Source organism: Eublepharis macularius, chromosome 8 (assembly GCF_028583425.1).
Source record: "Eublepharis macularius isolate TG4126 chromosome 8, MPM_Emac_v1.0, whole genome shotgun sequence".
NCBI classification, from domain to species: Eukaryota; Metazoa; Chordata; class Lepidosauria; order Squamata; family Eublepharidae; genus Eublepharis; species Eublepharis macularius.
Window position 1 is genome coordinate 69,844,352 of NC_072797.1, and position 144,179 is coordinate 69,988,530.

Below are 144,179 nucleotides of genomic sequence, written 5' to 3' on the forward strand. Positions count from 1 at the left end.
TAGGATGCTTTTCAGTTCTTGGTTTTCTAGGAGTTCTGAGAGATCCAAATGGCACTGGAAATGCAGGCATATTTTCAAAGACAATCTATATTTTTATTCACTACATTGCCCCTTGGAGAACCTTTTGGAATTTTAATACATACAACCAGGCCTGCCAATATCATAACTTGGATGCTGGCTCCTAAAAATTTCAACTTTTCTGTTCTGTACATGGATTTATCTAAGAAATTCAAATGTTTTTTGCAGCCCTGCTCTGCAATGACCATCTGCAATCTTGTTAATATTTTATGTATTTATTTCCTCTAGTTATACCCTGCCTTTCTCACCAATGGAGAATTAAAGTGTCTCACCATTTCTCTCTCCTCTATTTTATCCTGGCCCAAGATCACCCAAATGAGATTCCATGGCACAGTGGGGATTTGAACCTGGGACTCCCAGATAGCAGTCCAACAATTTTACAACTATGCCACACTGATGTAAATGCTTGTGTACTGACTCTTTAGTGATGTCATAGGGGATCTAAACATATTCCCTGATTGAGGGGGGCGGGGGGGGGGAGGAAGTACTTTATTAAACTATGAGAGCAAATCTAACCAGGCCTCCTTCCTTTCCTATCTCTCCTTCCTTCCCTATCAAAGCTCCCAGAGTTTTGCTCCTTTTCCTGGTTTCTTCCACGTACCTGACTTATCTTCCCAGCTCCCCTTTTTCCTTACAGCTTTTCTGTTCTTCAGGTTTTCTTAACTTTCTCAAGTTCCCATTTCCCCCCTTTTGTTCCATTTCCTTCCCTTCATTCCACCCACCCTACATTCCTCCTTGCTTTGCTTTGCTTGCCTGCTTTGCTTGCCTGCCCATGCCTCCTTTTTCCAATTCTCTTCCAGTGAAGTGATCCTGTAGTAGCCATTTTGGGTTCCCAGAGTTTACAAGGCAGTCCAAACTGACTGCAGAGATCTAGTGAGAGAATCCAGTGAGAACTCAGCAATTTAAAACTTTTAAAATTCCCCCTTTATTGTTTTACAGTTTAAGATTTTTTCTGCAACTCTGGGGATCATCTCCCTCCTCTGTACATGGCCCTAATCTGTGGATTTAATAATCTGCATCTAGGGGGCATGTTCAGAATTATATGATTAACTAGCAGCAACAGTAGTAATGACCCAGATTATCAAGGTCTCTGTTTTATCAAGTGTTCTTTGTCTGCAATTCAGCTATAGATTTTCATGCCAAAGCAAACCGCTAAAAGGAGTTGTACAGGTTTATTTTTATGATAAGAATGGAAAGGTTAGAAGGAGATGATCACATTGGAAGATACGTTCACCCACAGTTCAGAAGGTGATCTTGCCATGTCATTCAAGATTTCAAAGGCTTCTTTGTTCATACACAGGTTTGCCACTGGACATTTACTGTATTAGATATTCAGCATGCTGTGATTACAAGGTACAGTTCTATTTACTTACTATCTGGAATTTTAACAGTATTTGTGAAAAAGTGCTGACCCGCAAGTGTTAAACCTGTGTGCTGTTTTTGCTCTTTGGGAGGATTTTTTCTTGATCTTTGCAGTCTGCTGCCAGTGATTAGAGGTTATTTGAAAGCCAGTAATTTTTACAGGTCGGTAAGGTGCTCAGTATGTGTTATCTTTCAAGGTGTGCCTTTAGCAAGTAAAGACCTCAGCTGCTGGATCTCTTCTTATTAAGGGTTTTGTGGCCAAACTAGAACTTACACTGCTTTAATATTTCCCCAGGTTTTTAAAAACAGTTTTTGAAGGGGAATGCTTTTAGTTCTTTCCCTCCCAGCTGTTTTTCTGCTCAAAATCACAGGCTCAGGATCCTTTTCCTTGCAGGAGCAATTGTGACTGGTATGTAGTTCTCCGCAGGTCTTCTGCTGCTGACCACAGCTCCTGCAGATACACAGGTCAAGCTTCTTGAGCCCTTCTGAAACACCCCTTGCACCAAGCAGGCAGGAAAGCTAGGATCTGCATTCATTTTTAGGGAAAGGCTGTTATTTTGCAGTGAAACAAAATAACAGCCTTTCCCTAAAAATGAATGCAGATCCTAGCTTTCCTGCCAGCTTGGTGCAAGGGGTGTTTCAGAAGGACTCAAGAAGATTGACCTGTGTATCTGCAGGAGCTGTGGTCAGCAGCAGAAGAACTGCGGAGAACTACATACCAGATTTGCCATCTCAAAGACATATAGAAGTCTGAGTCTGTGTCTATGGCTAAGCAAAAAATGCACAGCTGCCTAGGAGGTATTCTGTGCTTTGCTAGTCAGTCAGAGCAATCTGAAGCTCCATTTCCCCTTGTTCTGTTCAAGAGTCTTTGGATTTATACCTAAGACTCAAGAAACAAGTAGTTACAGGAAATACATTGGCTGGCACCAATGTGGTTGTATTGGTTAGCACTAGGGATGTGCGTTTCGGCATTCAGAATGCCGAAAGAATGCCGAAACAAAAGTGTTTCGGCTTCTTTCGGGGAATGCCGAAACGTTTCGGGAAATGCCGAAACGTTTCGGGTAGCCGAAAGAAAAAAGCCGAAACGTTTCGGGATTCTTTCGGCTTTCTTTCGGCTTTTCAATGGGAAAATGCCTCCGTCTTCCCGGACGTCTGGGGGAGGCATTTTCCCACCGAATAAGCCCAAAATTGGTGGGGACCTTCCACTAACCCTTCTCTAACAACCACCCAAGTTTCAGACAGATTGGACTTTGGGGGGCCATGTTATGGCCCCCCAAAGCAGGTCCCCCCATCCTCCCATAAGAAAGCGAAGGAGCAGCATATTGTTAGCATGCTGCTACTCATCTTCTTCATTATTTCCTATGGGGGAAAAAATGAAGAGGCAGGCTTCCTTTGCCAGGGGTGGCATTTTGCATGCAAAATGCCCCCTCACCCTCAGGGGCCCTTCTCCCACCCCTCCTCCCACCCCCCACCAAGGCTCAGCCTGCTCCCACTTGGGGGGGGCCATTTCATGGCCTCCCCAAGTAGGTGCTCTAATCTCTACCACTGACAGCTGGGGGAGGCGTGTGTTGCCAGGGGTGGCATTTTGCATGCAAAATGCCCCCCAGCCCTCAGGGGCCCTTCTCCCACCCTTCCCCCCACCCCCCACCAAGGCTCAGACTGCTCCCACTTGGGGGGGCATTTCATGGCCTCCCCAAGTAGGTCCTCTCAGCCCCTAAAGTCCACCCCTTACAGCCCCACACAAACCCAATTCCCCCCCAGCTGCCACACACAGACCCAAATCCCCACATTAGCCCCTCACAGACCCAAATCCACCCCCACCTGCCCCACACCCATAACCCCAGGAACAGGCTGGCAAAGGCCAGCCCTCTCCCTTTGTTCCCTATGCTGGGAACTTCTAAACTCTCTTTCCCTGGGCAATTCTGCACAGCCCAGGGGTGCCACAATGGTGGGCACACTTCTGAGTGCCAGCTGGTCCCTGTGAAAGAGCACCTGAACCACAGACACCCTCCCTCAAATTCCCCCACCACCTACAGAGATGGCTGGCCAGCCAGCCCCATTGTTCCCTATGATGGGAACCAACTGCACAACAAAGAATAAAACAAGAACAACACAAAATAAAGTTTTAAATTTTTTTTTCTCCCTTCCAAAGTACAAGTAGGCAAAGCATTATGACACATTACACCAGCAGTCCCCCACACAGAAAAATAACACAACTCACTTAATATCAGAGAATCACAAAGCATGATTCCTGTCAAAAACACTTTATTTCTTGAACAGCTTTAGGTTACACAGCAGGGGGGAACACCAAAGGGCATGGCAGCACTATCTTACACAAAAATAACACAACTCACTTAACATCAGAGAATCACAAAGCACGATTCCTGTCAAAAACACTTTATTTCTTGAACAGCTTTAGGTTACACAGCAGGGGGGAACACCAAAGGGCATGGAAGCACTATCTTACACAAAAATAACACAACTCACTTAACATCAGAGAATCACAAAAACACAATTCCTGGCAAAAACACTTTATTTCTTGAACAGCTTTAGGTTACACAGTAGGAGGGCACAACAGGGCATGATAGTAATGTACTACAAAAAATAATACAACCCACTTCACCGTTTTTGACAGCAATTGTGTTTGTGTGATTCTCTGATGTGAAGTGAGTTGTGTTATTTTTGTGTAGTACACTGCTTTCCTGCTCTGTGGTGCCTTCCTACTGTGTAACCTAAAGCAGTTACAGAAATAAAGTGCTTTTGACAGCAATTTTTTGGGGTGATTCTTTAATGTGAAGTGAGTTGTGTTATTTTTGTGTAAGATACTGCTTCCATGCCCTTTGGTGTTCCCCCCCTGCTGTGTAGCCTAAAGCTGTTCAAGAAATAAAGTGTTTTTGACAGGAATTGTGCTTTTGTGATTCTCTGATGTTAAGTGAGTTGTGTTATTTTTGTGTAAGATACTGCTGCCATGCCCTTTGGTGTGTCCCCCTGCTGTGTAACCTAAAGCTGTTCAAGAAATAAAGTGTTTTTGACAGAAATCGTGTTTTGTGATTCTCTGATGTTAAGTGAGTTTTGTTTTAATTTTTCTGTGTGGGGGACTGCTGATGTAATGTGTCATAATGCTTTGCCTACTTGTACTTTGGAAGGGAGAAAATAATTTTTTTTAAACTTTATTTTGTGTTGTTCTTGTTTTATTCTTTGTTGTGCAGTTGGTTCCCATCATAGGGAACAATGGGGCTGGCTGGCCAGCCATCTCTGTAGGTGGTGGGGGAATTTGAGGGAGGGTGTCTGTGGTTCAGGTGCTCTTTCACAGGGACCAGCTGGCACTCAGAAGTGTGCCCACCATTGTGGCACCCCTGGGCTGTGCAGAATTGCCCAGGGAAAGAGAGTTTAGAAGTTCCCAGCATAGGGAACAAAGGGAGAGGGCTGGCCTTTGCCAGCCTGTTCCTGGGGTTATGGGTGTGGGGCAGGTGGGGGTGGATTTGGGTCTGTGAGGGGCTAATGTGGGGATTTGGGTCTGTGTGTGGCAGCTGGGGGGGAATTGGGTTTGTGTGGGGCTGTAAGGGGTGGACTTTAGGGGCTGAGAGGACCTACTTGGGGAGGCCATGAAATGGCCCCCCAAGTGGGAGCAGTCTGAGCCTTGGTGGGGGGTGGGAGGAAGGGTGGGAGAAGGGCCCCAGAGGGCTGGGGGGCATTTTGCATGCAAAATGCCACCCCTGGCAACACACGCCTCCCCCAGCTGTCAGTGGTAGAGATGAGAGCAGAGCACCTACTTGGGGAGGCCATGAAATGGCTCCCCCAAGTGGGAGCAGGCTGAGCCTTGGTGGGGGGTGGGAGGAGGGGTGGGAGAAGGGCCCGTGAGGGTAAGGGGGCATTTTGCATGCAAAATGCCACCCCTGGCAAAGGAAGCCTGCCTCTTCATTTTTTCCCCCATAGGAAATAATGAAGAAAGATGAGCAGCAGCATGCTAACAATATGCTGCTCCTTCGCTTTCTTATGGGAGGATGGGGGGACCTGCTTTGGGGGGCCATAACATGGCCCCCCAAAGTTCAATCTGTCTGAAACTTGGGTGGTTGTTAGAGAAGGGTTAGAGGAAGGTCCCCACCAATTTTGGGCTTATTCGGTGGGAAAATGCCTCTTCCAGGCGTCCTGGAAGACGGAGGCATTTTCCCATAGAAAAAAGCCGAAAGAATGCCGAAATAATGCCGAAAGAATCCCGAAAGCCGAAAGCCGAAAGAGATTCTTGTTTCGGCTTTCGGCTTTAACGATAGAGAATCTTCTTTCGGCTTTCTACTTTCGGCTATAGCCAAAAATTTTTGGCTTGCACACCCCTAGTTAGCACATGTGGTTGTATTGGTTAGCGCATTGCCTAGGAGATAGGCAATCCAAGTTTGAATTTTCATTCTGCCATGGAAGCTTGTTGGGTGACCTTGGGCCAGTCACACACACTCAGCCTAACCAACCTCATAGGGTTTTTGTGAGGAAGAGTGGAGAACGATGTGAGACACTGTGGGTAGAAAATTGGGGTATAAAGTAAATGAAAAAATGGCACATCTGGGTACCACATTAGGAAACACTGCTGTAGATACCAGCTAATATTTTAAGTATTTTTAAAATGTACTATAAATAAATCCTATCACTGGGAGTTTTTTTTTTTTAAATCCTAGAACATAAAGTAAGATGCTGATATTGACAAGCAATGGATTGTTTGTGAATATAGTTTTCATAGACTACTGCAAGACAGAGGGGTAAATTCTACTCCCTTAAATGTTTTATTTATGATACTCAACTAATCCACTATATCCTATCCTTTTAGTTTGCAAGTGAAATGCTATCTGATATACAAAAATCTTTTAAAGCAATTCTTAAGAGTTTGACTTGTCCAGTAGGATTTTTTATTCTTTTCCATTGAATGATAAATAATAACATTTGATTTATATACCGCCCTTCAGGACAACTTAACACCCACTCAGAGCAGTTTACAAAATATATTATTATCCCAACAATCACCCTGTGAGGTGGGTGGGGCTGAGAGAGCTCTGGAAGAGCTGTGATTGACCCAAGGTCACCCAGCTGGCTTCAAGTGGAGGAGTGGAGAATCAAACTTGATTCTTCAGATTAGAGTCCTCCAAACTGGCTCCATTTCACAAATACTTTGAAATGTTACTTTAGTTTTAAGAGTGGTTTGTTATGTGGCATAAGAGTGTGCTGCTGTTCAAGAAATGTGTCCAAAGTCTCATGGGCATAAAGAACTTCATAGTTCAAGGATGCCTGCCAATAAATATAGAATTAAAACTACATCCATAATTTGAGTGGACCATGTGCTGAACAGATTAGAAAATGTTGTCATGTGTTAAATATTGGCATATTCCACTTTTATTGGCTTAATGAGTTTTCATGCAATCCAGAAAAATACCCCACTAGATAAAAAACATGTACCAAAGTTTAAACCGGGCTTGATTTCCCACGTATCCGCCTGAAGCCAGCTTGGTGACCTTGGGTCAGTCACAGCTTCTCAGAGCTCTGTCAGTACCACCCTCGTCACAGGGTGATTGTTGTGGGGATAATAATAATAATATACATTGGAAACACCTCTGAGTGGGTGTTAAGTTGTCCTGAAGGGCAGTATATAAGTCAAATGTTATTGTTATTGTTATTCAATGGAAAAGAATAATAACAACACATATTGTTGAAGGCTTTCATGGCTGGAGAATAACAACACACTTTATAAACTGCTCTGAGTAGGCATTAAGTTGTCCTGAAGGGCAGTATATAAATCAAATGTTATTGTTATTATTGTTATTGTTATAAAACATAAGATGTCCATAGCTCTTACATGGGATTTGTAACTGCTAGTGCATTTGATATTAAATTTAAATGAAGGCTTTCCTAGTGAGCTTGCCATGCAGAGCAGCAACATACGTATTCACAGATCGCAGGAAAACAATAGAATAGAGACAAACACAGGAATGTTACATGTGTTAATAAAACCCTACAAATAAGAACATCCAATTATGCAAAATGTCCATTGAAATGGATTACAATTTTAAAGTTGCATTTAACTGAAAGTGCAACAGAAGCAGATTATGGAAATTAACAAAATTTAGGGTTTATTTATTAATCATGTCATGTCTGTTTTCATGTCACACTCATTCTGCTTTCACTTCTGATACACGTTGACCTTTCAGTGTTTTGTAGAACTGTGTATTGTGCAGATCTGATTTACAAGGGTTAGCCTCTGTGCAGACATTCTGAACCACTCTGCAACACAGAATCCAGTCAAAACAATGAAGTTGCATTTTCTTTTTTTACGAGTATATAATTAATTTAAATAATGTGATTTCCAAAGTAAAATAAATACATCTTTAAGCTATCTGTCTATTTTAAATGACAAGAAGGTTAACATGACAGAAATGTAAAAGCCAAAAAGCCATAATATAATTTCTAAATATTTAATATGTCATATTCTGAGATTACCCACACACAAAAAAGTTTCTCTTTAAAATATAAATTAAAAGTATTTAAAACCTACAAAATAAAGTAACTATCTGTTTCAAATATAAATTAAATGTATTTAAAATTGAGTTTACTAACCATCCAGACTGTACCATAAATCATAATCTAGACTACAGAAATCCATTTAAGAGTAACTAAAAGAATCCTGATTTTAAAGCTATTACATTAATCTTATAACGCGTAGTTTATGAACTACAGCAGTGTTGCTTTCAACATTATAATATCTCTGTGAACAGAATATTCTGGTTTCTTTTCAGTGGAGCCAAAACATTGATGAGAGAGAACCAACACATTTTAATGTTATTCAACAGACCTTAAAAGTCCTAAGCAGAGTTACACCCTTCTAAATCCACCACAGTCTATGGACAGAGTATAATTCTGCTTAGGATAGCATTGCAAGATATAGGAGACACACAATTAAAAGGCATAAAAGCCATCTAAATTCTTGAAAAATTAATTTTGATTTGCAGACATCCTTATAAGAAAGTTGTTTCTACACATTATTTTACATTTTGCAGCAAGTCTGCACAATGGAAATATGACTGCCATTTTAACTGTTCTGAACAGCATAGCTGTAGTATATGAATCCCTCGGGGGGGTGTTAAGAGGTTTTCTTTTCTTTAAGTTAAAAAATAAATTGTTCAGGAAGCATATTATATTATCTTTGGGATCTGTGAAAATGAATTATTCATTTCAAGGCTCTGGAAAAAAAGACAAAATGATAGCAGGTGATCAACTTTAGGGTCGCTGCAGAATAGAATGTCAGGAAACTGGATCCAAGTCAGAAATTCAATTACTTAATGACAATGATCTTGTTTCACTGTTTGGCATCTGATGACCCATTAGGAGTATCCTTATCATACAGATCTTTTGGTAGTCTCCACCAGCAGGGTTTAAAAAAAAAAGAATGTAAAAATCTCCCATTGACACTTTAAACTGAAGGTTTAGTGCTCAAAAATACACACAGACACAAATGGCAGAATTCTTAATTTTTAAACTGCATTTTTGAACTGGAAAAAATACGATATTGGAAACAATTTACTTGATGGTGTAAATTTACCAATTACTTAAAGAATTAAAGAATCCAAAGTACTGGCCAAATGTGGATTCTGAACTAGATTTTCAATTTCCTGTTCACCATTGGAGAAGTATTGATGGGAAGGACACAGCACACCCTCAACAAGTCATGAGGGAATAGCAGTATTCTTTAACATGGGCACATGCTGAGAACTGGGAAGGAGCACTTTGAGTCCCTCACTTATGAAAGTTTTACACATTCTTCACAATCTTACTAGACTGCAGTCCTTTTGTACCACAAATGGACCTGCAGTCACATTTTATCCAGCAAAAGCAATGTAAGCAATGGGATGCAATATATACCTTTACATGTGTAGTATAGATGTCCATACAAAACACTGCACATACTGTCTGTGTCCAACTGATACAGCACTACATAGTCACCTCTAAGAATTAAATCAAGCCAATGATTTTATAGATGCCATTCTTTACTTTGCCAGACTATCCACTAAAGTGAACTAATTGTCAACAAAAACTGATTAATCAGTTTAATAGAAGGAATTGAGCCTTCATTTATCTCCTTTTGAAATCCCCTCATAAACCAAAAATTGTAAAAAAAAAGGGTTGTAAAACCAGATTATGAACAGAAATATGAAATGCAAGCCTACAATAAATTAATGCATTTCTTGTTTTCCTAAACCTCTTCTCCGAGAATACATCCCTAAATAAACATATTTTTCACTGCACTGTTTAAAATTGAGGAGGGGTTCAGAAAGAGAGCAAGACCAGCGAGTGGCCTGTATTTCTTTCAAATAAAGGAAGGCTAGGAATCCGTTGTAATTGTTCTGGCTGTGTTTATCGACCACACATCTCTCTCAGGCGCCCCCTCCATAAGGCACAGCTCTCCAAAACCTGTCTCTCTATTCGGGCTCTCCACCGCCTTATTTCGCGACAGCCTCAGCTGCGCTTTTCAAGGCGAAGCGGAGCAGCCAGAGCAGAGAGCGATCACGGCTGTGTGTTTGTTTCTCTGCCTGACTGCAGGAGGCGAAGGGGAAGCCCATACGCCAGCGGCCGAAGCCAGCGCGGCGACTAGAAGGGACAGGCCTGGGCTGGACAGCTCCCAGCTGCTCCGCGACGAAGACAGGACCGGCCAGAAAAACAGCTTACCCTACGCCATGTTTCGGAAAAGGCGCAGATGTGAGGAACTAGCGCGCTCCCTGGGCCGGGGGAACCCCCGCCCGCAGCCAGGCAGCCCGCCTCGCCTCGCCTCGCCTCCTCTCCCCCGCTCGCCCGCCCGTCCCTCCCTGCGCCAGCCAGGGCTTCCCCGCGCCAAGGCACATTCCGGGGGAAGCGGCCGCCGCTCCCCCAGAGACAGCTGCTGGGCGCTCCAAGGTCATACTGGCGCCCCGCAGCCCTCTTGCCCTTTCAGCTGACTGGCTCCTCGGCCTGAAGAGTGAAAGCAGAATCCCCCTCCTCCTTTTCAGCGGCAAAGCGTTTCCCCGCCTCCTCCCTCCAACGGGCGGAGGCGCACCAGCGCTGCCTTTCGCACTGGCATTCCGGGATTTCCCTTTGTTCAGAGCCGGGAATCCTCTTCCAAGCTTCCCTCGGCACTCCCTCCCTACCGCAGTCCTCGGCACTCGTTCTCCGGAGCGCCTCCACAGCTTTCAAATGGAAGTGCTCCGGAGCAAGTACCTTGAGGATTGCTATTTTTAATTGAATTTTTGTATCCTCGAGCTGTACGAGCAAAGGATACATTGCTAAGTGCTTTGAGGATTGCAAACCTCCCCTGCATGCATCCCTTGAAAAGGTTAAAACAAAAAGGTAACCCCCAGTTACATCATACCGAAACCTGTTTGCACAAATGGCCGAGGCTGCGCAAGCTACCCACGCATTTGGATTCCCGGTCAGGATGGGGTTTTACTCAACCGGCTTTGAGTCCGTCGATGGAAGGGGCGGTCAGGGTCATTTTAGCCGGAAACGTGAATTAATTCGCGCCAGTGTGTATCTTCGCAAAGTGCTTACATGAGTGTCACATACACACTTTGCAGAGCTATATTGGCGTGACTTCGTGTGCCGTACAGACAGGCGCAAGCTAAAAATATCCACACCTTTTATTTTTATGGCGGGGGGGGGCGCTCAAAAGCTGCATTATGAGACCACCACCCTCACATCCCTTGGGTGGGGGGATATCTAGTAGCGGGTAACTTGAGCAGGTTTCAAACTGTCGTCTGCGTAATTATTGAAGGGGAAAACCCCACTTAAAAAGCCCTGGAGGCCTCTGGATTGAAGGGAGGGGAATAACCCTTACCTGTCTGAGCAGCAGCGGGCAGTGCTGGTGACAGCTCCCTCCTCCCTCCCCGGCAGCACTGCAGCGAGTGCCTGGCAAGGGCAGGAGGAATCCCCCGGGCAGCTAGAGGGAGGGGGCGGTAGTGGGAGGAGGGCGGCGCGCGCCCCTCTGGCTGGGCTGCACGCGCCGCTCGGGGATTCTCCTGCGCGCCACCTCCCCTCCGCGCGCTCCTCTTCTTCTCCCGCTGCAGCTTTCTCGCCCCCCACCCCCTCCAGGTGACGTGATGCCAGTTGTTTTGGTGCGCCCAACCAATCGGACTCGCCGCCTGGATTCTACGGGAGCCGGGATGGGCCCGTCGTGGCGGCCCCAGGACTCCCCTCCGCCGACCATAACGCATTGCGCAGGGTGCAGCACCGCCTGGTCCTCCTGCAGCTTTAACAGCTCTGACATGGAAACACCATTGCAGTTCCAGCCGGGCTTCTGCTCAGAGCAGCAGCAGCAGCAGCAGCAGCAGCAGCGCGCACACCCGCACCGCCTGCCCAGCCAAGAGAAGGCGGCGCAGCAGCAGCAGCAGCAGCCCAGCCCGTGCCTCCAGTGCAATAACTGCGCTTTCTACGGGGCTGCGGCTGCCGCCGGCGACAACCTGCCGCTGCTGCTCCGCACTTCGTCGCCTCTGGCAGGTGCCTTCCGGACTCGCGCCTCGCCGCTCTCGTGCTCCGCAGCCTCCTCCCGCCAGGGCAGCCAGCTCAACGTGAGCGAGCTGACCCCCTCCAGCCATGCCAGTTCGTCCAGGCAGCCCCACCACTACGGCCAGCCCCACCACTCCCAGTACCACCAGTGCCATAGCCAGCAGCAGCAGCAGCAGGCGGGCAGCCCCCACAGCAGCGGCAGCAGCGGCAGCCACCCCCCGTGCCAGCAGCAGCGCCGGGAGAGCAACCCCTTCACGGAAATAGCCATGAGCAGCTGCAGGTACAACGGCGGCGTCATGCGCCCTCTCAGCAACCTGAGCTCGTCCCGCAGGAACCTCCACGAGCTCGACTCCGAGTCGCAGCCGCTGCAGCCCCAGCCGCCACCGCCGCCGCTCCTCCTGTCCAGCCCCAGCGCCTCGGCCGCCGCCGGCCCGGAGATCGTGGTGTCCAAGCCCGAGCACAACAACTCCAACAACTTGGCGCTCTACGGCTCCGGCGGCTGCGGAGGGGGCGGCAGCCAGAGCAACAGCGGCAGCAAGTCCAGCAAGAAGAAGAACCAGAACATCGGCTACAAGTTGGGCCACCGCCGGGCGCTCTTCGAGAAGCGGAAGCGCCTCAGCGACTACGCGCTCATCTTCGGCATGTTCGGCATCGTGGTCATGGTCATTGAGACCGAGCTCTCCTGGGGCGCCTACACCAAGGTATCCGCCGCTCCCTCTTCCCTTACTTTCCCCTTCCAGTCTTTTTTTCTCGCTCTTTCCTCCCTCCGGTGTAACTTTTTGAGCATTCCTCCTTTAAAGCCGGATCCTGCAGGCGTTCGCTCATCCCCAGAAAAGCCTCTTGCTTTAGTGGCATTTCATTCTGAGGAATGCAGCCAAAGTCCTAAACGCGTTTATTTCAAAAGTGCGCCCTGCGACTGTACTCCTAGCTTCTGGCAAGTGCTCCCAGGATCCACATAACAGTTTTCCCATGTTCCCAGTGAAGGCTGTGAGCCTGGTCCAGTTACTTGGTGACAATCGCTTTGATGATTCTCACTAACTTGCTCTGGAAATTGTATCGGGTACCACTGGTTGGGTGGATTGTAGCGTTACTTGCTTTGTCTGCAGATGTGGGAGAGTGTTTTTTCGCCCATGCATAATTACAAATTACTCTGTGAAAGGATAGTATAAAAATTGGTCCACTTGTACAACTAGTGGACAACTGTGAAAGGATAGTATAAAAATTGGTCCACTTGTACAACTAGTCAAGGTTATCCTAGTAAGATTTTCCTGAATTGACTTTGCATCATCCATATATATGATAAGTGTCTCCAGCACTAAGATGCCCTGCAGACGCTTCCACTGTCAGAGGAACTGGCATATCTGCGCTTACAGCTTCTAGGGACAGCTGTGTGCTAAACCTTGCTTCTTTGTTGCACATACTGAAAGAGGAGCAGAGGATGGGATGATAACTCGGTAAAATTATTTAAAAAGTTAACTTGAAATACTGAGGATTTTTGTCCTCTGTAAGATTAATGCCTTTTAGATTTATATATGTATAAATCTATACATACATACATACATACATACATATATATATTTAAAAAGAGACTTGCTCTCTTGCTAGGTTTGCAAGTAACTTTGTTTGTAGGCTGACATTTTCACTCCCCGTTGCTTTGAGTTCACCTGTTCCTAGCACTGTCTCATCTGCTACAGCAAGTTTTTTTTGTTTTTAGACTAGTGGCATTTTTTCTTGCAACAGATAGCCTGTATTCCCCTGTGAGGTGTTTGGGATGGAGAACTAAGAGACCCATGTAAAAAGTATCTATTTTTCTGTTGCAGGAATCGCTGTATTCATTAGCCCTAAAATGCCTTATTAGCCTCTCTACAATCATTCTGCTTGGTCTGATTATTGTATACCACGCAAGGGAAATTCAGGTACGTTCCATTTAAGAATCTGAGGCTTGCTACTACTTGTCTTTCAGGGACGTTTCTGTAAAATTAAGCAGACTGCCTTGATGCATTCTTACTAAATATATAACAATGAAACTGTTTACATTCTATCTTGTTATTTGCAATGCCTGGAAACAGTAGTATGCATGTACTAGTTATGCCTTGTTTGCCTTAGAGGTGAGAGAGAGCTGTAATGCTTGTCCTTCTCCAATAACTACATGCTATGCTAATCCATATGCTCTCACTGGATCACATGACTAACAGTGGAGGCAGCAGTCACCTTGGTTATGCTTTGCTAAATGTCTAACATACAAATAGAGAACTGGCAATTTTTAAAAAGTTTTTTGTGAAAGAACTCCAGGAAAATGCAAATTTGAATTTAATTCATCACATTTGTAGTGCTCTGAGAATGGCCAATAAGAATATTTTTAATAGACAGCTAAGAACATACCTTTGGTTCAGGACTGAATGATTTAGTACTGATTTTTACTAAACACATTCAATCTTGATTTTAGGTGGAGAGAGAGGGTTTTTACAATAAGGAGATACTCTCAGAGCTGGAAAAATGTACAGACACTTATGAAATGTGACTTCTAAACCCATCTACTTGTGATGAAAAAGACATTTGCACTTCAAAAGTGATGGTATTTTTTTCTTGAATGCATGTTTACTTGGAAGTAAGTCCCACTGATTTCAAGATGTGTGCAGAGTATTGAGTCATGGAGCCATATTTCCATGAAGGGAGAATATCAAATTCTACTCATATATAATGTGGTGATTTTTTTAGTTAAAGAAATCCTGTGATCAAGGAAACAAGGTTTTTTTCAAGGTTTTTAACATATAATATATTCATGGAGGAAAATATCACCATGTGTAATGAGCTGGCACTATCATATAGAGAACTTTATTTTCTTCTTAGAGTAGTTCAAAATTAAGCCACAGATTGTGATGTTTAGTATCTTTCATTCAGAAGTCCTTATCTAGGAGGCATAGTGGAATTTTAGTTTAAGATCATAGACCTGATTGACTTACAGTGCATTCCTATGAAAATTTACTCCAGTCTAAGCCCCATTGATTTCAGTGGGCTTAGACTGGAGTAACTCTGTATAGGATTGCATTGTTAACCTGTACAGAAGTCTGAACAGAGTGTATTTACATAAAAAGACATTTTTAAAAGTTTTTTGTTGAAAAAGAATCTGAACGTATGTGTTGATTTTTATTTTTTTTTAATGAAACCAGTCGGAATACTTATGCAAAAACATGACTTTAAAAACATGATTTACAATTAATTTTCAATTTTTGTATCTTTTTTTCTTGTCTTCTGACATATTTACAATACCTTTTCAAACATCAATTTTTAGTAAATCAGCAATGTTTTCCAAATTACAGTAATATCACATAATTTTAAGAACCCTAAATAAAATAACTCTTTCTGTAAAAGCTCAGTATTTGTCACAGGAGATGAGCAAAATTCTACTATCAAATGAACTGAGCTGACAGAGCACATCTGAATAATATAGTCTAGATTCCTTTAGATTTATAGCAATTGCACGGAAGAATCATTCTTACTTAAAAATAAAGATGTGGTATATGCAGCTAAAATAAATCCATGGCCACACATGCATATTTACCTGGTAACAAACCTTACTGAACACAGTGGAACTTACTTCAGAGTAAAAATGCACTGGATAGAGTAACATGTTATAAACTGAACTTTGCCTGCAGCTCATTGGTTCCTTCCACTTGATTCAGTGCAGCAGACGTGAACATCATTGTTCAAATACTTATTACAGAGTGTTTGAACTCATTACGATGTTGGAGAATTACAGTTTTACACTACTGCTTGTTGATCTTTAGAGTATGTGTTTGTGCAACAAAAGTTAACTTGTAGTTACAGTTGTGTGACGGCTTCTAGACCTATTAACAGTGATCTTCTAAAAAATCACAACTAGTTTTGCCAAGGCTGAAGTAGTTTTCAGTACTTTCCTTTGATATTAAAATAAAAATAATCCTAGCTGCATAATTTTTTTCAAATATGGAAGCTCCTGTAAATAGCCAGTCTTCATTAAAAAATTGCTGATACATTGCAAATCTTTGGTGCATGATTTACTCATCTTGAAATGAACTTTGTCATTTCTTTCTAACTACTATTAATGTATTTGTTTAGAATATTGATATCACTTTTCAGATACTTTCTTTAGGTATCCCTTTTGCATGAAATATTTGCCTGCTCTGTGATGGACAATTACAATTAAAAATAGCCAAAAAAATGCACTCAAAGTAAGCTGAAAGTAGCTATTTTCTGAAGTTTCTTTTATGAGGAAATCTTCTATGTGCAACAATGCAAATCCTGCTTTGAACTGGTGACATGATGGTTCTGTGACAATCAACATATTTTAAGACAGTGGTTTATATGATTCTACTTTTTATTTTATCTAAATTTGGTCTATACTCTGAGAAAAGGTTTAATTAATATAATATACACCAATAACAACAGGAAATGACTTCTTTAATTATGTTGAAGTACATTGTTTTAGTTTTAAAGAAAGTAATACTGCATTATCAGGTGACCCAATATTCTCGGTTTAATTTGTTATAGAGAAGGGAAGCAACTTCAGTTTCCAGAAAGTCTTGCATGAAACCATCCATTAAGTAATACCCCCCCCCCCACACACACACACCAGTTTCCTAATATAATGCTCCTAAAAGATCTTACTGATAGAAAGTTCAAATACTTTAGTGGTTCTAAGCACTGGCAGTTAAGTATTTTTAGTTCTGACAAATGCTGTCGAGGTAGTATGTAAGACCACGTCAGTACTAAATCTATCCAAATTTAATTATCTTCCTATCAGTACACATTGAAGAATTTTACAATACAGTTAATTGTACAGAAGCAAGCATGAAATTGTGGTAGATATTAGATAAAGTGTGTGTGCGTTAAACTCTATATTTATAGTAGAAAAAAGAAATTCATCAACTCTCCACAGCATGCAGCCTTTCTTTTTCAGCACTGTGGACAGCTCTAAATATCAGATGCTTTGTCTAGTCTAGATTGAGCAATTTAACCTTTTCTCCTGAAAATACATGCATAAGTAGACATGTAGTAAAATAATCTTTAGACCTTGGTTAAAGTTTTTTTCAGAAATCCAAATGTTAAATTAATACTGTATTGATTTTAAGTTGCTTGAATAGAGACAAATAATTTCTTTTCTTTAGAATAAACATATTTTATACACAGGGTGCATTTTCTGATGGCATAATCTGGCCAGGCATATAGGAAAAAGATGTGAGAAATGCATAGGTGAGAAGATTCACCTTTTTTCTTTATGGATTTCAAAGGTGATGGCCACTCCCTTAGAAGTTTAACAGTACCATCCTATGCATAGCTTCACCCTTCTAAGTCCATTGAAGTACATGGGTTTAAAAAAGTGTTCCTGTTTTAAGATTACACTGTAAAGCTGCAATTGCTAGGGAGTAAGTCCCACTGAACTCACTGAGACCTGATTTTGAGAAAATATAATTAGAATTGCACTGTTAGTTTTGTTGCATGTGGCTAATTCAGTTCAGTTGATTTCTCCAGTTTCATGATTTCTCTATTTGTGTTATTCTGTGCTGGGTTATATTAAGCAAAAAACCGATCTGTGCATATTCTACTCTTAATGTTCTAAACCCATTTCTAAAACCAGTTAATATTTCTACGCCAATAAATTGGTATCTTTAAATGTTTAGCAATGGATGCTAGTTTCAAAATAGCATCTCTATCAAAATTGATAGATGGAATGTTGTGCAACTCTTTGAAGTTATTTTAATTTTCAAAGAAGTGCCATTACAAACACTTGTGATAACATTTTAGTAAAAAAATAACATTTTCCTGAATTTTAGTAGCTAACAAAGGAACACGTTTTATCTGAGGCACTTTACATAATGTGAACATCATGCTTTAGACCAAAAGAGGGAGGCATACATTTTTCTTCAGTAAGAATCTCAAGAAATGCATGCAGACTGAGAAGAAAATCCTAATGTAGAACTACTGCATTTTTAATGGCAAGTTTAAAACTTCATTTTTATTAGGAATAAAATCATGTTTCCTCATGGAGTAATAGTTTTTTAAAGCATGGAAAAGTTAATAACCTATTTGAAAACTTCATCCAAACTTTTCCAAGCAAAACAGAATAGGAATATAGCTAATGATGTGCAGTGGAAGATATACAGACAGTATTTTTTGTGATGATGTGATGCCTGCCTAGAATTCGAGTTTTTCATTCAGTTTTTTGAACATATGGATGCAGGCATATGTGAATGCAAACCACATCCTTTGAAGTATGCCTTCGGTATGAAGGATGCTTAACAGCTGAAGCATGTGTGATTGATTACTTAACTATATAGGGTTAGCAAATGTTAAACTGTATGACATTTAATGTCATTATGTTCAAATTAAAGGGGGGAAATTAGTCTTTTGACTATGAACATGCAGTACAAGTGACACTATTTCATAGTGTATTGTTGTCGATATGTAACTAATTTTCATAAAGTGGCAGTATATTGGTTTATTGCCTTGCATTTACAGAAATGTACTATAATTCTATAAAGGTGGTATGAATTGCCCATAGCTTTGTAATGGATGTGATGGTTTATTAAACCAGTTGTGTAGTACCTCAGTCTTTTAACTGTTAAATCTACTTGTTAGTTGGCTTTTAATTTTATATTGTTTTTAATTATCATTGTAATTCAATTTGAGTCAGGTTTCAGAGAAAGGTTATTAAAATGCTCTAAATAAATGAATGGTCTTCTGGTAGAAAGGCCATTGAGTATATTTGTCTCACAATGAGTCAAGTCAATAGTACCTACAACACAGTTGCAGATGCTTTTCACGATGTCAGGCATGGTTGTTTCTTTAACTTACTATGCTGATGAATGGACATGCCCTTTGACAGCATCAAGGCATGAGTAATAGGTGGATATCTTTCAGAGCAATTCAGTGGAAGTAAATAAGTATTACTTCATTGTTATTGCAATGCATAAACAAGAAAACAGTACTACAGTTTAAATATGTTTTAAGATTTTAGTGATAAGCAAGAAACAACATGAGTTGATGTTTCTCATTTCTCATTTCTGTCTCATTTGGGGGAATGTGGTGGGTGAAGCTGTCTTCTGTGGTTCCACTTTGATGTTTATGTTGTACAATGACAGGTCTCTGGCCAATAACATCTCTGTCATTTCTGACCTTTTGTATGAAGAACAGGTGGATCTGGCCTACTTGACTGAAACCTTGCTGAACGAATTTGTTCTTAGTCTGGTGCAATTGGCCTGAGTTGGGTATAAGATCCCTCCTCAACCTCAAACTGGAGGATTAGGTGGGGAGTTGCAGTTCTCTCCTGTGAATCTTTCTCTGTCAGTAGATACCTAGCGCTGAAAGAGGCCAGGTTTGATTGTATGAACCTTGTGTTGATTGCCATGTTCACATCAGGGACCCTGCCGGTTTACTGTTTACTCATTAGCTAATGAGCTCAATTCAAGGTATTGTCTATCTCATACAAAGCCCTTCATGGTTTTGGTCCCTAATGTCTACATAATGGCCTCTATCCCAACTCTCCAAAATGGCAGCTTCACTAACCTGGATAGGACCTTCTGCAGGTACCACCCTGCAAATGGGTAATATCAACAACTACTGACACATGTGCATTCTCTGTTGTGACCCTCACCTTATGGAATGGCCTGCATGAGGAGATCAGGAAAGCTCCCACTCTGTTGGCTTCCTGCAAAATATGCAAACTGAATTATTCAGGAGGAATTTTTTGAACAGGTAGGCAAGCTATATTGTAAGGAAATGGTTCAGAAAGATGCTTTGGCAAAGGGATAAGGACTGTAAACTATACTACTATGTAGAGTTTATTTTATTGTCTGTTGCTATAAGTGTGCTCCTATGAGGTAATTTCTGCATCATTTAACATGTCTGATTTAATTGCTTATGTTTATTTCAGCATTGGTTTAGCTCTGTATCATATTTTTGCTTGTTTTCAAATTTTCTGGTCTCCAAACCCTATTATGTTTTTCATTGGATATTCCATCCATGTATCATATTTTATTTAGTGTAATCTGCCTTACTTAGTGTAATCTCAGTCTCAGTGAGAAAAACAAACTATAAATAACATAAATAACAAATAAAAATAAATAACTGTCCAACTAGTTTGTTGGTCCTGGATGAATCAACAGAGATGGTCTCAGATATGATGCTGAGAATCCCAAGGAGATTGTCCTTGAGAGTTTCAGTATACATGCCATGGCTGGTCAGACCCAAGCTCAGGGCTTCATGGTTACCTTGACAACTGTAAGATTGTCTCAGATTGTGATGGGCCCAACTCATAGAAAATATGGACCTTTTTCTGTACCTAGTAGCTTGCTGGTGATCTGCTCGGAGTGATGGAAGCATGTAATGGTTGGATCACTTCTGAAGGCATGTTGGATCTTGCTGTCTCCTCCCTACAGGGACAAAGGCCTATTAGGATCACCCATCTTCAGAAACAAATGGATCCTATTGGATTCCAGGTACTCTGGGGGAATTTTGAGATCCTGCCTAGTGATTCTGTGAAGATTCTTGTAGCTACATTGAGTGATGGTGAGCCTGGGGCCATAGACAGGAATGGTCCTCAACATTCTCTCCCACACTTTGGGGTGGTTCCCTCCACTCCATGGTTTACAAGGAAACAGGGGGATATGAAGTAGATTGGGAGATGACTAGAGTGCTGTTAGCAGGAGACTTGGGACAAATCAGATCATGCTATAGAGTCCATTTGTAGGTCTATGAGGTAGCAATGATGGTAGCAAATAAGGGTTTTTTCCCCCTCCACCACCATTGTGTCAGCTGAATATTACCCAGTTCAACTTTGCAAGGTGATTCATGACTTGATAACACCTAAGTCTGACCTAGTTAATAATGTCAATCTGGCCCCTATCTGTATGGTTTTGCAAAATTCATTCCTGATAAAATCTCTTTCATCCATTCCTATTTAGGGGCAAAGCCCAGAGTAGATACAGTACCTGAGGTGTCCTTTTTCTGTTGACAGATTCAGATTGATTTTGCTGATGGATGCTAAGGAGTGAGAACTGCCATCTGTTCTTTGGAAGTGAGCCCATCCTGGCTTTTAAAATGTTGCCAGGAAAAGGTATTGGAACTTTCAGTTAAAATTGTTAATGCCTCATTGACTGAGGGGTTTTCCCTAGATCTTTGAAGGAAACTATTATTATACTGCTGTTTTAGGAACCTTCATTGAGGTAGATGAGGTAGATCAAGTAGCCAAATCACAGGCCAGTCTCCAATTAGCTGTTTTTTTGGGGCCACCCCCGCTCCAGCGGTTCCAGGATGGCACACTGGCCCAATTCAGTCTTGTTTCTGGCCTGGGTTTGTAACTGAGATGGCGTTGGTTGTACAGTGGATGATCTTCATTTAAAAGTAGACAGGATGTAGCCATCCCTGCTGATAACATTAGAGCTACCAGAAGCCTTTGATACAGCTGACAACTTCTTTATTCATTGGTTGGAATATGGTGTTGGTGTTAGAGGAGTAGATCTTCAGTGGTTTGGATCTATTTTTTTTGTCTGAAGAGCAGAATCAATGAGATGAGGCTGTAAAATGAGATTGTCTGGAGCTTTGGTGTTGGATGTCATCAATATGCAAATGTCACCCAGCTCTATATTTCATTAACTGAATCTTCAGATTACTCTGAACTAGGGTTGCCAGCTCCAAGGTGGAAAATTCCTGGAGACCTGGGGGGTGAAACCGGGAGAAACCTGGAGAAAGTGGGGTTTGGAGAGGGAAAGGACCTTGGCGTGGCATAATTCCATAGAGTCCACCCTCCAAAGTAGCCATTTTCTCCCGGTGAACTGATCTCTGTGGCCTGGAGACCATTGTAATTCCAGGAGATCTCCAGTCACTACCGGGAGGCTGGCAACCCTACTCTGAACCAGTGCTTTGAGACAGTGAACTAGTGGCTAAGGCTGAATAATCTGAAGCTGAATCCAGCTAGCTGGGAAGGCTGAAGCTTCAGCCTTGAAACCATCCAGCCTTGAAACCATTAACCATAGTATCCTTCTTAGCTGAGATCAGAACTGGAGGCTTTGTACTCCAGTGATTCTGTTGAAGTGGAGGATAACTGTTTGGCTTCATGGCATTTGAAATACAGGATCCCACAGGATTCTGCTTAACATTTAAGTAATCATCCAGGGGTGTGGAGTATGGAGTCATCAATTTGTGGTGTCACAACTCTGTCCTTTTCAGCTGACTAAAGTGGGACACTGTCCTGAACCACTGTCTGGAAGTGGTAATGCACTGGATAAGAGCCAGTAAATGGAAGCTTAGTCTAGGTAAGACTGAGATGCTGCTGGGTAATAATAGTAAGACTAGTCAGGAATTCACTTGTCATGAATGGACAAGTTGGTATTTGTAGAGCAGGTTAAGAGTTTGTGTTTGCTAATGGACTAGCCTTGCTGTTTGAAAAATGCATTGGTACGGTGGCCAAGCATGCCTCCTATCAGATGTGTTTGGTTTGCTGACTCTGTTTTCTTAGACTTAGCTGGCCTGGCTGTGCTTTCGTAACCTTGCATTTGTACTACTGTAATGTACATTGAGCTGCCCTTGAAGGCAACCCAGAAACTACAATTGGTTCAAAACACAGCAACCCATTATCAGAGGTTAGCCAACAGAACACATCTTGCTTGTTTTAAAACACCCACACTGTCTGCCAGTTTGCTTCTGAGTTCAAGGTGCTGGTTTTGAGCTTTAAGAGCCTTCATGACTACTATTTTCACTGTTGAACTTAAAGAACTAATGAATGAGTTTGTCTCTTTCCACTTCTTGATCCTCACAAATATTAAGTGTAGAGAGCATACTAAAATCTTATCCTGTACATTTGTCAGTTTTAATAATTATTTTTTGGAATAATTCATGAAATATATTAGGTAAACATTCATTGCAAGTAAATAAGTAGCATTCTTAAATTTTTAGATGTAAGATACTGTTTACAAAAGACACAGAAATAATTCACTTATAGATTTAGAAAGGTATAAGTCTGCTTAGACTTGACTATGCCATGAAGAACTGCTTTAATCATCATTTATTCAGTCCGAAGGAACATCGGTGCCATGGGAGAAGAGCTATTTAACTTATGAAGTTTTCTGCTGGAATTGTTAGGAATAGTTGTATTCTCCCCCTGCTCCCAATACTAAAAGCAGCTTAGGAATGGTGATTTGGAGCTGAGAAAAGAGTTCGATAGCCCATGTCCCCTGACTGGAAAACTGTGCAGCTGCATTCTGCTGACTCAGAACTCCTACTGGATTAAAGAGCAATTTTATGGGATTCCTTCAGAGGCAGATGTATCCTAATGGATTCCTGAGAGCCCTCATCTGAATTTCCAGCTGGCTGGCTTTCTTTTAGTGACCTGGCTGATCTTAGGAATTTGTACATGACCAAGGCAGTCGACGGGATCACTCAAAGTCATTGTTTGTTGTCTTCCTATGAAGTTCAGTGCTGTGCCTTGATTTGTCGAGTTAGGATGCTGAAGTAAATTAGGGTGACTAGAATGCAAATAGAGAAGAGCTTACTTTGAATATGAACCTACATTTTAAAGCACATTTTCATTACTACTCTGTGAGGACAATGGTGGCATAGTGTTCATTCATCTCTGCTTCTGCAGAAAACTGACTGGTAGAGCGGTTCGGGTGTACGTGTGTGTTACATTTGTCTCCTTATTTGTTCAAGCTCGGACTGTATGACAGCCCACTCTGATATAAAGCATTCTGTAGATAAATCATCTGATACCCATAGGTGACTTGGTTTCTGTTACTTTAACAGGTCATTTCAATAATATTGTCAGATTACAGTATTATCCCTGTTTGGATTAATTACAAATACTGAGGCCTGAAGATGTGGACTGGACAACCAGGAAAATTTTAGCGTACAACTTTCATGCTCAGCCTTTGCCATTCTTGACTTATATGCAGCCAAAGGGGGATTCTTTGGTAGGTTACAGACATGAAGAATGTGTCATTGAGGAAGGGCTTTGAAAGAGGTACTTGTGAAATCCCTCCTTAAGAAATCTCTCTGGACCTACAAGTTTCAAATAGTTATTGGTTGGTTGCAGATATACCAAAGTGAGGCAAAATGCTCAAGTGAGTGGCAGTCTTGCATAGGTAGGCTTTGGATGAGAGAGATTATTTTGATCCATTTCATTTCAATTTTAGACCTGGTTCTGGCCTTACAGTGTCTTTGTCACTGCTTTCAGAGGGAGCATATTCCTGTTGATTCCACTGGATCTTTTGCTGCCTTTTGAAACCATTAACCGTAATATCCTTCTTAGCTGAGATCAGGAGGCTTTGTACTCCAGTGATTCTGTTGAAGTGGAGGACAACTGTTTGGCTTCATGGCATTTGAAATACAGGATCCCACAGGATTCTGCTTAACATTTAAGTAATCATCCAGGGGTGTGGAGTATGGAGTCATCAATTTGTGGTGTCACAACTCTGTCCTTTTCAGCTGACTAAAGTGGGACACTGTCCTGAACCACTGTCTGGAAGTGGTAATGGACTGGATGAGAGCCAGTAAATGGAAGCTTAGTCTAGGTAAGACTGAGATGCTGCTGGGTAATAATAGTAAGACTAGTCAGGAGTTGATGAGTGAGCCAGTTCTAGATGGGGTTGCATTTCCATTAAAAGAGCAGGAATTTGACTTCTTGTTGTAACCCCTTCCTGCTACTATAAAAACCCAATAAAAATTGATATATATATAAAGAGCAGGTTCACTGTCTAATAAATCCATACCTGCAGTTGGAAATGCAGATCTTCTCTGTGGTATGTTGGATCTTCAGTAAGTTTAGACTGTTGCACCAACTGTGTCCTTTCTCCAAGAGATGTGATGTGGCCAAATTATCTGGATTGATCTTCAGCAGTATCTTCGAAGACTACCTGGAAACATGGCAGCAAGGTGCAAAATATAGGATGTACATCTCTCCAGTTCTAAAGATCTTTACTAGCTGCCCATTTGCTTCTTGGAACAATTCAAAGTACTGGTTACTACTAAAAGACTTCACATGGTCTGGAGTGTGCCTGATGATTTTCTACATATGAATTTATTGGCCCATTATACTATTTGTTGGAGTCCTTGCTTTATGTGCCCCACTGTTAGAAACAAGGTGGGGAGCAGTAAGCATCAGAGATAGCACAGTCTCTCCACTCCACTGGCTTATCTAGTGCTATATAGATGCTATAGAGCTGCTGTAGCATAGTGGTTAGGCTACTGATCAGCACTCTGCTAGTTTGACTTCCACTACTGCCATAAACTCTGCAGGTGGCCTTGGGTAAGCCAGTCCTCTCAGCCCCAGCTTCCCAGCTCTATTGTGGGGATAATGATAATACTGACTTTGTTCACCACTCTGGCTGTGGTGCTAACCTGTCCAGATTAGGGTGACATATAAGCACACTGTTGTTGTAGTTATATATGCAACTTCTTAACCTACATACAAAGAAGTTTTTGTTTACCCAGACATTTAGGCAACTTTCCCCATTTACATGTTCCCTTCTTTTGCTTGTTCTAACATTAAGAAGATGTTACTATTGTTTTTTACTTTCTGTTATCCTATGTGTTTTTTGTTTAAAATCCCATGGTTAATCAGATGTCTCTCCAGTTGCCTGCGTTGTCTTTCCAGTTTCACTCTCCAAATCTCCAAATTAAATTTTGTTTTTTTTAAAATTTCAGGCAGAACCTATCATAAGTACTTTCACCTGGCCCAGAAAGCTTTTGGTGCAATCTGAAACTAGTTTTATTCAGAATCACCTAATCTAATTAAGTATGCAATGTCCTGTACAAACTGCAGACCAGAGGTGCAATATCATGGCTTGAAACATGTCTCCCCCTGTAATTTTTGAATATCTATGCTGATGAAGAATTCTGGAGAACTCAAAAGTTTGCACACTTTTGTTTTGTTCATTCATTTTATTTTTAGATTGTTCTGTTCAGAGCTGCTTCAGATATACTGTATAGAGACAGCATGGTAGAATTAAAGTTGGGAACAAATGTAGTTGTATAATGCTTGTAATGTTAAATGTGAATCTGTTTGGAATTAGTATCCCATATATTTAGTTTCCTTTATTTATATAAAATTATGTTTAAATCTAGGATGGTTTAAAAAGAAATGTTCCCTAGCTATATTAGCCAATATACATTTAGAAATTGCTAAATATATCTTTTATATATTTTAAAGGTGAAAAAGCAAGGAGCAGTATAAGAAAAAAACAAACCTGTGTTTGCAAACAGATTTGCAAACTGGAGATTAATTCACATGCCCAGCACAGACTATTTATTTATTTACTTCATTTATACTCTGCTTTTCTCCTCAATGGAGGCCCAAAGCAGCTTACATAATTTTCCTCTTCTCCATGTGTCCATGTTAATAATTTGGTGATTTTGCAAAGGAAGAGTCCAGGAACAGTGAGGCAGTCATAGAGAATGACTTTCTGCCTGGCTTTTCACCTATCTGACAAACTGAAAAAGGCATTTTGGGTACCAGTTGCCTTGTCTGTTTAAGGTAGAAATATAACAGGGAGTTAGTGTATACACTGATAATCTTGTATAATTTATTTCCAATTATTCATTTCTAACTGTAAGAGTTGGATCCAATATTGTCGCTAGATAGTGCTGATGAACAAAACTTCTAGTTATTTGATCAGCTAAAATAATAGACCCAGAAAACCGTGTGCTGTGAGCCTTGCCATTCATCAGTATTTCATTCTCCTCTAGACAGCTGAGCTGGTTTGCCTGCTGCCAGAAGCTATGGCAAGATGCTGAGGAAGCACCAAATTATAGGATCCAGATAACATATAAAGGATAGTTGGGATGGCTTATCACAACAGTGTAGGTCTGTGAACAGTTTAACCACACAGTTTTACATGCACAAGGTACAAAAATAGAGGTAATATAGAACACTTCAAGAATGGCTTTCAGTTGATCACCCATCAGCAAACTCTTGTCAGCAACGAGTGTATGAAGTGAAAATGTTTCTAGGTTTCTTGCTGGATTCTAATTTTTATCACCTTTAACTCATGAGTAGAGGTGGGCACGGTCTGCATAATGGACCTAATTTCGTCACGAACTTACCCAGTTTGTGCTTCGCGAACACGCGGGCCGTGGGCTTGTGTTTTTCTCACGAAAGCGCCGAACATTGGGGCTTTCTGTCCGTGTGTCTGTTGGGCCGTCATGCCAGGATTCCCACTCAAACAATTTCCTAGGCAATGGTGGAGCCACCTGCTCCGTTTGGAACACACCAATCTTAGCCCAGGAAACCTTGATTGGCAGCTCTGTCAGCCAAACAGAGATCACCAGCCTTTCTGCATAAAAGACAAAGTGCCCGAAGCTCCGCTCCATTTTGCTGGCATGGGGACGCGAGTTAGCTTCTAAGCTTAGCAACTGCTTGCTGTGGGGAAGTTTTTGTGTGTGTGTGTGTGAGAGCGCGGCTTGTGCCTTAGGACTTTGGGCCTTCTGGTGCAAGAGAGCTTTCTCTTTTCTCCATTCCTGTTTAATTTTTTTCTCCTCCTTTCTATTCTAGAGCACTTTTTAAAAAATCCTTTTACTGCACTATTGGGTTACTCTGATTTCTTTCTGCGTTTTGAGTCCTTGGGTTCTTCGTGGGCTTAATCCCCCCTCCCCCCGCAATCTCTTCCTTTTTTCTGGGTTGCCAGTGGGTTCTATTGTGCTCTGACACCACCCCACTCACAGACCCACAGTGGGTGCAAGGCAGCTTTGGGCGTTGTCTGCTTGAGTTCTTGCCTTCATTCCCCCACGTTCTTTTTTGGCTGCTGATGAGATGAAAGGGGAGGAAGACTGCTATTAGGCTCTGTGAAACACCCACTCTCTGATAACCGGCAGCACGTTTTGGGGGGCTCTCTGCTTCACTCCTTTCAAAGCCTTTTTAGTGGGTGACTTGGGGGGACATTTCCAGCCTGGCTTTTGAGGTGCATGGGGAAGACTGCTGCTGGTCTCTGTGAAACACCCACTCTCTGGTGACTGGCAGCTCGCTTTGCGGGGGGCTCTCTGCTTCACTCCTTTCAAAGCCCTTCAGTCCCTAAATAGTGGGTGACTTGGGGGGACATTTCCTGCCTGGCTTTTGAGGTGCAAGGGGGAGACTGCTGCTGGCCTCTGTGAAGCACCTACTCTCTGGTGACTGGCAGCTCGCTTTGGGGGGGCTCTCTGCTTCACTCCTTTCAAAATCTTTCACTCCCTAAATAGTGGGTGACTTGGGGGGACATTTCCTGCCTGGCTTTTGAGGTAAAAGGGGGAGACTGCTACTGGCCTCTGTGAAACACCCACCCTAGAACCACTGGCAACTGGTTTTGGAGGGATCTGTCTGCTTCACTTCTTTCTAAGCCTTTTTCACTCCCTAAATAGTGGGTGACTTGGAGGGATATTTCCAGCCTGGCTTTTGAGGTGCAGGGGGGAGACTGCTGCTGGCCTCTGTGAAACACCCACCCTAGGACCACTGGCAGCAGGTTTTGGGGGGCTCTGTCTGCTTCACTTCTTTCAAAGCCTTTTTTACTCCCTAAATAGTGGGTGACTTGGGGGGGATATTTCCAGCCTGGCTTTTGAGGTGCAGGGGTAAGACTGCTACTGGCCTCTGTGAAACACCCACCCTAGAACCACTGGCAGCAGGTTTTGGGGGGCTCTGTCTGCTTCACTTCTTTCTAAGCCTTTTTCACTCCCTAAATAGTGGGTGACTTGGGGGGGATATTTCCAGCCTGGCTTTTGAGGTGCAGGGGGAAGACTGCTACTGGCCTCTGTGAAACACCCACCCTAGGGCCACTGGCAGCAGGTTTTGGGGGGCTCTGTCTGCTTCACTTCTTTCTAAGCCTTTTTCACTCCCTAAATAGTGGATTTGTATTTGTATATTGACGAAACAGTGTAATGCACATGATGACTGAGCTTTACAAACATATATTATCCTCCTCCCGACGACAAGCCCTGTCCCTGGCACCTTCTAAGTACCTCCTCTTTTTCTTGATATGATTTGTACGCTGACAAAACAGTCTAAGGCACATGATGAGCTTCCTTGATGGACTGCATCACGTTCGGTGAAGTGGGTTTCATCAGTGACCGTCCTGCTCTTGTGAGCGCAAGGGTCCCTCTGAGGGTCAATTCCCAAAGTCCAGTGAGAAGTAGGACAGTGGCCCAGGTCAGCTTGCTTGATAGCAAGCAAGCTGACGCACCATGTCACTAAGGTGGGACTCGTTGTCCACTGCCCAAAGAGGCTCCCTCTGAACAGGGTAGCATAAGTTTCCTTCCCTCAAGGTGTGGAAAACATCCTTTCCATCCCTCCCGTGCCTTCCATTCTAGCAAGGGGCCTTTGAATTGCTACATGATCCTGTTGCGAAGTTGGCTTTCACTTAAGTACATCCATTCATTTCCCATCATGGAGAGTTGGTCTCCCTGCCCCCGGGGAGGGCATCTCTTGTTGATGCAGCCCCATGTAGGTGGGTTTTGTGGGCAGCCACCTCTCCTGGACAGGAGCACAAGTCTCTCTCCTTCCCCCAAGGGTGGGTAAGGGTCAGTCAGAATAGGGGAGGGGAAGTTGTTGTTTGTCTCTTTGGAAAAGTGATAATCGAGGAGCGTTACATGAGAACCTCTGGTGGGGAAAGTCAACTGAAGTGAAAATCTGTGGGAAAACCAAGGCCTTTTCTGACTTGAACCGGTTCTCGAACCGGTTCTTGAACCAGGCCTGGTCCGTTAAAAGTTCGTGGACCGTGGTCCGTGGAAGTCCACGAACCCCGAACCGGCGGTCCGTAGGCAAATGCCAGTCCATGCCCATCTCTACTCATGAGTTATTGAAATTTATTTTAGTATTGAAGATTAAAAGAAATCTGTTAGGAACAATAGGACCTGGAGACAGAAATTGTTAAACAAGAAATAAGGTTAAACAATTCCCTGTTTGTGAGCAGGGAAAGCAAAATGTATAAAGATTGTAAATTTTTCAGTGACACATTGCTAGTCCAACTGGTAGTTATTGAATCAATCAAGACAAGTAAGGAAGGCAAGAATTGAACTCTCATTTATTTAAAAAATTGCTACATCACCTTTCCACTTAATTCAAGCTTTCCAAGCTGGCAAACATTAAAACAAAGTGTTAAAATTTTTGAGATGTTAAAAAGCATTTAAGAGACAAATATATACAAATATTTAAGACAATTAAATAAAACATAAACACATAAAAAGAAAGACAACACAGAAACAGGGAGGAATGCAAATAGTCAGAGAACACCAAAAAAACACCAAGCAAAACCAAAAAGACTTCAGCTGCTGGAAAGAGACAACAATAGAGGTAGGCGAAGCTCCTGGGGCGGGGGGAGAGTTCCAAAGTTTTGGCACATGACCAAGAAGGTGTCTCTCAGGTTGCCAATCTAGCCTCAGATGGTTCAAAACCAGGATTACTGTACTAATAGTAGTATTGTCCTGAATTAGGTAGGGAGATCCTTTATTGCACCACTGAAAACATTCTGTTCCTGTTGCACAATGTTATAGCAAACTACAAAATACTTCAAGTAAGGGATTCTGTTTCATGTTCCTCTTAATAAAATCTATGTTAGTTTACTAGTATCTAGTTAGATTGCTAGTATTTCTGGAGGCCTGTGGGGAATTTCTGGGAAATAAACATAATAGAAATTTCCTCCTAGTCACAACTGCTCAAATCTCCCCCTCCAGAATAAACTCTTGAATTAGGGACTTGAAGAGGCCAATTTCCCAATCTTCCCCTGTCCTCACGTCATAATTTAAATGATTCTGAACTGCTTTCAACTTTCTGCTCCTCCTGGAGTATTCTCATATGTTCAGTCTTCATCAGGCCAGTTTGAGGGGATTTGTTTTACTTTCTTTCTCTTTGAATTTAGCAATTAAAGTGAGTTGAGGGCCTTACCTTATCTGTGGGTTGATTAGCTTTGCAGCTTTTATGACCAGAACTAGATATTAACTGTACTATTAGGTACAGTACTTAAGCTAGCTATCTGTGTAATTGGGACTCCTGTTTTATACGTAAGTTGAATGCAGAGCAAGTAAGCTATTAGTATCTGCTTTGTGTCTGAGGGAAGAGAATCTTTTCCACTGGGAACAATCTGCAATTGTGTGAGACAGGAAAAATAGAGAGATCTTGGATGGTGCCCAGTGGAAGGCAATACAAAGAAAGGGAAATAAGAAAGGGAAATACATGGCCTGGAAATTTACATAGGAAAACAGTGACCATCATAAATAGATCAGAAGATAGTGTACAGTTCCAAATAGGGCTTTAACCCCACCCCCACTTCAAAGGGCAGAACAACTATGTTGTAACTGCAGGATTTTTTTGGTTCAGAGCAAATACTTTAACCAATCAATAGTATTTCATTCTAGTGAACAGAATTATAGCTACTTATATCATGATCTGTAACTCAATGCCAAGTTTCCTTGTTCGAGGGAAAGCCCTTGATTCTAAAGAACAAAAGAGAAGGGTGGAGAAACACAAACATATCACTATATGAGAAACTGAAACACATTTATGCCACCTATAATCATGCTGTTCTCTTCCCAGACAATACACTGTTGGTAGTGCCTTTACAACAGATAAATGGAAGGGGGATCCTCATGATGACCTTTGCCCTCTGGGCTTACTTCAAATCAGTAGGTTAATGGAGACTGCCTGCTTTCTCTGCTTGCTCACCTTACAGAAGGCTTCAAATGTTGAAACTTGAGACATTTCTTATACTGTTTACTTCCACATCAGGCAGAATTTAAATCCCTGGGCTTGCATTGAATAATGATTAGATTACCTGTGTCAGTCCTTGGCAAGTAAATGCCCAAGTTCTCCACACAATCACACAGGTGGTTTGGTTGAAGTAACTTTTATTAGAGATCTATCAGGTTTTATTAGAGATCTATCAGGTTTTATTAGAGATCTATCAGGTTCAAGATGCTCAGACAGTGGAATTGGCAGAAGTAGCATGTTGAGGGAAAGCATGGTTAACTAAGCATGCTTAAGTCCCGCCCCATGTTAGTAGCCCATTGAGATTCTGGCACGAATGCCAGAGACAAAAAGTATTAAAGTTTAGACTACGATAGGCAACAATAGCAAGTAGGGAATAAAATCATCCCCTGTTCTCAGGGAAGATACAATTCAGACTAGCTGAATCTGGCATCAGGGCCATTGGCTACAGAAGTGGTTCACCTTCTTGAGTTCTTGCTCTTTTTGCTACATTGGTGATTAGGAGGCTTCCCTTTTTGTTCTACCAGGCATACATGACAACCTGTTATGTTTTTAAATGTTAAGATAAAGAAATGATAAAATTGCAATACATGAATTTCACTTGGCCATTTATTCATAGGTTCAATATGAACAAAATAATGTATATTTAGTGGATTGGTTGCATGCAGGGTTTTTTTTCTCGGAAAAGAGGTGGTGGAACTCTCTATTACCACATGTGCACGTGCAAAGCATGCGCCCGCTCCCTGAAATGCACAATGACATCACTCCCAGAAGTGACGCCGCTTCCCAGAACCCAGCGCAATGCATTACGACGAGATAAATGTTTGTAAGCTTGGAAAATTACACTATTATGAGAAAGGGGTTTTTCCCTTTCTGTATCCTCTACAAAAAGTGAAATCTTCCATTACCTTTCCCAAACATTTCATTTCTTTGGAATTGTATTTTAAATTGTGCAAGAAGGAGGGGGCCTCTAAAAATCCAAAACCTATCTCACAAATCTAAATTCTAATAGATCCCCTCTGCCAGCGTAGGGGGAAAAAATCCAAAACTCTTTCTCAAAATTCCACAGAGTCTGAAATTCCTAATCTAATTAATATTGAATTTTCAATTTTTCTGGGAGGGTTTTGCTTTACTGGAGCAATTCAAAAGAAGACTCAACTTTAGCTGCATTAGATTTATAATTAGTTTAAAATGGCTTTTTTTGTTGTTGCCTGCCAACTCTACCTTACCAATGGCTAAGCTGTTGTGACACTGTGAAATGCTCATAAATATTCCAATGTCCCAGACAAATAATATTCATAAAAAACTTCCTTAGCACCCATATGTCCACTGCAATTTCAGTGATGTTAATCAGCTGAGGGTGGGGAGAACCATTTGAGTTACAGCTATTAAGACATAAGAACACCTATATGCTGATGAATATATTGATGAAAGCTTTCTGTGACTTGGACTCACTATCCATTCTGAGCATAAAACTGGAATAACCATAGCTGATATTTTAACTAATACAAATAACCATAACTGATATATTTAACTAACACAGAACCAATCTGCATTTAAAAGCTGTGACAACCATAATAATGTCAACTTCAGTCAACAAAAGGATGAAAGCAACACATGCATACGCACATGCAGATGCACAGCCCCACCTGCCCCCATGAAAAAAGCAGAATGAACTCAAAGCAGCACACATACAGCCCCCACACCCCCATGAAAAGAAAGTAGAATGAACTCAAAACAGCACACACACACACACAGCCCCACCCCCACCCGTACCAATGAAAATAAAACAGAATGAACTCAAAGGAGCACACACATACAGAGAAACCTCTGAAGCAGCTTAACCTCCTCTGCAGAGCCGGCCCCAGCAGCTGTTCTCGTTCTCGTTCTCGTTCTCTCTCTCTCTCTCTCTCTCTCTCTCTCTCTCTCTCTCACACACACACACATACACACACACACACACGCACACACACACACACACACACACACACGCACACACAAAGCAGAATGAACTCAAAGCAGAATGAACTCAAAGCAGCTTAGCCTCCTCTGCAGAGCCAGCCCTACTAGCTCTACTTGCGCTTGTGCTCGCTCGCTCACAGAGGAATGAAAAGAAAGCAGAATGAACTCAAAGCAGCTTAGCCTCCTCTGCAGAGCCCACGCCAAGCCCAAGCAGAGCCCATGGGGCCGAAGGAGGAAGGAATTACTTGGGCAGATTCCAGAGCTGCTGGAACACCATTCCAGGGTGTTCCCCCTCAAAAAAAGCCCTGGTTGCATGAATATAGCTATGAATTTTTCAAAGCTTTATTCTAAAACTTACTTAGGTAAATTTCTCCTAAATTGTAAGCATAAAACTTGATTATTTTAGTTACTGTCCCAAATGAACTGAAGTGAATAAACAGGATTGTGATTCTACTATAGGCAACATAAATAGTGTACAATGCCAAATTTTATTTTAAAACGTTATTAGTAGTAACTCAGGGAGTTTTAAGTTCACAACATTTTAAAATCCAAATGGGAACATAAACATTCTGTCTTCTCCAAGATGTAAATTGTATTATAAGACGTGGCTCACAGTGATGAAATCACCGATAAAAATTCCAGGTTAGAGGGAAGAATACAAATTATAATCAACTGCAGCTTGCCCTGAAAGCAGAAGTCTAATTATTAAGCTATGTATGAGAGGATGATGAAGGCCAAGAGTAGAAACAGACCCTATGAATTCCCGCAGGAACAACAAACCATGGATTGTCATTCTATCTGAACCATGCCGTGAAAAGAATGGTCTCTATACTATCTTACAGTGTAATATTGGGAGAAGATAACTTTTTTAAAAATGTAACTCTACTAGAATAATAGATGGACTGAAAAAAGAATACAAGTTGTATGAGTTCAGCACTCTTCAGTTTTCCATCATCAGAAGAGGAGCATTCTATCTTTGATAGCATGTTTTACAGTAAATCCTGAGTAACCACATTTTAGGCATTTATGTGGATAGCATAACATGGAAGCTTATGAATAATAACATATAGCCAGTAGCAACTCTTGTAAATGTGGAAGCTAGAAAAGAAATGTTACTGAAATCCTAGCCTGCTGATCAGCTAGTATGTTATGCTTGCTTGTTTAACCATTTGCTTGTGGATGGTTGGACTGCTTGCATAGAGAACAGAATGTTTTGTGTGAACCATCCTTAGGTATTCTTCAGGTTCAAAGATAGCAGAACAAGTTAAGTACCTAGTGCAATCATAAAGGAACAATGATTGAAAGTAGAATGATTGATACTTGATTTCCTACTAGTGGTTGACTATTGCTATCTCAGACCTATCTCAAAGACTTCTTTGTTCTCATCCTTCTGAGCTGCACTGGACGGGTTGAACCTGAAGCTAACTAATAGTGTTGAATGTTGCCCATTAATATTATACTACAATTCAGGACAGGAAATGGAGAATACAGAGAGTGTCCAGTTACAAACAGGAGAGAAATTGGAGCAGGGCTGTCAAAGAGTTCACAGAACTTCACTTGATTTTAATGCAAAATCACAGGTTGAATGCATACTTACAAATAATGGATTGCTGCTCTCCTGATATGAAAAATAAATCAGCCAGTACTATTTTCAGAAAACTTGATAACTGCAAAACTATTTCAAAGTCTATATACAAATGAACTGAACTCAATATGCAAGAAAGTGCCATAACTTGAAATGATTTCTTCTTAGCTGCAATATAAACCCCATGCTAAACGCTATTTTTATTGTTTTTTGTGTACACTGGCATGCCCTGCTGTTATAAAGTCAGAAGTTTAACTGGTTAACTCAAGGAACAAACTATACTTTCACCTGGTCCAGCACGTCAAAACCCTGAATTGACAACAATGTATACAAAATGTAATTAGAGTGAAACGGTTTTCCTTCCCTCCACTCAGTCTCATTGTGGCTCTTGCATTTTATCCAGAATAGATAATAACTGTGAGAGGTTGGCACTGAGCAGTGTAGAGTGTGCCAAGGGAAATTTAGAAGAAGAAAAAGATGTTCATAATAAAGAAGCTTTCAGGTTATACAAATGCGGTTATGAGAGTCGTATAATATGCTTCTTGTAGCAACGTGGATATTCAAATTGATCAAAATTCCTTAAACTAAATATCAGTTCAGTTCATAATTTTTGCTCGTGTGTGTAGTTCAAGATTCACATAAGCAAGCAGAAGCCCTGAATGGTCTGGTCATTTGAGAGATTGCCTTGTCCCATATGTGCAGACCCAGCTGTAATTATTGTCTGAGGAGAGGTGTATACCTACTAGGAACAGGGCATTGTTTGTTATGGCACCTAAATTGCAGAAAGCTCTCCCTGAATCAATTTGCCTGTCCCCGGGACTCTTGTCTGTAAGTGCTGAGTAAAAACACTTCTTTATCCCAAACCTTTAATTTTTATTGATGGTTGTGTTATAGAGTTCTTTATGGTGTTTGATCGTCTTTCTTTGCACTCCCTCCTTCATCCTGCCTTTTATGAATTGCTGCATGATCTTTTAAAATTCTTGCTTGGTCCAGTGTTATATCATTGCTGCTCCATAGAGGTTTTAGAGGTTTTATTGTATTGGCATTGGTTATTGTTAGTTTATTGCTACTGATTTTATTAATGTTGTTTAATATTTTGTTTATTATATATTTTTAAGTATTTCTGGAAATCACCATTTGCACAGATAGCACAGAGGCAGGGAATAAATATATTCAATTTGATTCAATTTGATTTATTCGGCTTTTAGCCTGCTCTCTCTGAAAACGAGCTCAGAGTGAATAACAATATATTAAAAGGTACATTAAAATTTACATTAAAATCATAAATAACATACAATTCAATCATAAAAACTCAGATGATGGTTCCAGTTTATGTAGTCTGCAAGCTATTCATTGGTCATAGTTTAAAAAGGATTTTCTTTGTGAGTAGCAACGTTTCAGATGATCTTTTTTTAGAAAAGAACAAGTTACTCCTATCCCCTACACTTGTGTGAATGATTTGTGTCATGTAAGATTGAAGACTGATTTTCATTAATTCCTCCTTTCACCTGCAGCTTCCTCTGTATCACAAACAAAATACTTCCTATGCTGTTCTTATGGCTCCTCCCAATCCTTAGGGGTTATATATTTTTGAGGTGTATAGGAGGCTGCAACTTGAAGAGCGGGCAGGAAGGATCTGTTCAGAGAGAAGCATTCTGCATGTGCTTATCTAGATCCAAGACAGTAAGCATTTGCTATTTAACTGTGTTACTACCATAAGGTAACTAATGTACAGTCCCATTTTATAGACGAGTAACTGAAGCTATTAGACTGGCTTGCTGAGGGCTACTCAGTAAGTGCATAAATGAGACAGTACAGACACTTAATTCATGCAAGTTCAAATCCAACACTTTTTTGTATTGGTAGCAATAATCTGATACGATGGCAGAGGCATTTTGTACATGGTTAAAATTACATTGATAAAGTATTGTTTTACCCTTAAATATATTTTAATGTATTTCTGAAAATAAGTGAGCTGTGATGAGCTACACTTTGTCAAAGTGCACAAAAATTTCTAACCCGAAAAGCGTAAACTTTGTTGTATCTTCATTTTATTTGCATTTCACTGTCTCTTTATGAAACCACCCTTTTCACCATAAGCCGTTTCCAGAGTGTTACATAATCACAAGACACAATATGACAGTACAGATTAGATTTAAGAAGTTGTTGTAGAAGCCATCATCCTAAGAACAGTTGTAAAACATTGTGTCACCCTTTGCTTACATTAGTAGAGTGCTATCATCCATTCTAGGCTTACCACTTCCATCATTGAAATGAAAGTTACTCACTGCCTTCTAAAATTCAATTTGCTAAGGCAGGTACCTGGGCAATGCCGCCTTTTTAGGCAGACATGTTGCTAGACATTAGGGTTGCCAAGTCCCCTTACCATCCTGGCAGGAGAGGGAAAACTGCCACTGACCTTACCGTAAAATCCTAAGAAGAGTTCCTCCAATCTAAGCCCATTGATTTCAATGTAACTAAGCAGTAACTCTGCTTAGAATTGCACTGTAAATGATCTTCTTGTGTACACACAAAGCATGTGCACACTCCTGGCAGGACACAGTGTCATCACTTCCAGAAGTGATGTCATCACTTCTGCACTGTAGAATTGCACTGTAAATGATCTTCTTGTGTACACACAAAGCATGTGCACACTCCTGGCAGGACACAGTGTCATCACTTCCAGAAGTGATGTCATCACACCCAGCAGTGGGCATGCTCCCATGCTCCACAGGGTCCCAAATTGGTCCCTGTGAAGTGTCAGATCATGCCTGTCGGTGGGAGTGATGATTTCACTTAAGGAAGTCCCTTAAGGAGGGTCGACATGACCGGTGGGAGCATGCCTTCTGTGCACTGGTCTGGGAGGGGTTTTTTGCCCCTGGAACCACCCCCCAGGACCTTTTCCTCACACCAGCCAGGTGAGTGGGGGGTGGGGGAGACTGGCAGCACAGGATCCCCTACCCTCACCAGGGACCTGGCAGCCCTACTAGATATCCCCATCCCCTTCTTTCATAAAACTTTACAAAAGAAATATAATCTAATGCCTTCCAAGAGGAGCTTTTTCCCTCTTGTCCTTCTCTGGTATCTTTTGCAATAAAGGACCATGCTAAAAAATTGTTCAATGCAGATAAGTTATCACTTAGCGCACACTACAAACCTGCTGCCAGGAGTGATCCAACACTGTAGTTTTCCCTAGTCCTTCCATGTACAGTTATGTGTATTGTACTGATTCTAATCAGTATTATTGAGTGTGAGCGCATAATACTGAATTCCAGAGAGGTAACCTTTTAGTCTGCTGCAGAAAAGATTTTTCAGCTGCTAAATTTATTGTGGCATAAATAAATTTTCATTGCCTAGAGACCACTTTGCAAATGTGTGATGAATGCATGATATTAGTTAATTCTAATTAATTATTCTGAATTAATATATTCTTGAGTTTCTAGACTGTTACTTTGATGGTACATAAAGCATCATATTAAAACTAACAGAGGGAATGTGTGCTTTATTTGACCTCCTAATGAGAATGATGGCATTCCTATCTTAATAAAATATAAATGATTGTGTCCTCTTGATTCATATCCCATACTGAGATGTTAAAGGTTTTTTTAATCTCATTTTCTTTGCTGAGCATTTAAATATTTTTTTTTGCTTGAGTGATTCCTAAGATTAATTTTTAATGTCTGTTATGTGAACTCAGTTCATTTATTTCCATGCAGCTTTTAAAACTAAACCCTAATGCTCACTGTTGTGGTCAGTCTCTGTCTCAGCTGTACCATTTCAGACAGCTCACATGACATTTGTTTTTAAAAGTCCCTGAACATAGAAAACTAGATGTCAGGAGAAAGGTTCTAAACTTTTGTTCCTGTCTTGGCATCAGCACAAAGATCTGTATGAGTACCATGCAAGAAATGAAGGCCTGAACAGACACTTCTAGACAGCGGGCTTAGAGTTAATATGATAGTGTAATTTTCATTTGAGCAACCTTAACAGTGTTCACTAATGTGATTTCTTTACTTATACCAACTTTACTCGTTGCATTTATGTTATGTTTATATACTTCTACACAACAACAGGCACTGCTGCAAGCTGATTTATTTCAATTCAGTTGATCTGTGCTTGCATTGCTAGAGAACTTTAAACTGCCAGTGTATTGCTTTGCATGAGAAGTACTGTTCTTGTAGTCCTGTGCTGCTAACTGGCATTACAGTGCAGTCGAAGCATTACAAGATTTTCCTCACTCCTAAATAGTATATAATAGCTCTGTAGAATCGTCCTTGCTACAAAGCATATCTTAATGGCCTGGGGTCCACTGTGGTTTAGATTCAGAACATGCTTTCATGCCTTTGTGCGAGGCACATAACCGTAGATACTGAACAGTCATGGACCATGTATTGAAGTCATGTCTAACAGACAAATATAAACAAGAGTCTTTATTCCCTAAAGACTAACCAAAGGTTTTTCCATCATTAACTTCATGGATTAACCCCCACTTCTTCAGATGCAGCAAGTAGATCCTCGCTATGCAATCATGGCATGTAGGGGTAAAAACAAACAGCAGATTCAATGGTCACTGAAATGCAGTAACAACAGGGTGAAATATAATTACATAACATTCTGGTCTAATCAATAAAAATACATTGACTGTTCAGCAGTTGTCCTAAGCTAGTTAAGAACTGTAATGGGTAGATACTCATACAGTGTAACTGTAAACAGACTTACTCCAGTCTGAGCCCACTGAAATAAATGAGCTGAGACTGGAATAACTCTGCTTAGGATGGCACTTGTTAATGAGATAAAAATCCTGAAGTCCTTATTCAACTCAAGGGTGAGTTAGTGTCCATACCTTAGTGAGCATAAGATTTAAATCAGTAATTAATACTGAAAGAGGTTGATAACATCTGAGCAAGTAACATGAAACCTGGCCAAAGAAGAATCCCAGCAATATATATTTCACTTTTCATTTCAAATTATGATAAATGTACTCCTAAACTTTAGTTTATGTAAAATTTGAAGACTTTATTTAATGTTTTAAAGTTTACCTCTCTACGTATTACTGATAATTTTGTGTGTGTGGAAGTCCTGCTAGTATTTCACTAATACTGACCTTGTGTGTTGCTTTTGCAGTTGTTTATGGTGGACAATGGAGCAGATGACTGGAGAATAGCCATGACTTACGAGCGCATTTTCTTCATCTGCTTGGAAATCTTGGTATGTGCTATACATCCTATCCCTGGCAACTATACATTCACATGGACAGCCCGGCTTGCCTTCTCCTATACTCCATCTACGACAATAGCTGACGTGGATATTATTTTATCCATACCAATGTTCTTACGACTATATCTTATTGCCAGAGTTATGCTTTTACATAGCAAACTTTTCACTGATGCCTCATCTAGAAGCATTGGAGCACTAAATAAAATAAACTTCAATACTCGTTTTGTTATGAAGACTCTAATGACAATATGTCCAGGAACTGTACTCTTGGTTTTTAGTATCTCCTTATGGATAATTGCTGCATGGACTGTCAGAGCTTGTGAAAGGTAAGCCTCTGTTTTTAAAAACATGTACATGGCCCAACTATATTTCTTGTAATAGATCACTGCCACCAATGTCCGTAGTAGTAAAGTTAATAAGGTACACTAGTTCCCTGAGCCCTGATTACATTTCCCTGGGTGTTCACTGTTTTGTGTTCTATGCCTTTTCTGTTCATATTTCTTTCATTTCTTCTGATTCTTTTAAACTATATTATCTTACTATAACATCTCAAGATGCTGAACAAATGCTCTTTTCATCTGTGCTGGTAGATTTTATCCTCACTTCATCATATGGGATTTTCAATATTTTCTGGAAGAGAATTATTTTTAATGATAGTGAAATGTTGGTTAAAGGCATGATGGACAGGTTACTGGGACACTTGACGAAATGTGCCCAATGGTGATGGATTCTGCTCTCACAGTGGTAAAAGTGCTGACTATACGAACATACCAATGAAAAATACATAAAGGGATTGCAGTGGAGCAGAATATATTATGGAACAACATATGGAAACTCAGAGCAAAACTACACGAGACAAACTACCCATGTACGGCACATGAACACACTTACACATGTTTCCCTGTTGCTTTCCTGTCCACTCACACACAGTGATCACACTGTATTCACTCCCCATGCTTGAACTGGCATGGGTTTCTTCCCCATTCCTTCCAGACAAGGGATGGTCTCCCATTATGCAACTTCTCTGTGCATTCTCAAACCTTCCTCTGTAGCTTTTCTGAAAGGGATACTTGTTTACTCAATTGGATGTATCAGGGGAAAAACCTCGCCGGGTTTCCGGGGGGGGGGGGGTAAAAACAGGGATTCCATACCTACGCTGAGATCCTGCAGCTAGGCCTGCCAGGAAGGGGGGGGATCTATGCAAAGTGGGGTAGGGAATCTCCACTTCCGGAGCCATGGCAGTGTTTCTTGCTGTCAGCCAGAATCAACTCTTTCCTGCCTGTTTGTCCTCAGCCACCTCCATTCTCCATAATTCCCTATGGGGAAAATTGTGGGGGCTATTCAGGAGGCTGGGGGTGGCATTTTGAAAGCAAAATCCACTATATTTGCAGGAAACCTACTCCTAACTATCCTCTAACAACCCCCCAAGTTTCATGAAGATTGGATCATGGGGGACCATGTTATGCCCCCCCAAAGAAGGTGCCCCCCTTTTGTTCCTATTGCGGGGAAAAACTGACAGCAACTGCAGAAACACATAGATCATGAGTTTCCCAGGGTCCAATCTCCTTGAAATTTGGAGAGTCTTTAGAGGACAGTTAGGAGTATGTCCCATGCAAATTCTGTGGATTTTGCTTACAAAGTGCCACCCCAGCCCCCTAGATAGCTCCCATAGTTTTCCCCATAGGAAATAATGGAGATTGGAGGTGGCTGGGGACACCTTCTTTGGGGGCCCATAAAATGGCCTTCCAAAGACAAATCTTCATGAAAACTGGAGGGTCTTTAGAGAATAGTTAGGAGTAGGTCCCCAGAAAATTTTGTAAAATTCGGTCCTAAAATGCCCCCCCCCAGACCCCTGGAAAGCCCCAAATTACATTTCCCATTAGAAACAATGGCCAAATTTTACCTGATTTGCTCTATATTACCAAGCTGAACTGGAAAATCAGTACCCCCCCACTCTCTTCTCTTCAGGTTCATGTATCAGGCATGTTTCAGAACTTTTGCTCAGCTGCTTAACTGTGTTGCCACAATCTTTCTTCTCACCTCCTCCTTATCCCAACCAAAGATGCTGCATGGAGAGGAGGAGGAGGAAGTTAAGGAGGAAGGAGGGTGCAGGAAGGAGTATGGAGGTGGTGGCATCAACTAGAAAACAGAAGAATTTAAAACATGCCAGATTAAAAGCATAACAGTTTGGGTGTCCATTGGATCTAAGGGCAAAAAGAGGGGGGAAGGAAATGGAAACCACCCAAAATCAATGCTCTGCAATGGTGACTTGCTGATTATGACCATGGATACTTGCAACTGTGACAACACCAGTTACCCAACACGTGCATGGACTAGGGCTACAGGATTCGTGTTCACCCAGAGTAAAATGGACATGGGCAGTTAGGAACAGACATGATTCTAGACACTCGCATAGCCTTGTGTAATTTGTCTTGTCTAGTCCAGCTCTCAGATAAACTTTTTAAAAATGCAATTTTTCTAATCCAGTTGTTTGACACATCTTTGCACAAATAGGAAAAAGGTATCTTTTCAGTACTGTAAACTGTACACTAATAAGAATTGTACCTTACAAAGTCTGCAAGTGTGTTGTGACTATCGTGTGGCTTTCAAGAGATGAACTGTTCACCAGTGGGCTTGCTCCAAACTTCAACAGGAACATGATCACAGGGTGAACATACTTTGTTGGAACTCAGTTGAGTTCTTCATCTGGCCACCTCAAGATTCTCTGGCGAAGCCCATCTCAAACACATCACTGTCTTTGTAGCTGCTTAGTCATTGTAACTTTTACCAGAATAATGGTGTTCCTGTCATTAAATCATAGAGCATAGAATAATTTGCAGTTCATACACTTTTTGCACCTGCAGAATTAGATGCATCCTTTAAATGTCTGGCTTTGGCTCGACTATGTAGCTGTTTGTGCCTGTGCATTTCTTGGTATCTATACGAGAAGAGATTGTAAGAAATGACCGCAAGATTAGCCAGGTTTATGAGTAGACACACAGACACACTAAGTTGTAAGTGTCAATTCAAAAATATCAAGCACAATTTATTTTTCGTTTTACAATGTCCCTCTTAAAAATCCAAGTTGGTAGCAAACCAGGAAGGGGAAGAGTGGCAGAGCTTAGTTGGAGAGGAAAATCGTCATAATAATTCAAACAGATACATGCAAATTAATTCAGACATGTCCAAACAACTCACTAAACAGTTGGCTTCCTGCTTGCAACCAGTGAGCAGGACATGAGTCAAACCAGTGTGTGTTCAAGTATAACTACTAATGACACGCACAAATAACATGGAAATAACTATGCACTAAATATACTACATGAGCTATTACCACCCAATTATTGCTTTCCCACACCTGTTTACATATGTAGCTGTTAGCACAAACAGGCATACATATTGGTATTAAACCATGAAGTATGTTAGATGGCCCTGAGAGTTCAGCCTGCTGCCTTCCATCCTGAGAATGAGCCCTAGAACTAGAGTCTCAGGAGAAAGCCTATGACACGAGAACACTAGCTCTGTATATGGGGCGGGGGGAGTTCTCTTACAGATACTATCAGTCTTGATGTCCCACCCCTTCTGATTTAAGCAAGATCATTTAATAGCATACTCTGATCATACATTTTCTTTATAAAACCCAGACAATTTAAATAAATTATACTTTGGTTGTTGGGGGTTTTCCGGGCTGTCTTGCCGTGGTCTTGGCATTGTAGTTCCTGACGTTTCGCCAGCAGCTGTGGCTGGCATCTTCAGAGGTGTAGCACCAAAAGACAGAGATCTCTCAGTGTCACAGTGTGGAAAAGATGTAGGTCATTGTATCTACTCAGGAGGGGTGGGGTTGAGCTGAGTCATTCTGTAAGAGTTTCCCAGGGTGTGGAATGCTAATGGCGGGAGGCTTCACTGTATCCCGAGGCGGTTCTTTTGCATATGGATTGGTGCTTGATGTGCTAATCTTCTCTGCAGGGCTATTGTCGGGTGTGGAGTGTTTTGTTGGCCTGGTGTTTTTCAGAACTGGAGCCCATGCTCTGTTCATTCTTAAGGTTTCTTCTTTCCTGTTGAAGTTTTGCTTATGCTTGTGAATTTCAATGGCTTCCCTGTGCAGTCTGACAAAGTAGTTGGAAGTGTTGTCCAGTATTTTGGTGTCCTGGAATAAGATACTGTGCCCTGTTTGAGTTAGGCTATGTTCAGCCACTGCTGATTTTTCAGGCTGTCCAAGTCTGCAGTGTCTTTCATGTTCTTTTATTCTTGTCTGGATGCTACGCTTTGTGGTCCCGATGTAAACTTGTCCACAGCTGCAGGGTATACGGTATACTCCTGCAGAGGTGAGGGGATCTCTGCTGTCTTTTGCTGATCGTAGCATCTGTTGTATTTTTCGGGTGGGTCTGAATACTGCTTGAAGGTTATGCTTTTTCATAAGCTTTCCCATCTGATCAGTAATTCCTTTGATATATGGCAAAAACACTTTTCCTGTGGGAGACTGTTTTTCTTTGGTTGTTTGATTCATCCTGGGTTTGATTGCTCTTCGGATTTCATTTCTGGAGTAGCCATTTGCCTGAAGTGCGTGGTTTAGATGATTAATTTCCTCATTGAGAAAGCGCGGCTCACATATCCGTCTTGCACGATCCACTAATGTTTTCATTATGCCTCTTTTCTGTCGGGGGTGGTGATTGGAGTTTTTGTGTAAGTACCGATCAGTGTGAGTTGGTTTCCTGTAGACCTTGTGACCTAACTGAAAGTTTGCTTTGCGGATGACCAAGGTATCCAGGAATGAGAGTTTTCCCTCACTTTCTTTCTCCATTGTGAATTGTATGTTCAGGTGGATGTTGTTGAGATGATTCAAAAACTCCATCAATTCTTCCTCCCCATGGCTCCAAATGATGAATGTATCATCCACAAACCGGAACCATACACTGGGTTTGTGGGGTGCTGATTCTAGAGCTGTTTTTTCAAAATGTTCCATGTAGAAGTTTGCTATAACTGGGCTGAGTGGGCTCCCCATGGCCACCCCATCCATCTGTTCATAGAATTCGTTGTCCCATTGGAAGTAACTGGTTGTCAGACAATGATGGAATAAGGCTGTTACATCCTCTGGGAAAATCTGATTAATCAGTGCAATAGTGTCTTTTACTGGAACCTTGGTGAACAGGGATACAACATCAAAACTGACAAGTATGTCTTGTGGATTGAGTTTCAGAGAACTGATTTTGTTGATGAAATCTGCTGAATCTTTGATGTAAGACGAGGTTTTCCCGATGTGGTCCTGCAGGAGATCTGCCAGATGTCTAGCTAATTCATATGTCGGTGAACCAATGGCACTCACAATGGGTCGGAGTGGGACTGAATCTTTATGTATTTTGGGGAGTCCATATAGTCTAGGTGGCTGTGCTTCTGTCTTGCATAGTTTGCTGTGCGTGTCGGGATGTAGTGAGGAATTCTTGATCAGCGCATTTGTTAGCCTGGTGATTTTGCAAGTGGGATCTCGTTTTAGTTTTTTGTAGGTGGAGGGGTCCAGGAGTTCCTTAATCTTCTTTTTGTATTCCTCCGTTTTCATGATCACTGTAGCATTGCCTTTATCAGCTGGTAGAATGATGATGTCTGGATCTGCATTGAGGGTCTTGATGGCATTTCTCTCCTTGCGTGTTATATTGCTGGTGGGAAGCTTTGCCTTTCGTAGAATCCTGGCTGTCTCTCCTCTTATTTCCTCAGCTTCCTCTTCAGGTAGATGACGGATGGCAGCTTCTACATTTGCAATGATGTCTTCCACAGGAATTCTGGTGGGGGTGACTGCAAAGTTTCCTCCCTTTGCCAAGATGGAGGTTTCTTCTGGTGAGAGTTGACGGTCTGTCAGATTGATGACAATGCGTGCATTGTCGAGTGAGGGAAAACTCTCATTCCTGGATACCTTGGTCATCCGCAAAGCAAACTTTCAGTTAGGTCACAAGGTCTACAGGAAACCAACTCACACTGATCGGTACTTACACAAAAACTCCAATCACCACCCCCGACAGAAAAGAGGCATAATGAAAACATTAGTGGATCGTGCAAGACGGATATGTGAGCCGCGCTTTCTCAATGAGGAAATTAATCATCTAAACCACGCACTTCAGGCAAATGGCTACTCCAGAAATGAAATCCGAAGAGCAATCAAACCCAGGATGAATCAAACAACCAAAGAAAAACAGTCTCCCACAGGAAAAGTGTTTTTGCCATATATCAAAGGAATTACTGATCAGATGGGAAAGCTTATGAAAAAGCATAACCTTCAAGCAGTATTCAGACCCACCCGAAAAATACAACAGATGCTACGATCAGCAAAAGACAGCAGAGATCCCCTCACCTCTGCAGGAGTATACCGTATACCCTGCAGCTGTGGACAAGTTTACATCGGGACCACAAAGCGTAGCATCCAGACAAGAATAAAAGAACATGAAAGACACTGCAGACTTGGACAGCCTGAAAAATCAGCAGTGGCTGAACATAGCCTAACTCAAACAGGGCACAGTATCTTATTCCAGGACACCAAAATACTGGACAACACTTCCAACTACTTTGTCAGACTGCACAGGGAAGCCATTGAAATTCACAAGCATAAGCAAAACTTCAACAGGAAAGAAGAAACCTTAAGAATGAACAGAGCATGGGCTCCAGTTCTGAAAAACACCAGGCCAACAAAACACTCCACACCCGACAATAGCCCTGCAGAGAAGATTAGCACATCAAGCACCAATCCATATGCAAAAGAACCGCCTCGGGATACAGTGAAGCCTCCCGCCATTAGCATTCCACACCCTGGGAAACTCTTACAGAATGACTCAGCTCAACCCCACCCCTCCTGAGTAGATACAATGACCTACATCTTTTCCACACTGTGACACTGAGAGATCTCTGTCTTTTGGTGCTACACCTCTGAAGATGCCAGCCACAGCTGCTGGCGAAACGTCAGGAACTACAATGCCAAGACCACGGCAAGACAGCCCGGAAAACCCCCAACAACCATCGTTCTCCGGCCGTGAAAGCCTTCGACAATACAAATTATACTTTATTTATATTTGTTTGGATCCTAAGTACCAGCAGAGAAAAGAACATGGATCTTTGCCATGTTCCACTTTCTCCGCAGCAGTCCTTTCCATCTTCCAGAAATTAGACTGCTGAACTTAGGTGGAGTAACGGCCATATGGATTGGGGCTCTGTGATGGGGAAGGGAACAAAAACATCCTTTCCTGCCTTTCTGTCAGCAAAGCTGTTAGTCCAAGAATCTATTTTCTAGGGTTGGAATGTAGCACTGGAGAATAAGGAAGTGTGGCAAAAAGATCCACATTCTTTCCTTTTTACCAACAGTACTTTAGGAGCCTACCCATTATCTTTGATATTTGAGAGAAAATGTGTTTTGTCTCAGCCTCAAAGAAAATGAAGTCTATGCAAAATATTTTTAAAATATGTGAAATGTATCATTATGGTATCACTCCAGTACCTCAGCTAAACTTTATCCTGATATACCATACATGCTCACTTCTACCACTACCATTGGCCCACTCTAATATTTGATCCAAATGCTAACCTGTTTTTGAGTACCAAGATTGTAGCTGACACGTGGACTGATGTAGAGAAGGCAGGTTTTGTATGCCAAAGAGCTCAACTACACAAGACAAATTACACGAGGACACTCAAGGGAGACGCAATGTAAGCCAGGAAGCATAGTTTGAATGTCGCCTCTTTCTATAGAGCCAGCAAAGATCGCTCCTCAGAGAGTTTGTTAATTTCACCTCTTTACCCAGCCAGCAAAGATCATTCCTCAGAGGGTTTGTAAATTTCCTCTTTGCCTCCTGGAAGGCTCTGTCAATTATTAACAAGCCCTCTGAAGAGTGATCTTTGCTGGCTCTGTAGAGAGAGGTGACATTCAAACTACACTTCCCAACTAACATTGTGTCTCCTTTCACTTGAGCATCCTTGTGTAATTGGTCTTGTGTAGTTTAGCTCTAAGAAGTTCCTGTGTAGGAGTGTGCACAATTTTTTTTTGGTAAATCTGGGTGAGGAATACTGAACCAAAAAGAGAATTTGGTATTCCCTCAATACAGAATTGATTTGCTAGATTGATTCAGTAATATAGGAGAAATTCAGTAAAATTCAGCCATTGTTTCCTATTGGAAAATCAGTCTGGGGACTATCTGGTTCATTTTTCAAGCGAACTTCACCAAATTTGCAGGAACCTACAATTAATTTGGTTAAAAAATTCAGAATACTAAATCTAGTTTGATCCAGAATACCCAAATTTCACTGAATCAGCCAAAATTTGGTATTTTAAAACAAAAATCTAATCAAATTGTTTGGATGATACAGGGGATCATTGTGTCGTCTGTGACTGATTTTAATTTATTATTCTGTAAATTGATCTGTGGAGTGCTGTGGTATTATCAAAATGGTTCAGTCTTGCAGCTGAACCAGTGGTTGACAGAGGTTTGAACTGATAAACTTTTACTACTGTTCAGTGTTTTTGAAGGCAGTATAAAGCTGTATATATAGATGACTGAACAGTCCTTGGGGGAAATAAATCTACATTTCACCAATTTCATATGAAGAATATACTGGGGAAGATTTGAACCTGTCGCTGTAAATAATTGTGAATTTCCTAAATATTAGAAGATGTTTTTGAGCAGTAGGCTAGAGGAATCAGATTCTTAACTTGTTCCCTTACATTAATTGGAGATGCATGGAGAATTTCCTGCTAATCTTTCCCTAAAGCTATATGTCTTGCAAAACTGACACATTAAATCATTGTCACTTGCTTCAGTTTCAAGATACTAATTAGTCAAGATTTAAAAGGTGAAGTGCAGTGAAACATAGTGAGAAATCTTCGCAAGGTACATCATTGTATTTACTTATTTTAAAATATTTTTGATCTTGAATTTTTATCAGAAGCTACAGGGAGCGTGCTTATGTCTTCCTCTCACAAAGGAGCCCTCAGCACAGGATGGAAAGAACGAAACAAACAGAAGTCATAGAAGCAGATCTGTGAAAATGACAGTGGCTAGCAAAATTGGCTTGTATTCCATTTGGCTCACAATGGGTAATTGCTGATCATTTCTCTTACATCTCAGTGTAATACTAATTTTATTTGATGTGTGAGCGCTGACCTTCCTGGTTTTGCTATTCACTGATGTTATTGGTACTTGTGCTTCTGTGTACCTGCACATGTGAGGCTTTTTCAGGGTATAAAGTAAAAGTTCATATTAAGATTTCCAACCAGAGAGTACATATAACAACTCCTCAAACTGTGTATAATTAACCAAAAAGATAGATGTGCTATATGAACAACTTAAATATTGCTTCCTTTATGACAAAGATTAATAATACATTCATCAGGAGGGTCATTGAATTAAAAAGATGATCACAGTGGTGTGCAGTATCATTTTTACCAAAGAGTAACAGCAGTGGCTTAATCACAAGGTTATCATTGTTTGTATCTAGTGCAATCATCTGGCATCAAACCACAGGAAGTTTGGGGTTGGTGTCTTTTTGCTTCCTTTCTTCTTCAGTGTTTTCAAGAGTTGCATTCTGAGTGAATGCCTATGTTACCCATTGCTTAGAAACAGACAGTACTAATCAGAGCCTTGAGTATTGTACTTTTAATATATGAAAAAACAATTGTCTACTGTAATGATTTTCCGGTATGATTGATGGAATCAATTTGAAATTAAAATAAAGCAAACAAATTTTCAAGGTTTATGGAGAAAAAAACTAATCTATCAAAACAACATCAAAAAAGAGTACAAGGGAAATATTCAGTCTTTATAATCACTGTGCACTAAAGCCAGTATCTTTCATTTTCTTTTGGCTTGGTTGAAACTGGAACATTACTTGTAATCACATTTATTCAGTGTTGTAAAACTAGCCATAAAAATTCATTATAAAAGTGATCAAACATTGCCTATTATCACTTTGATTTATGACTGTACCAATGCAAGGAATGGTCAAATAATTTTGTTTTATTCAAGCTTTTATTTCAGAATGCTTAAATGTTAATTAGATGAAAGAATTGTTTTGCTGTTTAAATATTTACACTTCAAGATCTCAGTTCATAAATAAGGATAGAGTAATTTATTAAATTGACATTTCTGTTTGCATACCAAAAAAAAAAAAAAGGAGCCACCCAAAATGCTGGTACATAAAACAAAAGCGAAGAGCAAAGTCCATTTTTTTTAACTGAAAAGCTGCCACTTAATAATATACACTGGATCACAGTGGAGCACAAATGCCATTGGTTTAAGGTAGACAGACAACTACATCTGTTGAAGTCCATTTTCTTCAATGTATTTTACTGTTAAGCATGCTTAGCTCTGTGTCAGATAGTAGCTTACAAATAAATGAACTGGGCTGTTCTCTAAATATACTTTGAACTGAGTACTCAATATTCTGTTGAAAAAATAGTTAATAGCCCCTGTGAAGTTTACCTAATTTGTATAAAGTTTTTCATGTCCAGCTCTATGATGAAATAAGGTGAGGCAATGGTCTGGGTAGCAGATACGCGTGCACAGCAGCCTCCACCGCTATCTCACAACTGCTTTTGCTGTCATTCTGAGGAGTCAGAACATGTGACATTCCTTTCTTCCTGAACTAGGAATGGTGGTACACTTGATGTAGACACTTTTCAAACAAATTTGCCTTTGGACTATTTATTTATATATTTACTTCATTACTATAGTCCACCTATCATCAAGGTAGTGTCCAGGCCCCAGGAGAGCCTCGCTACTTTCCAGTCAGTGAATCAGCTTTTCTGTTGCTGCCATTTGATCTTAGTTTCTCAGTCTGATATCAAACATGGCCTCTCTGTCTCCTGCAATCCCAGACAACATATGGCCTGAGAAATCATGGAGGTGATCAGGAAACATGGCTCCTGCATCAGGGTTGCTTTCAGGATTACAACTGAGAGCTAAGCTACAATGACATCTGACACAGATTGGACACTTGTCAGCTTACCTCAAGTTTTGATGGGAAATGTAGGCGTCCTGATCTTACAGCTTGTCTCTTCATTTAATTGAAGTTTACAGAACCCCTCCCCCCCACACACACACACCCAGTGGAGGAGAAGGGGTGCGCCCAGCGAGAGCCTGATGCCTGCACTCCCCTCCCGACCGCATGTTCTCCCTCCCATAGATTGCCATTCTGTAAACTTCAATTAAATGGAGAGCCAAGCTGCAAGACCAGGACGCCTACATTTCCCATCAAAACTTGAGGGAAGCTGACAAGTGTCCAACTTGTATCAGGCGTCACTTATAGCTTGGCTCTGAGCGTACACATACATTTGTAGGGATCAGGAGCTAATACATTCAGGCTAATCAGGAGTGTTTAGTTCTGAGGTCTCTGAGGGTCATTGTTAGCCAAAAAGGCTAATTTCTGAGTATAGTTTGGGATATAGTTTAGGTATAATCTGAGTATAGTTTGAGATAATCTGGTTTGCAGGGAAATAATCAGAGGGATGGGGTGTTCATTGGCATGTGGGAAAGGTGGCCTTTACTGTTGTTAGAGACAGCAGAGAGAGAAAAGAGAGAGAGATACAGGAAGGGGTAAGAGCAGGGGAGTCCTAACCAAAGCTGGTTTGGCCTTCATTGGAATCATACCAAAACATTTGAGCTACTATAATTTACTATTAAATTCATATTAAACTTATTAAACTGTATAAATAATTCTGATTAAAAACACATGCTATAAAATCACACAGAGAATATCTTTAAGCAAAATTAAAAAGTCTGGTTGAGGAAGAAGGTCGAATAAGGTATGAAACTGAGTCATTCTTGTGCAGACAATGTTTGGGAACACCGCCACTGGGCAACTTGCTACTACATGAATAACATGACTCACTCAGGACCAGCTCCTTTCTGCTGTTCAAGAGCAGCAGTTGCCCCATGAAATTCAATGTGGTGCAGTGGTTAGAGTCTCAGGCTAAGATCTGGGAAACTCAGGCTCAAATCTTCACTCTGCCATAGAAATTTACTGTGTGATTTTGCCAGTCATATACTTTCAGCTCAACAGGGTTGTTGTGGTAAAAAAAAATGAAGGAGAGTTCAATGATGTAAGCTGCTTTGGGTCCCCATTGTGGAGAAAGACTGGATATAAATGAAGTAAATAAATATAGGTAAAGATGGAAGGCAGATAAAAGGTAGATTGGTGGGTGTGAAGGAGAGAAGGGAGCAAGGGACTAGAGATGGGCACGAACAGAAAAAAAACAAACATGATGTTTGTTGTTCATTGCTATCCACGAACAGAGACTCACAAACAACCACGAACATGGCCCTGTTCATGAACATGTTCGTGGTTGGCTGTTCTTGGGGGCCAGCGGGCTCTCCTCCAGCCATCATCCAAGTCAAGATCCCTACCGCACCACTTCCAGAAACCTTACCTGAGCAGGCAGAAGGAAAGGTACCAATAATAAATAATAGCTTGGCCCAGAGCCTGGTAGCAGCCCTGGAACTTGAAGGGGTAGATCCCTATCCCACCACACACAAAGAAAATTCAAGCTCCTATGCACTCTCTCTATCAAAATGCCAACAGCAACTCTCTCCCTCTCCACTGTCTGCAAACTAAGCCAGAGCTGGGAGTCCCCCTCCCCCCTGCTCTTTGCTCCCTTGCTGTAACATATTTGGAGCTCCACACTTGAAAGGAAGTCCTGCCTATCAAGCTAAATTGGGCTTATGTTGGAGTTTCCAGGGCAACAGCAGGAGTTCAGAGTTCAGACAATCCCTGCCTAAGTTGCCAAGGGAATTGATTGCAGATGCCAGACTGTCTGGCTTGATGAACAGCAATGATCGAGGCTTGCAACGACCACCTGTTTGTTTAGAATGGGGCCTCACACACAGCTTGTTCGCGAACAGCAGATTGGGCTGTTCGTGGCTTTTTTTTGTTTGTATTGCTGTTCGTGCCCATCTCTACAGGGGACTGCCAGGAGGAGGGAAAGAGGAAATCATGTGGGGTGGGTGTTACAGGCAAATGTGAAATACCATCCCAAGTCCTTGCTGGTTCCTCACTGTGCACGTGGGCCTAGCTCAGCCTACGCCATACAACTGGACCAGAGTTTTTCTGGAGAGAGGCTGACAGTGGAAGGGAAGAAAGGAAAACTGAAGAGAGGAGGCAGATAAAGATGGGTTGACTGGTGGATGGAAAGTGGAGAAGGAAGCAGAGAAAGGGGACAGATTATGGAGGCTGCTAGAAAAGTGAAAGAATAGAAAATGAGATGCTCACCTACAAATCCTTGTGGGTCTCCTGTTTGTTTATTTCTAATATTCAAAAAGTTAGTCCATTCAGAAGCTCTTCTAATGTAACATTTATCCATTAAAAGCTAATATGAGAGTTGAGCTTTAATAAAGCTAATACTTATACATGCATATACACCTGCCAGGAAAACATATTTCTGTATTTATTTAGAATATGTATAACTTTCTTTCCAACAAAATTTCCAAAAATGAGTTACAAAATGTGTGGAAAGGACCATAATAAAAAATTAGATCCATTGTGAAACAGCCTTCAAGGCTGCCTCATATAACATGTCATGCAGTAGCCCAAATCTGATCCTACAGGGACCAAGTCCTTCTGTTCCAGGAAGGGGTACACTTTGCCTTTCAGCTAAAATTGAAGAAATGTACTCTTATCCACTGCTTTTTTCTGACCTTTAAAAGAAATCCTGGGACTAAGACCAGCCCCCAAATAAAATTCTAATATTTCTGGAGAAGTTAGCAACAAAGTCACACTTCCAGTTTATCTTTCTTCCCCCATCCCAGCATAAATAATTAACTAGGTGCTGAAGACAGTTTCAGAATTGATCCTAGCCTGGCCATGAAGTTGGTTGTAATGAATTAAGGTCTTTGTTTTAATTCAGGTGCACTTGCAACTAGGTATGTGCAATTTGGGTTTGAAATTTGGCAAAAAATACCAAATTTTACCTGATTTGGTAAAATTCGGTATCACCAAACCTAAATGTGCATTACTGAATAAATTTGGTAATCATTCCCCCTCCCTTCTCCCCCTCCCATTTGGTAAAAAGGTGGGAAGCAGGGTGTGTGTTTTTTTTTTGCTGTTTCTTAGAATGCACTTACTGAATTTTACCAAATAAATTCGGTAAACCTAAATTCAGTAGGTAATACCTACTGTTCATTTTGCTGCTTGTTCTTCTGGGGTGGGCTGTTTTCCTCTGTTGTTGGTCTTCCTTAACAGAAGTTTGGTTGGTGTTTTTAGCTGGTTCTGTTTTCTGTTAGCATAGAAGTTTGGTTTGTTCAGGTGTTCAATTGTTGTTGGTTGTTCTTCTTCTGGGGGAGGGTGTTTGTTGGGGTGCTTGATCCAGTTTGTTAACTTAACCTAGTGGCATTTGGGTGTCCTTTTGGGGTATCCTAAGAGAGTTGTGAAGTGAGAACTTTTAAAAAGTGTTTTTAAGATAGGCTAGTTGTAGGTTTTCCCCATAGGGAATAATGAAGATTGGAGGTGGCTGACGTCACCTTCTGGGGAGGGGGGGGGTCTTCATGAAATTTGAGGGGGTCATAGTTAGGAGTAGGTTCCCTGCAAATTTGGTGAAATTTAGTCAAAACACCCTTCCAGGCCTCTGGAAATTTCTGAATTGAGTTTCCCATAGGAAACAATGGCCGAATTTTACTGAGTTTGCTCTGTATTACTGAACTGAACTGGAGAATGAATTTGGTATTCCCTGAATTCTGATCCCCCCCCCAGTTTAGTATTACCAAACCAAACCAATTGAATTTGCACCCTACTTGCAACTGCTCACCATAGCCATCTCTAGCACTTTGGAAACAGGTCCAATTGGACCTCTTTGGAAACAGCACAATTGGAAACAGGTCTGTTATTCCCCAGATCCTGGGAATCAAAGAAGCCCCTCCTGCCCTCCCCTGTTGAGAAGAAGCCTTACAGATTCTATTGTAGTTGGCGGTTCTTCTTCACAAGTGTTTACTGTGTTACGAAGCCAGGCCATGAGATTCTTGGACACACAAATGAAAACGTACATGGAACAAAAGGACAGGTTGGTTGTTGGGGGTTTTCCGGGCTGTATTGCCGTGGTCTTGGCATTGTAGTTCCTGACGTTTCGCCAGCAGCTGTGGCTGGCATCTTCAGAGGTGTAGCACCAAAAGACAGAGATCTCTCGACACTGAGAGATCTCTGTCTTTTGGTGCTACACCTCTTTTTTTTTTTTTTTTTTTTTATAACTACAAAACACTACACCAGACTATCACAAGGAAAGGGAAGAGGGAAGGGACAAAGGGGAGTGGAAAAAGAAAAAGGGGGGGGAATGAACTACAAACACTAAACACTACACTTCAATGTTTCCCTTCATACTGTCATAATACAAAAATAGCTCCATAGAATAATGATGGAGTGGTTAATCATACAGAGAATAAACATTTCAAATTCTGATTAAACTTTCCTCCCCCTTCTGGGTCCCGGACGCAATTCTCTCTGTGCAACTGCTGTTGCAATGCTCTCCTCTTCCCCCCCCCCTCCGGCTCCTCCTTTTCTTCGTTCTTGGTGCAGCAGAATTCTGGGTTTTTATTCTCAAAATCCTTTAGTTGATCTTCTGATAATATCTTATAGGCCTGATCTTTATATCTGAACCATATTCCTTCCGGGAATAACCATTTGTACTTTATTCCATGGTCCCTCAGAAGAGCTGCAAACTTTTTATATTTAAAACGCCGTTTCCGGACTAGAAATGGAACGTCCTTCAAAATCTTGACTTTCAAACCCATAAAGTCCAAATCCGCATTGTATGAGTTATATAGGATGGTGTCCCGAATCTTTTTAGTTGAAAAGTCAATAATGATCTCACGAGGCAACTGTCGCTTTGTTGCATATTTTGAAGAAGCCCGACGGACCTCCAAAATGGCGCTTTTAACCTCTTCTTTAGTCGTCCTCGCGGGTGTCGCCAGTAGTTCCGAGACCAAATCCCACAGATCCTCATTTTCCTCCTCTTTCACGTTTTGGAGACGCAAAATTGTCTGCGTTCGTTCCACTTGTAGCCCGATCAGTTGGTTCTCCACCAACTTCAACTCCTTTTTTGTAGCCTTCACAAGTGACGCACTTTCCAGAGCAGACTTTTCTGCCCCCCCCCCGCTGCTGCCTTAATGGTTTTCACCTCGCTTTCAATTAAGCCCACCCTTTGATCAGTTTCGTTCAGCTTGTCAACAAAGGGTTTTATAGCTTCCACCACCGCCCTGCGCACCAATTCTTCGAGCGACTCCCCTTTCTGCAAGGTGGCCGAGATTGACTTACCGAGAGCGGGACTTTGCTTCTTTGCTGCCATTTTGGGGGGGGGGGCGCCAACAAAATTCTGGAACTCCACGAAGGGGAAGAGCGAGTCTTCTTCAGATCAACCTCTCCTTCACAAACGCTTGTAGAACAGAAGGGATTCGCTTGTTTACAGGCTTCCGCCTGTTTCTTTTACTTGCCGTTTCTCGTTGCCCGGCGGCACTCGAGGCGCCGCGCACATCTGCCGGCCTCCATAGGGACAAACGGGCAATTCCCTCCCCGCATTGATTTCGGGGAGTTCTTCCCGCCGCGTCCCGGACCCTGGCTCCCTCCCTGGGAGTCCTGGGGGCTAATCCTTGCAGATCAGCCGCCCGGTCAGGGTGCCCGGTCGTTTCCTCCCGGACCAGCCGAGAGGAGCGTCCGGCATGGCTGAGAAAACGAAACCGATCCGTCTTTTGGTGCTACACCTCTGAAGATGCCAGCCACAGCTGCTGGCGAAACGTCAGGAACTACAATGCCAAGACCACGGCAATACAGCCCGGAAAATCCCCAACAACCATCGTTCTCCGGCCGTGAAAGCCTTCGACAATACAAAAGGACAGGTTGTGACAGAGTACTTGACAAGTACCCTGTCTATATCCTTAGGTATCAAAAATTGATAGACAAAAGTATGATCTAGAGGCCACTATCCTGGACAATGAAGTAACAATGGAGGCAATGTCCACATGGATGTGCTGCCATCAGTGCAGCGGATTAGAAATTCAAATGAATTGTAGGTTGCATTCAGTTGGATTTGTTTTCCTCCTTTTGTGCTCAAGGTATCATTCAGCCTTCCGCTGATCCCCCTGAAATCTGGGCGAACTAAAGGTCTTGGTAGCAGGGACAGGAGAAGATACTTTTGTGTTACTGTGAACTGCCAGAAAAAAAATCCCCATTGTAGGCTAAGGACTCTGTAGTCAAACCAGCCAGCCATCTCCCCTCACGCTGTCTGAAAGCCAGTTAGATCTATGAGACGTCAAGGGCAAATTACCTTAATGGGTCCATACCTCTCCCTGCCATGGGGGCCAAGAGCTAGGGAGACCAGGTCGCACACTTCAGCAGGAGACCTCCCAGCTTCCTTCTCTGTTGCATGCCAGCCTGCTGAGGTCTGACAGGGGAAAAAAATATTTTTTTTAAGTGACAGTGTGCCATTGGTGTGATGTCATTTTCACCAAATACCCAGAACTAACATCACATCAGCAGTATGATACCAAAGCAGTGCTCTAGGATTCAGGCATCAGCATCACACTGGTTACATGATATCACTTTCAGGTATTCCCACCAGCCCTGCTCCCTTCCTCTCCCTCTGGTTGCCAACTAATGACTGGCAACGCTACCAAAATTCCAACCTTATAGCAAAGTAGGCAAAAATATGGTTGCCTTTCTCTTACTACATATCTTCAGGCCCACCTGTCCAGCACACCGGGAGCTTATGTAGCATAGTAGTTAAGAGAAAAACCTGTAATTTATTAGATCCTGTCTTCAAGTCTTGTAGCTTCCATGAACTCATTATCTAAGCCACATTCTCTCAACCTCAGATCCCCATGTACAATATGGGAATGATATTCTGGCATTAATTACAACAAGATAATGTGTGTGGAATCCTTTCAAGACTGAAAGTGTTACATTAATTATAGTGATGATGATTATCCATCAAGCATATATATTTAAAATATCTATGTATGTTTCCAACCAAACTGTTATGTTTTCACTTCTTCAAGTCTGCTTTGTGAGCAATCTGGAAGTCTTGTATGTTCTAGTTTTCTTAAATGGTATGTTTATCTCTTTTCCTAAGTATATTTGTTTAGGAAAAGATTATGAAATTATGGCCCCACTAAGTTTTTATTTAATTGCGGTTATTTCAGAAACAATTTTAATTTCTTGAGGGAAGAAATGTCTTCCATCTTGAACAAATGGAACTCATTTAATTGAATTTATTATTCCAGCAGAGAAATATTTTGCTCATTGTGATAAGAAGTAAAGAGAAAAGTCAAGAGACACACATTTCAAAGCATTGTGTGGGGTTTGCCACATGGCTGAACATAAGGTTAATGGGAATCTTCTGGCTACAAGACAACTGTTCAATAAATGTACTCTTCTTCAAGCATACAGGCACCAGCAGATAAGAGACCTTTGAAAGACCATAGCAAATCACTCTCTCTCATAACAAGAAAAGGCTGAGATGGTTAAGGACATTGTAAGTAGTACAAGAAGTAATATTCTCTTACCTATTGAATGTAGCTCAGCAAAAATATAAATTAATTCACTGCATTTCCAGATATTTCCTGATTTTGGTGGCAATTTACCAAACATATCTGCTATTTTTTTAATGACAAAATGCACATTTACTAGATGTTAACTCACCTACAGTTTTCTATAGCGTTTTGTATGAGAAAGCCGCATATCAACACTAAATCAGTTGGACAGGATATAAAATATTCTATATACAGTGTTTTGCATAGGCCAATGTGGTTATCTTCAAATAGACCTTAATTAGCAGGAATGGGTGAATTTGTACTTAGTTGCAACCTTGAAGAGGCAATGGCAATCAGAGGCGGAGCTGAAACAAAATGTTATGTATGGCTTTTAACTTGCTTAAGAATGCCTGTAAAGTAGGGTTGCCAGCTTCAAGTTGAGAAATTCCTGGAGATTTGGGGGGTTAAGTGTGGATAAGTCAGGATTTGGGGAGGAAAAGGACATCAGCGTGGTATAATTCCATAGAGTCCACCCTCCAAAGCAGCCATTTTCTTCAAGTCAACTGATCTCTGTGGCCTCAAGATCAATTTTATTTCCAGGAGTTCTCCAGCCACCACCCGGAAGCTGACAATCCTATGGTAAAGGTGGCTTTTACAGTCATCCTTTGGGCAAACTAAAAACAATTTATCTCCACCTTTCCAGCCATCATCAAGGCTGTAAGAATGCAGCTGCTGGGACAGTCCCAGCAAGGTAGTCTTAAAGATGGTTGGAAAGATGAGACTAATCCCAGACTTCCAGCTATCCTTGGGGCTGAGTGTGACTATTAGTACTGTCTAAGCATCCGTTGTTCTTTAACTGCCAGGATGACTATAAAAGGACTGGTAGGGGAGGGGAAAAGTTCATTCTGACACCATTTTCCATCCTTTGTCTCAGGGAAAGTGAGTCTCTTAATTACTCCATTGGTCCTTCCTCTGCTCTCACTTTATTCCTGCTGTGCTATTTTCCTCTCCTGTCATGCACTCTCCATTTTTCTCATGTTCCTGCTGTCACCTCCCCCAACTACCCGTTCACTCTTTCCTCCCTTCTGCTATTTGCCCAGTCTGTTTCTCCCTTGTCAGTTTTCTTCCAAAATTTCTTCTTTACTCCTTCTCTTTACGCTCTTCTCTTTCCACTGCTCCTCCCCCTCTCATTACTAGATGCCATTTTAGATAGCTCTGACTTTCCCCCCTCAGTGTCATCTGAGCATGCATAGATAATACTTTTACTGTGTTTTGTTTTTTAAACCCCTAACGTTTTTTAAAGTTTTCAAAGTTTTCTACAAACCCGGGGGTCCTGGACTGGTAGAAATATCTCCTCTTTCCCTGTATGTGTGTTTTAATTCACACCCTGTGGTCAAGTTTGGAATTAAATATATGGTGTGTTAGATAGGTGATATGGTTTGATTTGATAATAAAAGAACTATATGCTATGCTTCCACCTTTTTAAAAAAAGTTGCACTGAGAAAGTATGATCCCATTAACCAAGGATATGATTGTTCCTCATATGGTCACTTAGTGTGTGATCCCTGCACAGCCATAAAGTTTCCTAGACGACACTGGGAAATCACTGGCATCCTAATCTATTTTAGGATTTCTGTGAGGATAAATAGATGAAAGATGAACAGCAGTATATATTGTACACTGAAAAAATGCTTATAGAAGAATAAACTAGCATTTTGTCCCAAATGGTATGCTTCTTTATAGAAACACAGTTTTAAATTTGGTTTGCATCCATCTTTCCATGGCAATATTACATAGTGTGTTTGTTAGCTAGTATAAAACTAAATGCTGGCATTATCATTGTTTATTTGGCACTCAGAACCTTGACATTAATTCTGCTACCTCCTCTCAGTGTCCCCAGGTGTAGACACACATTATGCATGGTGGTTCTTGAAAGCAGACATCCAGTTCTGAATTATATTTGCTTTCTAACAACAACATCTGCTTCAGAACAGATTGCCCAGGTTACTTTTCCTGCTCTCTTGCCTTGTTGCATATCGAGGAATACTGGTGGCTGCAGACCTGCTGACAAAATTAGTTTGTCACATCTGCTTATTATAAACATCTTTATAACATGAATGCTTGGGATTTTATCAAAGTACAAGAGTGCAGTAGGCTATTTTAATATAGAAATATAGAAAATATGGCCTTATAGTAATAAAATAGTTCATACATAAATAATGAATTGTTGAACAATTGCAAAGTATCCTTTACAGATGAGATAGGAAGAAAGGTACAACAAAAGATGAATAACTACTTCTAGACTATCCCTAACACATAAAAATAATTCAAAAATAATTGCATCAAATTGCAAAAAATTTTGATGCAATAAAAAAAATAATTCAAAAATAAAATAAAAGTCCCAGACCTTCATTTTACTGAGTTGAAGATAAAGACAATATTTTAATGATAAGTCCCATTGATGAGTTTGTGTATATGAATTTGTAAATACAATGGAAAATCAACAGGAATACTGCACTAACAACTAAAGTACAGGCTGCCAGTTTTTGTTTGGCTGGATAAATATGTTTAGAATCTCAAATCAGTGTTCATGATGACTACCATTACGGTACTTCTGTTCATGGTAGTCACACAACTTTATGGTTACAAAACACAGCTGCTGATAAAGTGATTTTGGCAGTAGTTGCAAACAATTGCAAAGTGATTCCTATTTCATAATTTATTATGTGTCAAGGTTCAGTAGATGAATCAATTACAATAACTGTAGAAAAATGAAAATGATGCTGAAAAGTTCCAGCTATAATGATTTGGCTGTGTTGCTCAATTACCTCTTGCCAGCTTTCAAAGCTGTTCTCTGGGAAAATGCATGGAAAAGAAGCCATTGCTATTTAAAGAAACATGAAATGACACAGCCCACAATATCCTGCAGTTCTTTAACAATTTCAGACAGTAGTCCACAACAAGTGTAGGGCCTGTTCTGCACAAACACTGTGTCTGTGCATAGTCCTCAGTCAGGTCATCCTTCATGATCTGTGTAAGCAAAAAAAGGATAAGATGAGTCTCAGAATTACCGTTGGTTTTGCTGTGGGGAAAGGTTAGAAATTTCTATGCCAGAGTAGCCCTTGCGTACCGCAGGGGACTGGGAAGTTAAAATGACACAGGAGCAAGCAGAACATCCCCTGATCTCCTCTGTAGCGGGCAGTGAGTGAACATACACCCACTGCCTGGTGTTACTATCCAGCTCTAAGCTCAGTGGTGCCTGCTGTGCTACCAGAGCTCCTGGTGCTTGGGTCTGTTTGTTCCTGGCTGCCAGTGGCCCTTCAGGGCAGTGGCCCACTGGTGACTTTCCCTGTAAGTTAAATGGCCGGTCTACCCCATTTGCACAGGGGAAACCTTTGGCCACATTGTAACTGTGGTGGCAAGGATAGGAGGAAGATACAACACACTGGCACACTAGCAATAAAGCAGGCTTGTAGTACAATCCTGTGTGCATAAATTCTCCTGTCTAATCCCATTGATTTCTGCACTATCAGAATGTTACAGTCATGTTGTTGATTCTCTCCTTTTCCTACTTCCTTTTATCCCATCTACCAACAAATCTACCTTTTATCTGCCCTCACCTTCAGTTTTATTCATTATCTATTTACTTCATTTATACTGTGCCTTTCTCCACAATGGAGACCCAAAGCAGCTTACATCATTCTCTTCTCCATTTAATTCTCACAACAAGCCTGTAAAGTAGGTTAAGAATGTGTAACTGGACCAAGGTTACCCACTGGTGATTCAAATCTGGGTCTCCCAGATCCTGATCTGAAATTTTAGCTACTATACCAAACTGACTTTCATGGGGTGGCTGTGTTACCCAAATAGATGGTCTCCTTGTGAGTTGGGGGAATTAGCATAGAAGGAGAAGTAGCAAGAGGGGGTAACTAAGCGAGATTTCTACACCAGTGTATATGAGGATCTTTCCTCTAGAGAACTCTTAATGAATACAAGTGGATGTTCAACAGGAATGGTTTTTATTGAAGGGATAGCAAAAGCAAACACACAGGAAATTGCACACAACGTACACACAGAGCTAACTAGAAAACAAGGAGAAAAATGGAGAGGAGTAGAGGGTTGAGTGATATTTACCAGTCTAGAAGGTAGGGGGCATCCATGGGATAGTAGTTTTGAGTGACTAGTTTTTGGTGTCAGGAAGAGAGGCTCAGATATGCGTTTGAGGGTGGGTGTTGTATCCAAGAACACGCAAGGTGGAGGGTAGCCCAATTATACTGTGGAAGGTACCCTGGGGCAGGATGTCATCTTCTGCCCCAAAACAATAACTTAATGGCTGTTTCTGAAGGTGAGACAACAAAATGGGAAAGGTTTTATTAAACCTTCCTGTGTGTTACTAAAGGTCAAGAGGTGCTTGATGACCCATAATGGCTGGACAAGTGAGGTTTATCAGGTCCCTGAATAGCCCAGATTGGGAGAGTGGAGAAGGGAAGATTGGCAGGGTATAGATGTTATTAATTCAGGAACTCCTGGAGGACCCTTTGTCTTAAGATCTTTGCACATCTCTGGGGGTGTGGGGCTGATAGTCAGTCTTGCCTATGACTCACATTCCAGTAATTTTCCAGCTCCCAGCCAGGGGTTGGCAACTGGGCTGGGCAGCATTTCTGTGTTTAAAACACGTACAGAGAGGGGCTTATGATATAGCCATATTCACAAGTTTCCCCATTAACGTGATGGTCAGGGTTGACTGCTAGCCGCTGCTCTTGAATAGTAGCAAGCAACCAGTTCTGGGTCAGTCATGCAAATTGTGTGGTAGCAAGTCACCTGGTGGTTGCTGCTGGTCCTGGTCCTTAAAAGTAATCCCTCAAAGGCCAAAACAGCCCTGGAAAGGTCCCTGTCCCCTCTTACTGACAGAAACCAAGGCTAGAAAGATGGCATTGCTGTTGTGCTAACAACCCCCACAGTGGCCACTGAGAGGGCATTCATTTCTTAAAGCTACAGACATTACTTCTACTATTTTGTTTGTTTTTTAGATTTCAGAATTTTCTACAAACCTGGGGCTTTTCTCGTATTTGTAGAAAGATCTGTCTTCCTTGTTCATCTCTCCAGTTTCAGGATTTAAGTATCCGCAGGTATGGCCACCTTGAGAATTAGATACATTGATGATGGCTCTGCAGGACAGAATCCTTTGCAACATTCTCAAGGCAAAACAGCCATTCAAAGGATCTGTCTAGGCTATCCTGAGCATCTGAGATGGAAGGACTGTTCTAATATACTGCTCTTCCAGATGGATGAGAATAGTGAACAAAGTCAGTGTTATTATCCCTACAATACAACCGGGGAGCTGGGGCTGAGAGGAGTGGCTCACCCAAGGCCACCTACTGAGCTCATGGCAATAGTGTGGTTCAAACCAGCAGGGTGCTGATTTGCAACCCAACCACTTAAACATAGGGTTTAGTTCTAAGTTAGGATTAGACTTTAAGGCTGTGGTCCTATTCATATGTCACTGACCTCAAGTTTCATGGAAACCTGTGAAATTGTGCTGAAATCAAAGGAGGTAAATGTGTACTGGTAGTAGCCCTAATAGCCTAGACTAAGACTATCTTGAACTCATCAAAGCTTGGAAACTGAGCAAGGTCAGTACTTGGATGGGAGAACTCTGAGGAAGACAGAGCATGCTATGTAGACGGAGACAATGGCAAACCATCTCTGTTTATCTCTTGTCTTGAAAACCCCACGAGGTCGAACTTCATGGGATCACTGTGAGTCAGTGGCACATTTTACTTTTAAGTGTGTGCTGAACAGCAGCCCAAATCTGGTTTCAAATTATTGTGAGGGCTTTCCATTTCCATGAAAAGATGCAGAGCTGTGTACTGCTGGAGCAACAATTCAGAGCCCATAGGATACATATAGTGCATTGCTCCATCTTTCTCTCTCCCAGACAAACTTCAGTATTATTTCAGAAGAAAGCCTGAGTAAATCCTGGCATTATAATCATAGAATCATAGGGTTGAAAGGTATCTCTAGGGTCATCTAGTCCACCCCCTGTACAATGCAGGAAATTCACAACTCCCCCCCCCTTCCACTGCCCCAGTGTCCCCTGTTCTGTGCCCAGAAGATGGCAAAACACCTCCAGGATCCTTAGACAAACTGGCCTGTGGAAAATTGTTATCTGACCCCAAAGTGGCAATTTAGGTAAAGAAATGATTTTTATGATCTTCCAAGCGTTTCCATCTGCCTCTTTAACAGAGGCTTCATGGACTATTATTGGTGAGGTGATGTTATTTACTTTCATGCCATGAAAAACTTCAACTGCTCATTTTCTCATACTAAACCTCTATTAAAGAGACAAGATATTTTTCTCCAGGTCTGTTTTGAGGTAATTAACAGGACATGCCAAACAACCAGTCAATAACAGTTAACATGCTCAATTTGCATAACTAAGAAACAATTTGCCTATTATACAAATTAAGCTACGTGTTTTGTTGTAGAGCCGAACCACAAGAGATGAGTTACATGAGGCGGGTCGGCACAAGTTTACGTGGGAAGTGTAGGAGACTCCTTCCCCTCTCTGTAAGAGCCACCTGCCAGCTTCAGGCTCCCCAAGCTTGCTGAATAGCTGGAGGAAGACAGCAGCAGCAGCAGCCATCACCAATATTTCTTCCAGGCACAAGCCTGCCAGACACGAGGGCCCCCAAAGACTGTTTGGGGCAGGCAGCTGACATGCCCTCGCCCCAGTTTTCCTCTGGGAGCTCAAGGACAGGGGAACGGCTTGTCAGAGCAGCAGCAGCAGATCCCTCTGCTGTCGCTGCAGCTGGAGCTTCGCCAACATGGCGGCTGTCTCCTTAGCAGCTCCCCAGGGGCAGGCAGGCAGCCTGCCGGACACAGGGTGCCCTGGGAGAGAGCAGCAGTTGCCGTCCCTGAACGGTCTTTGGGGACCCTTGTACCTTGCAGGCTTGTACCTGGAAGTATTGGCAATGGCTGCTGCTGGCTTCCTCCAGCACTTCAGCAAGCGAGGGGAACCTGAAGCTGGCTGGCAGCTCTCACATAGAGGGGAAGGAGTCTTCTACACTTCCCAGGTAAACTTGCGCCAGCCTGCCATGTGTAACTCGTCTCTTGTAGTACGACTTGTAGTCTTTTTCCAAGACCTCAATATGGCAGCTCTATTTCCTACCACCAATCTGAACTGGGATCCTGTGTGGCTGCTATTTGTCTTCCAAAATACTGGGAAGATTCAATCACAGATCTCTTAGCTTTTAGTAAATGGACTTAAAAGATTGTGTCTCTGTTTAAGACTGCACTGTAAATCTCCTTGCTAGGGAAAAAGAAGCATATTAGTACAAGGCATTACACAATAAAGGTGATTCTGTGCTTAAAGCCCAACATGTATCTATCCCACAGAAGAATCATTATTCCTGTCCTCTGCCTTGATCAAATAGATTCTTTTAGTAATATGACTTGAGATAGAACCATGGTGTGGAGTGCCACTGTAAACCTTTCTAGAACGGATTGAATGGTGGCATACAAAACTGCAATTTGTACTTGTGATTAATTATGTAGATTTCCTTTGTGCTTGGTGCAGTCTGGGCTCTAAGAAAGCATTCAATTCTAAGTACCCTTTGAGTGACATCTTTCTAACATGATTATACCATTCCCAGTTAATTTTGTCAGTTTGTCTGGAAATGCTGTGTATTATTTTATACATTGGGGATGCTCTTTTAGTATCTAGTGTTTTTCTGATGATTTGCATGTTTAGTTTTACATTCATGTACTAATAGCAGTGACCCACTTATACATTCACTAGGCTGGTGGGAATTTTAGCATGGAGTAGAAACAGTTGTGCCCCTTCCACTGCAGCATTCAGAAATCCCAGCATCTCTTCACATTTGCATGTTATCCACGCACAGTGCCTGGATTGCAGATGGTGATATCTGTATGATAACAGAGAGAGGAACACAACTGCTTTCTCACCATGCAAAGGCTTACGCAACTATTCAAAGAATTGGACACCAGTTACTTTTATACTTAAGATGCCAGATTCACAGCCCCTTCAAAGTAATTTTGACAGCAGTCAAAGATTTGTCTGTAGTTTACCTCAATCTATCAACTTAGTTGCATTTTTGTGTTTTTGTTTAAAACAGGGCAAATTAAAAGCAAAGTACAAAATCTTCAGTGTATTTAGGGGGAGAAGAAAGAATAAGCTATCCTACACTGCCTGTTATTTAAATTAGGAATGAGAAGACAGAAAATTTATTAATTTGGGGTATGTCTAATAACTACCTATTCTACTCAGTGTCAAATTGACAACCTGTAGGCTGTATAGTTTTATCTATTATTAGTCTAACTGTATAATATTTAACAGAGCTATACTTTGCTTAGATCAGTGGCTTTTGCAGGCTGGTTTTAAAATGTATCTGAAAACATATTTCCTCATTATTTCAGACTATTAATCGCCGTAATAAGATTGGTTTGTGCTATTTAGGGAAAGTAAAGGGGTAGGCTGTGATTTTTTAAAAAATGGGATTATCAGTGTTGAGCTGACTAAACTGAAACAAACAAGTCTACACCAAGTAGCAAATAAGCAAAAGATGCAATGTTTAATTCTTTGTACCTGTTGGCATTGAGATGAGTGTGAAACAGCTGTCAGAGTAGAACTGATGGGTAGCAATTGTGTTCAGATAGGCAGCTATTGTAACTATTTATGTGGGATGTATCACTCAATACAGACACAATTATGAACAAAGATAATGCTAGGAGTCAAGAGTATTCATATGAGCCATATTAGGGAAACAAGCACTTCAGTTAAAATTTCTTCTATCAACCCAGGACAGTAAAGGAATCTGGACTATTGCTTGCCAAATATAAATCACTAGGACTTTTATGAGTTATTCCATCCTTACCAAAGTCAGTGACAGAACTCCCATACATTTCAGTGTGAGAAGGAACAGGATCTTTTTGAATTTCAGTTACTAAGTAGTTGATTTGTGTTAAGCGTTTACAGCTCCGGTGGAATTTCAGTACATGGGTCTAACACACACTCATGTCAGTAGGGACATCCTGTTTTTCAGAGCCTTGCTTGGGGGAACCCTACCCTCAAATCATCCTTATTTTAAAGCAATGACTTGTCATTTATTTTATTTTTCTTGAGCATGCAGTATATTGACTTATGGCCTAGATTATGCATCTCAACCAAACATATACAACATAAACATAGTATTTTATGTATTTTAGGTACGGATGTACCTAAGAACTATATTTGTTAGTTGCATAACTGACACAGACAAAATGACAAACTAACTATTTAAACTACTCTTTTAAATGCATTGGCTGACTCTTTTTCTCTGAACTTTCTTCCTAAAGACTTGGTGTTTCATGCAAATTAGATGCTTCTGTCCCTTAGTTTCTTCTCTCAGCCAGTTATAGTGGCACTGAGGGTAGGATTTTTTTTAACCCTCAACAATCCACCTCTAAACATTTAAAAATGGTTTTTTCAACTGTGCTGGTAATTTTTAAAGGTATTTTTGATGCAAAAGTGAAAGAAAATGGGAAAGGAAAGCAGTGTGGATTTTTATGTGGAGAGAGAAGGCAAGTCCAATACCCCCCTTTGGATGAAGGGGTGAAGGAATGAGGTTTGGCTGTGGCTGGTAGGAAGGAAGATGAACTGATGCTGCGTGCCTTACACATGGATCAGGGGCAGCACAGAGGAAGGTCATATAGTGACTAGCCTTTGTACCTCCCTCCCTGTTTTGTCCCAGCAAGTGGAGAAGGCATCTACCTGCCCTCTTTAAGAGCAGGTGCAAGCTGATTGCACAATTGGGGCCAGGTAGGAATTTTTTGCTCCGTTCAGCACAGTTGACACTGGGGTAGTGGTGGTGGTTCTTCTACCCTACTCTGAAAGTGATATAGGAGGTGGTTTGGGAGGTCAAGTCAGCAGTATCCCACTGGTTGGTAACAGTGCAGGAAAATGTTGCTTGACTAGTACACAGCACAGCTTAGATGAGCACCCTGAGAAATCACTTTGGAGGATGAAGGGGTAATCCTCTGACCAGAAGCTTGGAGCCTCGGTGCGTTCATGGACCTGGGACAAGAACCCCTTGAGTGATGCTGATAGACCTGGTGGCTAGGGGGATAGGACATGGCACACCTCCCACAAGTACATGTTACATAAATCTTGGAACTCTTGGGCCAATTCCTCCGGACTCTCCCTATATTTTGGAAGAGTTCTTTTCCATGCCAATAAATCTGCATTAGAGAATGGACAGTAGACAGATTCTGACTGTCCCTGTTGGACTGCTGCCTCTCTCAGGGGCATCATTCTGGCTGATTTAGAACTGCTCACTCCTTGGTTATGTAGCTCCCTTGTCCTATTCAGGGATTCACTCAGTCTAATTGGTGTCAATGCTGTCATGGTATCATTGCCCCCTAATTCTAGCTCCTCATCATCCTCTTTCTTTCAGAAGTTCTCCTCGTCTAATGTCTCCCCAAATAGATCCGTGCTGCAGTCTATGTTTGTGGTCAGTGTTAAAAGATTCACCCTTGAATCTGGTTCTAGCAGCATTTTTTGTATCCAATCTGCTGACTGCTCTCCCCTAAAGAGATCCCAGGGGCTATCTGCTGCTGCTATTGCCCTGCTATTGCCCTTCGAGACCTTGGGGTATTATATCCTGTTGATTTGGGTAGCCTTCCTGCCCCTAACATGCATCCTTGTGGTACCGTTCCAAATTCACCTGTCTGCTCTAGGTCGTGCACATCCTGACCTTTAGCTGCTCTTCTATATGAGACAAGATAATTACATGGTGTACTTTGCGGTTGGGGCTCTCGTGGGCGGACTGTTACATTTTTTTGCATTTGATTGTGGTAGAGGTGCCATTGAGACATATGCTGGTGGTGCCGGGCTCCCATCTGGTGGTCCCTGCCCTGGGCTTGGCACTGTGTTTCCATCTACTACTGGCACCTGAATTAGCTGGCCCCCTCTCTGGTCCTGACCTGATCATCCCCGCATTGATCTTGGTGGGGCTGGTGGTACTACTATAATTTGGTCCCTGGGGTCCCCGGCAAAAAGCAAATCAGAATCTACAGACGCTGCTTGTTTGATCAGCGTTTCCCTTTCTGGCTCATTTGTGAACTTTACATAGGATCTCCTGTCTCCAATCCTTAAGGGCATTTGCAGACAGTGGGATCGTTCCTCTGTCTCCTCCACTAGTCCCCATTCTTTTGCTGCATTAGACCACATTTTAGCAAATTCATATTCTTCACGGTTTCCAATCTCTTTACAGTAATCCAATAATTTCCTAATTTTATCCTGCCTAAAAGATCCTGCCATTGGCCACCTTGTACCATCTGCCAATATGTATTTTGGCCATTTCCCCATACAATATGTCATTAATTTCTCAACTGGATATTGCTCTGCATCTTTTCCTACTCCAGCCACCTTACTCCAATTTTGAATCATTTGCTCCAATGGGGAACATGGGACAACTGCTCCTGAGCGTTTACTTTTCCGGTTACCCATCTTCCCTTCTCTTCCTCTCTTAAGTCACAAAACAAATTTCTCTCCTTCCAATTCACTTTCACCTCCTTGGTTTTTGTATCTCTGCTCAACACAATCTTCACATATATTTTAATAACACTTAGTGCCAAAAGACGAAAGGAGGGAGGGAGGTGCCGTTGCAACACACTAGGCTAAACCAGATGGTTATCCACCAAACGCTCTGCCCTGAATTCATTTTCTTGAAGTCTCCTGCTCCCTGTGAAAATGGTGTCTCCAAGAGATGTGGGCCTCGCAGCAGTCAGGTCCCCAAAACCTCTGGCAGACTATAGCATGTCACTTTCCCCTTTCAGAGAAGCTTCACACCAGTTGCTTTGGCGAGGGAAAGGGTACTGGGTATGGATTTAGGGTCCTACCAGGAGAAGCACGAGACACCCCTTTGGGTTGGGGGGCCGGTTATGTTTTCCCCTTCCCGAAGGATACACCCAGCTTTGGTCTCCTGTTTATGGATCTAAAACATTGGCACACAATAATAAGACACAAAAATTCTTTTCCCAGTCACACAGTTGGTGTCATGGCCCAGTCTGAGAATGAGGTCTCCTCTGGAGGAGAGGAGCCTCATGTAGCCAGCCAGGACTCCTCAGGAGAAGAAGAGTTCTGTGTAGCCAGCCCTAGCCCTGACTCAGCAGAAGCCGGCAATCAGGAGCAGCAGCTGCTGGCTGATCAAAGCCCACAGCCAGCAGCTGAGACACCAGCACCCTCTAGCCCCAATACCACAGGGGAAGCTCAGCCAGGAACTTCCACAAGGGATGCTCAGTCAGGGACTGCCAGCACCACAGGGGAAGCCCAGCCAGGGGCTTCCACCCCCCCAGGTTCAGCCACGCCTAGAGAGCGCCGCAGACAGCACCAGAGACTGGAACTGCAGGAGAGATGGCACAGTGCTCGTCTCCTGAGCTGACGCCAGCTGCTGGAGAGCGACGATGAGTAGCAGCAGGATGGAGCCCCAGCAGCTGGCTGAAAACCACGCCTGGCTATAAAAGCCAGTCAGGAGCAACTGCCAGGCGTGGAAGCAACGTGTCTACTGCCTGCAACCACTCTGTGTTCTGTGAACCTTGCCTGTGCCTGCTTTTGGACCTGACGCCATTGGTGACTGACCTTGGACTGTGCCTGACCTCGCTCTTAGACTCACTCCTGACATGATCTCGTGCTCTGACCACCGGTTTGACTTGGCTTTCGCTCTTGGAACTCCCTTTTGACTTTGGCCTTAAGGTTTGGACTGGAACCACCTTGCTTGGGCTAGCCCAGCCCGTGACAGTTAGTGCAGACCATGGTGGGAGGCTCCTCTGCTCTCAGAGTGCTGCCTCCCCCTTTTTCTTTTGTCCAATGTTCATACTCTCAGATACACAAATTCACTCACTCTACATTCCAGCAAGGTCCCATGTTACATGGGGGCAACAGGACAAACGTGGACAGATTCAAACTGAAAACAAATTCAAAACAGATTCAAACAATGCAAAAGATTTATTTAACACAATCGCACCATAGGCAAGATGGAGCATGTCCTGCTGCCTCCTCAGGCTGGCACGGTGCCTGGGAGTGTCCCTGCCCCTCTGAGGTGCTTACTCCTACAGTTATCAGGTTTGTGTTACCAAAACCTAGCCATACTTTCACACACTCGAAGTGCCTGCCATTCCCAGGTCTTATTCAGCGTGGGCTGCACTCTCTGCGCAGTCAAGATGTGTTTCTCTCAGGCTGGCCTCTCCAAACCTGAACACTTTCTCGCCCTGCCAGCATGCTTACGTCCTCAGACCTGCGCTTCCAGGTCTGGGCACGCTCCTGAGCTGGCCACACTACCTGCGAAGCTGGGGCATACCAGCTTGCATTCTATAGGTCACCTCTAGATTAGTGACAACCCTCAGCAACTTTTGTTTCAACAAAATAAAAAAATACACGTGGATCGTCTGTCCCTGCTCCTCCCAAACTTGCTCTGCCAAGTTTGCTGCACTGTCACCCTGCTGAGGGGTTCACTCCTCAGACCCGACCTGCCAGGTCTGGTACATCCTCGCACAGTTGATGTGCTAAATTCCCCGACCCCTCTTTTGGGTCTCTCGTTCCCCTTGCACCACCGAGGCACTCCCTTCCTCATTCCTGCAACGTCAAGCCTGATACTGCGCTCGCCCTGTGAGTCGCCTCTCCCTCAGGTTCCGCCTGCTCATGAACGGCAGCCCCTTCCTCGCCTGGAAGAGGTACCTATGCAATTCTTCCAGGCGCACACACTCGAGCCTGGCCATGCTTTCGCTTTATCGAGATGCGTGCCTCTTCACTAGAATCACTTTCTGGAGTCTTTTCCCTGCAGTCTCACTTCACTGAGCCCCCCCCCCACTTTTTATTGGCATCAATATTTTTACACACCTAGGTTTTCCATTCTCTTCGTATTTCCCTTGTTCTACTTCTATAAGTGGGTCACACCTCCTCCCTCATATGAACGGTGCCTCTGCCCGTTTACCAGGACTAACAAAGGACCTACCCGCCCCTGCCCAAGGGAGGGCCCTTTTTACCTTATTTTCTCCTGCAGTTTCACTCAGACACACTTTCTGTCCCAGGACTCCAGTAACTTCCAACAGATCCGCTGCAGTTCTGCGGGACGCCGTCGCACAGTCAGCACCAAGGTTTGCCGACTGGCCAAACTAAGCCAGGGTGCACCTGTCTGGGAAGACGCCGATGTCCTTTCAGCACCGATGCAGATGAAGCAACCTATAATCGTTTATTAAACGATGGAGGAACGAAGGTTACACAAAGAGTCAAAGGTCCCCTCGTGCCCATTGCTCATCAAAGCTACAATAGCAGTATAAAGCAATTAATACTTTTTGGTTAATTATAATATTTGTTATTCTATTGGCTCAGAAAACACAGTGGCCCCAATTGGCTCAAGTGGGCAACCACCTTTCATGATTCAAATGTCTAAGGGTATTCTGATTGGAAGAAACAACTTAGGTCAACAGCATAGTTACAGCATTACCTGATTGCAGTTTCTTATCTTATCTGTACTTGGTTTTATCTCTGGAAGGAACATCTTCCTTCCTTTCTCACACATCTCTTTCATAGGCTTCTCATTCATGCCCATTCCTTTGGTCTGTGTAACATTTAATAGCCGTACCCCAGTGTCACTTCTAGCAACCTTGGGGGCTTCAAGTGGAGAATATTTCTCTGGGTTCCGTGGGAGAGAAGTGCTCTCCTCCCCTGGAATGTGCTTATAATTACATTCAGTCCCCCCTCTCTGCTTTGTGGTTTTCTCTCTCAGAGAGATGTTGCTAATCTAGCTAGCTTTCATTGCAACATCACAAAGGAGTTTCTGTATCAAGTAAGAGACTGGTGTCAGGAATCAAACAGGTGCTTCTTAAACTTATAAAGTACAATCTACCTGATAGCAAGCTTCACAGTACTTTTTATCTTACATTTCACAGTGATTTACATGTGTAACATACATTCTGCTTTGGTCTTTTGTTTAAAGTTTCACTTTCTTGCAAGTTGCGTTACAAATACATTAGCTGCTGAGAATAGTAAAGGCGCATAACAGTGATAGAAGGCACATAAGGCTACATAAATCTCTTTCATTAAATCTATTTCCCACAAAGGTTTGGCAAGGAGGATTATGTGCATTGTGTCATATCCATGCGACCACTTGGGGCTTGGAGCCTCATCTGTTAGATCAGGGTTGAACAAACAGAGGCTTGGAATGGGGTTATGACATGTGTGTACTGCTGCATGCCATTAAAGGTATTTGAATTGAAATTGAATTGAATTGATATGTGTACTGCAGATCCCCTTTTGAGCAATGACAATAAAATAGGGCCTTTTATTATCCCAGTTCATGGTGTCAGCTCTCCTTATTCGGCATCTGCAGGCAAAGGATTGTAGGCTTATCTTTGAAAAGCCTGGTATAAATTTGTATTCAGAGATGCCGATGTCTAAATATTAAATCTGAGAGGAGAAAGGAGACTACAGTTGTTCAGTGGTGAGCGACTCAAATTAAGTCAAAAGATAGGAAGAATAGGCAAAAAGAGTATTATCTGTAACAAAGAACAGAAAGAACTGAGGGGGAGCCTTTTGCTAGTGAAGTGCTCATAGTAGATGCAGGGGAAATGAATGGACTGGGTTCTGTAAACAACTAGATGCATTCTTTCTTGTAGTTTGCTAGCCTTGGGGGTCTACGCTTGTAAAAGTGCAGAAGTTGAAGTCTGCAAGGGATATATTCCATTGCTGTTAACTTATGGCGGTGTGGGGGAGGGGAAATTACCCAGTAATTAAGGGGAAATTCTCAGCATATGTTCAGAAGTAGTTTAAATTACTTGACTATTGTTTCTACCTAAGAAATCTGCCCTGGCATGGATAATCTAGGCTAGCCTGGTCTCATTAGATCTTGGAAGCTAAGCATGGTCAATACTGATGAGCACTTGGATGGGGGACATTTTGGAGGTCGTTAATTCTTAGGGTCACCATGAGTCAGAAGCAATATGATGGCACAACACACACACACACCTTCCTTTGAATTCTAAACAACTCTTTCCTACTGAGTTCAATTTCTATTGAAGTATGTATTTAATATCCTCAGTTGTATAATGATTAAAATGGTTTGTTGTATCATTTTAAAATGCTTTCCTTATAAAGGTTATGGTAATATAACCTGGGGGTAAAATGTAGATGACTGGAGAAGGCAATGGCAAACCACCTCATAACAAAAAGTCTGCCAAGAAAACATCATGATGCGACATACCCCCATGGGTCAGTAATGACTCGGTGCTAAAGGTAAGGTAAAGGGGACTACTTTTACCTTACCTTTAATATTGATGCATCAGTGCAATATAGCTAGTTAGGCTAGGATCTGGAAGGCTGAAATCCACATTCTACCATTAAGCTCATTTATTTATTTACAGAATTTGTTATGAACTTTTTTCCCCAAGTGATCTCAAAGTGGCTCACAGAAAAATAACAATACTGTTTTTAACAAATAGTATAATTAAATGAATAAGTCTTTCCTTAGATCCAGAGGAGTTAGCTGAGTTAGTCTGTAAACGCAAAATAGTACAGTCCAGTAGCACCTTTAGGACGAACCAACTTTATTGTAGCATACGTTTTCGAGAACCACTGTTCTCTTCATTAGATGGCCTCTTACAGATCAACAAAGTTGTCTAATATAGGCCTCAGTCCACAAACCAAGATATATTTGGCTGTCACCTGGCCAGCAGTGGGGAGGGGGTGAAGGCCCTGGGGAATGGACCTGAAAGGCAAGAAACCTCCCAGACCAGCACACATCAGGTGTGCTCCCCATGGGCATGATTGCATCACTTCCTCATTGCACCTGTGGCTTCACAAGCGCCAAAATTCTGGAAATGATTTCATTGCACCTGTGGGGAGTGTGTGCTCATTTTGCACATGCACATGGAGAAATGAAAGGTAAGTGCCAAGTCAACCACCCCTCCTTCCAGGAGGATAAGGGGACCTGGCAATCCTAGCAGTTACTGGGTGTTTCCCCATGTCTTAAAAATAGCGCCCCACTCACGGAACTCTGGCAGCTCCTTTTGTGCAATTTCTGACGTCACCGTTTCCAAAAAAGAGGCAAGCAGTTATGATTCCATTTTCATGGCACTATGAAAACGGAATCATAACCAGGGCCAGAGCGCCCATTGAGGCCAGGTAGGCGGTGGCCTCAGGGCACGGGGTGCTGGAAGGGGTGCCAGAGGAGGCGTGGGGGGTGGGAGCATGTGCCGTCCCACCCCGCGCCGTCACCGCCACCAGCACATGCCCCCAGCCGGACGCAACAGCCATGGGCAGGCGTCTTCAGTGGTGCAGAGCAACCGAGCAGGAGAGCTGGGAGGCCACCTGCACGCTGTCCCAGCCGCCCGCCGCAGCAATCGGTCCGGCGGCATGCGTGCACCCTTGATAACGTCACACGTGTTGTCATCATGCAGGCTGGTGCATGTATGCGTGCGTGTACGTGCACACGCGCATGGGTGGGCAACCAGCCCGCCGGCCTGCTGTGGGTGCCGAAAACCCTGGCGCTGCTGCTGATCATATCTGCCTGCCTCCTTTTTGGAAATTCTGATGTCCGAAATCGCTCAAAAGGAGCCACCAGTGTTCTGTGAGTGGGGCACTATTTTTAAGACATGGGAAAACGGCCACTGTTTGGTTCACTCCCAAGGGCTCAGTTTGGCTCCACCCAGTCTTTATGTACCTGCAAGGATAGACAAATTTAGTTCAGATGAAAGTAGGTCAGCTGCAGCTAGTTTGCTGCCAGCAAGCTCTTCCCCTAACCTCACCAGCTGACCGTGGAGCAGTCTATCTCTCTTAACCTAACCTACTTCACAGGTATTTTTGAGGATAAAACATGGTGAAATGGAATCACTCCTTTTTTAATAGGGAAAGATACCAGTTGTAGCACCTATTAAAATGCCTTCTGTATGGTCTCTTACAAGTTATTATGGGTTAGAAGATCCTAATTTCTGCTAAAGGGAGGAATATAGATCTTTGGTACATACCTTTCTGCTCTTGCAGTCCATTCTGACCCTTAGAAATTAAAAAAATAAAAAATCAGTTTACTACCACTAAATATATTTTGTAAATAACTGTTGGACAAATAACTATTACATATAATGGGTATCTATAGTACAGACTTCTGTTACAATCATCATATTGATGTGCAGAAGATAAAATTATCTGAATACATTTCTTGAAGTTTTTAATACATGTTTGTTTCAAGCAGGTACTTCGTCTTTAGAAAGGCCAACTGTTGGGATGCGGTAGCATCTAGACTTTGTATTCAAATATGGAAATTGGTTTGGTGTACTAAGCAAGAGAATGTGTATCAGAACAGAATTACTTCCAGACCATTATATTTACATAGCAATATCTTGAGAACACTTCCTGGTCTTTGCTGCATGGCCTAGGCTGAGATTACCAGAGGGTCTTACTTGTTCTATAAAGAATGTTTTTTCCATCGGCAGATCATGATTATCATTGGCTCTATCATTAGTAGCCTTGGCTGTGAGGCAATGGACAAGATGTGATTACATACTGAAGTTTTCTGATTTACCTGAGGTGTTGTCTGTGACAAAGCTGACCCACATTATGTGCTGTAGCATATATATACAACTGCCATTGTATTACACTTGTTTTGAAGGTTCAATAGAGGATTTTAAAGCCAAGCCTGCCTCTGTAGCTGTCATAACATTTCATTAACTTTTAAAGCTTAACAGTAGGCATTTTGAATGAAGTCTGTTGTCTCATCTGTTTTGCATTTGCATAGAGCTGACAATGATGAAAGATGCCATGTCTCCAGTGTTCTATTCCTCTATTTCAGAGTCAACAGAATGCTTCTATAGTTCAAAAGATCCTACCTAGTTCAACTTTAGATTCCATTCTTTTCAGTTTAATAGGATCTCACCTAGCAGAATATCTTGAGATGTCTGTATTTTAAGGTTTTTCCATAGCTATACATAAACTTATATATAATCCAATTTAGCTAAAGAAATTCAATTCACTGATGACAGTGACTTGTGGACAACAATTAGCAATTTCATAGTGTAAAATCAAACTCACTGTTCAGCTTCAGAGTATATGGGCCATGTTCCCATTTTTAAAATTAAACATACACTTAACTTTATATACTCCTGTAGCAGCCAGTAAGACTTAAACACATATTAGGAATATGCATACAAAAAATCTGTTTATTTTCATTGTTAAAATCTTTTATTTTTTGTTACACTTTTTAAAAATAATAAATTCTATTTATTTTATCCTCTTCCTCTGATTAGGTAGAGAAGTTCAGTGAGCAGATAATCTTTTTTCTCCTTACTTCTCTATTATCCTATCTCCTTAGATGTTCTTAGTAGCACTCTGGGAAACGTAGCCCAGGTTGCCTGAAGCATGGGCAGGGGGAGGAATCATAGTAGTTCTCCACCCAAGAGCAGAAGTGTTTTTTGTGAGTACATTTGGACCCAAGCATTTACAGTGAATTGACTCTGGCACTGCTTTGTCTTTGGCTGAAAAAATATTTGATGAAAGCCACGAAGTGGTATGTGGCTAATGTCATCTGAAGGACATTGATAATTAAGATACTTCACTCACATGAAATGTGCAAAACTGCTTTCAGTAATTACTGTGGCCTGATGTTGAAAGTGTTTTTCTTCTTTCTGTTTTAGAGGCTGATGTTGTTTGGGCTTGGTACATCATTACTAAGAATAATTCTGTGCAGATGTTCTTTGTTAACTTCCCTAATCTATCTGCATATTGTATTCCTTAGGGTTTAAATGATGGCATGAGATTTGTTCAGAATTAATTGGAAAACTATACAAATTACAGATGAAGCTGAAATTAATTAGGCAGAGGTAGATTCTCATTAAAATTCTTATTTTTTGATTTCTATGTAATCCAAGGCCCAGTTTTCCTTCCTCTCTTAATAGGTAAGCAGCATTGTCAAATTTGACAGCAACAATCATTTATTTGGCAAGCAGATGTCTATAGATCTGCACACATAACAGGATGCAAGAATCCCACTGCTGCGTTTGCATGTAAGCATGTTTTCAAATATCAAGAGAAGAGATACTAAGAAAAGCACTGCTGATAAAGTAATTATAATTTTTTCAGGTATCATGATCAACAGGATGTTACTAGCAACTTCCTTGGAGCAATGTGGTTGATTTCAATAACTTTTCTTTCCATTGGATATGGTGATATGGTACCTAATACATACTGTGGGAAAGGAGTCTGCTTGCTTACTGGAATAATGGTGAGTGTCCCTGGTTTTTGACTTAATTGAATTAATAGTTTCCACAGTTCCTGTGTTATTTAAGTCATTTTCAGAACTATGCTGGCTTGTGAATGAATCATGCATTATAAATATAGAAGCATTTATGAAATTTCCAAACAGTTGTATGTTACATGAGGTGAAACAGAGCAATCCTAATCCATTGAATCTGGTGAGGTTAAAAGGGTGTAACTCTCCTAAGGATTGCTCTGTAAGCTTCCTAGCAGGTAGTTGCATAGATTTACTTCTGAAGGAAACTAGAAGAATGCTGTTAGTAAATCTAAACAAATTGAGTTAAATGATCATCATTCAGATCACATGTTGGAGGATGACACTGGGTCTCTTATGGTGGTAGCGGTGGTTGTCATTTCCTTTGGGTCAAAATGCTTTTTAAATGTCAGGCCTCTAGTTCCTAGATTTGTTTCTTCAATACTTAAAACAGTGCAATCCTAAGAAGAGTTACTCCAGTCTAAGCCCCTTAAAATCAATGGGCTTAAACTGGAGTAGCTCTTTTGCGCTGTTAATAATCTTATATTTAGTGGCTTCCCTCTCCATTTTGCTCTATTAATTCACTAATATTGTTGCTTACTCAGTATATGGAGTAACAGAATTCATGTAAGTTTATGGTAGGACTGTTGTTATACTATAAAATAAGATAGAATAATAATCCTTAACATTGGTATAGTGCTTTCAAGTGTGCCTCACTTATTGTATCGTATTAGTGTCTTTGCATAAAGTTGCCAACAGGCCTGGGAAAAGATGTCCTGCCTGTTTATTGGAGGCTTAATATGTAGAAATAGAAAGCGGAAGCTTTTCATGGTACGGAAGTAGATTAAAGAGACAGGACATTTTTCTCCTGGCCTGCTGGCAATCTTGTCCTTACAGCACTCCATTTGAAGTGGGGAGCTCAGGCTGAGAGAGGATGGCTTGCCTAAGCATTTATACTGTTATTTGAATGAAGGACTTTCCAATTCTTTGTTTTATCAGTTTTATCAAAATAAACGGAAGTATGTCTTAGCACCAGTACCCAGCATTATGTGGCTACAGCACTTGAGGAAAAGCAAATACTTAGCATCCACAGTGTTCCCTATTCCACTGCTGGAATTTACAGTTAAAAGTCTGCCATATGGCACAGCTGGAAAAGCCTGGGGCTCTGGAGAGAAGTGCTGATTGTTGGAGTAGACAAGACTGAATAGTAGATAGTATAGGTCAGATTCACAAGGCATTCATTGCCACAGTCATTACGATGCTTATTATCATCAAATACTCTTTTTAAAGTATTAAAACTTGGAATGTAATTTGTTTATGGATATGAAAAATGACAGCGGGAAGTAAAATCTCCATGCTCAAAGATGAATGCCTGTAACTCCTATACAACAAGGACAAGGAATGTTATAGCATCATCTTTTTTGTTTGTGAATCTCCCTCAGGCACCTGGTGGCTCTGTGACAGAAAAACAGTGCTTTGTTTGATGGAGTAGCTTCACACAGCGATTCGTTGTTTGTATTCTATATACATTGTAAACCTAATACTCATCATGCTTTCCAGTGCTGAAAATCAATTTCTAGATGGCCCACAATGATTAGGCTGGAATGTCCTCTTATGATGATTGGACTCTTGGGGAAGGAAGTGGTACCAGCAGCCTTTTCCTGGGGCCCTTCCCACCATCTGAGAGAGATACTACTCATCCAGGAATATGAGGGGCTAGCATCAGAAATAGAGAGCAATTTCAACCTTGACCTTGTTATTTGACCTTGAGATTTGAACTTGTTATTGGTGATGATTCAGGCCCTAGCTGTAATGTTTCTGTGAGTTTCTTCACTAATAAATATTTCTCGTTCACTACAACTTGGATGCCAAACAATGGGACTCCTGCTAAGGATTTTAAATTCCTCATTGGAGCAGATTTTTACAGAGCCTCTGAAAGTTCGCTGGTAGTGAAAGCAGGGCAATTGAAGAGGGAAGGGAATCTGCTGAGGGCTCCTCTGCACCTCCTCATCTCCTCCTTCTCTTCCGCACCTCCTAATTAAGCCCTAGAGGGAAAAGGTATGGTGATCCATTACCACTGTTCTGGTTCATAGAATCATAGAATCAGAAGGAGTCTTACCATCTAGTCCAATCTCCTGCCCAATGCAGGAACAGCCTAAAGCATCTGGAATAAATATTTGTCCAGTTGCTCCTTGACTGTCAATGAGTGGGGACTCACCACATCCCTAGGCAGCCAGTTTCACTGCTGAATTACTCTTTGTGTAAAGAAGTTTTTTCTAATGACTAACTGGTACCTTCCCTCCTGTTGTTTAAACCCATTATTCCGAGTCCTATCCTCTGTTGCCAACAGGAACAGCTCCTTTCCCTCCTCTGACAGCTGTTCAAATACTTGAAGAGAGCAATCTTGTTTCCCCTCAGCTTCCTCTTCTCCAAACTGAACATTCTGGTCCCTCAGTCTTTCCTCATCGGGCTTGGTCTCCAGGCCCCTGATCATCCTCTGCACCCGTTCCAATTTGTCTACATCCTTTTTGAAGTGAGGCCTCCAGATTTGCACACAATACTCCAGGTGAGGCCTGACCAATGTGGTATATAGTGAGACAATGATATCTTGTGATTTGGATGTTACACTTTTGTTAATATACCCCAAAATTGTGTTCACCTTTTTTGCTGCTGCATCCCACTAACTGCTCATATTTAGCTTCCCATCCACCTGTATTCCAAGATCTTGTTCACGTACACTTTTACCCAGAAGTGTATCCCTCATCTAGTATGCATGCTTTGCATTTTTGTTACCCATGTGGATAACCTGGCACTTATCCATGTTAAATCACATCTTATTCAAATCTGCCCACTTTCCCAGTTTGTTCAGATCTTGTTGAATTCTCTCCCTATCTTCAAGAGTATTTGCTATTCCTCCCAGTTTGTTGTTATCTGAAAATTTAATGAGCAATCCCTTCACACCCTCATCCATATCATTTATAAAAATATTGAAAAGCTCTGGGCCCAGAACCAACCCATGTGGCACCCCACTGGACACCTCCCTCCAATCAGACATGATGCCATTGACAACTACTATTTGGGTGCAGTTATCCAGCCAGTTCTCTCTCCATCTAACCATCCTAGAATCCAGTCCACAGTCCTCCAGTTTACCTATCAGAACATCATGAGGAACCTTGTCAAAAGCTTTACTGAGATTCAGATAAACCACATCGACAGTATTCCCATGATCCAGTAAGCCTGTCACTCAATCATAGAAAGAGATGAGGTTGTTCTGGCATGACATGTTCAGGACAAATCCATGCTGACTTCCCATTTCACCATGTTATCTGTCAGATGCTTTCGAAATGATGCCTTTAATATTGGTTCCAGTATATTCCCTGGTACAGAGGTCAGTCTGAGTAGCCTGTAGTTCCCATGATCGTCCTTTCCCCCTTTCTTGAAGATTGGAATGACATTTGCCATCCTCCAATCTTCCAGCACATCACCTGTCCTCCAAGAGGCCTAAAATATGGATCTGCAATCTCTTTCTTTAAGCAGTCTTCGGTGCACCCCATCTGGCCCAGGGGATTTGTACACATTCTGTGCAGCAAGGTGCTTCTCCACAACTTCTCTGCTCATAGCAGCTCTGAAACCATGCATTGCCTACTGCCATGTCAAGGTGGGCCTGTTCTCTCCTTCAGGGAGAAAACCTAAGTAGCTATTGAGCCTTTCTGCCTTCTCTCTGTCTTCTGTCCCTTTTCTCCCTTTTCACTCAGCAGCTTGGGGTATCACCCTCTCCACCTTCCATTTGCTCCTCACATATCTGAAGAACACCTTTTTGTTGGGGTGAGCACTCCTGGCCAGTCTCAACTCATTCTGAGCTTTGATCTCTCTGACAGCTGCCCTACAGTGCTTAGCTACACCTTGAACATCTCTTTTTTCCTCCTTAGCTCATCACAGAGCTCTCTGTTCATCCACATTGGCTTCTTAGATCCTTTACCACATTTCCATCTTGCTGTAATAGTGTTAGCTTGAGCCTGCAACAGCTCTTCTTTCAGGAGAGCCCACCCTTCACTTGCTTCTTTCCCTTTCAGCATTCTTGTCCATGGAATAACTCTTATCGTATCTCTAAGTTTGTTAAAGTTTGCCCTACCAAAATCTAACCTGCAAGTTTGGCTATAAACTCCCTTGATACCCCACAGCAAAAGGAATTCTAGGAGAACATGATAACTTCTCCCTAAGGTTCCCACTACCTTTACCCTGTCAGCCAACTCTTTCTTGTTGGTTAATATCAAGTCCAGTATGGCAGAGCCCCTCATCACTTCCTTCACCATTTGAGAAATGAAATTATAAATGAAGAAGAGCTAAAGAGAAACCCTACAATGCAAGATTTAAAAACAAAAATAAAAATATTGCAGCATCAAATTAATGAATATCTGATGGAAGAAATTGCAAAAAAAATCAAATTTGCAAAACAAAATTACTTCAAAAATGCAAATAAACTAGGGAGATGGTTAGCATATAAAATTAGAAAAGAATCAATGAAAATAATTACAAGTGCATTAAAAGATAAAGAGGGAGTGGAGAAATATAGAAGAGAAGATCTAAAAAAGATCGTAGATTTTTTTTATAAAAAACTATATCAGAAAGTGGAAATCTGTCCAGAAAAGCAGAAGAAATATTTGAAATCAACTATAATTACACCGTTAACAAAAGAACAGAATAAAATATTAAATGATCCATTTACTATAAGGGAAATAACTGAAGAAATTACAAATTAAAACAGAGGTAAATTACTAGGTCCTGATGGACTCCCAGCTGAATATTATAAAACCTTTGAAGAATGTCTGTCAATACCTTTTAAACAGTTATTGGAAAAGATTTATGTGGGAGCTATGATACCAGACACATGGAAAGAAGCAACCATATCTCTAATACACAAAGAAAATACAGAATCCAAAGAAGTCAAGAACTACAGACCTATTTCATTGTTAAACATGGACTATAAAATATTTGCTACAATATTAGCAGCTCGGTTTAAAAAGATATTGAATCAAATAATTCATCAAGATCAGATGGGTTTTCTACCAAGAAGACAGTTGAGAAACAATGTCAGAATAGTGTTAAAGATTTTAGAGTACTATGAAGCACATCCAGAAAAACAAATGGCTTTAATATTTTTGGATGCGAAGAAAGCCTTCGACAATGTTAATTGGCAGTTTATGGTAGAACAACTAAAGGAGATGAAATGTGGAGTAAAATTTACAAACATGATTCAAACAATATATACTGAACAAAGGACAAAAATAAGTGTGAATGGGGATCTAACAGAATCTATTAAAATTGGGAAAGAAACAAGGCAGGGATGTCCCCTAATGCCACTTTTATTTATTTTGTCACTTGAAGTGTTAAATAACGAAATAAGAAATGATAAATAAAAGGAACAAAAATAAAAGGAGAAGAATACAAATTACAAGCCTGGAAGAACCAATAGAATCTGTTGATCCTTTCAGGGTGAAACTAAGAAGGTTTGGTGAAATGGCAGGAATGAAGGTTAATTACCATGATTATTACCAAGAATATGACAAAAATACAAATTAAAGAATTAATGGAGAAATCCAGTTTTCAGTGGGGGGAAAGAGTGAAATATTTAGGAATTTATATAACTAACAGTCACCTCATTGAGGGGAGATAATTATCAAAAATTATTGAAAGAAGTCATGGAGGATTTAAATAAATGGAAAGACATGCATATATCTCTTTTGGGTCAAATAGCTACAATCAAAATGAACATATTGCCAAGATATATGTTCTTATTCCAGACCATTCCAATTATACGAAACCAAGCATATTTTCAAGAACTAAATAAAATAATTTCAAAACTCATATGGCAAGGCAAAAGACCTAGAATAAGATTTAAAGCACTACAGAATCTTAAGGAGAAAGCAGGTTGTGCCTTGCCAGACTGGGAAATGTATTGCGTGCTGGTATAGATAAAAGAATGGATTATAATACAAAACACAACTATTAAAGTTAGAAGGGTATGATCTTAAGTTGGGATGGCACATTTCCCTTTGGTACCAAAAAATGGATATACGCAAATACTTTAAGGACCATGTAATAAGAAAATCCTTGATGGCAGTCTGGGAAAAAATAAAATCTCAAATATATACAAAACCTCCAAAATGGGTATCACCAGTGGAAGCATTTACTCAGCCAAACCTATTAAAATGGAAGAAAGCATATACCTATGAACAACTTTTAGGAGATGAGGGAAAGCTAAAATCAATAGAAGAATTAGAAGAACAGGATATGAATATAGGCTTGTGGTTAAGAGTGCAAATTGAATCCAGATTTGCCAAAGACAAATCACAAGGATTCTACGTGGAATGGTGTCCCTTTGACAAATTGTTATTGGAAACAAATGAAAAATTAATTAAACTTTACTCTCATCATCGTTGCCACATGCACTTATATTAATACCTGTTACCAAGTCCTTAGGCTGCAGCTCCTTTATGGCTTGCATATCATGATGTGCAATCTTCTATGCCAGAGCTCAATTGGCTCTCCTTTTGTGGTAGCTGTTGTTGCCCTGTAGGCCTTTTCTCCTTGGCAGTCCAGTTCAAAGACTCCATTTCTGAGACTACCTGTGGAATATATCTCTCCTTTGCAAGAAACTGTACATTTGTTATTCTCAAAGTGTATAGAAAATCCTTTTTGTGATAGTACAGGTACACTTAGCAGGTTTGCTATTAAATCAGGGATGTATAAAACTTCAACTATCTTTTTAGAGACATCAGTATTACAATGAAGCATAATTGAGCCTTTGCCATCAATATTCACACATGTGCCATCAGCCATTATAACTTTTTCAGATGCTCTGGTATCCAATTCATCAAACAGATTATTATCTGATGTCATATGCGCAGTTGTACCACTGTCTAATATCCAGCACTGTGGGCTATCATTTATTCAAGCTATATGAGACACATGAAAACTACTATCAGCCCTTTTTGAGGAAAATCTCTGAAATTACTAGCTCTTGCTTTAGAAAAATCTTCTCTTTTTCTCTCTGCCTGTGGCTTCTTGCCTGTAGCAGCATAATTGTTTCTGCCCTTGTGGCTGTAGCTTCTGTTGCTAAAGCACTCCCTCTGGAGGTGACCAGGCTTATTGCATTTGCGGCAGAAGGGAGGAGTCTGCCTTTCTCTAGGATTGTCTCTTTGCCTGTAATCAATTTGCCTAGATCCCGCCCCTCTGGTTCTCTCTGACCATGTAATTTGAGTCAGTCTTGCATTTCTTTTTCTCATGATAAGATCTTTGCTTGTTGTGCTCTGATCTTATCTTAGCTAACACTTCCTCCAGAGTAACACCTTGTGTAGTAACAGAACTGGTGAAACTGGAGTAACTCTCTGGGCATAAGACTAAAGCAATTTTCAAATCATTATCTAATGTCTGACCAGCAGTTGCCAATTTATCAATTATGTTCAACAAGGATTCAATATGGGCATATGCATCATCATTTTCTCCCATTTTACTAGAAAATAGCTCTCTGAATAAAGCAATTTTGCTGACTTGGTCCTGGTCCCCAAAGATACTCTTAAGAGCATTTACCATATCTTTTGCAGTTTTCTTTGTTTTAATATGCACCAACGGGGAATTTGCCAGTGTGGTTGTAATGAGATTTCTGGCCTTTGCATCAGCATCCAGCCAATCTTGTTCGTCTGAGCTATCATCTGAGCCAGATGGCTTTTCATCAGTTAATACAAAATATACTTTCTCTTCTTGTAATTGAGATTGTAATCTAAAATACCAGGATTCAAATTTCTCTCCTGAAAGCTGTTCCAAAACAGCCTGTCTTTTCAACATTTTAAAGAAATTTCGAAGTATTTCTCTAGAAAACTTTATTTTCCTTCTTCAACTTTTAGTTTTCTGTATGCTAGGCTCAAATTAGCTAAAAGTTTTAAAAGGAGGTTTCTCTGCTTTTCTGTGCACGTTTTAGGGCTGAAAAAAGGCTGTTAGACCTTTAACCTAATTTCTTTCTTTGTTCCTCATGAGGTTGCCTGTGAGGGCATTCACATGCTAATTAAGTCATTTGTCCTGCTTGGCTGTTAGACCAGCAGAGACAAGGGAAAAAAACTTTGCAGTTTAAAACTCTTTACTTCTAGATTCAAGTTTAGGCTTTGCAGTTTTTTTAAAAAAACCTCTTTTGCTTCTTAGATTCAAATATGGGCTTTCTTTGGCCCTGAGGAACTTATTAAATTCAAGATTGGGCCCATAACCCTATTTGGTTTAGTTCAGTAACTTAGCAGAGTAACATAGCAGCGTTATTTTAGTCAGAAGTGTTTAAACCCTTAAAAATGTGCAATAATTAATTAATCTTCAGAGAAAATCATAGAAAGATAGAACTTACAGTGTATTGTAGCAGATTTCTTCCATAGCAATATCTTCTGGTAATAAGAAGGGAAAGATCCTAATCTAAAGAGTTACATTCTCTATTCTAATGCCACGGCCTGAAAAATAGGCGGCGAGGCTGTAGATGTGTGTTTGTGGACAAGGAGCATGGAGGATTTACATATTTTCTCTTGGAAGACCGTGTGGGGAGAGGAAATGTCCCAAGAGGCACAAAAAAATTGCACAAATACATTTGAACTGTAGAGATGGAGTGTAATATATTGTATAAATATGTATTAATCCTGTAAGATTTGGTTTGATCTGTTTGTAGGTTGATTTTGAATTAAAACTAATAAAGCATGTTATTACAGGGGGGGAAAGAGAGAGAAAAGAAATTGTAGGCCGGGCAGGTCAGGAAGTTATGTGACCCTGGACATTTAGCAGAGTTGGTCTTCCAGCACGCATCAGGGAAGCTGAAGTCTGGCATTAACACAAGATCAGATTTCTTGCATACTGTATTAAGCTTTTCATGGAGGACAGAATCCACTTCATCTCTTTGGTCAGGCAGTCTGGAACAGACCCTAACCCCAGTACAACTCATCCTTCCCTCCCTTCACCCAGATACTTTCCACTGGGTTGTCACTTTCCTCCTCCAGTATTTTCTGACAATCAATCCTTTTCCTCACATACAGCACCACTCCACCACCTCTACGACATTTCATGTTCTTCTTGAACAACTCATACCCATCCACTACTGTATTCTAGTTGTGGGAATCATCCCACCAAGTCTCTGTAATGCCTACTAAGTCAGATCTTTCTGTCTGCATTCGTAGATCAAGTTCCTTCTTTTTATTGCCCAAGCCCAGAAGCCCTGCAACATTCTCCATCCTTGATCTGGCCTTCCCAGGTAGGCATCTGCTATTCGCTCTCCTTCTTCTCTGAAATTCCTGTGCCAGTTGTCTCCATTCCTCTGTGATGTCATTTTAAAGCTCTCTCAAGGAATCCCCCTAGGTTTCTTCCAAACACATTCTTCTCTGTCCGTGACAGGTGGAGTCCATTGAATTCAAGGAGGCCATCTTCAAGAAAATGTAGGCCATGGTCCTAGAATCCAAATTGTTCTTGCCGACACCATGAACACAGCCAGTGGTTCACTCCATAATCTTCTGTTCTTGTTGCATTCCTCTTCCTCTAACACCTGAGGACTTTATAGTCAGTCCTAATGTGTTCATTGGTGATCACAGCTCTGTCATTTGTTCCCATGTGGACCATGACAAATGGGTAATGGCCTAGTGGTTTGACTAACTTGGCCATCTGGTCTGTGATATTCTTGATCTTCACCCTGAGCAAGCAATACTCCTCTCAGGCCCTGGGGTCAGGCCTGGACACATGATGTTCCATATCCCTCAGTAGAGATTCTCCAATCACCAGGACTTTCGTTTTCTTTCTAATGTTATTTGCTTGTAGCTCCATGGTGCCCCTACTTGTTCTTTCCGGTCCATGTTGGACATCTGCCAGTGATTCTGTCAGTTGTTGTTGTACATCTGCCAGTGATTCTGTAATTTCTCAGCTCCAGTGGCATTGAGTGCCATCTTGCTCTGCATCTTCTGGCATGTGCTGTCGATCTCTTAGGAGGTTCATTAGGAATATATTATTTTATTGTCCCTTCCACCACTCTCCCCATCCCTTTGCAGGGCCTGAAGACTTTTGTTGATGATATCCTCTCCTTCTGTAATCTCTTGAGTACCAATCCGCTCCTCCAGGCTCTTACTTTTTCTTCTAGTTACATTATTAGTTTGCACTTATGACAAAGTCCTTCTTGTCCTCTGGGAGAAAGACAAACATAGAACACCCCTGGGAAGTAACAGGAAATGGCCCTTCAGTAGTCATCATCTTTTTCCAAACAAGAAGTCTGCTCTTGACTGCTGTAGATTAGATTTTATCCCTGGAATCCACTTTCTGTGAGAAACCCTGGTTCCCAAAAAACGGATCTAATGTTTCCTAAGAGCAAAAGTGGTAACACAACAAAGGAAGTCGATATATAAAAAAGTAGCAGAAGAACCTTACATGGTCCTCAGGCTTGATCGCCAGGCTAAGAACCACAAGCCAAGAGCCCTGTGGCACTTGCCCATAGGCTCATGTTAAAGGCTCGTGCCTCTGGCAAGGAGGCCTTTAAATTTCAATAGCCCATGCCCCCTGACTGACAATAGCACAGGATGTGGTAGCAATCACTCCCAAGCAGACAGGCCCTCCTCAATTAGCCGTACTACACACATGGAGAGACAAGGAGAAAACTTCTCCCTTGCGTGCTAAGCTCACCACTCACTCTCAGGCCAAAACCACAAGCTTCCTCTCAACTCCTGTTCATACCCAGAGCAATTTTCAGTCAACTATTACCCTGGCAGCCTAGGAAAGACAAGAAAAAAATACTGAGCTCTCCAGCAGCCCACTCCTGTGCTCCTTCTCCCAGCCTGGATGACACAGTTCCTGACTTGACGAGAATCAGAGCACCTCCTTTTTCTTAATTTCCTTGGCACTCTCTCATTTGTCCCAAGGAACCCCAAAACTAGAGTGGTGGCACTGACATTAAGCTCCATGGCAGAGTTAAAAAACGTTTATTGAAAAATGCATTTAGAATAGAGAAAGCAAATAACAAAAGCTGTTAAAATGTTTACAGAGGAAAGCAAAAGAAATTTTTCCCTAACCTACTTACTTGCTTTCCAATCCTTGCACAACCTTGGATCTACACAGCTGAAGGACCATCTCTCCCTCATAACCATTAGTCCCCCATTAAAACCCCACACCTTTTCTTTGCTTGTGCCCACATTTTGGAATGTACTATCAGATAAGTAGGGGAGTGCACTGGGAAAAAATTCCATTTAAATGTCAGATCTAGAATTCAGGGAGACAAGGTTTTTTGTTATCCCAGATTTCAGGATGTTTTGTTACCATTTCAGGGTTCCTTTCTGCCCCCCCCCCCGATTCTGTAAATCTGGTACCATAGTTTCCCATATGGGAATCAATTCAGCAGTCTGGGGCAACTTTTTTTTAAAATCAACAAATGTGAACGATAGTTCTCTCTCAAACTACAGATTGTCCAAGTTTGAAGGAAATTGGGGAAAGAGGTCCAGTTTTATGGAACCCCACCATCCTAGTCTCCCATTGATTCCTATGGTGAAAAATACCCATGCTATGCTTCCTATGCTAGTTTAAAAGGAAAGGAAAGACCTAACTGGCCCTGGACTTACTTGCCCAGCATTAGTCTCAGTGGTCACTCAGAGATTGCATAGCCTATCCTGACACCCAAAAACTGGAAGGTGGACCACCAAGTGGGTTCCTAGGAGTACATAATGGACAGGCTGCACTCCCTTTGGACAATTTACATGATTTAGGGACTAGAGGTGGAGGAAAGCAGCTGAGATAATCTGGTCATGCTCGGTGGCCCCATGAACAGTGTATGAACGTGTGTGTTTGGCAGCAGGTCCAGGTAGGGGTGAGGTGGAGTGACTCTTCCAGGCTGAACTCAAGTGAAAGTCAGCACAAGCAACATGCTCCAAACTCAGGCAGACGAAGTGGGGAGAGTCATTCTTTGCCAGATCAGATGGCTGCATGTCAAGCATTCACTATGCATGCAGCTGTCCAACAAGACAAAGAACTCCTCCCACTATCACCCTTGGAATATTTTGTCTTCAGAAAATGGGCGGGGGGAGGCAAGATCCCCTCCTCCCCCTGTGTGTCATCCCAGTCCAGATCAGGCTCCAAGGCGCTTTTACACAGGAGTGGCCTCTGGTAACTGGCAGCTGCTGTATGGTTGGCAGTCCCTGGGAGCAACTTATATAAACCGTAATGTCTAGTTTGGCCCTTACTTAGCATGCAAACACATTCCCCCATTTGCAATGTCAAGTTTGGAAAAAGCAGAGCATGTATTTGTGTTTGTGATCAACTGTCCAATTGTCATGCACCATGACTTTACCTCCTCAGTCACACAACTCCTCCCATCCACTGTTTAGCTGGCCAATTAGAACAAACACTTCTCCAGTCTCCAAGGTGGGACGCCTGTAACTCGCTGATGGGATGGGAGCACTCTCCTGATCCCTCCCAAGTTGCTGTTCACTGTTGCTCAGGAAATCAGTACATTCGAAGGGAAAAAAAGAGTACTGAAGTAGGCAAGGCAAGGCCTGAACCTGGAAAAAAAACCCCAGAAATGTATGGAATGCAATTTGGTAACACCATTAATCATTCCGGAAGCCATGAATCGTCCTGAAATGGCATTTGTGGGTTGATTGTTGAGGGACTTCCAGCTGTACACCCCTCTTTCTTCCAGTGTTTAGAAGAGCTGTAATGCAGTAATATTTGCTAGGACTTTTAATGGATTTGATTGATTGTATCTATAGTAGAGGGATTACTGGTGTTATTGTTTGTGAGCTCTCTGGGTCAACCAGGTTAAACTTGATAATTTTACTCAGTGAGGCTTGATATTTTATCTTGATCATATAAAACACAATTGTCCCAGGCAGGGTATATTGACAGCCCACTGCATATATCCCTTTTTCTTGCAGCTCGTTCACAAGTGTCTGAATTATTTATTTCACTATAGTGAGGGTCTTTTCTTTTGACCATCCTAGCCCATGGCAATAAAAACTCTCCAACCATTTGAGACATTTAGCATGTTCCTAGAGTAGGCAGCCAAGGGCCACACAGAATGCCCACATATCATGCACTGACTGGACTACTCAAGTCAGTGTTATCTACTCAGACTGGCAGTCCTTCTCCAGAGTCTCAGGAAGAGGTCATTCATATCAACTGCAGTGCTACCTAATTTTTTTTGTTTAACTTGGAGATGCCAGAGACTGAATTTGGGATCCATGCAATGGCTTGTGAAAGTACTGCTGCAGCACCTACCTATCTTAGCACTGTGTGAACTCTTGAACAAGCCTTCCCTTTATCTCATGGTTCTTTGAATCCATCTGGCTGTATTTTGTAGATCTAAGGATATTGGTTGTGTGTATCTATCTGGCATTGTGACAACAGGACAAATTGGTATCTCAACCAAAGTTTCTGTCTTGATTTTTATATTATACCTTTTTAAAGGGCTCCTCGACATTGCACAGACATCTCAAGATGTCTCTTTTATTCATTGTGAACTTAGTGACATTTTAACAAAGGCTTCCCTTTCCTCAAAAGGCTAATTAGTCATTGAAGTGTCAACTATAGCTTATAATCATTTGTTGGAAATGGGTGAACCGCTATGAAAGTACAGATTGCTTTACGAAGGGAGGAACAAGAGAGTTCAAAAATAATTTGGGTGGTAATTTTGCACCTCTTCTAAACATTAATGAAGGGTTGACAGTTTTTAAAAATCACATTTATCATGAACCACACTTTCATTATTTTAAGAGCTTTCAGAAAATAAGAATGTATTATTTCATATTTGCTCTGGTGGTGAAATCCAGCACTAAAGTTTGAGCTGTCTCACCCTGCTGGCAAAGGGTTTCTGCATATCTTTCCCCTCTGATCAGCTCTTCTGACATGCCCACTAGATGACCTGGCCTTGTTTCTTAGCAATTAGAGGGCATCACGTAGACTCTGAGGAGTACTAGTCTGGCCAAACAGACCCCTTACTAAGGTCAAGCAAGCCATATCCCCTCCAGTTACAGGAGCCAATCAGACTCTTGGGCTTATCCCAGTATTTGAAGGGTAAGAACAAAAAACATCTCCCTCTTCCTGCATCTAAAGTCTCTGTTCCTTTTTAATTCTTGGTATTGTATGTTTGAGTCAGCCTACAAAATAAGTAGTGAATAGTGATGCCAAGTTGAGCTGGCTACGAGTGGGACCCACTTGGAAAAGTCACATAAGATGTCTGGAGAGGCAGTGCCTGCACTTATGGGCTTTATGTAGTCCTTTCTGCTGTTCCTCTCCACCCATTTGTTCCTGTCACTCATAGACAGTCAGCCTAGTGCAACTCACTGTTTCTTAGTCTGCTGCCAGACTAACAACAGAGATGCTTGATTCTGAAAGCATCTCTGTTGTTCAGATATTATTCCTATTTCATTTTATATTGTTATTCCATCCTGTCCCTCTGAAGACGTTGCCCTCAAATTATTCCATGGAAAAGGCAATTCATCACATTTATATTGTCACTGCATAAGTCTCTGATTCAGATGACACAATGTACCAGTTTCCATCCCATACCTCAAATACTAAAAAGGATCTATGCAGATGATTTGGTAGATCCAGAAAACTATTTGCTATTGAAACAAAACTGGAAAAGTTTGGATAGTGTATACTAATAAGACAGGACAAGATAATGGGTATAATACAATTAAAGTGTTCTGGAAAAAAGTGTTCTGGAATTATGCTTCCTTTTATATTTTGTGGCATGTTAGAAAATACAGGAAACTGATTAATAATAGGTTATAAAACTATATGGACTAAAGGTTCCTCTTTCATGGTACAGATTTTAAGATTAAAAATATCAGTAGATTTCATGGGTCCTCTAATGTTTCTCTGAATAACAAGTATTGGAGGACCTCCAGTTTTGTTGCTACAGGCAAAATATAGCGGTTATTATGAGGTCTTTGTAACAATTCTGATATTTTGCTCTCTTGCATCATCTCATTGGGAGGTCAAGGAGGAGGGGAACCAACTTCATCTCAGATGTCAGTTGTTGAACATTGTTCCAGCTATGACAGAAGATCCTATGGACTGTGAGTCTCAATTAACAAAGCTAGGGTTGCCAATCTCCAAGTGGAGCTTGGAGTTCTTTTGGAATTATGACAGATCTCCAGACTGCATAGGTCAGTTCTCCTGGAGAAAATGGCTGCTTTGGAAAGTGGGCTGTATGGTATTATACGCTTCTGAGGTCCCTCCCTTCCCCAGCTCCACCATCCTCAGGCTACACCCCCCCCCAAATTTTCAGGAGCTTCCCAACCCAGAGTTGGCAACCTAAACATAGCAATTTGCAATTTCTTTCATGAGAAACATCTATACCTTCTTTGCGAGGTGAACTTGTGAAGCATATATATGATTTGATTTTGCTTGTTTATGCTAATTATTATATTACTTTTACTATGATTTTCCACATTACTTAAAGGAACTGGTAAGTAATCTTAACAAGGTCTTTGTATGTTTGTCAGGTTCCATGCTAGGGGTGTTGGACCTTGAGGGGGGGTGTGCCCTCCAGGTTGGTCCACACGTCAGGTTAGGGTCGAAGTAAGCCTCAGAATTGGAGGGAGGAGGGGGTTTACAACACCCTCATACCCTCTCTCCCTCTATTGGGCTGGCTGGGCTTCCCAGTTAGTTAGGTGTGCCACTTCTCCACCTCATCTCACTCTGTCTCTCTCTGTCATCCTCTTGCTCTCTCCTCTCCCAGCTACTCCTCATCAGCCTTCCCATTACCCATCCCTTTATAGGGCCTCCCTGGGGGAACTCCTGTCTCAGGGTGCGCCGTCCTCCCCCAGCCTGACTGACGGCTGTGCTGGCCTGCCCAGGATCTCCTGTGGGTGGCTGCCGCCCCAAGCCCTGCCCAGACTTCTAAAATCCAAGTGAAGGGTGGGGCTGGTTGGTCTCCACCAGCTCACCCTGCCCAGATGCTGCCTGGGCATCTCCATCAGCTCCCTTGCCGCGGTGGCATTTGGAGTAAGAGCAGGACGCATTGCCTCCTTTCATCTTTGGCTGCTTGCTGGCTTGGGCCTGTCTGGCCTTTGAGGGGCCATTGTGGCCCTGCCATTGGTCGCAGGGCTCTCCTAGCTGTCTGCCTCATCTGACCCCCACAGTTGAGGCATGCCTGGAGTTGCTTCTCCAGCCAGACTTGCTGCAGCTGAAGTCTCGGAGGCAGCCTGTGTTTGGGCAGCCTCACCTCTCTCTGCTGCTGCCCCAGAGAGGGCCGGGCGGCCTCATCCAGAGCTGTTCTCAACACAGTGGTGGTGTCTGCTGGCCACCTGCTGGCCGGGGCTGTTTTTGCTGCTGCGGCGGCCCCCTCTGTCCTCCAGCTGGTCTCTACAGCAGTCCTGGTGGCGGCTCCAACCTCTTCAGGGGCTCCTGCAGGGCCAGGCTGCCCTTGCTTGTGGTGAGGATAAGTCTGGGGGGCTGGGCTACCAGCCCCAGATATACCCCCTGGGCATTGCCATAGTTGTGACAGGGTCAGGCTTGAACAACCAGGAAATTATGTCCATGTCGAGGTGTCTGGATCTGGTTCAGTACTTGATCAAGAACCTATGAGGAGGAGGGGAAAGCATCAGAGTAAGATAATTGTGTTATGGTCCTTCATCCGGTGCATCCACTGGACGGGCATATGGTCTGTCCTGAGCACAAAGGGATTGTTCACTAGATAGTACTGCAGGGCCCCCACAGCCCACTTGACCAACAGGGCCTCTCACTCCACTGGGGTGTACCACTGCTTGGGTGGCTGCAGCTTTTGGCTCAGAAATAGAATGGGTATGGTGGCTCCATCATGCTCTTGCATCAGGATGGTCCCAAGGCCTGTTTCTGATAGTGGCCAGGGTAAAGGGCTGGCCAAAGTCTGGGTTCCATTGGGATGTGCTCTTTGACAGGGCAACCCAGAGGTCATAGAAGGTGGCTTCTTGCTCTAGGGTCCACCTCACCTGGTTGGGCACCCCCTTCTTTAGACAGTCCAACAGGGGGGCCACCTTTGAGGCAAAGTGGGGGATGAACTACCCATAGTACCACAGGAGTCCAAGGAACGTCCAGACCTGTTTCTTGGAGCGAGGGTATGGGATGTCAGCTATCGTGGCCACCTTATTGGGTGGAGGTCGCACTTGTCCCCCTCCCACCATGAAGCTGAGGTATTGCAGCTCTCAGAATCCGATGTGAATCTTCTGGGGGTTGGTTCTGATCCCAGCCCATCGTAGTGCGTTCAGGACTGCCTCAAGGTGTTGGAGATGGATTGGCCAGTCAAGACTGAAGATGATGATGCCATCGATATAGGCCATTGCAAATCTCTGGCAGTCCCCCAGGATCTGATCCACCAGGCTCTGGAAGGTGGCTGCTACCCCATGGAGACCAAAGGGCATGTGGCATAATTGAAAGAGGCCCATGGTGGTCATGAAGGCTGTTTTTTTCTCGGTCTTCTGGACAGACGGGAACCTGCCTTTGGTCAGGTCCAGTGCCGAGAGGTACCAAGCTGCACCCAAGTGGTCAACCAAGATGTCAGCTTGAGGCATGGGGTAAGCGTCAAATCTAGCCACACGGTTCAGCTCCTGGTAGTCATTGCAGAAGTGGGTCGACACATTGGGCTTTGGCACAAGGAAGATGACACTCCTCCATGTGCTCTGAGGTAGCTCAATGATGCCTAATTGGAGTATCTTTCCTGTCTCCCTGTCCACAGCCTCCCACTGTTTCCTGGGTATGGATTGCCAGGTGGCCCGGGCAGTCTGGCCTGGTTCAATGGGAATGGCATGTTGAATCAAGGTCAGCCCTCCCGGTCGTTGGGAGAACAACCCAGGCACACTCTCCTAGAGGACCTGTACTGGATGTGCTGGCTTGGAGAGAGCTGGGGCTCCACCTGGGACTCCTCAGATTCTGGGGCATCCAAGGTCCACAGCATCTCACTTGCAGACAGTTCAAGGGGGTCCTCAGCCAGCTGGCACACCCTGGAGGGCCAGTCATGCCATTCTTTTAGCAAGTTCATTTAGAGGGTTTTGCAGTCTCATTGCTTGGTTCTGCATTGGACTTTGTATGACAGGGAGCCAAGCACGCGGATCACTTTGTAGGGGCCTTTCTAGCTGCCCCTTTCCTGGGAAATGCCATCTTGTGCATCAGGACCTTCTCATCCTGACAGACCTCTCTGAGTACACTCCACTGCCAATATGCTATGGTTGTGTGCAAAAATATGGTGGCTCCCAGGACCTTTGCTTGTATGCCTGGAGGTTGCTCCTACCCTCTCCAAAATCCCCAGACAAAAGCCTACATGGTAGCAATGGAGCAGCTTTAAAGACCTGCTCTCCAGCCTCTTGTCCACTAGTTATGGCACATGAGGCACTATTTAGCCACACCACCTTCAACACACCATGTCATGCCATGTCCTTCATACTTAACAAAGTGAGGCTAAAAAGTCTTCCACTGCTATTCAGGGCATGGGCCAGGTTTGGCCATGATCTAAATTAGCAATAAGCATATGTGGTCAAGAACCATGAAATGTGGATGATTTTGCCACAATACACTGTTGGAGAGACTAGCCATATTTTAGCTTCACGGGATTTTAGACCCTAACTTTATCAGGAATCAGGTTATTATTTTAAAATGCGTAACCAGCAATGCATGGGGCATAGTCCAGGCAAAGTTTTTTTTTAAAAAAAATTCACAACTGGAGAAAATTAAGCAGTTGTTCAGCTCTATCAATGATGAAGGGAGCTTGATTCTTGAAAGCTTATACCCTGGAAATCATATACCAGGTGCTACTGAACTTAAATCTTGCTCTTCTACTGCAGGCCAACAAGTTCTTCATTTATTATTATTTATTTATTAACATGTTAAATTGAGTTTGCAAAGTAAGAGTTCACAAAAACATTGCAAAAAGCATGCAATAGTCTTTAGAAAGATTTTTAGGGATACAAATTTATTACAATAAAATTATTAATTTGAGACAAAGTTTAACGTGTAATACTAGTAAACTATTATTAACAGAATGTCAGCCTTTCCCCTGTGGGTAGCGCAAAGAGCAAATCACACTGTATTTCCCCTCTCATGGCTTAATTAGATTTAAGGTAAGGGTTTTATTAAAGTCCAATGATAAAGTTCAAACAAGCTGCTGCTTTTATTGCATTTGTTCCTAATATAATTGTCCTTTCTTAGCAGACACAGTGATCAAGTATTATGAATTGGTTCAATTAGGTTCATTATTACTATAGTGTAAATGTTAAAAGCTGTTTTTAACACTGATATTAATAATGCAACTTGATCTAATGTCCATAATTTGCCTTAATGCAGAGCTGATAAACCTAGAAAATACTAATGTATGACAGTCATTTGTCAGTGTTTTTGTTCATAGATATAGGCACAAAGCAGAGGGTCTTTTATATTTAAAATTGTGTGCTCTTTGCCATCTCTACAGTGTAATCCTATGCAGAATTACTCCAGTCTAAGCACATTGATTTCAATAGGTTTGCACAATTAATGTAGGTCCTGGAAGCCATACATCAGCTTCTTCTACCATGATCTCAGTTCCTATGTAGTTCATCTGCAGGGCTTTGAAGTTTCAGCTTCCTTCTCTCTCCTCAGTATTTCTGAAATTTCCAGTCCTTCTCTACCTCATTAAGAATAATTCATACACAGAAGTAGTAGGCAGTTGCATGCTGCTAATGGTTTCTCATGGCAGATAGGAGATGAAATTGAAGAGGAACAAGTATCTTGCAGAACCACTGGAGCAAGAAACATTGTTCCAGTCGGAAACATTGCACCAGAAATGTTGCTAGGATAGGGTAGGAAATGTTCCTGCTGTGATTCACCTCACCTAAAAATTCCAAATATTAAAATTCTTCCATTTGAAGAATGAGATGTTGTTTTAAGAAAAGGAACATTTCTGGGGCAGTTTATTTAGTCAATGGCAGTTGGTATTCCCAGAAGTGGCAGTGCTCGAAACCCCAGCCAGTTGACATCTCCAACTCTGCTTACTCAAGATTTCTTTTGCCTTGTGATGGATATTTCAAGATACCTTGAAAAATCTCCTTTTTAACACTAACTGAAGCAGAATTCTTAAATGAGTTTAAGAAAAATGACCATTATATATATTTCTGAATTTAAATTGAACTTATTCAGCTTACATGTTTCTGATGTTAACCATGTATCAACAAAATACACATCAACTCTTAGGTTTGGTGTTAAGGCTATAAACATATCTGTTAAATAGTTATGAGGAAATAACTGGTTTTACCACATTTCTTTAAAAGGGCTGGTTACAGCCCTGACAATTGTAGAAGGAAGAAGAATTGCAGATAAGAGTAATAGATGGAGTGTGCCATTACAAACTACCACTATTTCCTTGATTGACCTCAACTACAGAGTCATTGAGAGTCATCTTACAAAGTACCTTTTAGTTAAACTAATGTACTGTGCAACATATTCAGACTTGGGAGCTAATCTGATTTCTGTTCATATTTTGCCAATACTGGATCCTTTCTTGAAAAATATATTGTCGCACTTCAGAGATTGTTTTATTCCTATTTTTCAGGGCGCTGGGTGCACTGCACTGGTGGTAGCTGTGGTTGCAAGGAAATTAGAACTTACCAAAGCTGAAAAACATGTACATAACTTCATGATGGATACCCAGCTGACTAAAAGAGTAAGCTATACCAGATGACTTTTTGTGTTCTGTAATGTTCAGTTTTCTTCTTTGATCATGAATAGTTTTATGAATTGATCTAGCAAGGGGCATTTAGTCTTAAGTCACAGTGCAATAATAAGTAGAGTCACTGGCTGTTTCCAGATGGCTTACCTGAAGCTGCTCCATGCCGCAATGTTGTGGATCGTGCTGGGGAAAACGTGAAATATCGCGTTTTCTCGTGTGAGTTTTGCGCGACGTCGCACAAAACTCGCGCGAGAAAACGCGATATTTCGCATTTTCCCCGGCATGATCCACAACATTGCGGCATGGAGCGGCTTCAGGTAAGCCATCTGGAAACGGCCACTTTCTTCTAACAGAGCAATCCTAAGCAGAGTTACACCGGTCTAAGCCCATTGAAATGAATGGGCTTAGACTGGTGTAACTCTGCTTAGGATTGCACTGTAAATCCATATCACTGGCAGTAATATCCTAAACATAGTTACACCCTTCTAAGTCAAAAGGCTTAGAAGGGTATAACCAGGGCTTTTTTTCAGGGGGAACGCGGGGGAACGGAGTTCCGGAACCTCTTGAAAATGGTCACATGGCTGGTGGCCCCGCCCCCTGATCTCCAGACAAAGGGGAGTTCAGATTGTCCTCCGCGCCACCAAGCGGCGCGGAGGGCAATCTAAACTCCCCTCTGTCTGGAGATCAGGGGGCGGGGCCACCAGCCATGTGACCATTTTCTCCGATGGCAACCCACTGAGTTCCACCACCTCTTTTCCCAGAAAAAAAGCCCTGGGTATAACTATGTTTAGGATATCACTTCCAGTGTGAAAAGTTTATGCCATCTTTGAATATTTGGTCAATTGGTAGCAGACCTGATGATTTTGTTCTGGAGTAGCATGTTGGAAAAAAAACTGGTTGGGAAATAAATTAGATTCAAGCAAACATTTTAAATGGCTGTTTATCCTTCAGTTGACTAATTTTCCCACAGTCCCACAAAAAGATAATGAGAGAGATTTAACTTGTAACAGGTAGGAAAATTTACTGTATCTGGACCGATGAGACGAAACAGCATTTAATATAGAACAGTTTGTGACAGTCAAATGATGATGTATTCAACATTCCAGTTGCACTCCTAATTGCACACAGTATTTTTCTCTGAAAATATATATTGTGCATGTTCCAATCATCCTACTATATCTTTGTCAGGGCTTGCCGCCGCTGCCGCTGGGCGTGGCACTGGGCGGTCTGCTCCTGACGTCACAGGGGGGCCAGGGATTCTGCAGGACCCTGCTCTGTGGAAGGAGGGGTGGTATACCTCACCCAGACTCCCTCTCAGTCCACTCGCTGGCCTGCTCAACCTGGCCTGCTTACCCTCTGCGTCCTCCTTCATCTCCTCCTTCCAGAACTCTCCTCCAAACCTCCACCCTTGCATCTTACTGCTCTCACTCCACATCATCACTCCTCACTCACACCCACCACCACAGGGCTCTTCCCAGCCAGCTTTTATAGGGCTTCCTTCTACTGCCCCACCCCTCTTCCAGCCCAGTCTTGGGCTGCACCAAGCAGTTGCAGCTGGGGTAGCTGATCTGGCCCCACTGACCAGCACCAGCTGTGCCTTGTTCCCTGGCTGCCCAGCCTCCCTGCCTTGGCTGATTGCTGAAGGTCTGTCCAGCTGCAGTCCCCTGGCTAGTAGCTCGGCCTCCCTGGCTGAGCTGATGGCTGAAGGTGGGTCCAGCTGCGGCTCCTTGGCTGGTTGCCCAGGGCTTCCTGCAGAGTGCCTCCAATAGCCCCACCTGGAGTGGCTTGGCTTTTGGCAACTCCTGGGCCAGGCTACTATTTTCTAGCTGGGGCATGGCTTTGGGTTGTTGGGGCTGCTGCTGCTTCTCCTCCTCAGGTAAGGTCTTTGGGTGGGTGACTGCTGGGCTCCCAATCCCTCTGCCCTTGCCCCCTTCCGCCTTGCCTAGCCCCCTTTCCCTCCCTAGGGGAGTGGGACTCGCTGGCCTCTCTCTGTCTCCCCCTGCCTCCTGAGGCCCTGGGCTTTTGCCCCTTGCCCCTGGCACCGGCAGGTTCTGGCTCCATTTGCCTGTGGGAGGGGTTGACCTGCTGTCCCCCAGCTGCCCCCTCTGCCTGCCAGTCAGACCGGTTGACCTGCTGTCAGCTGGCTGACCAGTTGACCTGCTGTCTGCTGGCTGCCCCCTCTGTTTGCCCGTCAGCCCGGCTGACCCGCTGTTCCCTCCTACCAAGTCTGGGGGCTGGGACCCAGACCCCGGACAATCTTGATGTCTCATCTTAGAAAGGAAAGTGATTAATTTATGACAACACAATAGAAAGGGGAAATTTCTGCATTAGAGTGAACCGGTGTGTGTGTGTGTGGGGGGGGGGGGGTAATCAGCAAATTCAACAGGGCTATTGCATCGCAGCCTTAAATATATACATTTCATGGTTCCCCGTGGGGTTGGATATGAGTAGTCACTAAAGGATGTGCCAAGCAGAGGCAGAGAACCAAGACACTTATGCTATCATTGCAATGGTTTCTACGGCATCCAGTCCTAGGAGCAGTCATTAATATAAATATTTATAATAGACATAATGTGCCAGAAAAGCCTCATAAGGGTCATAATGACATTTTAATTAGCCTGATATTTTCTTTTGTCAAACAGGTGAAAAATGCAGCTGCCAATGTACTCAGGGAAACATGGTTAATTTATAAAAATACAAAGCTGGTAAAAAAGATAGACCATGCAAAAGTAAGGAAACATCAGCGCAAATTCTTGCAAGCTATTCATCAGTAAGTACGATTTTGGTATGTCTTTTTTCTCCTGATTAGGAATACTGCAGTAATCAATCAGGTTTGATTTCCAGCACAGATATTCTAGTTCTACTGGCGGAGCAACTAACCCATACCCACCATCTCTCTGAGTCTATCTAATTTGCTTTTTATTAAGGACAAAAATATATTGCTGTTTGGATGTGTACCAAGATGTGCTACTTAATGTGCATCCCATGCAAAGTAAAGGTTACCATTTGCATTTGGATGGGCATTCAGAAGCATTCCAGTGTGCATTGGCTCCTATAAAAAGTAACGACAAGATTACTCAAGAAACTGCATGGAATTTCTATGAATTTCTGATATTTTGGAGTGCAGAAATGGAAAATTACCTTGAAATAAAGGGACCAATTTCACACATAGTTACTCCCTCTATTTCTAGGTACATTCCATCCCTTTTATTCAGAACTGAGAATGAATTCTCTTTGCTATATGATGCTATATATCAGAGATATTAATATTTATATCAATATCCTGTTAGAAATTTCTGGAAAGTTTTAGGAATGTCTGAGAAATAGCTTATTTTGTTTGCTATCATTCAGTCATTTGTTTGTTGAGGAAAATAGATATTTAATTACTAAATATTTCATTATTATTTTAATTAAAATTAATTCAATTTTTTAAATCAAGGATTCTAAGTACATGGCAATTTTAGCAAAATATTGTAATCAGTTCATATTGCGATGATTAGTTCATTTACACATTAAGAATTTTGCTACAGATTACGCAGACACATGAAAAGATAATAATTTGCTCCATTGTGACATATCACAAAGTAAAAGAATAGGACATATTTATTACATTATATGGAATAATCTTCATGAACTGCAGAATCCAAAAATAAATGGAGACTAGGCAGATTCCTCATGATTTCCTTTGCAGAGTGGTCAGCATTTAGAGTTTGTTAGGACAGGGGAGCCCACTGAAGTGAGCCACAGGAAACTGGTAGCTGATAGGAACCACTACAAGTGTGCCTCCTCCTGCTCTGCCTGCTTTGTAAAAGCAGAGAGACCTCAGGACGGGGGAAGGGGTTGCAAGAAGGTCAAAGGACAGACAGAGCCTAGGAACAGAGAGGTGAGAAAAGTCATGTAGGGCAGGGGGACCTATAACTGTTATCATAGTCCTAGAATCTAGATTGGAATTAAAACATTACTCTTAAACAATCCCAGGTAGGAATTTTAGATCACTGTGAGGTCTTCAACAACAACGGTGTGTTTATATACCACCCTTCTGAACAGATTAATGCCACACTCAGAGCAGTGAACAAAACAAGTGTTATTATTATTATCTCCACAATAAAGCTGGAGGGGACTAAGGCTGAGAGGACTGGTTTACTACCTGCAGAATTAATGGCAGTAGGCCACCTGCAGAGTTCATGGCAGTAGTACTAGCAGAGTTTATGGCAGTAGTACTAGCAGAGTTCATGGCAGTAGTACTAGCAGAGTTCATGGCAGTAGTACTAGCAGAGTACTGATTTGCAGTCCAACCTCTTAACCACCACGATGCTACAGCATCAGAATCAAACTAGAGATGGTGAGAGAAATCCATTATTAAGATGACCTGCAATTTTAAAAAAGCTAATTAGCAGTTCCACACAGCTATTTTGAAGAATAAGGAAGGATCATTATGAGAGTGTTACTGGGGTTTTTAACCCTTTCTTCCCATGCTTCTTCAATAACTTAAATTGCCCCTGCAAAGCTAATTGCAGCTTTTCAGGGGGAAAGAGCTGGATACTGTACATGTTTCTTGTGTAGCAGAGATAAGTTAAAAAACCAGAAAAGTGAATTGCAGCATTGGGAGAAACCATTAAAATGGCAGAAGAATGGAAGGAAACATTAAACACACTTTTCTTCAGCAACCCTTCACGGTTCTTCAAAGCAGGTGCCTGAGGCTGCTATCAAGCGTTTTAAGACCTTCGGGAGATTCTAATGAATTTCTTCCTTCATGCCTAGCTTGACCATGAGTCGATGTAAGGCCATATTGAAACAACTAAATTGAAAGTATTCAAGAAATGTCATAGAAGTCAAACAAGATGCGATGGTGTCCATGTGTCTGCCATCAGAACACCGCTGCTATTCAAGCCTAAAGTAGTGGGTGATTTAAAAATGCCACGATTGTTCCTTTGGCACTTTAAAAGGCATGGAGGGAGAGCACTGCATCCCACTGCACTACAGGCCTGATCAGGATTGGTTCCTTGCAGCATTTTAGGCTTTAAATTACCCCTTTTAGGCTTTGATATGGTGGCAACATTCCTGTGGCGAACATGAGAATGCCATCATATCTAGTTTGGCCCTCAGCAGTGAAACAAGTGGCTAAAGGAGAGCTGTGGTTGACTCCTTTGTCTCTCCTTTCTTTTGCTGCTTTTGATGTGCTTGTGTTTAGTGGGACTTGGCGATATTCCCTGTTTAGAGATCTATGGATTCCAGGGTACATATTGAACTTCTAGAACTAACTACAAGGGTCTGAAGTTACCTTGGACCAACAGTAGAAAAAAAAGGATCACAGATGATTCATGATTCTTCTTTTGTTATTAATTTGAAAGGGTTGCAGTGTTGTTTGTTTCCTGATTAATGGTTACATAGTTTATCCAGACTGTAAAAATGAATATTGACAGTGAGTATAAGATCAATGTATATCTGGTTAACTTAAGCAAAGATGCGGATTTAAATGCTGAGGAGTTAGCTGTGTTAGTCTATAGTTGCAAAAAAGTAAAAAGTAAAGTGCTTCTGGACTTTTTACAATTTAAATGCTATCGTGTTGAGTGTTGACTATAGAAAAAAGCAGTGTAAAAACTATCTGTGGGAGGAAATTACACAAAAATTAGTTGTTAATTTTTCCATATACATATTATAAATTACTTTGTCACTCTGGAGAGTGAGGTCTTTGTAAATAGTAAAAAATAATACATTTGTATTAGATTCACATATATAATTTACAAGAAAGGATGCAATCTTAAATGCATCTGTTAGGAAATAAGACATTGAATTCAGTGGTATTTACTTCTGAATGAACATGATTCAAAGGCTACCTAATTAGGTGGCTACCATATAATCAGTCTTCATTATCTTCATTATTTCTTTGTCAGGGTGGAATCTACCCAGCCTGGCTATAAAGACCAAAGTGATACTGATAGGCAAGGAACATGGTGGCTATCATGTGATGATTCTTGTTTAAATTAGACTATATGACTTTTACTTTGTTTACTAACCTTACTTCCTAGGTGGTCCCTGTTAGGGTTATTTTAAACTTGCTTTTATAGTATATTTGGACCTGCTTATTTATTTGCTAGGGATTTATCCTGAAAATAAGTGATGCAGCTTTACACCATTAATCTGGAAAATTGTAGCATAAGGTTACATAAGCATAAGGTTACAGATCTTTACTCTGCATTTGCTATTGAGCAAGGAACTCAATGAAGCCATCCCCATAGTAGTCATCTTTTCCTATTATGCTGTGACAAGACTCAGTTTTGCTGATGGCTTTTTTCTTGGTCTGGAATCAGTTGACTCAGAGTCAAATGAATGGATTAAATTAGATATTGTATATTAACAAAATAGGGAAATGCCCCATGTCTGTATCCAATTATACTCTGTTAGAAACTTTTATTTTTCTGTTTATGTAACTGAGTTCAATGTATTCAACCTTTTTATCTAATGACAGCATATTCACTCACATTCATTTATTCCCCCCCCCCACCTTAAATCGCCTTACTTCTTTTTTAGCCCACTAGTATTAGTGAGTTAGAAAGAACAAACATCAGGTTGTTTATACCACTCATTAGGTCCCTTGGTGTTAATATTTAAGGATCTAGTTAATATTTGATGGGTCTCTAGTCCACCCATGTGTGAAAAGCAAGATGGGGTAGAACTTAGCATGGATATCACAGTGTATGTTTGCATCAAGGGGGTATGAGAAGACACTGGCTATTTTCTGACATTATGAAATATGATACAGAAGCTGAAAATTTACTGATATAAACTGCATTATCTTACAACTGAGTTGGACTCAACCTTTATTAATCACTATCCCCACCGAATGCTATGGGGGAAAGTGTGAACTGCAAGCTACCCAATGTAGCCCATTGCATTCACATGAAGACCCACCCTTTGTGTTGATTTGTTTTAGTCTATTTTACAGTTTCTTTTCTTTTGTTTTGTCTTTTTATTTCAACAATGAAAATAGAGCTCGGAAGTAAGTTGTATGAGCTGTTCCTTTCAAATTTGCAGAATTTACCACTGTCTGCATGCAACAAATGGATCCTTTATTTGTGAATTTCAATAGTCTGGTTGCTACTGTGGAACTGCGATCCAAAGTCATGAGTTTCTTCTGTGATAAGTGAAGTTCATAAGGAAGGAATTAGAGCACCAATATTTCTTAATTTACAGAGAAAGATCTGGCCAGTCTCATTCTTAATCTGACTGCTGCAGCTAAGAAATGATCAATTTATAAAATGTTTGCCTTTGCCAAGTCATATCCACTGTTTATTTATATTCCCAAAAGAATACTAACAGATGTCTCTTTGTCAGCATACATTTTGAAAAAGGAGATCAGAAAATTAATACACACATGCCTATTAAACCTGAATATTAGAATTTAGTCTGATCTAGTCTGACTCAAACTCATGCAGCCTATCTAACTCTATGTTTAAGAAAATTAGAAAACACTGACCAGGGCACAAAGAGCTTTGTACAGATGTTTATTAATACCTTTTTATCCTGCTTCTCACTGAAGTCCCTCATGCCCCTCCCAAAAGCCAGTTTTGAAAATTAGGGCACCCTCTAAAAAAAGCATCAAATGCAGTTCAAGAAGCGGAGAGTGGAAGTTAAAACTGCCAAGTCCCTACCTACTTCTACTCTTTATTTTATTTAAAACATCTGTTAGCCACCTTTCTACCTCACGGCACTCAAGGCAGCTTACAGCAGTCATAAAAATATATTAAAACTTCAATTTAAAATCATTATATAAAACTATCAATAAATAGTTAAATTAATTTAATGCTATTCTAAATAAAACTGTCTTCAGCTGCCTTCTAAAGTTTGAGAGTGAAAAGGCCAGGTGGACTTTCCTGAGGAGGTTGTTCCACAATCGTGGGGCTGTCACCAAAAAGATTCTGTCTTGTGTACTTACCAACCAAGCTTCTCTGCAATCTTGCTTCTCTGTGATCTTAACTCCCAGGTAGTAATATATGGGAGAAGATGGTTCTTCAGATACTCTGGTCCCAAGCCGTGTAGAACTTTAAAGGTGAGAACCAGCACCTTGAATTGGGCTTGGGAGTGGATGGGCAGCCAGTGTAGTTACTGTAATATCAGAGTCACATGCTCCCGGTGGTTGGCTCCAACTAGCAGTCTAGCTGCAGCATTCTTGCCCTAGTATTGAACCTATCACTCATACATTTATACCTGAGAATCAAGATTACATTTCTTACCGTTTTTTCCCAAGTGTTGTTCTGTTTGTAGCAATTTTGGAGCATCCATTGATATTGTAGCACATTCATTTGTAGTATTAATAGACTTCACATTATTCTCTTGCCTAGTTTGGAGCTGTGGTTTCTAGCTTGATGGGTGATGGTGTGTAATTCTGCTTCTGTTCCATGCTTTCTTCTCTGCCATTATCTCTTTTGAAAGTTAAAAGAGTGGTGTAAACCTTAAAGATTATCGGATTCATTTTAGCATCATGATCTAGTAGTTTCATGGTCTACAACCCACTGAATTAAAATATATGTTCTTTGTCAGTGAAATCTAGCCCATTAAAGCTTGTGCTACAATGGATGTTAGTCTTGATGATGTTTTAAGATTCTTTTTGGATCTTTGCTACAACATGGCTGCCTCATTGCTCTTCTGAAAGCAATATTTCATTTTGCTTTGCAATTCTTTCCTATTTTGCTTTGCAATTCCTGGAAAAATCTTACCTGACATTTACCTAGACAAGTGTCTTCTCCAGATATTGCTTTGGAAAGGTAGCTGAACTCAGTGCAGAGAACAAGGGGGAATGCTTTGTCAATTTTATTGTCTCCTCTCTTCAAATTTGATTAAAAAGATCACTTAAGGTCAAGATAAAAATGCACAATGAAACAAGATACTCTCCTCTTCAAGACAACTCTCAACCTGCATCTCTCTACCATACAATTGGAGGGGACTCTTCATTTTTAAAAAAATTATGAAATATTTGCTGAGTGCTGACTTTCCCAATAATAGACACATGTTCCTTTGAAGGAAAAGAATAAACATTCCTCATTTCAGAGCAGAAGCAGCGTCGATAGCTGCAGGAGCTCTGTTTGGGGAGACTGGTGGGCATTTGGATGAATGCCTTATACTCATACATAGTTGACTGGATCCCAGGCAAAATGTTTAATTTTAAAACTGGCAATAGAATAGCAGGGATCCAATCCAGTGGCTCTCTTTTAGAGAAATGAGGGTTTTTTTTAACAAAATGCCTAATTTTTAGAGAAATGCTTAATAGAAATGAGTGGATTTCCTTATTCCACTCTGTTACTATTTTGTGGATTTGCTCTGGCCTGCATTCTGCTCCATATCCTTTCTAGTTTTCTTGGAAAATCTAAAATTGATTTCAGAATTGATAGTTTTCAGTTGATGCCTTTCCCATCTTTATAGGTTACTGATGCATTCCAGCTCACCAGCGGATCTTAACATAAACATACAATTGTATCAGAATTTCTTTTTTGTGCTGTGATTTAATTAATGTGGATGTGCAATGGCTAAATCACCATGGGTGCCTGGTGTGGTCATACCATAAAAGCAAGCCTTGCTTTTGTTGTGAGATGTAATCAGTATGTGTATGCAGTATGCATGCAATGGAGCACATCAGTAATCAGTTTAAAAAGAAGCCCTGCAAACTGCACACATGCAATTAACTGAATAAAGTCCAGATATGTAAAAACAAATGTAAAATTAGGAATTCTTATTTCATTAGCAACTATATTGCATGACCAGGTAATTCAGAAATCAAATTCAGGGAGAAGTTAGGAAAAGCATATCTCCAGTATAGAAGGACACTATCCTTTGCCCACTGCAGATTAGATAATCAGTAAAATAAACTTGGACAATGCTAGTTGCTTGTTTGATGGGACTAGAGGGAGAAAGGGTGCCTAGATTCAGTTCTCCCAGACTCCAAACAAGTTATTAGTGTTGTAAGAGATGACAATGCAAATTGCCCACACAGTGATGCACAAAGAAATGGTTTCATCTCTGAAAATCTGTTTCTACTCACAGATCAACATTTCGAGATCAAACCACAAAAGTATTATGTTACAATCAAAACAGTCAATGTTTAGCAGTTTTTGAAAAGGATCTTTTTGTTCTGATAACACTTTACTATAGGGTTTAAAGAAAAGCCCCTTACTTTTATCGTTTTACATAATTGTCAGATTCTTGCCCTAATATTTCTGGATGTGACTCTCAAAAAGTGCTCGTCAGAAAAGGAAGAAAAAGTTCTGAGCCCAATATGCTGCTGATTGGTTTTCAGTCTTCCAAGGATAACCGATGATCCTGCTATTATATTCTTTCAGAAGTTTATACAGAAAAATCAACCTTGTAAAGAGCCTAAGGATGTGTTGAAAGGGGTGAGGCATAAGGTTGAATCAAGAAGCATCTGAGTTCTGGCCTTGTGAAATTTATCAGAAATTTGCAAAAAAGAAAAACCCCAAACCTACAATGAAACAGTTGCACAAATACAATGATGCAAATACACATTAAAAAAAAAGTCCAGTAATGACTGATGGTTGGGCCAATGTTAGATTTCTATCCAGTCACAGACAGTTTGTACCCATTTCGTGAGGTACCAGTTTTCATATCAAGGTGCAGTAAATAGTGACAAAAGGGGTGGGTTATAGATTACATCACTTCCTTGCACCTTTATTAGTAATATATTGTGTTAAGTACTTCAAACAGCCAATGCAAGACTGGTTCTGGAGATCCTAGGACTAGGGTTACCAGCCTTCAGATGGTGGCTGGAGATCTCCCAGAATTACAACATCTCCAGTCTATAGAGATCAGTTCCCCTGGAGAAAATGGCCACTTTGGAGGGAAATCTCTATGGCATTATACTCTTTGAGATCACTCCCTTCCCCAAACCCCACCCTCTACAGGCTTCACCACTAAAATCTCCAGGAATCTCCAAAGCTGGAGCTGGCAATCCCACCTAGGAATCACATTGACAAAAAGCCACATGGGTTAGACCTCTAATACAGAAAGGAATTGAGCAAAATCACCCTGTTCTCTTCTGCTCATTAGGCATGTGCAGTTTATTCAGAATTTGGATTAAAATACCAAATTTTAGCTGATTCAGGGAAATCTGAGTATTCCAAATAAAAACCCAGGTATTCCAAATATTCAGAAGTTTCAATTAAAATTCAGTAACATTTGGCTATTATTTTCTATGGGAAAATCAATCTGAGGACTATCCAGTGAGCTGAGGATGGGTCATTTTTCAACCAAACTTCACCAAATTTGGAGGAAATCTACTCCTCACTGTCCTCTAAATATCCCCATCCCCAAGAAGGTGCCCCCAACTCTGCATTATTCCCTATGGAAAAAAAATATCTGGGGACTATCTGGGCATCTGGGGGTGGCATTTTCAAGCAAACTCCACCAAAGTTGCAGGGGCTTCCCAGTGTCCCTTGTTTCAGTTGGGTTTGGGTGGAATGTATGTGATTCTCTTGTGTGATGTTGGTCCCCATGATTCACTTTGGTTTCCTTGCTTCATTTTGGTTCTGTTGGGCTTTCTCTGGGTTGAGGTCAGCTTGCGTTTGGGAGTTTACCTTGGCCATGGCAGCCTTGTCCCATTATGTTTCTGTAGTAGGAGTCAGCTTTGACTTTTTCCCCTTAGTAAACAATAGAGAGTGGGTTGGGGCACCTTCTTTGGGGGCCCATAAAATTGGCCCCCAAGGTCCAATCTTTATGAAACTTGGGGAAGAGGGGTCTTTAGAGAATATTCCAAGTAGGTTCCCTCCAAATTTGGTGAAGTTTGGTTGAAAAATGATCACACACACACACACAGCCCACCAGATAACCCCCAGAGTGATTTTCCCATAGAAAACAATGGCCACATTTTACAGAATATTTTAGAAACAGCTGAATAAAATTAGAGAATCAATTCGGAATTCAGGGAATTCTGATCCCCCCCCCCCAGATTTGGTTAAAAAAAATTAGATTTACCTAATTTGGGGGGGCATTCACACCCCTGCTTCTCATTGTCCCTCTGAGGGTGTCCTAATAGAAAAAATAAAACAGAATGAGTGACTTTGTGCAATTCTTCCTCTGTGTTGAACAATATCCAGAACCAACTTCTCAAAGATCAAAAGGGATTGTGAAATGAAACCATGCACAGGAAGGATATAAGTCACTGGTTGGATATATGCCATTGTTCCCAAAACTGCTGGTGTGGACACACAACCTCCTTTTTTACTTTTGTGACCTTATGGTGATAAGACTGTCATCACAAGGGAGACAAACACCCCTTGTAGGTGTGGATTTTCAATGTGCACACCGAGTGGCCTTACATGAAAAGGCTCCACATTTACTTCAGTGGAGATAGCAGCTGAACATGACCAAAGGATGCACTTGTAGAGCTAATTCCTCCATTAATATGAATGGGAAAGCCTTCTTGCACCTGAGCTAGTGTCTGAATATTGGAATTGCTATGGAGTTTTGGCCTACTTTATGCACTGAAAAAATACACTTTTAAAAATGGCATTTATATTTGTTTGGTCCATTTGCAATTTGTAGAAGGCTTGTTTCAGTCATTGATCCTGGAGACATTTTGAAAGCTGAGAAAACCAGTTTGGGTCTCACTAAGTGAGACTAGTTGGATACATGCTTGTAAACAAAGACTTAACATTTTCCTTATTACAGTGTTTGGGAAAAGAACTTGTTTTTCCTTTTCTTGTTGTGCTCAGCTAATTAACAAAACTGGAATTTCTTAGGCATCAGGGGATGACTATACCCATGAGTCTCTTTTATAGTATACATATATGATACCTCTGTGTTCTCATGGGCAGATAAACAGTTCAGCTAAACCAATTAAGAAGACTGTTTTGTGCCTGGACATTTTAAAAACCAATGATATTAAATTCCAAGTCAGCAACATTAAGGGTAGTAATATGAACAGGGATGCTCTTTATTTAGCTGCTGGTCAGATATAAGCTTTTAAAAATTAACAAGGAACTCACTTATCACTGTTTTTTTCATCAGGTTCAAACGCCTCCTAACCAAATCCATTTCAAACTGAAGAGGGCTTATACCTGTATCTAATCTTGTAGGCATAAGGAAGAATTTTAATTAAAGGAGTAAGAATAAGATATAACTTTTTATCATTACTTCCTATGCCTACTTGCCATGATACTGGAGCTTTAAGGAATGTTTTGGCTTTCTTTCATACACAATGAATAAATCCTTACCTCCCACTTTGAATTCAGCGTTAACCATGGCAATTAGTAGTCTCGGGGACATCACATTTCCTTGCTCTTTCTTTCTTTTTTGCGGTGTTAAGGAAGCATGCTTTTCATTGTACCAGATACATAACCAGTTACGACTGTACACAAAGTATTTGAGACATTGTCCATGCAGTTATCTGTCTAGATGCATGCTGTATGAAATTTTTTTGAGCTGGCAAAAAACAGTTATCTAACTTGAATTTTCATCTTTTAGATTAAGAAGTGTTAAAATGGAACAGAGGAAATTGAATGATCAGGCAAACACTTTGGTGGACTTGGCAAAGGTTGGTGTAACATTTAACAATGGACATCAATGTGTTTCCTTTCTTTTGTAAATTAATATATCCAAATAAACTCTAAGGTTCGAGAACAAAGGTAATTCTGTGGTATCTAGCTCCATATAAATTGAATCAGATATATAACCCTAATACATATTGTTGTTGGAAGTGTGGCTCACAAAGAGCAGAATTTAACGATACATGGCAGAGTTGCTATGTGTTTAATAATTTTTAGAGAAAAGTACTAAAAAAAATTGTACTAAAAAAATTGTACTAAAATTGTACTTAAAAAAGTACTAAAAAAATTGACCAGATGCTTGGTATTAAATTACCAGAACACCCTAAGTTATGTCTCTTAGGGTTATTAAATGGTTATGTTCAATTTAAATATAGGGTAATGGTGCAAGATATGCTTACTGCATGAATGATGATAATTGCTGGCAACTGGAAGAGTAGAAAGATGTTAAGAATTAAAATAAGCAATGTATGTCAACTAACAAAATTGTTGAAATTCACGGAATTAGTTCAATTGAGGGATGGTCATATTAAGGAACCTTATTTTGTAGATAGCTGACAAACGTTTTAGACATTTTGGCATAAACAGTTACATTTTTCTTTATATTCAATTATGCAATATTTTATGAATATATATTTATATAGACATGCACATTTTATATATACATATATATTCAATCCAAACGATTACAGACAACAATTATTTGAGGAATAAACAGACTGATATAATTCAGACTGATATAAACAGACTGTTGTCTACTGATGCAAATTAGCTATATATAAATTAATTACACAGTAGCAGCAATGCAGGATGTTATATTGAAGATATAAGGTATTAAGAAGTAGACTATTGTGTTGTTTTGTGTACATATTTGGAGGGGAATTTATCATTGATATTGTATAATCATAAAAAGTCAGTTTAGTATAATGATTTTATATCACTGATTTTTTTTGATATATTCATTATACTTTCTGTCTCACTGATTATATTACAGAATATGTACTCTTGTAAACTTGTAGAGTTCTGCAAATCACATGTAGTAAAAATTTCATGAAATAAATATATACATAAAGGTAATTTATTATACTACCAAAATACTTAGTAAGTTGAGCAAGAGCTACAATCATATTTACAGAATTATTAGACTAAAAATATCTGTTCCTTGAATGTTTGCACTGACTCTAACCTTATCCCTATTCTTCCATTAAATATTTGCTAGGTAATGTTAAGGAATATCCATGAACTTTCCAATTGCAGAATAAATAATCCTAAAAAACATTATACCATTGTAAGCACATTGATTTCAATGGATTTAGAAGGGTGTAACCTTGCTCAGGATGACACTGTAAAACTCTCAAAATGATGTTTCCTGAATACTTTAGTTACTGTAAGTACTGTGAAATCCATTTGGCTGGGGAAAAACTCACACCTTGGCTTTCGGATAGGAGAAGTCCTGTGGTCAGATAAGGAAGCAAAGAACATGAAAACTGTGGGCCATACTAGACATGACAGTGTCCATGTGGATATGAGGATGCCACCACCACTTTTAGGCCATTTCCTCACGGTCTAAAATAGCACGAGACTCACAGAAGGCTGCCGGCTTCCTCACACGATTTTTAACACCATCCATTTACAAAATGCCACAAATCATGTTTGTGGCGTTTTGTAAACGGATGGCATAAAAAAATCACGCGAGGAAGCCGACAGCCTTCCATGAGTCTCGACTATGGGGAAACGGCCTTAAAGTTTAAAATGGGCAATTTAAAAATGCCACAGAGGCCTGCTTCTGACTGGGCCCATCATGTGGTGGGACAAGGTGCTCTTGTGGGAGAGGGATGGCTGTTTCAGCACTTGAAAAAGCATGGTGGGGTGTGTATACAAGAGCACCTTGTTGTGGATCCAGTTAGAATCACACCTCATGACATTTTTAAAGTGCCCATTTTAGGCTTTACAAATGGTGGTGGCATCTTTTTGTCGGATGCCATTATGTTTTGTCTGGCCCTAACAAAATGAAGTTGCAGGAAACAGTAATGCTAAGAACCCAGAAGCTCATAGGAAATGAAGGAAATGTAGACTAATAATGCTAGTAAAATATAAATGAATTTTCTACCCTACTTTTCTAAGCCATTGTTTTCAGTTTCTCTGCTGATTTTTTAAAGTGCCTCTCATTTTGTTTGGTCTTTAATATCCATTTATAAAGAGCTGTATATGTCATTCATTTTCACTGTTAGCATACTTGGTTTTTATAAGGAAGCAAGAAAATAACCTCTTGCACAGAGAGACATCTCACCCATCCCCTGTGGAGGTACTTCCTTACCTCTTAAATTAATGTATAACGTGGCTCTTCTCTGCTATCTTCTTGGTTCCCTTCAAAAATGTTTGAATGGAGCATGATATGCAGGTTTCTTGGACCTCTTTTCAGAGTTTTCAGATGTATTCTTAAAATGTTTTGTGTATGTATTAGAATAAATATGTGCTTGCAGCAAACCTATATTTTCATCCATGTGACTTGCAGTGTGTCCATAGTTGTCCCCTGAAGATCTCCAAAATAAGGAACACACTATGAAACTATAAGAAAATGTTGGTTTACATAGTATTTCAGTAATAAAGAACGAAACATTCCTTGTAATAAAGATCAAACAAGAAGTCTAGTGTAAACACACCAGACAGCTGGGATAGGCAGCAGTTCAGCACTACGTGTACACACCAGTGGAAAATCTGTTTGCCACATCAAGTATGCAGACATGCTGTGAATGATGGGGAGAAATGAAACTTCTACAGATAAAAGGAATTTTTTCCAGCTTTCTAGAAGAATTTTCCAACCACTCCAAATCATTGTTTGCTTGATATTTGTAAGTTCTTCACTAAGATTGCCATGCACCTGGAATAAACTCACTTGCTGGAACTGACTGCTTTCTTGCCCTCTTGGCATTTTCTGTCATTGTATGGGGTTCAGAAGAGATGACTGAAATGTTTGAAAAGCAGCAAAAAGGGTCTTTCTTTCTTTTTTGCTTCATTCTCTTCTGTTTTCCTTTTTTCAGACACAAAACATCATGTATGATATGATTTCTGACTTAAATGAAAGAAGTGAAGACTTTGAGAAGAGGATTGTCACTCTGGAAACAAAACTGGAAACATTAATTGGTAGCATTCAAGCTCTCCCAGGACTGATTAGCCAGACAATCAGCCAGCAACAAAGGGATTTCTTGGAAGCTCAGATACAAAACTATGACAAGCACATGAACTACAGTGCAGAGCGATCAAGGTCTTTGTCAAGGAGAAGGCGGTCCTCCTCTACAGCACCACCCACTTCATCAGAGAGTAGCTAGAAGAGAATAAGTTAATCACAAAATAAAGACTTCTTTGCCATCATATGGTCAATATTTTAGCTTTTATTGTAAAGCCTTATGGTTCTAATCAGTGTTATCTGGGTTCTGATGTCAGAATTCTGGAAACCTGAACACAAAGTTTTAGGCCAAAATGAGTGAAAACTCCTCCCCCCCTTTCAGATGCACAGTGAATGCACCTATTATTGCTATATAGATTGTTCCTCCTGTAATTAACTTTTTATTCATGCACTTCCAACAAACTTTACTACTACCGTATACAATATAATAAAAAGGGTTAATTTCTGCACTTTGATTTCAACATTCCTAATTCTTAACCTGGATGGCATAGGCTAGCCTGCTCTTATCAGATCTTGGAAGCTAAGCTTTGTTTAGTATTGGGATAGGAGACCACTAATGAAGGCCAGGGTCATTATGGCAAACCACCTCTGTACGTCTCTTGCCTTGAAAACTCTACTGGGTGGCCATGTTGGCTGTGACCTGACAGCACCTTACAAACACATGTACACAATTCTTAATCATTTTTACTCACCGGTAGAAAATACTTTAGTTATTACAAACTAATAACTAAATTAATAACTAATAACTTATTGTTATCATTCAATAAGCTCTCTTTTCATACATTCATTAAACAGGAAAAGAAGGGTTAAAGTGCAATGTTTATTAATTTATAGGCATGTGCTTAATTTTCTTTGGCTGCAATTTATCTGTAATTGCGTGAAGTCTTGCATAATATGCATAACTGAAATACAAATCTGCACCAAGAGGTAGGATAAGTCTTTGTTAGCAATATTCTTACAACATCATAGTTAATTGATTGCTGTTTATTATTTAGGTATGTCTGTATGCAGGGCTTTTTTCTAGGAAAAGAGGTGGTGGAACTCAATGGGTTGCCAGCACAGGGGGCAACTCTTGGCCGGAAGTGGTGCCCCTGGTACCACATGTGCGCGTGCAAAGTGTGCACACGTTCCCAGGACCAGTAACATCATTTTGGGTCAGCTGGAATAAGGGGGGAGTTTTTAAAAGTTTATATCGCCCTTGGCAAAAATAATCACATGGCTGGTGGCTCTGCCCCCGATCTCCAGACAGAGGGGAATTTAGATTGCCCTCCGTGCCACTCCAGTGGTGCAGAGGGCAATCTAACTCCCCTCTGTTTGGAGATCAGGGGGCAGGGCCACCAGCCATGTGACCATTTTCAAGAGGTTCCGGAACTCCGTTCCACCGCGTTCCGGCTGAAAAAAAGCCCTGTCTGTATGAGTATTCAGGGAAGGGGATGTGGAGTAAGATTATACTCTGAAAGGTGGTGTGATGTAAGTAATCAGGATTTTACAAAGGCCTCCCAAGCAATATGTTTTCCTCTTTAAAGCAAAAACAAAGACCTTTCAATTTTACTGCCTTAACTTTTTAGACAGAGCTATCTTTACATTAGCCAATAGCTTCAGTCAACATCTGAATTCTGTTCCAACTTATTAGGCAAAGGAGAGATGTGGTAATGCATGCAGCATTTTGGTAAAAGCTAAAATCTCACAGACCCACGGTATGACAGGGCAGGGAGAGCTAGGAGACTGAATTTGGCTGCAAAGCAGTAATAATTCCTCCTCTTAATGAGAATTAAAGTTGAGTGATGCTTGTTAATGGCAGGAAAAATGTTTTTAGGTTTCTGGGTTAACAGTTTCCCCATTTTATTTCAACAGGAGTTAGAAATATGAAAGTCTACTGACTCTGCTTATGCAGTACAAATCTATTGTGTAGCCTGCCTATATTGCAATGTATTGCAACTTATAGCCATTCACCATAAATGATGGTAGTACACATAGACTTGGAGGACTCTTTTTACTCATTCAAAGGACATAATGTATATAACAGCCCTGCTGGATCAGACCAGTGGTCCAGTCCAGCAACCTATTCTACATAGCAGTCAACCAGTACCTCTGAAGAGCCAACAAACAGGGCATCGAGGTCAAGGCTTTTCCCCAGTGTTGCCTCTTAGCACCGGATTTCCAAAGTTTACTGCCTCTGACTATTAGGATTTAATTCCAGTGGCACAAATCCTGCTGTTCTACTGAAGACTACCACAGCTAACTACCTGAAACTGCCTCATTACAGGTTAGATGGGCTGTCATAATAAAATACAAAGAGCACAATTTATTTCAGTTGCAGTTAGACAGTCCATCATAACAAAATACAAGTTAATAAAATTTAAAATATTTGTACGAATAAATACAATTAAACCCTGGAATAAAATATATTTATATTTTAGCTAAAATTCTTGTGGAAGCTAAAAGTCTTGTAGGGGCAGCTGGGATTAGTCTCTTCCTTATGTTTGTTGGTAGAAAGATAAAAGTAGCCACCTTAAAAGTAACATCTGGGATGGCATCAGTCAATAAAAACTCAATGGATTGCTCCTCTAAACCAGAGAAATTTGTGAGGAGTGGGTTCAGAAATGTGTTTCTAATGAGCTCATAGAAAGGGGCAGCGTAAAATGTAGTGAGCAGTGTCTTCCACCTCATTGGAACTGCAAGGGCAAAGGCGCTGAGCCTCTGGTGTTTTTTGAAATCTACCCTGGGTATATGTTGATGGCATGGCTTGGAAACGCGCTTGGGTAAATGCCTCCCTCAAATGAACATTAGGAAGGTCAGCTAGGTAATGTGAAAGAAATTTATTTTTCTTAAACCTAGGGTACCAAAGAGAGAATTTGGAGTGGCATACCTGGCTATCATGTAAAGCGTCCTTAAAATCCACTCCTGTATTTTGCCTGAATCCCAGTGCTTTATGGATGTTCCCTTTAGTCACCATGATGACTAGTTACCATTGATGAATATATACATGAATTTAAACCCCTCCATGCTTGTGGCTATTACTACCTTTACTGGCAGTGAATTCAACAATTTAATTACTAATTGACTAAAGAAGTATTTCCTTTTGTCCAACCTAAACGCTACTTCCCATCAACTTCACAGATAATAATCCTAAAAGATTACAGAGCTCATCTGCAACTACTTTCTCTGATGCTTCCTTGACATCTGAAGAAGTGAGCTGCAACTCACAAAAGCTCATATCCTACCACAATTTTTTTTAGTCTTATAGGTGCTACTAGACTCTTACTCTTTTCTACTGCTACAGACAGACTAACATGGCTACCCATCTTGAGCTGTCTCCTTGACATCAGAAATATTAGAAGTTTCTGCAGCTGCTTTATGAACAACTTGTTTAAATAGCTGACAAAAGATATGATAGTAGCCATTGGCTTATATTAAAAGATTATACAAAGTCATGGTCATTGGACCATCTGTAGCTATCAATAATAATTAAATGGCAGTACCCAAATGTTAATACCATATGTTGTAAATGAGCAGGGTGGGTTGCGGTCTTTAGGCCCTGCTTGTGAGTAGAGATGGGTATGAACAGTAATACTGTTCATGAAAAAAGCCATGAACAGCCCAATCTGCTGTTCGCGAACAAGCTGTTCATGAGGCCCCATTCTAAATGAACAGGTGGTTGTTGCAAGCCTCATTCATTGCTGTTCCTTGCTGTTCGTCAAGCCAGACATTCTGACACCTGCAATCAATTCCCTTGGCAACTTAGGCAGGGATTGTCTGAACTCTGTCTGAACTCCTGCTGTTGCCCTGGAAACCCCAATCTAAGCCCAATTTAGCTTGATAGGCAGGTCTTCCTTTCAAATGTGGTGCTCCAAATTTGTTACAAGGGAGCAAAGAACAGGGGGGAGGGGGGCTCCCAGCTCTGGCTTAGTTTGCAGACAGTGGAGAGGGAGAGTTGCTGTTGGCATTTTGATAGAGTGTATTGGAGCTTGAATTTTCTTTGTGTATGGTGGGATAGCGATCTACCCCTTCAAGTTCCAGGGTTGATGCCAGGCTCTGGGCCAAGCTATTATTTATTATTGGTACCTTTCCTGGTGCCTGCTCAGGTCAGGTTTCTGGGAGTGGTGCAGTAGGGATCTTGACTTGGATGATGGCTGGAGGAGAGCCTGCTGGCCTCCATGAACAGCCAACCACGAACATGTTCGTGAACAGGGCCATGTTCATGGTTGTTCGTGAGTCCCTGTTCATGGATGGCAACGAACAACAAACATCATATTCGGGGTTTTTTTCTGTTCATGCCCATCTCTAAATGTGAGCCTCAATTAAGGTTATGGGTTTTGTTTTTGCTGACCACCGTTGGACAGAAGACAGTGGACTAGCATGAGTGGGTGAGCCTGGTGGTTTGAGTGTGTGTATGGATGTGTGTCCTTCTCTTCCACAATAAATAAGTTGGGAAATATAATATCCAAAACCTGATTTCCCATGCTTGCTTCAAACCTTGTTCTCAGCTAACATTTTTATCGTTCTTCATTTGTATTGTGAAACAAGACCCATTTCTAAATGCTTTAAATTCTTTTTTAAAGCTGTGTGTAATACTCTGTTAGGTCCTGCCATTGCCTTGATTGTATTTCCCCTGATTAATTCAACTGTTTCACAAACAACTTACATTAGGGCCTACTTTCACTGCAGTATGACATACCTTTGCCTTTTTTGATGTTTTAATCATTGCCTTACAAATATTCTTCAGTTCCCTAATTAACTGAGAAACCTTTTTAGATTTATACATTAGTACTAATTTTTTTATGCTAAATCCATAAGGATCATAGTGTCCTCCTTTACATTTTATACAATGCTAAGCACTTTTTAAGAATCATAATTCAAGTGAATGAACCAACTTAGAGACCTCTTTATTTGTATACAAATATCTTGCCCTGAAGTAATTTTTTTTCTAATTGGAACCTGTGCTTCCTAACTATAGTAGCATCCATACCATATGTTGTTGTTTTAAATGTTATAGTTTTTTAGACTCATCATTTAAATTTTTATTAGATGTCTCTCACGTTCATGATTTTATGTTCCTTATTATGGCATAGTGTCTGCTGAATTTGTGAGATGTGGCAGAAGAGCTGTACTTTTCTCTACATATTTTGCCTATTTAGGCTTGCATTTGCCCACCCATCTTGGGTAAATGCCTGTTCTTAGCTTCAGTCCCCTGCTTTTGAGAGACTTAGAGCCAAACTACAAGTGACGAATGACACAGGTTGGACACTTGCCAGCTTCCCTCAAGTTTTGATGGGAAATGTAGGCAGCATTTTCCTGTAAGTGGCAAACTAACACAGCATGTTACGTGCTAGGCTAGAATCTTTCTCCCTTCAGGTAGCCAGTTCCAGTTTGGGAAATTCCTGGAGATTTGGGAGTGGCACCTGGAGATGGCTGGGTTTAGGGAGGGATCTCTGCTGGGAATAATGCCATAGAGGCAGCCATGTTCTTTCTAACTGGTGGTAAGTTGTAATTCTGGGGGATCTCTAGGCCCCACCTTGAGTTCAAAAAGTCTTTACATGGAAGACTATTAAAATATGGGTTTTTCCCCACGGTTTGAAGCAGTCCAGCCTATTTTGCCACATCAGAATTCTACCACTTCACCTTACTGTATGTGTAGATTGAGGCCTAATTCAAGTATGGTTCTGAATATACACCAGGAATCCAAATTTACAAAACCCCAGCTTGAGGAAGCATTGTGATATTGAAGTAAGATTGTCCCTTTTGTTCTGTGGACTGGTACACCAAAGGATTTTATTCCATTCCATTTTATTTTAGTACATTTACACACTGTTTCTCCAGAGAAGTTCTCAACTCAAACTTCTTATTCATGGAACAGAGTACAGTCTTATATCAGTTGTTCCAGCTGTCTCAACTAAACTGCTTGCAAGAGAAAGTTTTGGGTTGGGGGGGGCAAAAGTTGGCTGTTAATGTACCATTGGAACTAACTCTCAATAATATGTCTGGTTCTCCTTCATCTCTTTTCATGTTTTTTTCCATGCCCCAGGGCCAAACTACAAGTGACAAATGACGCTTGAATGGCAAGTGTATTCCTCCCTGTTCACTTGCCCTCCACTTGCTCTCCACTCGATCCACTTGCCATTCAAGTCACTTGTAGCTTGGCCCTCAGTGTATGCATGCTCAAAACAGCCACACAGTGCTCCTTATCCCTGGTCTTCCTAGTAATTTTGTATTGACTGGGCCAGCATTATTTTCATGTCAACCTTCATGCAGCAAATAGGAGGGGCCAGGTTAAGATATATAAGATTCTAGGCTGACATACGCCATGCCTGTAGGATTGAAGAATAGGCGTGTGCATGCTATGATGGAGAGACAGCAGTAGAAACATCAGTGATAAATATAGCACCCTCCATGGCTGATTATTATCCATTATTATCCCTACTGTGCAACTGTTCTGAACATTTACAAAACCCAGGAATGCTAAATGGTTTCTACCCATCTCTTTTTTCTAACATAGGTGTTGCAAAAACAATACAGAATGGAAATAAATTGAGTCACAAAATTGTATTTTGTTTCAGCTTCCTAAATTTTGAGTTGAAGGAAATAAAAACCTTCTCATATTTTGGCTTTTTTGAAATGAAATTACCCTCCTCATTGCCTAGCTTAAGATACCAGTATTGATAACAAAGCTATTTTCAGGGACCTGAGGTTAATATTGTCAAGAAAATAACCATGATGAGGTGAAATCTGAAGGTGAAAATACACAAAAACTGAACAAAGGGGCTTTGTCTCTAGAAAGCTTAAACACTCAAAATCTTTTTCATCTCTAAAGTGCCACCGGATTCAAATCCTGCTGTAGAAAAACAGTAAAAGGTAGGAGTTTTTATAATCCAGGTAGAGTGTAGGAGGGGAATTATAAATTAAAGTGTTAGGAAGCTAGCTATAATTAGACATGGGCACGAACGGGAAAAAAACCCGAACACCCTGTTCATCGTTCGGTGCCATCCACGAACAATGAACATGAACTGTTCCTGGACATGTTCGTTGTTTGTTGTTCGTGGGGGCCAGAACCCCCCCAACCCCCACTCTCCCACTTAGCCCCCCCCCTGCCGCCTGCCAGCTGATCGTTTAAAGGGCCCTTTCCTGCCATGTGCAAGGGGCAGGGCCCTTTAAACACCTCACGAACTGACCTTCCCAATATCCAATACCCACCAAATTTGCAGGGGACATAGTCGTCACTGTCCTCTGAAGACCCCCCCCCCAAGTTTCAGAGAGATTGCACCCCAGGAAAGGCATGATCCACGGGTCTCCCCGTTAGTTGTCATTTTCTCTTCACAGTGGCAAAAACGGGACTCTCTGCTGGAAGTACTTTGAAGGGTTAAAGCTAGAAGGAAAGCCAGAAGGAGTTCAGACAGAGTTCAGTCCCCCCTTGCCTCCAGTTGCCAAGGGGATTAATTGCAGCAGGTGCCAGACTGTCTGGCTTGCCAAACAGCTGCCAAAGGCAATGAACGAGGCTTTTAACGACCATCTGTTTGTTTAGGATGGGGCCTCACGAACAGCTTGTTCGAGAAGAGCAGATTAGGCTGTTTGTGGTTTTTTTCTGTTCATAATGCTGTTCGTGCCCATGTCTAGCTATAATACATGTTGTCAGTCAGTCATTTATTATTACAGCAAAAGCCAGTAAAAACAAAACAAATCTGAGATAAAAGATAAGTTATTACATCAGGGCATAACAATAAGATCAGAAAATTAATGACAGTAAAATTAATAAATAAAAACAATGATAAAACAGATTTTTTTAAAATGCAAAAGCAATTATACCACATTTTCAGCTAAAAGGAGTCTGTGTTTCCTAATGGCTAAAGAACAAAATCTGGCCACGGCATAAGTCACTGAAATCTGAGTGTCTTCTAAAAGGAAATCGTGCAAAATTTCTTGTCTAAAGTTGAGATAGGACTTCGAGGGGTTGAATTTAGACAAGAGAGGCAATATAAGGCAAGCCCATTCCTCTTGATATAGTTCGCAGAATAAGAGAACATGAGTGACCAATTCCACCATGTTGGTCATGCATGGGCATAGGCGTTCATGCATTGGCACATGAGCAAATTTACCCTGCAATACGGCAGAAGGAAGTGCCTCAAATCAAGCTCCATCTGTAAGGCTCATGAGTGATGTTGGAAAGGTAAGGAGCAGCAGTCAAATTGGGGCTGGATTTTAAACGTTTGAATTTCTTGGGCAGAAGAGCTTCTTCATTTTGTAATTCAATATCAAGAAGTCTCTGTGTAACGGAAGTTCTTGCCATTTGTAGGCTTCCATGAAAGAGATCTTCTGGAACTAAACCAATCTGTTTAATCTTATTAAGAATTTGTGTAGACCAAATAGGATAGGGGTCCAAAGCCAGAAGGAAAGGTATTAGGCCCTTTGGCTTGTAATGAATTTTTAGCCAGAGTGATATTGCTTATTCCCAGACTTTTGTTTCTACTCTGGGTAGACCGGCCTCTTGCCTGAGTATTACATTGGAAGTGCATTTAGGTACACCAAATAGGGATCTAAGAAATTTAGACTGGATGATTTTGAGGGACTTTAAGTTGACAAAGAGACCGATGTGAGAGCCATATAGAAGTTGGGCCAATGGTATTGTTTGATAGATTTTTAAGGCCATAGGGAGGAAGCCAGCACCCTTCCTTCTAAACAGTCTAAGGATAGCATTTGCACTTCTCTCTGCCAGAATAGCTGATGAAGACAAATGCGTTGAAAATTTGGAATTATAAGAAAAGGTGATACCTAAATATTGGAAGTTCTTGACTTGTTCTATGGCATTTCCTTTGATATTTCAGTTGTACTTCCTAAATGAATTACTGAAATGGACAATTTTAGTTTTAGCAGAATTGATAATTAGTAGCTCGGTGTCACATTGCTCGCTAAATTTTACTAAAGCTCGCTTAAGGCCAACCCTTGTTTGGGATAAAAGTACAGCATCATCAGCGTACATTAAGATTGAGACCTTTCTGCTGCTTGAAAGTGTTGGAGTATGAGTATCAATTGTATGAAAACAAATACATGTTGTAATTAGCTTGACAGAGCAGGGGTGCAAAGTGTAGAAAATTAACATCTGTAATGTGAGAAAAATCCTATGACCCAATTCAACCCTGAGGGAGTCCATTTTTTGAAATTTACAAATAAAACTCAATTTCAGCAATCTTGAGTTGTCATTTTCCTTGGAAATACAAGAGTAAAAGCAAATAAACCAAAGACAAGGAAATGTAAATTTGATTGGATAAAGGCATCAACATACAAAACACCTCCATTCTTTCAAGGATGCAGCAGAATGAGAAAGTGTTTCTGAATCCAAGTGTTCAAATCTCACTTGAATCCATGCCTTATGGGACTATCCAGTTGTAACTAGGGTCTGATATACTTGGGTGGGAAAGTCAATACTGTGATTCTACTGGCTACATCAATCTCAAGGGTCTATGATAGAAAATGGTATATTTTTACGGGGCAATGACTTAAACCACAGGAAATTGGGGTAAAATCACCACTTCAGATGAGAAAAATTTGATTTGCACTCTGTTGTACTCAGCAGCTAAACTAAAAAGCCATCCTGGATCTCCAAAAGGCTTTTCCTAGCTAGTTTTCAGTCCCAGCTTGACAGAGTCAAATTTGCATATGAATTCCAGTTCAGCAGCCTCCCGTTGGATTTTGTTTTTGAAAGATTTCTGTTGAACTACAGCGACCTTTAAGTCTTTGATGGAATGTCCTGGTAGATTGAAGTGTTCTCCCACTGGTTTCTGGACGTTTCCATTTCTAATGTCAGATTTGTGTCCATTTATTCTTTTGCGTAGAGGAAAGGACAAGGAAAGGATGCCACAAATCCAACCTCATACAGACCTATCTCCTTGTTGAATCATGACTACAATATTTTCACAACAATCTTAACAAAACGAATAAACACTTTCATTTCTGAATATGTGCACACAGACCAATCCAGTTTCATTCCTGGTCGGGATATAACTGAAAACATTTTTAAGACCTTAAACTTAATATCTCATTGCAAGACAAACAAAATAAAAACAGCCTTTCTTTCCTTAGACATTGAAAAAGCTTTCGATTCGCTGGAACCAATATATCTGCAGTTGATCCTCCAACAACTGGGCTTCAGGAATAATTTTCTCACAGCAGTCAAAGCTATTTACTCCCACTCCTCTGCTACTATCAAGATAAATGGTTTATTCTCAGACTCTATCCCTATAAAGAGAGGAACTAGACAGGGATGTCCTCTATCCCCAGCCCTGTTTGCACTAGCTATAGAACCATTGGCTATTGCAATTAGGAACCACCAACTTATAAGAGGTATCGATATTGGGGCCCCCTCTTTTAAAATTAGCATGTTTGCTGATGACATGTTACTGTATCTTATAGATCCACACTCATCCTTATACCATCTACAGTAACTACTAACAGAATTTGGAAATATTGCAGACCTGAAAGTCAATATCACAAAATCTCATATTCTCCCAATTAATTTGGATAAAACAATGTGTAAACAAATAAAAAAAAATTACAAATATCAAATAGCCTTGAAGTAAATTCACTATTTAGGAGTAAACATTTCATCCAACATCACTCATTAAACTGAATCACACAGAAATAATGAAACAAATTAAACTACTTTTTAATTACTGGACCAACCTACATCTATCATGGTATGATAGGTTACATCTAGTAAAGTCATTTGCTTTTCCCAAAATACTCTACCTGCTTAGGACCATTCCAATTGATGTTCCAAGAAAACAATTACACCAATGGCAAAGTATGCTAAACAAATTTCCCTGGGAAAACAAAAGGCCGAGAATTGCCTTTGAAATGCTGTGCCGGAAACGTCCGAATGGACGTCTTAAACATCCAGACCTTTACAACTATCATACCGCAGCTAGATTGGCTAATGTACTACATTTTCTCAATCAAGCAAATCCCCCAATTTGGGCTAAAATATTTCAATCTATCTTGGGAAAATATACCATAAGTGATATAATTTGGAAACGTTCAATAGACCGTCCTAAGAAAATTCAAAAAAACAATTATTTAGCTTCCCTACTGAGAATATGGGACAAGAATAGAAAATACCTAGTTCCAGCGATCTCAAGATATTCTACATTCATGCACCAACATTGGTTACTTCAGAGTCATGATAAATCCTTTTCAGAATTTTGGAGCCGAGAAAAAATAACTAGATTAATGAATATAACCACACATAAAGGATTAGCAGAAAAATCGGAAATAGAGAATATCATGAATTCTAAAATCCACTGGTTTAGGTACTTCCAATTACAAAATTCGGCTGATCACATCAATTTATCAAAAATAACTACTTCCCTCAAAACAGAGTTTGAATGCCTATTAGACTCACCTTCTCTTTATAAAAAAGGTTTGTCATCCAAAATTTACAATATAATGCTGTTCATCCAAAAACATAAATTATGGAAATTTCAAGCCCAATGGAACAAGGATTGTCAAATAGAGCAGTCGACAGAAAGATGGGGAAACATTTGGTCTTCTAATGCCTATACCTCAAAGTCAATTGTCACTAAGATGCAAACCTACAAAATAGTTAACAGATGGTATATAACTCCAAAGAAAATATCCCTGATCTCTTCCTCATCCTCCCCTAATTGCTGGAAAGAAGGAGATTTTGCCCACTGCTGGTGGAGGTGCAAGCATATAGAAACATTTTGGAAAGAACTGCTAAAGGAAATCTGGAAAATAACAGGATATGAAATTCCTGTGGCACCAGAAATTATCCAGTTAGATCAATGGGATAATTGGCAGACCCATATTCCCACGTTAAGGAGAAACCTAATAACCACCTTACTGGTAGCTGCAAAGAGTGCAATAGCTACTCTTTGGAAATCTAAGGCTATCCCCTCAATTGACAACTGGCAAAAAAAAAAATTGGGACCATTATATATCGGAGAAGTTGAATGATAAAATCTATCAAGTAGAACACTTCCCAAGAACAACTAATTTTATGGAGAAATGGTTTCCATTTTTTGAATATCTGGAATATAACAGCTCCGTACCTGACCTAAAAATGTTTCATACATATGCAAATATATAAAATATCTATTAGTTTCATAGAGTATCTGGTGTACTTTGTAAGAATTTCCTCTCTACTAGATCAACTATAATTCCTTATACTGTAATAAACATTACTTAGTATAATTACTACTCATTATTACTTATCATTATTACTACTCATTATTAGAAATGGGCACGATCGGCATTACGATAGGAAAATACCCCCGATAATGGCGTTCGCGCCATCGGGACCCAGCTTATCGGTGCCGTCCACGGCAACCAATCCAGCAGTCGGGGGGGGGGGGTCGCTTGTTCGGGGCTTGATCAGATCAATCGGTATCTGATGTGATCCAGACACTGTGGCTCCAGCAATCTATTGCCCTGGCAACGGAGCCAGGGGAATGCCTGAGCTGTGTTTCCCCTCCTTCTGTCGCCCTGGAAACCCGAATGGAAGCCCAGCTTTCCTTGATCAGCAGGGCTTCCTTCCACGGAGCAGCAAAGCACTCACCAGTTGGGAGAAGAAAGCCAGGGGAGGGAGGGGGAAGGGGGTGTTCTGTAGCCATGGGCACTCCAAACGTTTTTTGCTTTTTTAAAAAACGGGGCTTTGTAGGAGGAATGGCTGTTTTTCTGTCTGTCACTCTCTGGTTTTAACCTGCTTTTAAAACACTGTATTTTGTGGGAAAACCTCATTCATGGCTCTGTGTGTGTGTTTAAAAGGGAGTGGGTAAAAGCTGGATCTAGATGATTTTAAACAGATCCTCATGAATTCATATGATTTTTATATTGAAACAAAACAAAAAGGCTGTCATATTATAGATCATGTCCTAGTCTACAGACAGCAACAAAACAATCATGCATCCACTAATCCATGGCGCTGCACAAAAACATGCTAAAAAAGCACGGATCAGCATGGATCCTCTTGATTTTTAAGTGGGGCCACCTAAAATCCACCACACAATCACAGACCATGTCTGTTGCCACAAATGGGACCAAAAAATTCAGCCATCCACTACTTTGTGGAACCGCCACGACGCAAAAATATGGTTCAAAAGCACGGATCCGCATGGATCCTCTAGGTTTTTACAAGGGACCACCCAAAATCCACCATACAATCCCTGATCATGTCCATTGCCACAAAAGGGGCAAAAAAATAAGTTATCTACGATTTCGTGGCACTCCCACGTGCAAAAACATGGTCTAAAAACATGGATCCTCATGGATCCTCGTGATTTTTATGTAGGGCCTCCCAAAATCAACCATACAAAACCAGATCATGTCCATTGCCACAAATGGGACCAAAAAAATCTTTCATCCACTGCTTTGTGGCAGTGCCACTGCACAAAAACATGGTTCAAAAGCATGGATCCTCGTGGATCCTCTTGATTTTTACATGGGGCCACCCAAAATCCAGTATACTGTCCCAGATCATGTCCAATGCCACAAACAGGACCAAAAGATCTAAAATATGACAGCCTTTTTGTTTTGTTTCAAAGTAAAAATCATATGAATTCATGAGGATCCGTGTCTCAGATTCATGTTTCTTCACCGTGGCAGCACCAAATATTTTTGGATCTGTGTTTTTTATATTTCAGTCTGTGGACCTGGCTGTGATATGTGATTTGATGTTTCATTTGTGTTTTTCCTATTTAAAAAACCATAGGATCCGCGAGGATTCATGTGGATCCTGGTTTTACTTTCTTCCTGTTTATAATATGCTTTTGGAAGAGTGGCTGCTTGCTTTTAAAATTGGGTGGGGAGGAATGGAGGATTCTATCCCTGCTTTTTTTTAAAAGCTGGCTGAAACATGTTGACGGGGTGTCTCTCTCTCTTTATTTGGAGAGGCAGGGACGAGTTAAAAACTTCCCCCCCTCTGCTCTAAGTGTGTGTGTGTGTGTGTGTGTGTGTGAAAACGTCCCCTTCCTGAGGGGAGGCGGCTCGTCGCCAGGTTAAAAACTTTCCCCCCCCTCTGCTCTAAGTGTGTGTGTGGGCAGGGCCGGCGCGCCTATTAAGGCCAGGTAGACGGTGGCCGCAGGCGCGGGGTGCTGGAGGGAGCGCCAGAGGAGGCGTGGCAGGCAGGAGCGCGTGCCACAAAGCACCAGCCTCCTATCCCTCCCACCCCGCACCGCTGCCGCCGCCAGCACAAGCCCCCGGCCAGGCGCAGCCACTGTGGGCAGGCATCTGCGGTGGCGCAGGCAACCGAGCGGGAGAGCTCGGAGGCCGCCCACTGCAGCAGTTGGGCCAGCGGCGGCGCGTGCGCTCCCGTGATGACGTCACGTGTGACGTCATCATGCAGGCCGGTGTGCGCACGCGCTCGTGCGCGCGTGGGGTTGCCCGGCCGGCCGGCCGCAAACGTGGCAGACCATTGCGCCGCCCCTGTGGGGGGGGCGCCCCTCCGGTTTGGCCTCCCCAATCTCCGATCCCGGATCGGAAACGGGACTTGATCGGTGTGGATTGGTGATCTGGGGTCGTTGCCGGCGCAGATCCACGATCAGCTTGATCTGTATTTTTTTTGTATCGTGCCCACCTCTACTCATTATTATTATTTACTACTTCTTGTGAGTTATAAATGTTTGTATATTTGTTACTTATTACTTGCTTTGACTTTATGCATGTTTTTAAATTTTGTGTGCTTATTGTTTAACAGTTTATAGTTGTGTTTTACAGTTTTAATAAAATTTTATTAAAAAAAAAGATGGCTGCCTATCTGTCCCTCTTGGAGGTGCATGGTCACAGGAGGGCCTTTACACTCGCAAGGTGTGATGCACTCCCCTCTGCTATTTTAGATGGGCGGCTTAACAGAATTCCCTATGAGAAAAGGCTTTGCCCACATAATGAAGGAGAAATTGAGACTGTAGATCACGTTCTTCTATGTTGTCCCTTCTATCAAGATGCTTGCATCAAGCTCATTACTACTTTGATCAATAGCACACCTGGAAAAACGAGCTTGGAATATGCTAGGCTACTTCTAGAAGACAACTCCAACTACAGCCTCAGTTGCAAAATGTTGCGCAACAGCCTATAAAATCCATCAAATGCTCTCATTATTGGGGTTTATGTAAATACTACCCTTTTATATTACTGTTTTAATTAACTATTTTTAATTTTTGTGCTATTTTTACTAATAATTTTAACTCTGTAATTTTGTAGTATTTCCTCTATGCTGGTCTTTGATTGTATAATACATTTGAACTCCAGAGCTCTTTTCCCAAGTCATCTTGTTTTAATTTCATGGAAGTGGGTATATACATCAGAGGTGATATGCATGGTACTTATTTCAACGATCTGAAGTATTCTTGAAGCCCCATGGCCAGTGAACCTTTGGCTTTTGCCACTCCTCCATTTATCCAAACAACAAGTAGGGGCAGTAGTAGGACTCAAAGAGATGCTGTGGCTCAACTGTAGAATGCCTTTTTTGAATGCAGAAGATCCCAGGTTCAATCTGTGGCATCTTCAGTTAAAGGATTGTAGGTGTTTCTATGCCTGAGATCTTAGAGAGCAGTTCCCATCCAAGCAGACAATGCAGGGCTATATGGATCAATGGCTTGATTCATAGTAAGTCAGCTTCATCTATGTTTATGAGTTTCACAATCTATAGGCACAGAGTTCTTGGTTTTTATGGGAAGAAATGAACATTTGTTTATTTAGAAAATTTGTATGTCACCTCTCCAGACCTGCTCAATACATCACACAATAAAACAAAACCAAGCATGTAATATAAACAAGTCATAACAGCAAAACATAATAAAATAATAAAAGCAGTCTTTCCTGTTACAGGTTCTTAGGTTAAGTTAACAATAACAGTAGATTAATGTAACTCAAAAGGAAGAAGTTCTTCAGACAGTGAAGGACAACATATTGAATATTTTGCCAATAGTTTGCTGATGGTCATATCTTTCATGGCTTTTTAAAATAACTGGGTTTTTTTATATATGTAGTTTTATTGTTTTTCACATATACATCAAAGAAACATGAGACAGTTATCATTATGCTTGCCTGTATCCATTATCTAGTTCTTCACCTCCTGTATTTCATCCTACTACATCTTTAACTGTGAATTCTATTGTATCGTATACTATTATCCTTAATATTACATTACATTTGATCATCATATTTATTTGTCATCCATTTGTAGACGGGATCCCATGGTGCGGAAAAGTCTTCTTCCATTTGACATTTCATTAGCGAAGTTAATTTGTCCATTTCCACAGTTTCCATTACTTTCACTATTAACTCTTCTTGCTGTGGAATTCTTTGTTGCTTCCAGTAAGTCACTAATAAAATTCTAGCCACCGTTACTATATGAATTATCAAATATTTTTGCTCGTTGCTCATATCCGGCATACAAATTAGTAAAAAAGTTTCTGGTTTGAAAGGAATTGATATCTGCAAAATAGTTTGTATTAGTTTGTGTACCATTATCCAGTATCTATGCACCTCTTCACAGGACCACAACATATGAAAAAACATCCCTGTACATTTTTTACATTTCCAGCACTTATTTGACATATTTTTACATATTTTAGCCAATGTATCTGGTGTTAGATACCATCTATGAAACATCTTATATAAGTTCTCTTTAAATGTAGCAGATTTAGTTATTTTAATATTTACTTTCCATATCTTATTCCACTGTGCCGGGTAAATATTATTGCCTAAATTCCATACTCATAAAGTTTTACATTTCTCCACTCCTTCATTTTCTTTCATTTGTATTAGGAAGATATACATTTTCTTAATCAGCACTTTTTAAAATAATTGGATGAGTCCATGAAGAATGTATTTTGTTGATGAGTCCAAGCGTCTGCTTTCCAGAAATGGAGCCTGTTTATTCAGCAACAGATTACATCTGATCAGTAAATTCTGGGTAGCAAGCAACTGTCATCACATCCACATGTCCACACACCCCTTTTAACATCTTTTTGAGAGCTGACTGTCACATGTTAGATGATGTCATTTTCAGGCAAAGAAGCTGAACCAGGTATTTGTTTATTTTTAAAGCAATTTATCTTTAAATACCTATATGTCTTGGGCCCGTACCTGAAGGATTGCTTTTTCCCATATAAACCTTCTAATGTTGCCATCCTCCAGGTGGGGCCTGGAGATCTCCCTGAATTACAACTGATCTCCAAGCATCATATGGCTGTATACTCTACTAAGCTCATTCCACTCTCCAAACCCACCCCTACTCAGGATCTATTTCACCCAGACACCCAGATCTCCAGGAATTCTCCAACTTGGAGTTGGCAACCCTAGAAGCTACCCACCCACTCCTGTCATCTTTGGAAGCCTTGCTTGGGGAATCCCTGCCAACTGAAGCTAGACAGATGGCAACCCAAGAAAGGGCTTTCTCGGTCATGTCACCAAAATTCAGCCATCCCAGCCAGTGGCAACAGCCACTCAGGCTGGTGGCCACTCTTTGCCTTCCTTGGAAGAAGGAAGGCAGAAGGTGTACAGTGGCATCTGGGGCTTTAGCATGGGTGGTGGAGTCTGTAGTCTTATCAGGCTTCTCTGCCCCGCATTGCTCTCAGTTGCGCCTTGTGCTTGGCTAGAGCTGGATGCTACTTTCAGCTCTCCCAGCACAAGGAACAGATAGGGCTTTGGAGGGCTCGTCGGAGTCTTCAGAGTAGCAGCAGCCTTAGAGGCTTTGAAGGAATGTGGTGCTCTCAGGGGGAAAGGCTTCTGCCTGGGGTGCAGCCGGGAGCAGCCAGTTTAGAGCGTCTCGGGGCAGCGTTTTGAAATGCTGTGCTCTCTGATGGGCCGCAGCAGGGCTGAGTGGTGGAATGCTGTTTCCTGCCCTCCATTAGGCAGCCTGCCTGTGTGGCATGGCTGTATGCTTTGCTGGCTCTGCACTTTTCCGGCAGGCTGCAGCGGGTCTAGAGTATTGTATTGTATGAGTCATTAGGCCTTCCTTCCTGCCGTGTCTATAAGCATGGCGGCTCCCTGGGGTGGCTTTATTTAGGGGCATTGTTACCTGGTGGCCCTGATGCAGCCTTCCCTGTCTGGGGAGTTAGTTCAGGTTGCTTTTGCCACCCCCCCCCCCAGGGATCGGTGGTCGGGTGGCTGTGGTGGGGCTGTTGGTAGCCTATAGGCCTCTGGGCCTTCTTCCTGTAGTGGTACTGGGCCTGTTGGCCATCTTGCCTGGGCTAGTCGGCACTACTGGGCCTGGTGGCCATCTTGTGGGCTTTGGTGGCATCGGCCATTTTGTGAAGGCACTTGGAGGCCTTCACAACTACCCTCAGTTAAGCAAGCACTCTTTTGTTCTTGCTTTTGTCAGTTCAATAGTGGGCTTGCCACTTTAGGGGTTTTTATTGGGTTACCCCTTTAGTTCCCCAATTTAGGGGTTTTCTGGGGTTCCTTTTGTACTCCTGTCCATAATTAGTAATCATGCCTCCAAAGAAAGGAGCTGGCATGTCCAAGGGCACCAAAACTTTGGAACTCCTTCCCTCAGGGAGATTTGCCTATCATTGTCATTGTATTCTGCTAGTGGGTAAAGACTTTCCTGTTCCTTTGGCATGCCTGCAATAAACTCTCATTGGCCCTCCTCCATGGTTGTATTTTTTACTGTTATTGTTAAATATTTAAAAGCTTGTTTAATTTTTTTAATATTCTTAATACCTTGATGTTTGCCAACTTGGAGAGCCTACTTTGGTGGAAAGGTGGCATATAAATGTTTTAAACAGATATACAAAAATATTTACAAAAGAAACGTGTATGCTGCTACTCCAAACTTGCTTGAGGTGACTCATAACTAAAACAATAAAACAAAACAAGACAATAAAATAAATCATGCAAGTACACAAGGCTTGCATGATTTTATTGTAACCCCTCCCTAAGCCCATTCGCGGGAGGGCGGGCTAGAAATAGAATAAATAAATAAAACAAAACAAGCCAGCAAAATACATAGATGAAAACCGAGCAATAAAAGTGTGCCAATAAAAATGAGATGATAATTTAAAAAGGAGCCTAAAAACCTATAAAAGAAATAGCACAATGCTCTCTAAAATGACATTAATAAAATAGTCCTCAGGCTAGGAACAGACCATAAAATAATGTAAAAGAAACCCCTTAGTTCAATGCATGAGTAAATAGAAATGTTTGGTCTGGTATTTAAAAGTAAGTAGAATAGGCACCTAGCCCCTTAGTTTATTGCTCATATTGGAGACTATTCCCCTATTGGTGGTTTTCCACTCAAAATACAGCACCAGACTTTCAATACATCTATTAAGATGCCACAGGACTCACGGCAACTAAATCTGTGTTACCACTTTCTGATGTATTATTTGCACTATGTACGCCACCCATATTTAAATTGTCGTTAATATCAATATTTGAACACCATGCAGATCAGGATATCTTGCATTTTAATTTCTCTTTCTGTGAGGATTCCTATTTTTTCCACTTTGCTAAAGGATTCCTTTGAAGTTATTTTTCTATTGATTATATGAAGCCCAAGAAAAATGTAACATTTAGTGGGAAGGAAAGAAGACTCTGCTTGTTAAATCATAATTTTTCTTACATACATATATATACTCTTAAAAGTTTTTAGGTATCAGCTTGTAAGCAGTTCAGTTTTGAAGAGGATGAAAGAATGATCACTTATACTGCAACAAGTATAAGTTTTACAGTGCACTGTTTTACAGTGCAATCCTAAGCAGTTACTCTAGTAAGTTCATTGATTTCATCATCATTAGCATCATTGCTCATACTAAAAGGAAAATGCTAAGTTCTATTCTACTTTCGCTAGACATAGAAAAGGCCTTTGACTCTTTAAAGATCCCATTTTTGCAAGCCTTATTAAAGGAAATGAATTTCTGTGAAAAATTCCTACAAGCGGTTAAATCTATTTATTCAAAGCCCCAGGCGAGTATTAAGGTAAATGGAGTCACGTCTGACAATATGATAATTACTAGGGGCACTAGGCAGGGGTGCCCACTGTCCCTGATATTGTTTGCAATTGCTTTAGAACCGTTAGCAGATTCAATAAGGCTCAACAAACAAATACAGGGGGTGCAAATAGGTAAGGTTGAATATAAACTGAGTCTTTTTGCCGACGATATGCTGTTATACTTGACGCATCCATCTACATCTCTTCATCACCTACAAAATGTTCTTAACAACTTTGAATAATTAACAGGCCTAAAAATAAATCATATGAACTCTCAAATTCTTCCCCTGAATGTCAACAACTTACAAAAAAGTCAGTTGAAGGGTCAATTTAACTTTCAGTGATCTGAATCCCAAATTCCATACTTAGGAACCCTTATTCCTGCTAAGCTTGACAACATAATAAAAATTAATCACCTCCAAAAATTAAGGAGCTAAAAGGAGATATCAACAATTGGAATAAATTAAATCTCATGTGGTTTGAGAGAGACAATGTAATCAAATCCTTTTTATTGCCCAAATTTATTTTTCTCTTTAGAACTCTTCCTGTCTGAATCCCTACGACTCTCTTGAGGCAATGGCAGGATATTTTAAACGGCTTTCTATGGCACAATAAAAATCTTTGAATTTCTTTCGCTAAGCTTAAAAGAAAGAAGCAGCATGGTGGTTATAACTACCCAGATATTGAACTCTACCATGCATCCGCATGCCTAGACAATCTAGTTCAAATACTAAGAAGCAATTCTAATTTAGATTGGATTAACATACTGCAGACGCTCTGCAATCCATTGACCCTGCAGGAAACATTATGGTCTTTGAATAAAGATTGTCGCACTTTGTGCAAAACTGGTATCATTTTTGTTTGATATTTTGTTCAAATTTGGGATAAATATAGGAACAAATTAATTCCCAACATTTTTCACTGCTCCCCGTTAACAACGCATGTAAGTTATCCCAACGAATACCTACTAAGTAAATTGCCGGCTAATCTTCAACTAAGAGATGTGGCTACAAAAAAAGGCTTCTTTGATAAGAAGGATCTAGAAGATAAAGTAGGATTTCCAGTCCCATGGTTCTCCTACCGTCAGTTAGCAAATTTTGCAAATCAAATCAAGTTAAAAGACATAATGAAACAACCAGAACAGCCAAGACCACGGCAATACAGCCCAGAAAACCCACAACAGCCAACCAGAACAGAATTTGAAACTTTACTTAACTCTGCTAGCTCAGTGATTAAGGGCCTTTTAGCCAAAGTTTATACTATTTTAATACAGCTTAATAGCATAGATAATTCTGCAATATATAACAGCTGGCAGTGAGACTTTAATATCGACATGCCACCTGAGGTTTGGGAAACAATTTGGACAATTAGATTAATTAAATCATGAGTTGTTTCCACAAGCTTACAGACATTTAAAATTATTCAGAAATGGTATCTTACACCATCAAAGCTGTCCAAAATAACGTCGAACTGTTCTCCACTCTGTTGGAGAAAGTGTGGAGGCATAGGATCCTACATGCACTGTTGGTGGCAGTGCCCACTTACTAAAGATTTTTGGAACATGGTGCTGCAGCATGAAAATCAATGGACTTGCTAGAGTAACTTGCTTCTTAAGTACTCTCTTTCATGGCATTATCAAAGCTTAGTCTTGGATACATTCATCAGTACTTTACAGTGTGCTTGTGTCTGTAAAGCGGTTAATTATCGACGTATATGTTCTGATGATTTGTTACTTGTTACATGTTTCATGTTTGAGTTCCTTCGGTGGTTCATTGTAACTTTTGATATTGTTATTAATATTAATAATTAAAAATATTTGCTTTTATTTTTGAGAAACCAACTCCATTTTTACAATACAATAATTGGTAGTGTCAAAATATAGGCAGGGGTATTTGATTTAACAGGTATGTTCTTATTATTGAGCATTGTATTACTATACAACTTTAAAAAAAATAAACACGCTGAAGTTCATGTACATGCATACAACTGAAGTTCTTCCATCCTCTTCACTTGGGCAAAAAAAGCCATTTAGAATAAGAGGCTATCACAAAGTTCATCAGATCTGAACAGATGTGAGCTTTGTCTGTTTTCAGTCATTAGCTAGTTCATGCTCCAAGCTATGGCACATCTCCGGCAACTCTAGAGAAAGGCAGAGGGGAGCTGCCCCCTCCCCCACCTTGCGCTCCAGCTTTCCCCTTCATGAGTTGGCTCACTAGCTACTGATCCTGTGCCATTTAAAACTTAAGCCACCTTGCCCTAGTCATGTCTTCTCTCACTGTCTACACAGGTGGGTTGTACTTGCTCTAATGCCTCTCAGCAGGCTTGTGAACAGCATGAATCATTTGGCTTCAGATGCCTGCTTACACAGTTCAAATGGAGCTATTGTGAGCCTGTGTCCTTGAAATTCTTCAATACTTGCTAATCACCTTCTTTCCATCATGTGACAGACCTCTGCAAGGGAGGACCTTTATTCCCTAACAAAGCACTTTCCTTCTGTCACTTGGGCTTGTGTGGGAGTAGAGCTGTATTAGCACAGCATGATGGAAAGAACGAGAAACATGTCATACAGAGAGAGTGCAAACGAAATGTTCAGATTGCTTTTATATATATATACACACACACACACACACACACAGAGAGAGAGAGAGAGAGAGAGAGAGAGAGAGAGAGAGAGAGAGAGAGAGAGAGAGAGAGAGACATTAGCACAAGGGCTATTAGCAAGAATTAGGGTGAATTTGGAGTGGAGGTTTGGATATGAAGCCATAGCTGTGAATACATGTAAATCAAATCCTTTTCATTGAGCCCTGCTCTTAGTTTGTGCTGTGTTTTGGTGATGGTGCGAGTGGGCAACCTTTTCTGCTTTATGTGGTCTCCTGTGGAAGTCAGATTTGGCACTTTGATGTCGCAGGTTGTTTAAAGTGCTAAATGGGTTCTATGTAAGCAGTTCCAGCTGCCAGAGCTGCATGTATACAATCAATACTAAAAGCATTTTGTTCAGCTGTTCAGGAGAGGTGGCAGGGGAATGGGATTTACTCACCACCCGGACCCTTCCCTGCTGAAGAGCTAACTGATGCAATGATTGCTTATTAAAGAGAGCTTTGTGTATGCAGCCCTGACTAGGGTATGCATGAGCATTTGGCTCAGGGCCATTATTTCCACTAATAGGGCTCACGTTGAAGAAATGGACTTGAATCAGGGATTTCCTACAGACCCAAGACATCTTGGGTGCATACAGACGTTACCTGTCTTCATGGCTACTCCAACCTAGTTTGTTTAAATGGGTAAAGGGGAGATTCACATACACATTTTTCTCCTTGTGCATTTGACAAGTTTGATAGGATCAGAAGACTGGTGTCTAACTTGCTGTAAATTATGGTAAACAACCACCTTTCTTTCCTGTTTTGATCACATTTCTAATACCTGCCCCTTTATTTTTCTGCTGCCTAAATTCCTGTTAACTTCTTTACCACCCAGTTTTGCACCTGCCTGTGAACACAACCCCCTGGATTCTGGCATATCTAATAATACATTCCATGCAGAGAGACCAACTGGGATGATCAGAACAATCAATCAGGGTGCCAAGGCATAGTTCCTTTCTAGTAGCAACTACATAAACAAAAGGAAATGGAAAACAAATTTGTTGCCGATGTGCAGATCTGCACTGGTTGGAAAACAATTAGAACATTAGGAAATGTTTGGGCTACCTGATGTGATATACAAAGAATATCCTAATTCAGAAAATTGTTGTAGGAGAATTTTGGTTTTTGCCACTTGCAGAAAAACACTCTCAATAGCAGATGTTGGGGAGAAAATTAGATGTGTCAACATTTTCAAGCAACATGATGGCAACTTACAAAAAAAGCAGCATCCTGTTTATTCATTGCAAAGAAAGCTTCACAACTATCTCCCTTATTGTTACTAAATTGCAGGAAAATGATGTTTTCCCTCTGTCTGAAGTAATGAAATTAAAGAAAATACTTGGTTGAATGATGGGTGCTATTACAACAAACAGTATGGGATTGTAATACAACTGCATACATGTTGTTATTATGCTTCTCAAGCACCTAATCTCAAAATGCAAAGCATTGAGGAGTGGTCAGGCTGTCAGCCAATGACTAATTATCAGTATTTTTCTAATGAATGAAATCCAGTTTGAAGCTACTGTAGTAAAAAAGATAATATTATTGGGAAATATAATGGACAGCTTGTAGTTTGAATTATGATACTCAGGTACCTATGCTAAAAAATAGAAAATTCAGTGAAACCATAAATTGCCATGCATGAAAATATGTTCCAAGTACATTCCCGTTCTTTAGCTACTCTTTAACAGCATTGCACTTTATCAGTGAAGTCCATTTGCTGCTATCATTGGAGGGGGTGAGGTGTGCTTGCGTTAACAGCAGACCACAGCCACTGCTCTCTATTGCTCCAAGCACCCAAGTGCTGCCATTTAGGTAGAGGGGTTGAGAAACAGATAATTTCGATAGATTATATATGATCCAGCAGGGATCTTGTTTATCAACTGCAGGATTATCACCAGCTACTAAGATGAACAAGGCGAACCTTGCAAGTCAGGCACTAAACATGCATCAGAGCTCCTGTACTTTCAAGGATTCTCTGCCAATTCACTGGGTTTAGTCTACAAAATATGTTCCATTCAAACATTAAACAGCATTGAGGGTGGGAGGCCTTGATAACTGTTTCCCAGCTTCTGTACCAGAATATTATATATTTCCCTGCCATGTAGACTGTGCTACAAGAGTAACATAAAAGGAAGATCTAGTTTTATATGCTATGATTTTTTTAAAAATTACTGATTTTTTTATTTTAGTGTAATAGTACAAAGACAATGTAATTGATTAGGATGTTAATGAAGCAAGCCTTTGATATCTCCCTATAAAAGAGGGATGAACCAGGCACTCGGTACCCTTCACTTGCCAACATGCAGAGACTAGCTAAGTCGCTCGGCTGTGCAATGGAGGGGTCCCAGAGCTCTGGAATGGGGGGGGGGAGTTTTTTTGTAGTCATCTTATAACATTGTTGTGCCTTGCATGCTAACTTGTATTCTGTATCTGTTTCTATAGCGCTCTAGTGTTCAGTGGGTTGGGCCCAGGTCTGGTGCCTTGCCCAACTGCTTGTATTCTCTCTTATTCTTTTAAAATAAAATTAGCAGCTTTGGTTAAGAACTCTTCTGTGCTGTGTGCATCACTTTCAGCCAGATACTTAGACTAGCAATAGGGAAAGAGCAGGCAGGCTTTATTCCATCCCAAGCCTTTGGTGAGAGGCTACCCTAGCAAGAACCGAACTCTGCTGGTGGGACCCGATCCCAGCAGAGATTTCCTGCCACAGTACTCATATATGGTTGCACTGATTTCTACCAATTCCACGTTATTTGTCTTGGGTGAGCCCACCCCGCCCTGAGCCATTACTCAGTACCAGTGAATAACACCCCCCCCCAAAAGCAGTGAGCACAGACAAGACATTGGTTCAAGTCAGAAGTTCTTTCCTTGGCCCACAGCATTTCTAAGTATGAACTAAAAGACAGGGAATGTGAAAAGGTCACAAAAATATTTTACTGCTGCATGTTTCTGACTGAGCATCATTTCTGCCCTTTCTGAGATGTTTTTCAGCATTTGTGTTTGAGACTGCAGCACTTTGGCACATATGATCTGTAGCCCCCTTTCTAGGGCATTCTCACTCTGAGAGCTTTTTATTGAAAGGCACAGTTCATAAAAGCTGGACATCTGTTTCAAACTTCTGGAGTTCACAAACAAAGACAGAGCTGTTCTGATAAGATGGTACTATTTGCAATATAAATGAAGAAACAAAACAAAAAGAAAACTAGAGGAACTTGAAGTCTTAATACAGGGAGAAGACTATGACCTAATAGACATTACTGAAACTTGGTAAGACTCACCATTGGGATATTAGGATTGAGGGGTACAACTTGTTCAAAAAGAATAGACCAATAATGAAGGGGGGAGGTGTAGCACTGTATGTCAAGGATGTGGAAATACCTGAATCAGTATGGAACGTCAGCTGAGAGCCTCCGTGTAAAAATAAAAGGAGAAAGAAATAACAGTGATATTATAGTGAGGATCTGCTACAGACTACCAAGCCAGGCAGAGGACTTGGATGATACACTTCTAGACCAGATTACAAAATTCTCAGAGAGATCAGACACAGGGTTCATAGGAGATTTCAATTATCCTAATATCTGTTAGAAGTCAAACTCTGCTAAAAAGTAAGGTCTAACAAATTCCTGACTTATGTTGCTGACAGGTTCATCTCCCAGAAAGTGGAGAAGGAAACAATAGTCTGCTGTCTTGGATCTGATTTGCACCCAACAGGGAAGAACTGGTTGATGAGGTGAAAGTAGTGGGGGCACCCTGAGTAGTAGTGAGTCAGTGACGATGAGATTTTAGAATTTAAGATCTTTGGTAAGGGAAAAGCTGCATGTAGTCAGACATAAAGGTTGGATTTTAGGAAAGCTGATTTTAACAAACTCAAAGTTATGCTGGGGAGAATCTCATGGTCAGAAATACTCAAGAAGGAAGTTCAAGATGGGTCGGAGTTTCTTTAAAATTATATATTGAAAGAACAATCACAAATAATTCCGATGAGAAAGAAAGCTGGGAACCTTAACAAGCCTGGCCGCCCAACAACCAGGGCCAGCAGTATTGCCTGTTGTTTCGTCAAAATTAGACATGGGCATGAACCAAAAAATTTTAACGAACTGGTGATTCGTTGTTTGGTGCCAGCGACGAACCCAAACCAGCGAACCGCAGTGAACTTTTCCCATTGCCAAACCTGTTTGAGGTTTGTGGTTCGTGGGCGTCGGAATGGCCCCTGTTGCACTTAGAGAGCCCATATTCATGGGGAGTGCTTAGCAGGCTCTCCTCCAGCAAGCAACCATGTTTGGTCAAGATTGCAAGAGGGATCTTGGAGTTATACCCTCTCCAATCCGAGGACCCCTGGAAAGTCTCACTCAATACAATTAGAGCCACCAGTTGACGGCCCAGTGTACAAAGGATGTACTCGAAGGCAGGCCGCCTCCCCTCTAGGAGGCAGGGGGTCTGGCCACTCACTGGCAGCACCCCCCATGTGCCCGCCCGCCAGGCATCAGAGGAGTGTGCTCTTATTCCTGGCACAGGCCAGAAGGTGAGAGACGACAGTGGCTGCCGGGCCTGGTGGGCACAGGGAGCCATGGGGTCTTGGAAGTGGGAAGATCCCCCAGCAACTGCAGGGCCTCATCCAAGGGTCCCATTGAGGGACATCCACCCTGAAAGAGTGTGCAGACTGCAGGGGGAGAGGCTTGTCCTCTCCCCTGTGTCACAGTGGAGGCTGTTGCCAAGAACACTCACCTTCCTGCCTTTGGGAAAAGGATGTGACAGGTCGTGGCATTACCCATTCACCCCTGCCCGGAGGGGACAGCTGCTGCTGTTGACAGGGGACGCCGTGCTGTACAATTTTATGTGCAACAGCAGCGGAGCTGCCCCTCATGGCCAAAACCACCACTGGCAAACATCACCCACCTTCCTGCTTTCGCGGAAAGGACGTGACTGGTCATGGGACCCATTCCCCCCATGCACAGAGAGGACAGCAGGTGCACATGGGTAGGGGTGCACCGTGCAGCTCAAACCTGTCAAGCTCAGCAAAAGCTTC

General features: G+C 41.4%; 1 protein-coding gene across 2 annotated transcripts; it reads left to right on the forward strand.

The window, feature by feature from the left end:
• Nucleotides 1-10,148: 10,148 nt before the first annotated feature.
• Nucleotides 10,149-116,964, forward strand: KCNN2 (potassium calcium-activated channel subfamily N member 2). Of its 2 annotated transcripts, none has more exons than XM_054986231.1 (9): nt 10,149-10,170; nt 11,536-12,650; nt 13,770-13,865; nt 40,317-40,735; nt 79,014-79,155; nt 99,716-99,826; nt 102,475-102,602; nt 113,306-113,375; nt 116,427-116,964. In XM_054986231.1, the coding sequence occupies exons 1-9, from the start codon at nt 10,149-10,151 to the stop codon at nt 116,712-116,714; spliced, it is 2,391 nt and encodes a 796-aa protein (XP_054842206.1). In that variant the 3' UTR covers nt 116,715-116,964. The 2 variants fall into 2 exon arrangements, with proteins under 2 accessions (XP_054842206.1, XP_054842207.1); XM_054986232.1 differs by lacking the exon at nt 10,149-10,170 and having other exon boundaries at nt 11,544-12,325; nt 12,362-12,650.
• Nucleotides 116,965-144,179: the final 27,215 nt, after the last annotated feature.

Bases quoted from the DNA above. Each gene is read 5' to 3' on its own strand.
- KCNN2 (XM_054986231.1), top strand. From the start codon at position 10,149: ATGTTTCGGAAAAGGCGCAGAT. The intron at 102,603-113,305 runs GTAAGTACGATT...TTCATCTTTTAG, and splicing joins TTCTTGCAAGCTATTCATCA to ATTAAGAAGTGTTAAAATGG. The intron at 113,376-116,426 runs GTTGGTGTAACA...TCCTTTTTTCAG, and splicing joins CTTTGGTGGACTTGGCAAAG to ACACAAAACATCATGTATGA.